Below are 144,179 nucleotides of genomic sequence, written 5' to 3' on the forward strand. Positions count from 1 at the left end.
GAGGACCCCCATCTTGAGTGGTATGTGGGGTATGGACAGCCCCTGGCACAAGGTGGCAGCCCAACTGTTAAAATTTTTCCTGGTGCTGACCTGGGAAAATGTCCATGTGGAAAGGAACAGCTACACCAGTGTGCTGATTTTGGGAATTTGAAAGATGTAGAGGAACAATGGATCCAAGAATAATGGGATTGGCTGGTTATTACCAAGTGGCATTGATACCCTACAGAGAGACAAAGAGAAACAAGGGCAGCTAGAAAAACAGTTTAAAAGTACATGTGAAAGCCAAAGGGGCTCTTTGGTAGCTGTTTAAGAGCAGGTCGAGCTGAGTGTCAGGCTAATGATCTGATTGTTAGAATCCAGAGCTCCAGAGATGTTTGGATGCTCAGCCATGGCAGGCTTCCTATGCTAAAGTCAGGGATCAGACTGGAAAAGTCTGGGACCCAAAACATGGGGCAGGAACATATAGGTGGAGGCCCCTGAGAAATGTGGCCCTGCAGATTTCTCTGAGCCGCAGAGCCTGCAGAGAACTAGTATCGAGTTTAGAGAATTAGCAGTTCCTCCACGTGGGAAGACGCTGAAGGTCCCCCTCACCCCAGGCAGTGCCCCCACCTCCTCTGTGCCTGCCAGGCTATAAGGAGAGTTAAATCCCACTATAGCCAAACTGAGGAAATGCTGGGCCTCAGAAAGGAGAAAAGAGATTTTACTCTAAAGGAAATGCAAGAATTAACTAGCATGATGGAGAAAGTAGAACCCCTCAGGCATTGTTGATGGGAATGTAAACTGGTACAGGCGCTTTGGAAAACACTTTGGCAGCTCCCACAAGAGGTTAGACACAGAGTTACCATATAACCAAACAATCCCACCCCTAGTTTATACCCAAGAGAAATGAAACATATGTCCACACAAAACTTGTAGACAAATGTTCATACACTGTCCATAGCTGCATTATTCATAATAGCTAAAAAGTGGAAACAATCCAAATGTCCATCAACTGATGAACGGATGAATTAAATTTGGTATTTTGACCATGAAAAGGAAAGAAGTGCTGACTTGTGCTACAACGTGGATGAATCTCAGAAATACTCCAGGTGAAAGAAGCAGACACAAAAAGCCATATATTTTATGATTTCATTTACAAGAAATGTCCAGAATAGGCAAGTCTATGGAGACAGAAAGTCAAGTGGGTGTTACCTGGGTCAGGGTTGGGGGGATGAGGGAATGAAGAGTGACTGTTAATGAGGTTTGGAGTTTCTTTGGGGGGGCAGATAATAAAAATGTTCCAAAATTAGATTGTGATGATGGTTGTATAATAATGTGAGTATATGAAAAATCATTGAATTATATACTTTAAAAGGGTAAATTGTATGGTGTGTGAATTACATCTCAGTAAAGCTGTTTTACAAAGGAATCAACTAGCGCATATGAACCAAAGCCAGGGGAGTAACCTTGGGCCTGAACTGTGTGGGTATTTGATTACGGGCCCAAAGCACAAGAATGGATGGGCAAGAATGTATTGACTTGGAAGTTCTCCCTTAGGACTTGGGATTTCATACCTTGGCAAGGACCCCAGGGAAAGGGGCAGACTCACTGCTAGCGTGGATCTAGAAGCCGGGAGAAAGCAGTGGCTTACTCTAAATGAAGGTGAAATGCATGGGTTGCTGAGGCAGATAGAAGAAACGACTTGACAGCTCAGGGAAGTAAAACTGCTGTTTGGATTTATTCTGAGAGGCCAGAAGACCCACTGAGGACTGTATTCCCTGGGAGGGCCCTCACGAGATGCTAGGTGCCAAGGCTGTCAGGCATGCATGGGGCAGAGGCGGCACCAGCATCACCCAGCAGTTCAACAGAGGCTCACCTCGCCCTGGTCCTCAGAGGAGTACACGCTTTCTGTGCACAGGCAATATCGCATTGCACTACAAGCCATGACTGCTATCAGGGCACTTTGGACTCCTTGTGTTCAGGGTCCAGCAGGCAAGACAAGGAGTCTATAACTTGGCAGGGAAATTGACCCTGATTAGCAGGAAAAGTGTGAGATGTCTTCTCAAAACTGTAATGACACTGCCTTTCAGTTAGCGTAAAAGCTCACTAGATCCTACATAATCTGGCCCCCTGTTACTTTCTGACCTCCTTCGTGGTTCCGCCCTCCCTTGTTCATTCTACTGCAGTCACACTGGTCTTGCTGTTTAGTGAACACAGAAGTCACTGTCAGGTCTGAGGTCTTTCATCTACAGCTTCATTAGATGGAAGGGGCAAGAAGACCGGTAGAAGGAACTTGAGTGGGAGCCAGAGTGTGAGACAAAGTCTAGACAAATTGCCCTAATTGCTGTAGAGTTGATGGCTGAGCTGTTCCCTTAACTGATTCCTAGCATGGCCTTCTCACCTATGGATTTCTCATCATTTTTTCCCCACTTACTCATTGATTAGTGACCAATGAGACATTATTTAATGAATTGAGAGAGAAGGCTGATACTTCCTGGAGAACCAACAAAGTTTCCATCTTTGATAATGATGGCTAATAATAGCAAACAATTTTTTGAGGTATTGTGAAATGCTAAGACTTTTACAACTCTCTCTCACTTAATCTTCATAAAATCTGTAAGAAGGTGCTATTATTATCCCCGTTTCACACATGAAGAAATAGTGGCTTAGAAAGGTGAATGCGTCTTGTAAGTGGCCAGCTTTAAACACAGCTCTTTCTGAGTCTAAAATCTGTATTATTTTCTCAACAATTTGCTTCTCTTTAAGGGAGAGAGCTCATGATTACTGCCATTCATTTTTCCATTAACTCAATAAATATTCACTGGGCTTCCCTGGTGGCGCAGTGGTTGAGAGTCCGCCTGCCGATGTAGGGGACACGGGTTCGTGCCCCGGTCCGGGAAGATCCCACATGCTGCGGAGCGGCTGGGCCCATGAGCCATGGCCGCTGAGCCTGCAGCCTTCGGAGCCTGTGCTCCGCAACGGGAGAGGCCACGACAGTGAGAGGCTCGCATACCACCAAAAAAAAAATAAATAAATAAATAAAATAAACAAATATTCACTGAGTGTTTATTAAGTGCCAGCTCTTGGCCTAATTTTGTAGATACAATGGTGAACAAATAGGCAGGATCCTTGCCTTCATGAAGCTTGTCGCCTCATAGTGTAGCAGGACCATCAATCAAAGGAACTCAGGGCTCGGTAAGGCAGCAGGCTCCTGCTGAGATTGAACACTTGCAAAGAGACTGACAAAGATTATCTCTGACCTGGAATCTATATTTGTGCACAGTTAATATGTAAAACCTTGGTTAAAGCATTGATCTTTCAGCCTCATCAGTTGTAAAATGGGTATAGTAGATTTCTTGCCAAGGGGTTGTACTGTCAAATGAGAAAATGTGTGAAAGCTCTTGGCAAACTGTAAAATAGCCAGTATGGAAGGACTTAAAATTTTTTTCACCTGGTTTTTTTTTTCATTTGGGATATAGTGGACATATTAGATTAGTTTCAGGTGTACAACAGAATGATTCCCTATTTGTATGTATTGCAAAATGATCACCTCGGACTTTCCTTTATATTAAAAAAATTCAAACATAAACTAGAAAGAATAGGACAATAACCACTCAAAAATCCATAAACCAGCTTTAACAATGACCAACTCATGGCCAATTGTGTTTCATCTCTAGCCATTCCCCCCCCCCGCCCATTCACCATATTTTGAGAAGCAACTCCTTGGCAACAGCATGTCTTTTTATCTATCTATCTATCTATCATCTATTTCAATACATATATCTCAAAGGAAGGGATTCTTTTAAAAAACATACCCACAAATACCATTATCACTCTTCAAAAACTAAAAACAAAACTGACAGTAATTCTTAATTTTATCAAATATTATAACTTGATTTAGTGGCCATATTTCTCTGATTATCCTAAAAAATTTGAGATCAGTAGGTTTGAATAAGTTTTTAGATAAGATTCATATATACTACAATTGTGTGAGATGTCATATTTAATCTATAGGTCCCCCTTCTTTCTGGTTTTTCTTTTGCCTTTTTTTCCCCCCCTGAAGAGATTGGGTCTTATAAAACAGTGGTTCTCAAACTTTAGTGTGCATCAGTATGCTTTAGAATCATCTGGAGAACTTGTTAAACGCACAGATTGATGTGTCCTGTCCCCAGACATTCTGACTGAGTATTGAATTTCTAACAAGTTCCCGGGTGATGCAGCTGCTGCTGGTCTGGACGACACTTTGAGAGCCACAGTAGGGATTTCTCTAACTGTATCCCTTGGTGAGGTGTCCTTCAACAAGTTTATCTTCCATTTTCCTGTTAAGGGAAGCTTACTGAATTGCCTGCATTACAGCATAATGGTTTAAAACTCAGGGTTTGAAGGTATGTGTTAGAGACGCAGTGTGGCTGGGTTTAAATCTCGTCTTTTGACATTTATTTGCCTTGTGACCTTGGGCAAATCACTTAATTGTTCTGTGCACGCAACATTTAGGGTCTTCGTGAGGATTAAATGAGATTTCAAAACATAAAGTGCTCACCTAGTGTATTGCCTGGCACATAACAAATGCTCAATAAACTCGATTATAATTTTTTCCACCTAAAAATAAAAATGGGGCGCAAAGGCTGCGGAAGGCCAAGACTTTTTGGGTTTTGTTGTTTTCCCGTCAGGAGAGCCAAGGAGGAAGGCTCTAAAGGAGAGGTACCCGGAGAGAGGTGGAAAGAGGGTAACTCCTAGGGACACTGAAGTCAGCCTAGGGCTTGGCCCCTTTAAGGAGGGCGTGGCCACGTGACCCGAAGGGTCACATGGCCAGTGGGACAACATGGCTGCGCCCGCGCTAGGGCCGGCTCGAGGACGAGGCGCCGGGCTCGGTCTCGTTCTCTCTTTGCCTCTGCTCTTGCTGCTGGGCCGGGCGGCGGGGGGCGAAGAGGCCGGGGCCGAGGCGGGCGCGGAGTCCCTCGCGGGCTCGTGCGGTTGTGGCACTCCCCAGCGGCCCGGGGCCCACGGCAGCTCGGCGGCCGAGCACCGATACTCGCGGGAGGCGAACGCCCCGGGCTCGGTATCCGGAGAGCGGCCGTTCCCGCCCACCAAGGTGCTCTCTTGGTTCCCTAACGACGGGTTGGGGTCGCCGGGTTCCTCGACAGGGTTGGGATGGGTAAGGCCAGGGGTTGGAGGAAGGCAAGTAAAGATTATAATCACATTGCCAAATCGCGCACTTGCAGACCCCGTTTGATGAGAAGTTCTTCCGCCCTCCGAAACGGGTGGGTCTTGGGGCTCTGCGTAATGCTGAGCATTAGGGAGTTTGGTTTCAGGACAGTTGTCTTTCCTTTCCTTACCTCTTATCTCCTGCTTCCTCGTTCTTGCACCCTGTCTTCTTGATGAGGTTCGCAGAATTTTAAGTCAGATAGATGTGAGTTTAAGTCCTGCGTTCCTCTCATTAATTGTGAAGGAATCAGGACACTGGGTGTCAGTGTCTCTAACCTTGTTGTTTACTTATCAGTAGTCTCTTCTTGAGGACAAGGACTTGTCTTATTTATTCTGCTATTCCTAGCACTTTAATACATGGTGAGACTAAGTAAACAGTAGTTGTTTTATTACTATCGCTTATCTATACCTTGCACAGTACCTGAATGTTTTATGTGCTAGGATATGTAAATAACATTAATAATAACTATTACTTAGTTCTTAATTAAAAACAAAAAACAAAAAAATTAATAACTGTTCCTTAGTTCTTACCATTCCAGGTATTTTGCATATTGGTATGGTTGTGAAAACAACTTACATCTGCTGACTCCCAAAGACGTTCTTCTTGAATACTAGTACACCCTTTCCAGCTTTTTCTGTCCCAGTTTTTTTTTCCCTGTGGGTTAATTTTGACCAATTTTCAGGACTTAGGTGAGAGGTAACATCCTCCTGCAGGCCTTACCTGACCTCTTTCCTTCCGTCCCCTTCAGTATTTCCATATGCTGCCGCAGTTGTACCTGTTTGCTCTGACATAACCATTACTGAAGATATTTGTCTGTTGGTGTCTCTCCCCAGCTAGATTGTGAGAGGGAGGGGAGTCAGGACCATAATTTTGTGACTTGGGTATAGAGTGTTAGGAGGTTGGTGGCTGGACTTCTCATTGTTTCTCCATCCTGTATAATTACTAGCCTTTAATATTTTTCCTGTTGTTCCTCAGAGGATTCCCTGCATTATTCGTGTTTATCTTTTGTGTGGTGGGGAGCCTTGGTTATGGTTGTAGTGTGTGTTAGCCGTGCTTGATTTTAATTCCTCTATAACTTGAATGGTACTTGATAATCAATTTCTCCCTCCTCTTGCAGGGAAAGCCCTCTGTTTATCTGCTTTGTAACTAACAGGGGCGCTGTTTTATTTGCATGTACATTGGTCTGTGTCAAACTTTTGTCGAGGACCTTCTGGCCAGTACTGAACATTGCTCATTTTAAATACTCCAATGTCCTCTTGATTCCAGAATGGGATGTATGTATCATTATAAGATATACATTTTTCATCCCTTTAGAGTGGTTTCACGTCCGGACTGAGTATTGTGTGAGTCATCTTTGGCCATATCTTGCATTCATTTTATAAAGGGAAAATATATAATTAATTAATTTATATTTTGTATATGTGCATTTATTTTATGTTTATCTTCCCTTGCGCTCAGTTTCTATAATGTTTGGCAGCATCCCAAGTTATTAGTAAACTGGCAGTTGTTGAGAACACAGCTCACAAGCCTTCAAGGACTCTTAAACTTAATGCTTGAACCTGAAGTATACTTCTTATCAAGACAAAGGACTTCATAGGAGGCTGTTCTTTGTCTCTCTGTTTTCCTTGGTTTCAGATGTTTTAGTTCATGTGCACATGACTTTGGTCTAATTCTGACACTTAGCCATGTATTCTGAATTCAGGAAGTCCAATATTATGTGAGGTACATGGTCATAGTGATAACCCTTTATTTTCTTAATTTTCTTTTTCTTTTTTTAAATAAAAGGATTATTTTTTTTGAGCAGTTTTAGGTTCCCAACAAAATTGAGAGGAAGGTAAAGAGATTTCCCATATACCTCCTGCCCCAACACAGCATAGCCTTGCCCATTATCAACATCCTCCACCACAGTGGTACATTTGTTACAATTGATAAACCTACACCGACATATCTAATCACCCAAAGTCTATACAGTTGACCCTTGAAAAACATGTGGGTTAGGGGCACTGGCCCCCTGCGTGGTCAAAAATCCTAGTATAACTTTACGGTTGGCCCTCCATACCTGTGGTTCTGCATTCCAGGATTCAACAAAGTGCAGGTCATGTAGTACTGAAGTACGTATCTATTGAAAGAATCTACGTATAAGTTGACCATTGCAGTTCAAATCCGTGTTGTTCAGGAGTCAACTGTAATTTACATTAGGGTTCACTTAGGTTTTGAACATTTTATAGGTTTGGACGAATGTTCAGTGACATATGTCCATCACTATAGTATCATACAGAATATTTTCATTGCCCTAAGGATCTTCTTTGCTCTGCCTCTTCATCCCTCTCCTTCCTCCCCAGTGGCGACCACTGATCTTTTTACTGTCTCCATAAGTTTTGCCTTTTCCAGAATGTCTTATAGTTGGAATCATACAGTATGTAGGCTCTTCAGATTGGCTTCCTTCACTTGGTAATATTCATTTAAGTTTCCTCTGCGTCTTTTCATAGCTTGATAGTTCATTTATTTTTCATGCTGAATAATCATGTATTGTCTGGATGTACCACAGTTTATCCATTCACCTACCGAAAGGCGTCTTGCTTGTTTCTGAGTTTTGGCAATTATGAATAAAGCTGCTGTAAACATCTGGGTGCAGGTTTTTTGTGTGGACATAAAATTTTCAACCCCTTTCGGTAAATACCAAGGAATGTGATTGTTGGATCATATAGCAAGAGTATGCTCAGTTTTGTAAGAGACCACCAAACTGTCTTCCAAAGCGGCTGTACCCGTTGTGCATTCCTACTAGCAGTGCATGAGAATTCCTGTTGCTCCACACCCTTGTCAGCATTTGGTGTTGTCAGTGTTTCAGATTTTGGCCATTCTAAAGTATGTAATGGTATCTTGTTTTAATTTTGCATTTTTTGGTTGACATGTTGAGCATCTTTGCCACCTGTATATCTTCTTTGGAAGGTCCTTGGCCCATTTTTAATTGTATTGTTTGTTTTCTTATTGTTGGGTTTTAAGAGTTGTTTATTTTGGATAACAGTCCTTTATCAGATGTGTCATCAGCAACTGGTTTCTCCCAGTCTGTTGCTTGTCTTCTTAATCTCTTGACATTGTCTTTTGAAGAGTGGTCTCTGTCTAGATTCTTTTTTGCACATGGATGTCCAGTTGTACCAGCATTTGTTGAAGAGACTGCCTTACCTCCATTGTACTGTCTTTGCTCCTTTGTCAAAGATCATTTGATTATATTTATGGAGGTCTATTTCTGGTCTCTCTTCGCTATTCCATTAATCTGTTCGGGTGTTCGTTAACCAATACATGTCTTGGCTACTGTAGTTTTATAATAAGTTGCATAGTGTCTTTCCTCCAACTTCGTTTTTCTCATCAATATTGTGTTGGTTCTTCTGGGTCTTTTGCCTCTCCATATAAACTTGAGTATCATATTGTTGATATCGATCAAATAACTTGCTGGGATTTGGATTGAGGTTGTACTGAATCTATTTTTGTTTTCCGCTTATTTAGTTTAATTCAATAAATACTTACTTGGCACACGTATTATATAAGACTCTGTCCTGTGTTCTGGGCTTATAGAAAAGAAAGGCCTATGCCCTACCCTCAAGGCATTAACTTGTTGGTACACCTCTCTCTCTCTCTCTCTCTCTCCCTCTCTCTCCCTCCCTCCCTCCCCCTCCCTCCCTCTCCCTCACACACACACACACACACACACACACACACACACACACACACACACACAATCACAGTTATATGCAAGCATCATTTTTCTATAGTGACAGTCCTGTAGGAGGAGTATGTACAAAGTACTTGGAGAGGAAGAAAGGATTCTTGTTTCCTGGACAAGTCAGGAAGTGCTCAAAGAAGAGACCACATGAGGCTAGGCCTTCCTTGGAGGAGACATTTTCAGGAGTTGGGGATGGAAGGGCAGATTGAAGGACATTGCAAGAAGGAAAAGAGTGTGAGTACAAACGAAGCATTGTACAAGTGCATGGTGTGTTCTGGGGTATGTAAGTAGTTTAAGGTTTCTGGGGGTGATGTTTTCACTCTTTTTAATGTAATAGTTTTTAGACGTGAGTCATCTTTAAAACATATTTTAATCAATTTAATGAACACTTGGCAAGTGCTGTTTACAGAGAAGTAAATAGCACTGGGCTTTACCCTCAAGGAATTTAGGTTTCACTAGAAAGTTATGGCAGTAAGAATTGTCTGGGAAACTATAGATATTTTCAAATTTTACTTAACTTCCCTCTGGTTAAAAAATATACAGTGCTCATTGAGAAAACTATTCTAACAATGTTCTGTATAGCTTATTATTTTATGAAAAGGTATCAAAATGTTTTAATCTCCGTGTATCTTTTAAAAGAGTTGTTTGAAAAGGCATTGAAGATCATGAGACAATAAAATTGTACGTGGTATCTCTATATGTGGGTAAATTCCGTCAATTTCTGGACTGAGGATGGTTTGATCGGGTAATGCTTACCCAGGTGTCAAGACACGATTGAATACCATCTCTTCTATGACCCCTTTCCTCCAGGAAGAAGTGGTGTTTCTATCCTCTAAATTCTCATAGCATTTTGTCAATGTCTGATGGAAACTTGTATATTTTCTGTAAAGTAGTGTTATTTGTGTAATTGTCTGATATCTCTTTCTACACAGGAAGCAATTTTTTCGACCTGTTTTAATGTCTGTATCCTCCAAGCGCTTTACACATTTAGGCATCGTGTAACAATTTCTGGAATGATCTTTTACCTTTTTTCTGTTGGATACAATATTGAGAAACTGCCAGGGGAATTAAGGGTATGAGTTACTTTTTAAAGAAACCTTTGGAAAGCAGTCTTTTTGCTGTATCTTATCCTCGCCAGGATCCTGTGAGATATTATCCCCCACTTTACAGATGTGACAGCTGAGGCTGAATAGAATTCATGAAATCCCAGGGCTTGAAGGAACTTGAATGCCATTTCATCTATGATTAGTGTCAGTAGAGTGACAGGGTGATATAGGTAGGTAAGCCCTGCCTAGATAGTTAAGGCAGCAGTTTGTGGGCAGATCCAGGGAACTTGCTTCTCTTGTTATTCACCCAGCTTTCTCTGGAGCCTTTAGCTTTTTACTTAGGTTTGAGGAGAGGAAAGCAGGAAAAAGGAGAAGTGCTACACAAAAGAGTTGCATATAAACTTATTTCATTTCTGTGTGTAAAACAAAAGTCCCACAGAAGCAAGTGAAAGAAAAGATTCTTAAAACTAGCTTAGTAGGCTGATAAAGAAGTGTGGGTAGGGACATTTATGGGCTCTCATGGCTGGGAAGTTCAAGTGCAGATATGGTCCCAGACACAGCTGGATGCAGGGCCTCAGGCAGCATCTCCAGATCTCTCTTTTTGGCTCCCTCTTGGCAGCTCCTCTTTCTTCTATGTTGGCTTCATTTTTAGGTAGTATTCCTTGTCCTAATGATCAAAGAGCTGGAAGAGAAAGAGAGTTTTCTTTCCCTCATAGCTCCAGCAAAACTTCTGAGATTAACTTTCATTGGGTCGTGGGCCTATCCCTGATTACATCTCTGTGGTCAAAAGAATGTGGTAATTGGCTAGGCCTGAGTCATGGGGCAGGGGCGGGGTGTGTGTGGGGTGGGGAGTAGGGGGCGTGGAGCAGTGTCATCCAGCTCCACCTGAGACATATACTTAGTTGAAGAAGTGGTTTTCAAAGAGATGTCGCTCGCTCTTACAAGAACAGGAGGGAATGGGTGCCAGGTGGGCAAAAATCATAGATGTCCACTGCACCTGGCCAGAGTGTGTAGCCCAAATATGGTCCTAGTGATAAGAGAGTTGCTTTGACTTCACCTGTCCTTTTCGCTTGCTTGGCAGTGGCAGAAACTGATGTGCCAGAAGGGGTTTTAACTTACCTCCAAGGAGGAGTGGACTGTTTGAATCTGGACCCTCATGAAGACTTGATCAAAATGGGTCTTTGTATTTGGTGTAGGAGTGTGAGACCCGATGCTCTGGATTTCGCTAGAACGACATTCTACGTTTGGAGGACAGAGACTTCATTAGTGCAGACTGGGAATTCTGATCCAGTCAGAGCCATGCGGGTTATTTTTACCTGTAGCTTCCAGAATGGAAACTTGGCTTATTCATTGCTGTCTATCTCTGATGGTTAATGAAAGGAAAGAAAATTAGGCCAGGAGTCCACAGCGGAAGGTGTGATTGTATTAGCATTGTCGGTGCTCACCTTGAGGGAGAGAGGGGTGAAAACCCGAGGTGACTGTAAAACTTCACTGGCAACAGTGGGCACAGTTTCCTATAGGCCTTGTGTTTGCACCTTGGGATGAACAACTGTTCTCAGAAAAGGACCTACTTGTCTGCTGCTGGAAAGCTTTTTTTTTTTTTTTCTTAAAGTCCTTTAGGAAACATGAAACCTTTTATTAGATCATTTTAATAATCATTTTAAGCTTTCATCTGCAGGCTTCTATTTTTTCTGCTTCATTGCAGAGCTGCTTGAAATTCTGACTCCTCATCTTGACTGAGGAATCTCGTGTCCCAGATGCTTGGAGGATAATGAGAATAATGTGTGCACCTAGTTCAGTCTTTGAGCAGAGTCTCTTAAACAGGTTTCACTGTGATGCAGGCATGCTATCCGTGTCTGGGATGGTGTTATAAAAGAAAGAGAATTTTTATAATTAGGAATAATTCAAGTGATACATTTTTCATTGTATCCGTGATGTCCCTCTTTCAGTCAATGAAGTTTCTTCATCCATCCATCCCCCCCACTCCCTTCCTTTCTTCCTTCCTTCCATGAATTATGCACTGTGCTAGGAGCTGGGGACATAGAAGTGAAAACTTTATTTCTGGTCCCCAAGGAGCCTGGGATCTCGGGCAGGTAAAAACAAGCCATTAAAATATGTACAGTGTGTGTCAGTTGTTTAGAGAGGTGTTTATCAGGGGATCCCAAATGAGGGGGATATGCCCAGCCAGCAGAGGGAAATGCAGGCAGGAAAGGCCTTCTTCTGTAGGAGGTGACCCTTGAGCGTTGATGTTGTTCACAAGAGATGAAGTGCAGGTAGAGTACAGGGTGAGAGAGATGGGGGGGGATTAGGCTCTGATGCTCAGATAGTTCACCCTCAGAGGTGCTGGGGATCCCTGAAGAATTTAAGTAGGAAAGGGGTGTAATCAGATTGACACTTTATTGTTTGTGATTTTGAATAGAGTACGTTACATGGTTTTAAAATTTAAAAAAGAATTCTGTAGAAGGGTGTATAGTGAAAAATTTTCCACTTACGTAATAACCTTCCCCTCAGACAACCACTGCATGAGTTTCTTGAATATCTTCCCAGAGCCGTGTTCTGCAAATGTAAGCAAATACAAAAAACGATGTGAATCTATGTTCTCCCGCCCACCTCCTTTTCCTGCAAATGATACCACACCATGCTTTCTAGGGTGCACCTTGCTTTGTTCACTTTCCTCTTCATCGTGGTGAGATCTCTCCATATCAATATATTAAAAGTGTCTTTTTTTTCCTGTTGTTTTCCTTCTTTTCCTTTTCTTATGGCTGCCTAATTTTCCATTTTCTGGGTGGCCCACAATTTAGTTAATCATTCCAATATTGAAAACTATTTAGGTTGCTTCCAGTCTTTTTCTGTTCCAAGCAGAGCTTCAATAAATTGTGTGGGATACAGAAGACATATTTTGGAAAGTTCAGTAGGGGCTTAAACACTTGTATGAATGATTGAAAGGAAGGTTGATGGCTTAGAGAGGAGCCGGGAGAAATGTGAAGGGATGAGACTGGAGGCAAGGAGACAATTGTGAGGCTACAGCATCAGCCGAGGAAAAGAACAGGGGAGAGCACAGAGGGATATATATTTAGGACACCCAGTAAAACTGGATGACCGCTGTAGTGTTGGATTTCCCAAGTGATGCTGAGGATGGACCAGTGTTTGTTAACTGAAAATTTTCGGTGTGATCCTCAGATCTTATGTTTGGTGCTAGGAAAACGTGAACAAAGCAGCCTCAGTTGCTGCCCTCTTGGTGTTTAGAGGTTATGTGAAACAGTAGATAGGAACAATTAGAGTTTTAATGAGATATTAAATAAGGACAAGACATGGTCTTTTAGTAAACCTTTTAGATTTTCCATTTCAATGATTTAAGTCTTTTCCATTATCGTTGGGAACCTAGATTCACTCAGTGGGTTTTGAAATATATTATATATGGGGGACTTTCCTGGTGGTCCAGTGGTTAAGACTGCACTTCCACTGCAGGGGGCGCGGGTTTTCCCTGGTTGGGGAACTAAGATCCCACATGCCGCGTGGCCAAAAAAAAAAAAAAAAAAAGTTAAAAAATATTGTATTTGGCATTTTTATGTTTGCTTTTAAAAATAATTCAAAAGAAATATGGACACAATAATGGACAAAAATGCACAAATGTATAAAGAAGTGGAATATTCTCCCCGCCTCTGCACTGCAGCCATTAGCAGCTTGGTGACTGTTGTTCCAGACCTGTTTCCATGGCGTGTGCAGATGTGTGTTATGTAGCGTTTTTCCTAAAGAAGTTCCTACCCTAAAGAATTTTCAGTTCTTTTTGTGGCTAATCGTTCATTGGGGTATGCCATGGTTTTACTCATTTCACAGTGGCTTTTGTGGTGGAGGTTGGCTCGCTGTTGGGTGCTTACTGTGTGCTGGCACTCTACGCTTGACCCAGGTTCACTCTGGCGGTGACGGCCTGACTTCCCGTGTTTCCCCTTTTGCTGCAGATGGTCCCCATCCCTGCCGGAGTATTTACAATGGGCACAGATGATCCTCAGATAAAGCAGGATGGGGAAGCACCTGCGAGGAGAGTTGCTATTGATGCCTTTTACATGGATGCCTATGAAGTCAGTAATGCTGAATTTGAGAAGTTTGTGAACTCAACTGGCTATTTGACAGAGGTAATGGGGTTGGGATGGGGAGGAAGAACTTTATCAGTTGACCGCTTTTTCCTCCGTGCCCAGTGCTGTGATAGGCACTTCCTGTATATTTCATGTAATTTTTATTCTCATAGCAACCCAGTGAGGCAGGTTATTTTTCAGGTGGCAAACGGGATCAGCAAAGTGATTTGCCCTGAGTCCCGCAGCTGGTTAGTGGTGGAGCTGGGATTCGAGCCGGGCCAGTGTGGCCCCAGGGCCTGTCTTCTTAACCATTATGCTCTCGCGTGTCAGTGCTTCCATCTGCCAAAGAGCATCTCTGTGCTCTTCAGGCTTTTTGAGATGATAGCATGTAAAGTAAGGCCACTTTTCTCTCTCAAAAAATTATAGTTTGGATGTTCCAGAAGCATTGCATAATTCATAAGTAATAGATGCAGAAGTGCAGCTTTTCATTTTTGTGGTTTTATTCCAGTGCCTGACGACTCATAAGCTTTCCTTCGGCAGTTCCAGGCTTTATCCTGTGGTCGCTGAATCACAGAGCAAGGTTCTGAAAGGGGATGTTTGTCCTAAACGGCAGTAGGAAGAGAGATGCTGTCTAGTTTATGAAAGTTTCTGTGAGTGTCTAAAATATCCTTGTTATGTAGGTTTCCCATTTTTTTCTTACCAAAGGAATCTACCCTACCCTTGCCTTCAGTTTGTGAAGTCCCTGTCCTTGTTTTTGTTTTTTTCCAGGCCAGAACATCTTCCTTTCTTTAAAAAAAAATTTCAGAGCGAATGCTGAAAGCAAAACAACATCCAGATTTGGTTTTGCATTTCCTTGGAATTTCTTAAAATATACGAAGTAGTTGTCTTTTTGTACCTATTTGTAGTACGAAGTTGCTGTTCTTTCTGTTTCATGAAGATACTCTCAGGTCAAGTACCTCGGTAGTCTGATGAAGTTAGAAGTGGGCTTCTAAGGCAAGAAGCTTCCCTTAGACTAGGGTTCCTATCAAGACTAGATAGAATAGCAGAGTTTAGGGCATCTAGGAGCATGGATGGGGAAATATTGCATCTGGATTTCTATTACCCTCTAACTGAAGTTCAGCATTTCCTTCAGTTAGGAATAGACAACATACCACAGTAGTGGCAGCAGTGCCTATGACTTTATCACCAATAGAAATCACAGACATTTTGTATCCCATTATTGTTGTTGCAGAGATCATAAAATATTGTTTTTATTCATCCTCACTTTAGAAATGATAATTATGAGACCTGCCACTAGATCTTACTTAATGTATTATTTATACTTATTTATATTTAATGTATAGATATATATACACATATATGTATATGTTGCTATAGCACAAATTTGTTTTACTAGTATTTTGATATAACTAGTTTTCTTTGTAATTGCATTGATTTTATTGTATACACTTAAACATTTCATTCTGAGAAGGAGATCCTTAAGCTTCACCATACTGCCAAAGGGGTCCAGGGCACAAAAAGGGTTAAAACCTCTGCTTTGGATAAAATACTTCATATTATTATGGCATTCATGTTTCTTTTCTTCCATTTCTCCAACTTCATTTTATATCATATTTCCCTTGCTCACCAGGTTCTAGCCCTGCTGTTCTTGTTTCTGTTCCTTGCAGACTTGACACTCTTTCCCATCTTGGGGGTGCAGCTCATACTTCCCCCTGCTTGGAATTTCCTGACCCCGTTGCCTGTCCCCCTTTTGCATGGCTGGCGCCTTCTCATTCTCGAGTCATCTCAGCTTCAATATCCCTCTCAGGGAGGCTTTCTCTGCCCACCCTATCAAAAGGAGGCTTCTCTCTATACTCTCTGCCTTACAAGGTCAAGTAAAGTTGTAATTATATTCTTCCTTTCTTTGTTTGGCTTGACTTTTGTTTGTGGCCCCATATGTGAGTGCTCTAAGGGCAGAGATCATGCCTCTGTAATATTGACCTTGTATCTCTGTCATTTAGCCCAAAGCCAGGCATCTGATAGGTGTTTGGTACATGTTGTTGAGTGAAGGAATGGTCTGGGTTCTCAGTTATGGTGATGCCACAAGGGAATACAGAAATAAGAGCTGGGGTGGAGAAAAGAAGATGAGCTCTAATCAGCGAAAGGAGTTTGAGGTGCTCATAAGGCTGGAAATACAGGGATCTAGAAGGCCGTTAATACCATGTGGTGAGGAGAGGAGAGGACTGGAGGTGGAGATATGAGCATCATTTGAAATGCCGGTGGTGATTAAAATCATGGGATTTCAAGAGTTTGTCCAGCAGCAGGTCGGTGTATCTCATCGTGTGATCTCTTAGACCCCCTATATTAGAATCACCAGCTTATCTGTTCACACGGGCAGGTTCCTTGGCCTCACCCCAGACCTACAGAATCAGAACCTCTGGGCTTGGGGAGCAGTGCTGTGTAGCTATAACAAGCTGGCCAGGTGACCTCAACTGCACAAAGCCTGAGGGCCACTGGCGTAGAGTCAGAGGAGCAGAGAGCCAGGGCAGAGCTCTGAGGAGCAACAGTGTCTTAGGGGCAAGAAGAAGAGCCCCCATATTTCAGGAGATGAGAAGGAGGAGTCGGAAATGGAGGAAGAAAACTAGAAGAGTAGGATCATGGAGAGCAAGACACTACATTGGGTGTTTCCAGAACTGGGGTCGTACGCGACAAAGAAAACCAGGTAGATATGGACTTGAGACAGTAATGGTCAATAAAACTGATTAAAATACAGATTTCCATCTGGTGCTTGAACTGGCCACTTGAGATGTATAAGCACAGTGGACACCTTAGTGGAGTGTGTCAGAATATCCACAAACAGTGCCATTTACTTCTTTCAGCTACGTTCCAGGAGCAGAGCAAAGGACAAAGGTTGATTACGTAATCTGACATGTAAAGAATCTTGTTATTTTCCAAAGTCATTTGTAATACTTGGGGAGATGTGTTTCCATCAACAGAAACAATCACAGTCTCAATAGCTAATCTCTTCCAGTCTGCATTCTTATCAGCTAAATGAGCCTTAAATAAAAATGGTCTCTGTAAGTGACAGTAACCTGTTTTAACAGGAAGCCAGATGCTTTTAGGTCATTTCTGAATCCTTTGGGAGGTTATAAGACAAATATAAGTTCATTTGGACAAGAAGAACCACTTTAGTAGCGTACAGAGAAAATGGCACGTGTGAAATATGTTACTACAACCTTTTCTGGATTTTTATTTCCTTCCTTTCCTTTAGGCTGAGAAGTTTGGTGACTCCTTTGTCTTTGAAGGCATGTTGAGTGAGCAAGTGAAGTCTGATATCCAACAGGCAGTAAGTAATGTTTAAACAGGCTCTCATATTTCTCTGTTGCTCATTGGAAAGGGCTTGGGTGAAAAATCCAAACTACCAGCCTCCCGTCTCCCCGCCAAAAACGCCTCACCATTTTCCTGCTATAGATTTGCCCATAGAACAGACCTATGGGACCAGGGCACCCTATCTTGAGGAAAATGGCACAAACCTGGGACAGTATCTGAGGCGTTGGATCTGACATGAGCTTCTGTCTTGTGTACCTGAGTATAAGTGGAGCTCAGCTGGGCTTTAGACACTCGTGGGTTTCTTTTGCTCATAGCCATTTCTAGAATGGAGGGTTAAATGTGCATGTTTTTTACTTCTATTCTTAAAGTCTTGGTCTCATCAGGTGCTGGTATGGAGAGAGAGCTTCCCATTTAAACATTCCTGAGTTCACTTGATCAGAGTAGTAGTTATGAAAGGGGCCCTTTGCTGTGGATGTACTCAGGAAATTGAACCCAGGACCTGGTCCTTACCATCCAGGGTGTACCTTCTCTCATAAAGGGGTCCAGGGAAATCATGGAGACTGGACTAGGTCTCCATAAGCCCCTGTGTGGTGAGTGGAACTTGGGATTTCTGTTCCAGACATTTTAGTAGGTTTGTGTATATTTGAGAATTTGTTTACTCACATGTCTCATGAGAAAGCAAAATATACAAGGAAAGGAGTGTGGGTAAGCTGGGAAGCTGAGGGTTCACAAAAGAAGGATGGCTGAGGACACAGAAGAAGCAGGAGGTGGGAAGAGAGGAAAGGAAATGGGGTCAGCTGACCTAAGGGAGACTGATTAAGATACAGACATTGAAGACAGGAATTCAGCGCTAATCTTCCTTTGTTATACAAGTTCCCTTTCAACTCCTGCCTGAATCTCATCTTTATGTGTTGGGGTCACTATTCTCTGGTGAGCAGCAGTGCCAGAAAAATAAAACATTCCTGGCTTGGGTTTGCTTTCCCTTCAAACTTGTAGCAAAACTTGGAGGGGAAAAGATGAGGTAAAAGCAGATTTGCTCTCAAGTCATTTATAGGAGAATCAGGCCACTTTTATGTATCTATTTTAGAAAAATGTCTTAAAAACATGACTGAAGGGGCTTCCCTGGTGGCGCAGTGGTTGAGAATCTGCCTGCCGATGCAGGGGACACGGGTTCGTGCCCCGGTCCAGGAAGATCCCACATGCCGCGGAGCAGCTGGGCCCGTGAGCCGTGGCCGCTGAGCCTGCGCGTCCGGAGCCTGTGCTCCGCAACGGGAGAGGCCACAACAGTGAGAGGCCCGCGTACCACCAAAAAAAAAAAAAAAAGACTGAATTCCATCTGAATTTCAGAGCTTTCTTTGCTTGCTACAAGTTTATATTATAAGTCTATTATATAACCTGATACCCCCCACCCCGTTTTTTTAAAGGGTTTTGAGGTCAGATTGGCTTAGTGTTGATGAGCCTGTAGCTCAGGATGTGGTGCCTTGTTTTATGACGGGGACTTCAGCCGGAGGAGGGCCTTTGCACTTATTTTTGTAATTTGTGCTTTCCGATACAAGGCCTCCTGTCACTTGAGAACCTCTGAGCACCTTAGGCAAAAAGGCAGAGGCAGATGATTATTAGGCTCTGACGGTGCCCTCTTAAGTGCATAGTGAAGCGTGTGTGCTGGTAACTAGGATGAGGATAAGCAGCTCTTACCGGGTCATAGTGTTGGTCTCTCGCTTAAATGCTCATAATGGAAAAGCAAACCTTTTAAGCATGTTTAGAAGGGGTTGGAACAAGTGAAATGAATCTGTTGGTGATCTGAGAGGGCTAAGTTTTTGTTTTTAGGTCTTGGCCTACCCTAATGCACCAGACCCGTTTTTAGCCCAGTGTTTCCAGAAGTTTAGGATAGGAGATGGTCCACGAGGTGACTTGAACTGAAGCAGGTGACTTAAGGTGGCACATGGCCAAACGTAAGGTAATCCTGAATCACATTGTCTCAGGGCTCTTTCAAGGCCTGATTAAGTGGAGAAGAAAGTCTCATATGAGCACTGGCCTGTCACTAACACTCAGCGGCACTTGTTAATCTCCTTTTTAACACAGAAAATAGGCCTCAGAACCTTCCTCAGGCATCAGTGGCTGGCTGGAATTTAATAATACGGTTTATGTTTGTGTATATTTTATCTATTTACTTTTAAAATTTTTATTGGAGTATGGTTGCCTTACAAGGTTGTGTTAGTTTCTGCTGTACAGCAAAGTGAATCAGCTCCGTGTATACATATACCCCCTCTTTTTTGGATTTCCTTCCTATTTAGATCTCCACACAGCATTGAGTAGAGCTCCCTGTGCTATACAGTAGGTCCTCATTCGTTATCTGTTTTGTGCATCGTAGTGTATATATGTCACTCCCCATCTCCCAGTTCAACCCACCCTCCCTTTCCCCCCTTGGTGTCCATATGTTTGTTCCCTGCATCCATGTCTCTATTTCTGCTTTGCAAATAGGTTCATCTGTATGTACATTTTAAATGTGATTATTTTATAAGATTGTTTACTTTCACATAGTTGTTTTAGATGTTTACTATCGTGTAATTATTTTAAATGTTTCATATAATTATTTAAAATAAATGTAATTATTTTTAATGTCATAAATGTTCTCTTATGACAGGTAACACTAGTGATATAACTTTTCCTTATTAGAGAAAGCCTTTTTCTTGTAAAAGAAAAGTCAAATACAGAACATCACGCAAAGCAAATGTGTAGCTTTACTGTGTTATTTTAAAACAAACGTGATTGTAACCTTCCCTTAAGTCAAGAATTAGGATTTTGCTCCCTGCCCCAGCAATCCCATCCACGAGCCACATCCTGATCACCACCCCCTGTGTCCCTGAAGTAGCCACTGTCTTGCTTTTTAAAGTAGATGCTTCCCTGCATTTCTTTATAGCAATATTGCCAGCATATATATGGGTCTTGTTTTTGTATCCATTCAGCAAGCCTGTGTCTTTTGGTTGGAGCATTTAATCCATTCACGTTTAAGGTAATTATCGATATGTATGTTCCTGTGACCGTTTTCTTAATTGTTTTGGGTTTGTTTTTGTAGGCCGTTTTTTTCTCTTGTGTTTCCCACTTAGAGAAGTTCCTTTAGCATTTGTTGTAGAGCTGGTTTGGTGGTGCTGAATTCTCTTAGCTTTTGCTTGTCTGTAAAACTTTTGATTTCTCCATCGAATCTGAATGAGTTCCTTGCTGGGTAGAGTAATCTTGGTTGTAGGTTCTTCCATTTCATCACTTTAAGTATATCATGCCACCCCATTCTGGCTTTTAGAGTTTCTGTTGAGAAATCAGCTGTTAACCTTATGGGAGTTCCCTTGTATGTTATTTGTCATTCTTCCCTTGCTGCTTTCAGTAATTTTTCTTTGTCTTTAATTTTTGCTAATTGGATTACTATGTGTCCTGGCGTGTTTCTCATTGGGTTTATCCTGTATGGGACTCACTGCGCTTCCTGGACTTGGGTGACTATTTCCTTTCCCATGTTAGGGAAGTTTTCGACTATAATCTCTTCAAATATTTTCTCGGGTCCTTTCTCTCTCTCTTCTCCTTCTGGGATCCCCTATAATGTGAATGTTGTTGTGTTTAATGTTGTCCCAGAGGTCTCTTAGGCTGTCTTCATTTCTTGTCATTGTTTTTTCTTTATTCTGTTCCACAGCACTGAATTCCCCCATTCTGTCTTCCAGGTCACTTATCCGTTCTTGTGCCTCAATTGGTCTGCTGTTGAACCCTTCTAGTGTAGTTTTCATTTCAGTTTTTGTATTGTTCATCTCTGTTTGTTTGTTCTTTAATTCTTGTATTTCTTTGTAAAACATTTTTTGCATCTTCTCGATCTTTGCCTCCATTGTTTTTCCAAGGTCCTGGATCATCTTCACTACCATTATTCTGAATTCTTTTTCTGGAAGGTTGCCTATCTCCACTTCATTTAGTTGCTTTTCTGGGGTTTTATCTTGTTCCTTCATCTGGTACATAGCCCTCTGCCTTTTCATGTTGTCTTTCTGTGAATGTGTTTTTTGTTCCACAGGCTGCAGGATTGTAGTTTTTCTTGCTTCTGTTGTCTGTCCTCTGGTGGATCCCTGGATTATTCTTAACAGTCATCTTTTTGTTTGTTTGTTTTTTCTAAGTAGTTCAGCTTTAAAATAATTTGTTTAATGTTTTTTTACAAAGGTTTTAAAATTTATTTTTGGCTGCATTGGGTGTTTGTTGCTGTGTGCGGGCCTTCTCCAGTTGCAGCAAGTGGGGGATGCTCTTCATTTCAGTGCGTTTGCTTCTTACTGTGGTGACTTCTCGTTGTGAAGCACAGGCTGTAGGTGTGCGGGCTTCAGTAATTGTGGCTTGCAGGCTCAGTAGTTGTGGCTTGCAGGCTCTAGAGCACAGGCTCAGTAGTTGTGGCACATGGGCTTAGTTGCTCTGTGGCATATGGGATCTTCTGGACCATGGTTCAAACCCGTGTCCCCTGCATTGGCAGGCAGATTCTTAACCACTGGGCCACCAGGGAAGCCCCCATCATCTTTTTTTTTTTTTTTTTTTTTTTTTTTTTTGTGGTATGCGGGCCTCTCACTGCTGTGGCCTCTCCCGTTGCAGAGCACAGGCTCCGGACGCGCAGGCCTAGCGGCCATGGCTCACGGGCTTAGTTGCTCCGCGGCATGTGGGATCTTCCCGGACCAGGGCATGAACCCATGACCCCTGCATCGGCAGGCGGATTCTCAACCACTGCGCCACCAGGGAAGCCCCCCCCATCATCTTTTGAAAATATTGCCTTTTCCCCATTCTTACTTCCATCTGGGGCTCCAATTAGATGTTGGTTAGACTTTGTCACTCACTCTTCCATCTCTTAACTTCACTATTGAGTAAATATACATATATTCTATATATACACTTATATATATTTAGTGTTTATATATGTGTATACTTTATACTGTATATATTTAGTATGTATATTCCATTTTAATATCTGTTAGTTTTTGTCTGTATCTTTGGTATTATTTTTTAGTAGTTGTTCTATGAATTCGAATATACATACCTAACTTCTCACAGTCTACTGTAGAGTTAACATTTTAACACTTTAGGTGAATATAGAAGCCTTACAACCATATAGGTTCCTTTATCATACCCCCATGTTATAGTTGTCATATATAGTACATCTTCATACATTGAGAAAAACCCAAGACAGTGTTATAAGTTTTGCTTGCAGCACTCATACATATTTTATATAATTTAAAGGAGAAAATAATCTATTATATTTACCCAAACTATTTCTATTGGTCTTCCTTCATTCCTGAAGTTCCATGTTTCCCTTCACCTTAAAAAACTTCTTTTAGTGTTTCTTTGAGAGCAAGTCTTATGCTGATGAATTCTCTTAGTTTCTCTTCATCTGCAAATGTCTTTATTTCACCTTCATTCTTGAATGCTATTTTCACTGGATACACAGTCCTGGGGTTAACAGTTCTTTGCTTTCATCACTTCAAAAATATTTCACTCTTTTCTGTTCATGTGGTTTCTAATAACAGTCATTTGAATCACTGTTCTCTCATATGTATTGTGTCATTTTTTTCCCTGGCTTCTTTCAATATTTAAAAAAATCTTTTGTCTGCAGTAGTTTGATTATAATGCTTTTGTACATTGTTTTCTTAGAGATTATCCTGTTTGGGGTTTGTTGAGATAATTGTGTCTGTAAATTTGTGTCTTTAACCATATTTGGTGGCATTTTTAGCCATGATTCCAAATATTTTTTAAACCCAATCTTGCCTCTCATTTTGGGATACCAGTGCATGAATGTTAGACCTTTGATTATCCGAGAGGGGCCTTAGGCTTTGTTCACTGTTAAAAAAATTTTTTTCTCTATTGTTAGTTTGTGTACTTTCTTTTGATATGTCTTCAAGTTTCCTATTTTCTCTGTCATTTTCATTCTGCTCTTGAGCCTGTCCAGTGAATTTTGAATTTCAGATATTGTATTTTGCAATTCTAAAGTTTCCTTTTTAAAAATAGCTCTTGCTTCTCTGTTGAGAATGAATGCCTGTCTTTTCATTCATTTCAAGAGCATTCATCTTTACCTCATAGCTGATGGTTATAATAGCTGCTTTGGTCTTTATCTGATAATTCCAGTATCTGGGTCATTTGGGGGTTGGCACCTGTTCACTTTCTTTTCCCTTCAGTATTGGGACTCTCTGGGTCCTGTTATAATGCTCTGGAGAATGTTGACTTTTTTTTTTTTTTTGAGGCAATCAACCTGGTAACCTGGTTAAGTACAGATCAGACGTTTTGTCTTGCCTACTGCTAGTAGTGATTTTGTAGCTCTGTTCCTTCATCCCTTTCATGCTAGCATAGCACTGTATTTATTTTTTTCTTTATTGTAACTAGCATTTTTTAAAATTGAAGTATAGTTGATTTACAATGTTGTGTTAATTTCTGCTGTACAGCAAAGTGATTCAGTTATACATATATATATATATTGCTTCTCATATTCTTTTCCATTTTGGTTTATCACATTTTACTTGTTTAATCAATTTCTTATAATTGATTAAAGGCATAATAATGCCTACCTAGTAGAGTATTGTAAAGACCAAATGAAATAATGTACACAGAATCACCTAGTAGTACAATATCTAGCACATAAAGAGCCTTTTAGTAAATGTTGTTATTCTGGTTTCTTCAAATGGACTATCTCTTTGCCTGGCCTAATTGAAAATTTATTTAAATCTTCTTTGCTTCACTCTTGCCCATTTTCAAGAATTGGCAATGCCACATATAGTATTCTACCAAATTACAATGATATTTTCAAAGGATTTGCTATTGTGGAATAAAGCCTCTTGGATTATCTCAGAGTCCTTGACTGGAGGAATATACAAGTGATAAATCTTTTTTTGGTGGGAGAGGCAAGTAAAATATATATATAACATAAAATTTATCATTTTAATTATTTTTAAATGGGTAATTCATTGACATCATGTACATTCCCAATGTTGTACAACCCTCAATCACCACTGTGCATTTCCCGAACTTGTTCACAATCCCAAACAGAAACTCTGTACCATTAAACAATAATTTTTCATTCTCTCCTCCCCTAGCCCCTGGTAACCTTTTTTCTACTTTGTGTCTCTATTAATTACTCTATTCTAAATGCCTCATAGATGGAATCATACAATATTTGTCCTTTTATTATTGACTTATTTCACTGACCATAATGTCTTCAAGGTTCATTCATGTTGTAACATGTATCAGAATTTCATTTCTTGATAAACAACAAGGTCCTGCTGATTAGCACAGGGAAACATATTCAGTATTCTGTGATAAACCATAATGAAAATGAATATAAAAGAAGAATGTATATATATATGTATAACTGAATCACTTTGCTGTACAGTAGAAATTAACACAACTTTGTAAATCAGCTATATACTTCAATCAAAAAAAAGAATTTCATTCCTTTTTAAGGCTGAAATAATATTCCACTCTTTCTGTATACCACATTTTGTTTATTCATCTGTAGGTGGACATTTGGGTTGTTTTCAGCTTTTGTGTATTGTGAATAATGCTGCCATGAGCATTGGTGTACAAGTATCTGGCTGAGTCCCTGCTTTCAATTCTTTTGGATATATACAGTAACATATCTTTTTTTTTGGATTCATGCCTCCTTGATTGTCTGCCATCCATCAGTGGGGTAGGTTTTTTGACTTCTAGTGATAGAAATGAGTCTAGCTTCCTCTGATTGAAGATTTGCTTTCTGGCACAAAATATAGGCTGTTTGTTTAACAAACCATCAGAAATGTCCTACTATCTTCTAGGTACTGTGCTATTCCTGAGAATACGACGATGAAACATACCTTCCTTGTCTTTTAGCTGCTCAAAGTCTAAGGGATACAGTAACATCAACTCTGAACTGATATGAGGTGTTTGGTTTTTTTTTTCTGATTTATGACTTTTTAATAGAGAAATAAAAATGAAAACACATATATCATCTGTTTAAAAATTCTTGAAAAGAATAAGAGTATATGAAGTCCATCCTGCTCTGTAATGGAAGTACGTCAGCAGGTGCTGTGATGAAAAGATGTGGTGAGGAGTTGGGGGAGATGTCTGGAAAGCTGAATTTGCTAGGTTGATCAGAGAAGGCCTGTGTGAGGAAGAGGCATTTTAGGGAAGCCTTGCAGGTGAGGAAGAACTCATCCTGGGATCAACTAGGGCACAGCATCTGGTGGAGGGCCTACTATGTCTGGATGCGTTGACCATCCACCTTCAGCTTTACGTGGTCAGGACTCAGCTAAGCTTACTCTGGGAAGTCCATTTGAAATGCCCTTCCGTTGTCCCGCATTTCAGATTTAGGTGCTTCCATTTATTTGTTCTTACGGCTTCTTGTGCCTTCCTTTTATGTCATTTATCTTACCTATAATTATTTGTGTAGGTATTTGTTGAATGCCCTTTGCTTTACCTGATATGTCCTGTGATGGTGGGTGGGGATGCTTCTATATTATTCACAATATCCCCAGCCTAGTAACTGTCATTTAATAAGCACTTAATAAATATTTGTTGAAAAATGAAAGATTGCCATTGGGGTATCACCTGGGGTAGCATTAGTTTTTGAGGGCTGTGGGGCTCAGACCTGGTATGACCTGTCATATGTTGGAAAGGCAGCTTTTCCTTGGCATGAGAACACTGATCCAATCAACAGGGTTAAGGTGGGTTCACAGTAACTGAAGAGTTTTGGCAAGGGTGATCCGGGACTGGCTGATTGGATAAGAAGGGAACATGGTCAGACAACCGTATTTATGTCTGTTTTTGAAAGGAGTAGTTGTCCACCTGTCTTAGGAGTTAGTGTGTGGTGTAGGCTCAGGAAGCAAAGCATGTTAACCCTGGAAACTGAGAACCCAATATAATAAGATAACAGGACACAATATTTTATTCCAGCCTGCTCCAAGACAAGGCACCTGATCAGAATGAGTGTGAGTGAGGTGTGTTGGGGTCCCAGGGGCTCAGATTCCAAATATCTTTTTAAGGTGTTCTTAAGTATCTTTTCAAGTCATGGGTCTTTTGAGGTCTGTCTTAGATTAAGAAATAAAAATGGTTCTCACCTCCCCCCGCATGTCGCAGATGTTGGCGTTTGTGCCGTAAAAATCTCCTTGGTGAGACAAAGACAGACTATCTAGTAGGGAGTCCTGCTCAGGGGATATCCATCTTTAAGAAAAATTTATGCAAAAATGAGGGTTTAGAATGGCGGGAACTTTCAAAATCATCTGGCAAAAGCCCTTCCTCTTGTAGATGAGGCAGCTATGGCCCAGGAGGGGAAATGGCTTCCCTCAGTTCTCAGTAATGTTTGAGGGGGGCCACGAAATAGTACCTGAGAACTAGTCTAGTACCTTTCCCCTTACGGACCCCTGTGCCAAACGCATAAGACAAGGGCTGATTCTCTCTCTCTGTAAAAGTATATCCCACTGAAAGACTATATTTAAAATTGGTGTTTTTCCAGAAGATGGTCACCCAAGGTGCTGAGGGGTTTGGAAACCATAGAAACCTCAGGAACAGGTGAACTTATTTATTAAATAAATATTGATCCTGTGTATGCTATGGGCCTGGAAGTGCCAGACAGCTGGCAGAAGACCTCACATCCCAAAAGTCAAGAAACTACCCATGTACCTGGGGAGGGCAAAAGAAAAAAGAAAAAAAAGAGACAAAAGAACAGGGACAGGAGCTGCACCTAGGGGAGGGAGCTGTGAAGGAGGAAATGTTTCCATACACTCGGAAGCCCCTTCGCTGGCAGAGGTGGGGGTGGGGACGAGTAGGAAGCTTCAGAGCCACGGAGGAGAGCGCAGCCACAGGGGTGCAGAGGGCAAAGCGGAGCGATTCCCACACAGAAGATCGGTGCTGACCAGCACTCACCAGCCCGAGAGGCTTCTCTGCTCACCCACCGGGTTGGCTGAGGGCTGGGAGCTGAGGCTCGGGCTTCGGAGGCCGGATCCCAGGGAGAGGACTGGGGTTGGCTGCGTGAACACAGCCTAAGGGGGCTATTGCGCTACAGCTAGCCAGGAGGGAGTCCAGGAAAAAGTCAGCACCTGCCTAAGAGGCAAGAGACCATTGTTTCGGGGTGTGCGAGGAGAGGGGATTCAGAGCGCCCCCTAAACGAGCTCCAGAGATGGGCGCGAGCTGCGGCTATCAGCGTGGACACCAGAGATGGGCCTGAGGTGGTAAGGCTGCTGCTGCAGCCACCAAGAAGCCTGTGCAAACACAGGTCACTATCCACACCTCCCCTCCCGGGGGCCTGTGCAGCCCACCACTGCCAGGATCCTGTGATCCAGGGACAGCTTCCCCGGGAGAATGCACAGCACGCCTCAGGCTGGTGCAACGTCACACCGGCCTCTGCCGCTGCAGGCTCGCCCCGCTTTCCGTACCCCTCCCTCCCCCTGGCCTGAGTGAGCCAGAGCCCCTAATCAGCTGCTCCTTTAATCCCATCCTGTTTGGGTAAAGAACAGACACCTTCAGGTGACCTACACACAGAGGCGGGTCCAAATCCAAATCTGAACCCCAGCAGCTGTGCGAACAAAGAAGAGAAACGGAAATCTCTCCCAGCAGCCTCAGGAGGAGTGGATTAAATCTCCACATTGAACTGAATGTACACTTCATCTGTGGAATACTGGAATAGACAACGAATCATCCCAAAATTGAGGTGGTGGACTTGGGAGCAACTGTGGACTTGGTGTTTCCTTTCTGCATCTAATTTGTTCTTGGTTTTATGTTTATCTTAGTTTAGTGTTTAGAGTTTATTATCATTGGTAGATTTGTTTATTGATTTGGTTGCTCTCTTCCTCCTTTTTTTAAAAAAAAAAAAAAATATATATATATATTTTTTCCTTTCTCTCTCTCTCTTTTTTTTTTTTTCGGTACGCGGGCCTCTCACTGTTGTGGCCTCTCCCGTTGCGGAGCACAGGCTCCGGACGTGCAGTCTCAGCAGCCATGGCTCATGGGCCCAGCCTCTTCTCGGCATGTGGGATCCTCCCTGACAGGGGCACGATCCCGTGTCCCCTGCATCGGCAGGCAGACTCTCAACCACTGCGCCACCAGAGAAGCCCCCTTTTTCTCTTTTTGTGAGTGTGTATGTGTATGCTTCTTTGTGTGATTTTGTCTGTACAGCTTTGCTTTCACCATTTGTCGTAGGGTTCTGTCTGTCATTTTCTTGATTTTATTTTAGTATGATTTTTAGTGCTTGTTATCATTGGTGGATTTGTTTTTTGGTTTGGTTGCTCTCTCCTTTCTTTTTTTAAAACTACTTTTTAATTTTAAAATTTTTAATAATGATTTTTATTGTTTATTTTAATAACTTTATTTTATTTTATTTTTTTCTTTCTTTCTTTCTTTTCTCCCTTTTCTTCTAAGCTGGGTGGCTGACAGGGTATTGCTGCTCTGGCCAGTGTCAGGCCTGTGCCTCTGAGGTGGGAGAGCCGAGATCAGGACATTGGTCCACCAGAGACCTCCCAGCTCCATGTAATATCAAGTGGCGAAAGCTCTCCCCGAGATCTGTATCTCAACGCTAAGACCATGCACCACTCAACAACCAGCAAGCTACAGTGCTGGACACCCTATGCCAAACAACTAGCAAGACAGGAACACAACACCACCCACTAGCAGAGAGGCTGCCTAAAATCATAATAAGGTCACAGACACCCCATAACATACCACTGGACATGGTCCTGCCCACCAGAAAGACAAGATCCAGCCTCATGCACCAGAACACAGGCACTAGTCCCCTCCACCAGGAAGCCTACACAACCCACTGAACCAACCTTAGCCACTGGGGGCAGACACCAAAAACAATGGGAACTACGAACCTCCAGCCTGTGAAAAGGAGACCCCAAACACAGTAAGTTAAGCAAAATGAGAAGAAGAGAAACCCACAGCAGATGAAGAAGAAAGATAAAAACCTACCAGACTAAACAAATGAAGAGGAAATAGGCAGTCTACCTGAAAAAGAATTCAGGCTAATGATAGTAAAGATGATCCATAATCCTGGTAGAATGGAGAAAATACAAGACACGTTTAACAAGGAGCTAGAACTAAAGAGCAAACAAACAGTGATGACGAACACCATAAATGAAATTTAAAATTCCCTAGAAGGAATCAATAGCAGAATAACTGAGGTAGAAGAATAGATAAGTGACCTGGAAGATAAAATAGTGGAAATAACTCCTGCAGAGCAGAATATAGAAAAAAGAATGAAAAGAATTGAAGACAGTCATAGAGACGTCTGGGATAACATTAAACACACTAACAGTCGAATTACAGGGGTCTCAGAAGAAGAAGAGAAAAAGAAAAGGATTGAGAAAATATTTGAAGAGATTATAGTTGAACATTTCTCTAATATGGGAAAGGAAATAGTCAAGTCCAGGAAGGGCAGAGAGTCCCATACAGGATATTTTCAAGGAGAAACACGTCAAGACACATATTATTCAAACTATAAAAATTAAATACAGGGGCTTCCCTGGTGGCACAATGGTTAAGAATCCTCCTGCCAATGCAGGGAAAATGGGTTCGAGCCCTGGTCCGGGAAGATCCCGTATGCCACGGAGCAGCTAGGCCTGTGTGCCACAGTTACTGAGCCTGTGCTCTAGAGCGTGCGAGCCATAACTACTGAGCCCACGTACCACAATGACTGAAGCCCGCACACCTAGAGCCCGTGCTCCGCAACAAGAGAAGTCACCACAATGAGAAGCCTGCGCACCGCAACAAATAGTAGCCCCGCTCGCCGCAACTAGAGAGAGCCCGTGCACAGCAACAAAGGCGCAATGCAGCCAAAAATAAATAAATAAATAAATAAATAAATAATTAAATAAAAAGAAAAAATATTAAGAACAGCAGGGAAAAGCAAATAACATACAAGGGAATCCCCATAAGGTTAACAGCTGATCTTTCAGCACAAACTCTGCAAGCCAGAAGGGAGTGGCAGGACATATTCAAAGTGATGAAAGGGAAATCTACAACCAAGATTACTCTACCCAGCAAGGATCTCATTCAGATTTGATGGTGAAGTTAAAACCTTTACAGACAAGAAGAAGCTAAGAGAATTCACCACCACCAAACCAGCTTTACAACAAATGTTAAAGGAATTTTTCTAGGCAGGAAACACAAGAGAAGGAAAAGACTTAGAAGAAGAAATCCAAAACAATTAAGAAAATGGTAATAGGAACATATATGTTGATAACTACCTTAAATGTAAATGGATTAAATGCTCCAATCAAAGCACATAGACTAGCTGAATGGATACAGAAACAAGACCCGTAAATATGCTGTCTAGAAGAGACCCACTTCAGGCCTAGGGTTACATACAGACTGAAAGTGAGGGGACGGAAAAAGGTATTCCACGCAAATGGAAATCAAAAGAAAGCTGGAGTAGGAATTCTCATATCAGACAAGATAGACTTTAAAATAAAGACTATTACAAGAGACAAAGAAGGACACTACATAATGATCAAGTGATCAATCCAAGAAGAATATATAACAATTGTAAATATTTATGCACCCAACATAGGAGCACTTCAGTACATAAGGCAAATGCTAACAGGTATAAAAGGGGAAATCAACAGGAACACAATCATAGTAGGGGACTTGAACACCTCACTTTCACCAATGGACAGATCATCCAAAATGAAAATAAGGAAACACAAGCTTTAAATGATACATTTAAAAAGATGGACTTAATTGGTATTTATAGGCCATTCAATCTAAAAACAACAGAACACACATTTTTCTCAAGTGCTCATGGAACATTCTCCAGGATAGATCATATCTTGGGTTCCAAATCTAGCCTTAGTAAATTTAAGAAAATTGAAATCGTATCAAGTATCTTTTCTGACCACAATGCTATGACACTAGATATCAATTACTGGAAAAGATCTGTAAAAAATACAAACACATGGAGGCTAAACAATGCACTATTTAATAACGAAGTGATCACTGAAGAAATCAAAGAGGAAATAAAAAAATACCTAGAAACAAATGACAATGGAGACACGACAACCGAAAACCTTTGGGATGCCGCAAGAGCAGTTCTAAGAGGGAAGTTTACAGCAATACAATCCTACCTTAACAAACAGGAAACATCTCGAATAAACAACCTAACTTTGCACCTAAAGTAATTAGAGAAAGAAGAACAAAAAACCCCCAAAGTTAAGAGAAGGAAAGAAGTCATAAGGATCAAATCAGAAATAAATGAAAAAGAAATGAAGGAAATGATAGGAAAGATCAATAAAACTAGAAGCTGGTTCTTTGAGATGATAAACAAAATTGAGAAACCATTAGCCAGACTCATCAAGAAAAAAAGGGAGAAGACTCAAATCAATGGAATTAGAAATGAAAAAGGAGAGGTAACAACTGACACTGCAGAAATACAAAAGATTATGAGAGATTACTGCAAGCAACTCTATGCCAATAAAATGGACAACCTGGAAGAAATGGACAAATTCTTAGAAATGCACGACCTGGCGAGACTGAACCAGGAAGAAATAGAAAATATGAACAGACCAATCACAAGCACTGAAATTGAAACTGTGATTAAAAATCTTCCAAAAACAAAAGCCCAGGACCAGAAGGCTTCACAGGCGAATTCTATCAAACATTTAGAGAACAGCTAACACCTATCCTTCTCAAACTCTTCCAGAATATAGCAGAGGGAGGAACACTCCCAAACTCGTCTATGAGGCCACCATCACCCTGATACCAAAACCAGACAAAGACATCAAAAAGAAAGAAAACTACAGGCCAATATCACTGATGAACATAGATGCAAAAATCCTCAGCAAAATACTAGCAAACAGAATTCAACAACACATTAAAAGGATCATACACCATGATCAAATGGGGTTTATTCCAGGAATGCAAGGATTCTTCAATATACGCAAATCAATCAACGTGATACACCATATCAAGAAACTGAAGGAGAAAAACCATATGATCATCTCAGTAGATGCAGAGAAAGTTTTTGACGAAATTCAACACCCATTTATGATAAAAACCCTGCAGAAAGTAGGCATAGAGGGAACGTTCCTCAACATAATAAAGGCCATATATGACAAACCCACAGCCAACATCATCCTCAATGGTGGAAAACTGAAACCATTTCCACTAAGATCAGGAAGAAGACAAGGTTGCGTGCTCTCACCACTCTTATTCAACATAGTTTTGGAAGTTCTAGCCACAGCAATCAGAGAAGCAAAAGAAATAAAAGGACTCTAAATCGGAAAAGAAGAAGTAAAGCTGTCACTGTTCACAGATGACATGATACTATACATAGAGAATACTAAAGATGCTACCAGAAGACTACTAGAGCTAATCAATGAATTTGGTAAAGAAGTAGGATACAAAATTAATGCACAGAAATCTCTGGCATTCTTATACACTAATGATGAAAAATCTGAGACTGAAATTAAGAAAACACTCCCATTTACCACTGCAACAAAAAGGATAAGATATCTCAGAATAAACCTACCTAAGGAGACAATAAACCTGTATTCAGAAAATTATGACACTGAAGAAAGAAATTAAAGATGATACAAATAGGTGGAGAAATATACCATGTTCTTGGATTGGAAGAATCAACATTGTGAAAATGACTCTACTACCCAAAGCAATCTACAGATTCAATGCAATCCCTATCAAACTGCCAATGGCATTTTTTACAGAAGTAGAACAAAAAATTTCACAATTTGTATGGAAACACAAAAGACTCCGAATAGACGAAGTAATCTTGAAAACGAAAAATGGAGCTGGAGGAATCAGGCTCCCTGACTTCAGCCTATACTACACACCTACAGTAATCAAGACAGTATGGTACTGGCACAAAAACAGAAATATAGATCAATGGAACAGGATATAAAGCCCAGAGATAAACCCACACACATATGGTCACCTTATCTTTGATAAAGGAGGCAAGAATATACAATGGACAGAAGACAGCCTCTTCAATAAGTGGTTTTGGGAAAACTGGACAGGTACATATAAAAGTATGGAATTAGAACACTCCCTAACACCATACACAAAAATAAACCCAAAATGGATTAAAGACCTGAATGTAAGGCCAGATACTATAAAACTCCTAGAGGAAAACAGGCAGAACACTCTGTGACATAAATCACAGCAAGATCCTTTTTGACCCACCTCTTAGAGAAATGGAAATAACAACAAAAATAAACAAATGGGACCTAATGAAACTTAAAAGCTTTTGCACAGCAAAGGATACCATAAACAACACCAAAAGACAACCCTTAGAATGGGAGAAAATAGTTGCAAATGAAGAAACTGACAAAGGATTAATATTAATTAATAATATTAATATTTTGGATATTAATCCAAAATTTATAAGCAACTCATGCAGCTCAATAACAAAAACACAAACAACCCAATTCAAAAATGGGCAGAAGACCTAAATAGACATTTCTCCAAAGAGATATAAAGATTGACAACAAACACATGAAAGAATGCTCAACATCTTTAATCATAGTAGAAATGCAATTCAAAACTACAATGAGATATCATCTCCCACCGGTCAGAATGGCCATCAACAAAAAATCTAGAAACAGGGCTTCCCTGGTTGCACAGTGGTTGAAAGTCCTCCTGCCAATGCAGGGGACACGGGTTCGTGCTCTGCTCTGCACATGCCGTGGAGCGGCTGGGCCTGTGAGCCATGGCCGCTGAATGTGCATGTCCGGAGCCTGTGCTCCGCGATGGGAGAGGCCACAGCAGTGAGAGGCCCGTGTACCGCAAAAAAAAAAAAAAAAAAAAAAAAATCTGTAAACAATAAATGCTGGAGGTAAGGGAAAACTCTTGCACTGTTGGTGGGAATGTAAATTGATACAGCCACTAGGAGAACAGTATGGAAGTTCCTTAAAAAACTACAAATAGAACTACCATATGACCCAGCAATCCCACTACTGGGCATATACCCTGAGAAAACCATAATTCAAAAAGAGTCATGTGCCAAAATGTTCATTGCAGCTCTATTTACAATACCCAGGACATGGAAGCAACCTAAGTGTCCATCAAGAGATGAATGGATAAAGAAGATGTGGCACATATATACAATGGCATATTACTCAACTCTAAAAAGAAACAAAACTAGGTTATTTGTAGTGAGGTGGATGGACCTGGAGCCTGTCATACAGAGTGAAGTAAGTCAGAAGGAGAGAAACAAATATTGTATGCTAACACATATATATGGAATCAAAGAAAAAATTGTCATGAAGAGGGTAGGGGTAGGACGCGAATAAAACAGAGACCTATTGGAGCATGTCCTTGAGGATATGGGGAGGGGTAAGGGTAAGCTCTGACGAGGGAGAGAGTGGCATGGACATATATACACTACCAAACGTAGGGTGGATAGCTAATGGGAAGCAGCCGCATGGCACAGGGAGATCAGCTAGGTGGTTTGTGACCACCAAGAGGAGTGGGATAGGGTGGGTGGGATGGAGGGAGATGCAAGAGGAAAGAGATATGGGAACATGTATATGTATAACTGATTCACTTTGTTGTAAAGCAGAAACTAACACACCATGGTAAAGCAATTATACTCCAATAAAGATGTTTTTTAAAAAAAGACATACACTGGCTGAATGGATACAGAAACAAGACCTGTAAATATGCTGTCTACAAGAGACCCACTTCAGGCCCAGGGACACATACAGACTGCAAGTGAGGGAGTGGAAAAAGGTTTTCCATGCAAATGGAAATCAAAAGATAGCTGGAGTAGTAATTCTCATATCAGACAAGATAGACTTTAAAATAAAGAGTATTACAAGAGCCAAAGAAGGACACTACATAATGATCAAGGGATCAATCTAAGAAGAAGCTGTAACAATTATAAATATTTATGAATCCAGCATAGGAGCACCTCAGTACATAGGCAGACACTAACAGCTATAAAAGGGGAAATCCACAGTAACACAATCGTAGTAGGGGACTTTAACACCCCACTTTCACCAATGGACAGATCATCCGAAATGAAAATAAATAAGGAAACACTAGCTTTAAATGACACATTAAACAAGATGGACTTAATTGATATTTATAGGACATTCCATCCAAAACAACAGAATACACTTTCTTCTCAAGTGCTCGTGGAACATTCTCTAGGATAAATCATATCATGGGTCACAAATCAAACCATGGTAAATTTAAGAAAATTGAAATAATAGCAAGTATCTTTTCCAACCACAATGCTATGAGACTAGATATCAATTTCAGGAAAAAAAATCTGTGCAAATACAAACACATGGAAGCTAAAGAATACACTACTTAATAGCCAAGAGATCACTGAAGAAATCAAAGGGGAAATAAAAAAATACCTAGAAACAAATGACAATGAAAACACAACAGCCTAACACCTATGGGATGCAGCAAAAGCAGTTCTAAGAGGGAAGTTTCTAGCAATACAATCCTACCTCAAGAAACAAGAAGCATCTCAAGTAAACAACCTAACTTTACACCTAAAGCAATTATAGAAAGAAGAAAAAAAATCCCCCGTTGGCATAAGGAAAGAAATCTTAAAAATCATATCAGAAATAAATGAAAAACAAATATAGGAAACAATAGCAAAGATCAGTAACACTAAAAGCTGCTTCTTTGAGATGATAAGCAAAATTGAGAAACCATTAGCCAGGCTCATCAAGAAAAAAAGGAAGAGTGTTCAAATCAGTAGAATTAGAAATGAAAAAGGAGAAGTAACAACTGACACTGCAGAAATACAAAGGATCATGAGAGATCACTACAAGGAAGTGTATGCCAAGAAAATGGAGAACCTAAAAGAAATGGACCAATTCTTAGGAAGACCCCCAATAGCCAAAGCAATCTTGAGAAAGAAAAATGGAGCTTGAGGAATCAGGCTCTTGGACTTAAGACTATACTACAAAGCTACAGTAATCAAGACAGTATGGTACTGGCATGAAAACAGAAGTATAGATCAATGGAACAGGCTAGAAAGCCCAGAGATAAACCTACACACATATGGTCATCTTATTTTTTACTAAGGAGGCAAGAATATACAATGGAGAGAAGACAGCCTCTTCAATAAGTGGTACTGGGAAAACTGAACAGCTACATGTAAAAGAATGAAATTAGAACACTCCCTAACACCATACACAAAAATAAACTAATGGATTAAAGATCTAAATGTAAGGCCAGATACTGTAAAACTCTTAGAGGAAAACATAGGCAGAACACTCTATGACATAAATCACAGCAAGATCCTTTGACCTATTGAAACTTAAAAGCTTTGTCACAGCAAAGGAACCATAAACAAGAAGAAAAGCCAACCCTCAGAATGGTAGAAAAGATTTGCAAATGAAGCAACTGACGAAGGAGTAATCTCCAAAATTTACAAGCAGCTCATGCAGCTAAAAATCAAAAAAACAAACCAATCCAAAAATGAGCAGAAGACCTAAATAAACATTTCTCCAAAGAAGGTATACAGATTGCCTACAAACACATGAAAGAATGCTCAACATCGGTAATCATTAGAAAAATGCAAATCAAAACTACAGTGAGGTATCACCTCACTCCAGTCAGAATGGCCATCATCAAAAAGTCTACAAACAATAAAAGCTGGAGAGGGTGTGGAGAAAAGGGAACACTCTTGCAGTGTTGGTGGGAATGTAAATTCATACAGTCACTATGGAGAACAGTTGGGAGGTTCTTTAAAAAACTAAAAATAGAAGTACCATATGACCGAGCCGTCCCACTGCTGGACATATACCCTGAGAAAACCATAATTTAAAAAGCATCATGTACCACAATGTTCATTGCAGCTCTATTTACCATAGCCAGGACATGGAAGCAACCTAAGTGTCCATCAACAGATGAATGAATAAAGAAGATGTGGCACACATATACAATGGAATATTACTCAGCAATAAAAAGATACGAAATTGAGTTATTTGTAGTGAGGTGGATGGATGTTGCATCTGTCATACAGAGTGAAGTAAGTCAAAAAGAGAAAAATAAATACCATATGCTAACATATATATGGAATCTAAAAATAAAAGGTTCTGAAGAACCTAGGGGCAGGACAGGAATAAAGACACAGATGTAGAGAATGGACTTGAGGACATGGGGAGGGGGAAGGGTAGGCTGGGATGAAGTGAGAGAGTGGTATGGACTTATATACACGGCCAAATGTAAAATAGATAGCTAGTGGGAAGCAGCTGCATAGCACAGGGAGATCAGCTCGGTGCTTTGTGACCACCTAGAGGGGTGGGATAGGAAGGGTGGGAGGGAGACTCAAGAGGGCGGAGATATGGGGATATATGTGTATGTATAGCTGATTCACTTTGTTATAAAGCAGAAACTAACACAATTGCTAAGCAATTATACTCCAATAAGGATGTTAAAAAAAAAAACCTCCCCTAACTTAGAACTTAACCATAACTGTTCTGTTAGCAGTTCAAAGATTTTGAGAAGTTCTGCAATTAAAAAGTAGTTTAACTTGATTAACCCAGTGCTCTCCTGGCCAGTTTGAATGCTTTGATTATGTTATTTTTCTCCCCCATGTACCTACTAAAGTCATGTGGAAGACTTAGGAAACAGCCACTGGGAAATGCTTGGATAGTAGAACAGAGTTATAAGTTGAATATCTGCAGCTGCAGTTTCTTTTCCTGGCTCTGTCACTACCTGCCAATTTTCAGGGCTTATTTTTCCATGCTTAAAATGAGGGAATTTAAATATATGACCTCCCTGATCCTTCCCACCTTTAAAATCCTGCGGCACTGTAATCCTGCCTGTGTTAACTATGCAGCCAGGATGGGAAAGCATCTTACATGCCTTTTCTATGTTCTTTCTTCTGTTTGAGCGTTTTTCTCAGTAGCCTCAGAACTTGTAAGCCATGAAAAAAAAGTACAGAACCAATCAAATGGCATTCAGACTTTCTGTAATTTCCCTGTTTTATACATTGAAAAAAGGCTTGTAGGTAAGTCAGTAGCAATTTAAGGAACCTAAATGGAGCCTTCTTGTAAAGAGTTGTAATAAAAACCTTGCTGTGGGGTGCCATGATTTTTACATATATTCATCCCTCTTTCCAGAGGGAAACTAGCCATGCCATCTATTAATGTTGGTAGATTTTTAAAAATCTGTTGTTGATTTTTAAAAGAAAAAACACAATGATTTTTAGCAAGAGCCACAGAAACACACTGTTAGGTATAGTGATGCCTGTTCTAGAAATTTAGCAAAAGCAAAAACTAAATGAACATGTTTGAAGATGTTCACTGTAGTGTTATGTATAATAGTAAAACAAGCAACAAAGTTGAATATAACCTGAGTGGTATAATGTTAAGAGATTGCTTGGTAAATTACAGTACATCAACACGAGCAAATATTGTGTATCCTCTAAAAATGTTTGTTGGGCTTCCCTGGTGGCGCAGTGGTTGAGAGTGCACCTGCCGATGCAGGGGACACGAGTTTGTGCCCCGGTTCGGGAAGATCCCACATGCCGCAGAGTGGCTAGGCCTGTGAGCTATGGCCACTGAGCCTGCGCGTCCGGAGCCTGTGCTCCGCAACGGGAGAGGCCACAACAGTGAGAGGCCTGCGTACCGAAAAAAAAAAAAAAAATTTGTTGTGAAGTTTAGATAAAGCATAAGAAAATATTTTATAAAGTAATTGAAAACAATACATATAAATTTGGAAAAAAATGTAAAAATGTATGTGCTTACTGATGAAATTGGAAGCTGAATATAAAATCAAAGTTTATAGAGACGGTGAATATGTTATTTTAATTAAATTAATAAATATTTAATTATTTAATATTGCTTACTTTTGTTTTTTCAATGTAAGTTGATTTTCAGCTCTGTTAGAACAAACTTAGAAAATCTGAATAAAAAATATATTCAAGGCTTCCCTGGTGGCACAGTGGTTGAGGGCCTGCCTGCCGATGTGGGGGACGCAGGTTTGTACCCCCGTCCGGGAGGATCCCGCATGCTGCGGAGCAGCTGGGCCCGTGGGCTGTGGCCGCTGGGCCTGCGTGTTCGGAGCCTATGCTCTGCAGTGGGAGAGGCCATGGCAGTAAGAAGCCTGCGTACGGCCAAAGGAAAAAAAAAAAATATATATATATATATATATATATATATGTTCACTGTAGATAATTTAGAAAAGAAAAATGACACAAAATAGAACATTAAATATCACCCATCATCTCACCAGCCAGAAATAATCATCGCAGACATTTTAGTATATATACCAGTAATCTTTTCTTGGTGGGGCGGGTGTGTGTGTGTGTGTGTCTGTTTCTAGACATATTTTTAAGCAGATTTGTATAGCCATACTTGCATCTGGCTTTTTTCACTTTAAATTGTGAACATTATCCAAGTAGTTACATTTTTTTCCTGCATATAATTTTTAGTTATTATGTTGTATTCCTTCATGTGGATGCACAGTAAGGGACTCAGCCTGTCTCCCCTATGGATATGCATGTGATGTAGCCTTTTGCTGAGTATTGTCAAATTAATTTCAAGATAGGTTATATCAATTTACTTGGTCACCTTGCCTAAAGAAGTAAAAAATTACTTAAAAAAATAAAACATTGTTTTGTCTTGTTTTTATGAATTTTTTAAAAAGCCCCAGATCCTGGACCTAGAGAGCATTATGCTAAGTGAAATAAGTCAGACAGAGAGAGACAAATACTGTATTTTATCACTTATATATAGAATCCAAAAACTAAAACAAACAAATACATATAACAAAGCAGAAACAGGTTCACAGATACAGAAACAATATAGTGGTTACCAGTGGGGAGAGGAAAGGGATGAAGGGCAAGATAGGGGTAGGGGAATACGAGATACAAACTACTATGTACAAAATAGGTAGGGAACGAGGATATGTTGTACAGCACAGAGAAATAGAGCTATTGTAATAACTTTAAGTGGAGTATAGGTTGTACACCTGAAACAAATACAATATTATGAATCAAATATACTTCAATAAAAAAAATTTTAGTAAAAAGCCATAAATCTACTTTTCCCATGTTTATGGAGTTCTCAACTGAGAATGAGTCAACTAGATCCCCTTTTTTTCCTTTTTTTGGGGGTAGGAGTTTATTAATTCATTTCTTTTTGCTGTGTTGGGTATTCGTTTCTGTGTGAGGGCTTTCTCTAGGTGTGCCAAGTGGGGGCCACTCTTCATCGCGCTGCATGGGCCTCTCACTATCCTGGCCTCTCTTGTTGTGGAGCACAGGCTCCAGATGCACAGGCTCAGTAGTTGTGACTCACGGGCCTAGTTGCTCCATGGCATGTGGGATCCTCCCAGACCAGGGCTCGAACCCCTGTCCCCTGCATTAGCAGGCAGATTCTCAAACACTGCACCACCAGGGAAGCCCTAGATCACTTTTAAAGGGTTCTTTGATGCTAAAGATCCCTTAGGCCGTTTTTCTTTAAAAGATTTTTTAAAATTTAATTTTATTTTTGTATACAGCAGGTTCTTATTAGTCATCAGTTTTTTACACATCAGTGTATACATGTCAATCCCAATCGCCCAATCCCTCACACCACCACCACCCTGCCACTTTCCCCGCTTGGTCCATATGTTTCTTCTCTACATCTGTGTCTCTATTTCTGCTGTGCAAACTGGTTCATCTGTACCATTTTTCTAGGCTCCACATATATATGTTAATATACGATATTTGTTTTTCTCTTTCTGACTTACTTCACTCTGTATGACAGTCTCTAGATCCATCCACGTCTCTACAAATGACCCAATTTCATTCCTTTTTATGGTTGAGTAATATTCCATTGTATATATGTGCCACATCTTCTTTATCCATTCGTCTGTCGATGGGCATTTAGGTTGCTACCATGACCTGGCTATTGTACATAGTGCTGCAATGAACATTGGGGTGCATGTGTCTTTTTGAATTGTGGTTTTCTCTGGGTATATGCCCAGTAGTGGGATTGCTGGATCATACGGTAATTCTATTTTTAATTTTTTAAGGAACTTCTATACTGTTCTCCATAGTGGCTGTATCAGTTTACATTCCCACCAACAGTGTAAGAGGATTCCCTTTCCTCCACACCCTCTCCAGTGTTTGTTGTTTGTAGATTTTCTAATGAAGCCCATTCTAACTAGCATGAGGTGATACCTCATTGTAGTTTTGATTTGCATTTCTCTAATAATCAGTGATGTTGAGCAGCTTTTCATGTGCTTCTTGGCCATCTGTATGTCTTCCTTGGAGAAATGTCTATTTAGGTCTTCTGCCCACTTTTGGATTGGGTTGTTTGTTTTTTTAATATTGAACTGCATGAGCTGTTTATATATGTTGGAGATTAATCCTTTGTCCGTTGATTCGTTTGTAAATATTTTCTCCCATTCTGAGGGTTGTCTTTTTGTCTTGTTTATGGTTTCCTTTGCTGTGCAAAAGCTTAGGTCCCATTTGTTTATTTTTGTTTTTATTTCCGTTATTCTAGGAGGTGGATAAAAACAGATCTTGCTGTGATTTATGTCATAGAGTGTTCGTCCTATGTTTTCCTCTAAGAATTTTATAGTGTCCATTATTACATTTAGGTCTGTAATCCGTTTTGAGTTTATTTTTGTGTATGGTGTTAGGGAGTGTTATAATTTCATTCTTTTACATGTAGCTGTCTAGTTTTCCCAGCACCACTTATTGAAGAGGCTGTCTTTTCTCCATTATATATCCTTGCCTCCTTTGTTATAGATAAGTTGACCATAGGTGTGTGGGTTTATCTCTGGGCTTTCTATCTTGTTCCATTGATCTGTGTTTCTGTTTTTGTCCCAATACCATATCATGTTGATTACTGTAGCTGTAGTATAGTCTGAAGACAGGGAGTCTGATTTCTCCAGCTCCAGTTGTTTCCCTCAGGACTGCTTTGGCTATTCGGGGTCTTTTGTGTCTCCGTACAAATTTTAAGATGTTTTGTTCTGGTTCCATAAAAAATGCCATTGGTAGTTTGATAGGGATTGCATTGAATCTGTAGATTGCTTTGGGTAGTATAGTCATTTTCACAATATTGATTCTTCCAATCCAAGAACATGCCATTGGTAGTTTGATAGGGATTGCATTGAATCTGTAGATTGCTTTGGGTAGTATAGTCATTTTCACAATATTGATTCTTCCAATCCAAGAACATGGTATATCTCTGCATCTGTTGGTATCATCTTTAATTGTTTCATTAGTATCTTCTAGTTTTCTGCATACAGGTCTTTTGTCTCCCTGGGTAGGTTTATTCCTAGGTATTTTATTCTTTATGTTGAAGTGGTAAATGTGAGTGGTTCCTTAATTTCTGTTTCAGATTTTTCATCATTAGTGTATAGCAATGCAAGAGATTTCTGTGCATTAATTTTGTATCCTGCTACTTTACCAAATTCATTAATTAGCTCTAGTAGTTTTCTGGTGGCATCTTTAGAATTCTCTATATATAGTATCATGTCATCTGCAAAGAGTGACAGTTTTACTTCTTGTTTTCCAATTTGTATTCCTTTTATTTCTTTTTCTTCTCTGATTGCCGTGGCTAGGACTTCCAAAACTATGTTGAATAATAGTGGGGAGAGTGGACATCCTTGTCTTGTTCCTGATCTCAGAGGAAATGCTTTCAGTTTTTCACCATTGAGAATGATGTTTGCTGTGGGTTTGTCATATATGGCCTTTATTATGTTGAGGTAGGTTCCCTTTATGCCCACTTTCTGGAGAGTTTTTATCATTAATGGGTGTTGAATTTTGTCAAAAGCTTTTTCTGCATCTGAGATGATCATATGGTTTTTCTTCTTCACTTTGTTAATATGGTGTATCACATTGATTGATTTGCATATATTGAAGAATCCTTGCATCCCTGGGATAAATCCCACTTGATCATGGTGTATGATCCTTTTAATGTGTTGTTGGATTCTGTTTGCTAGTATTTTGTTGAGGATTTTTGCATCTATATTCATCAGTGATTTTGGTCTGTGATTTCTTTGTAGTATCTTTGTCTGGTTTTGGTATCAGGGTGGTGGTGGCCTCATAGAATGAGTTTGGGAATGTTCCTTCTTCTGCAATTTTTTGGAAGAGTTTGAGAAGGATGGGTGTTAGCTCTTCTCTAAATGTTTGATAGAATTCGCCTGTGAAGCCATCTGGTCCTGGACTTTTGTTTGTTGGAAGACTTTTTTTTTTTTTTTTCCAGTATGCAGGCCTCTCACTGTTGTGGCCTCTCCCGTTTTGCAGCACAGGCTCCGGACGCACAGGCTCAGCGGCCATGGCTCAAGGTCCCAGCCGCTCTGCGGCGTGTGGGATCCTCCTGGATCGGGGCATGAAACCATGTCCCCTGCATTGGCAGGCGGACTCTCAACCACTGCGCCACCAGGGAAGCCCTGTTGCAAGACTTTTAATCACAGTTTCAATTTCATTACTTGTGATTGGTCTGTTCATATTTTCTATTTCTTCCTGGTTCACTGTTGGAAGGTTATACTTTTCTAAGAATTTGTCCATTTCTTCCAGGTAGTCCATTTTATTGGCATAGAGTTGCTTGTAGTAGTCTCTTAGGATGCTTTGTATTTCTGTGGTGTATGTTGTAACTTCTTTTTCATTTCTAATTTTACTGATTTGAGTCCTCTCCCTCTTTTTCTTGATGCATCTGGCTAATGGTTTATCAATTTTGTTTGTCTTTTCAAAGAACCAGCTTTTAGCTTTATTGATCTTTGCTATTGTTTTCTTTGTTTCTGTTTCATTTACTTTTGCTCTGATCTTTATGATTTCTTTCCTTTGCTAACGTTGGGTTTTGTTTGTTCTTATTTCTCTAGTTCCTTTAGGTGTACGGTTAGATAGTTTATTTGAGATATTTCTTGTTTCTTGAGGTAGGCTTGTATAGCTCTAAACTTCCCTCTTAGAACTGCTTTTGCTGCATTGCATAGGATTTGGATCGTCGTGTTTTCATTGTCATTTGTTTCTAAGTATTTTTTGATTTCCTCTTTGATTTCTTCAGTGATCTCTTGGTTATTTAGTAACATATTATTTAGCCTCTGTGCATTTGTGTGTTTTTCCCTGTAATTCATTTCTAATATCATAGCGTTGTGGTCAGAAAAGATGCTGGATATGATTTCAATTTTCTTAAGTTTACTGAGGCTTGATTTGTGACCCAAGATGTGATCTATCCTGGAGAATGTTCCATGTGCACTTGAGAAGAAAGTGTAATCGCTGTGTTTAGATGGAATATCCTATAAATATCAGTTAAATCTATCTGGTCTGTTGTGTCATTTAAAGCTTCTGTTTCCTTATTTATTTTCATTTTGGATGATCTGTCCATTGGTGTAAGTGAGGTGTTAAAGTCCCCCACTATTATTGTGTTACTGTCGATTTCCTCTTTTATAGAGCTGTTAGCAGTTGCCTTATGTATTCCAGTTCTCCTATGTTGGGTGCATATATAGTTATAATTGTTATATCTCCTTGGATTGACCCCATGATCATTATGTAGTCTTCTTTCTTGTCTCTTGTAATATTCTGTATTTTAAAGTCTATTTTATGTGATATGAGTATTGCTACTGCAGCTTTCTTTTGATTTCCATTTGCATAGAATATCTTTTTCCATCCCCTCACTTTCAGTCTGAAAGTGTCCCTAGGTCTGAAGTGGGTCTCTTGTAGACAGCATATATATGGGTCTTGTTTTTGTATCCATTCAGCAAGCCTGTGTCTTTTGGTTGGAGCATTTAATCCATTCACGTTTTTTTTTTAATTTTATTTTTTTTTTTAACATCTTTATTGGAGTATAATTGTTTTACAATAGTGTGTTAGTTTTTCCTTTACAACAAACTGAATCAGTTATACATATACATATGTTCCCATATCTCTTCCCTCTTGCATCACCCTCTCTCCCACCCTCCCTATCCCACCCCTCTAGGTGGTCACAAAGCACAGAGGTGATCTCCCTGTGCTATGCAGCAGCTTCCCACTAGCTATCTAATTTACATTTGATAGTGTGTATATGTCCCTGCCACTCTCTCACTTCGTCTCAGCCCACCCTTCCCCATCCCCATATCCTCAAGTCCATGCTCGAGTAAGTCTGTGTTTTATTCCCGTCCTACCACTAATCTCTTCATGATATTTTTTTCCCTTAGAGTCCATATATATGTGTTAGCATACGGTATTTGTTTTTCTCCTTCTGACTTACTTCACTCTGTATGACAGACTCCAGGTCCATCCACCTCATTATAAATAACTCAGTTTCATTTCTTTTTATGGCTGAGTAATATTCCATTGTATATATGTGCCACATCTTCTTTATCCATTCATCTGTTGATGGACACTTAGGTTGCTTCCATGTCCTGGCTATTGTAAATAGAGCTGCAATGAACATTTTGGTACATGAGTCTTTCTGAATTATGGTTTTCTCAGGGTATATGCCCAGTAGTGGGATTGCTGGGTCGTATGGTAGTTCTATTTGTAGTTTTTTAAGGAACCTCCATACTGTTCTCCATAGTGGCTGTATCAATTTACATTCCCACCAGCAGTGCAAGAGGGTTCCCTTTTCTCCACACCCTCTCCAGCATTTATTGTTTCTAGAGTTTTTGATGATGGCCAATCTGACCGGTGTGAGATGATATCTCATTGTAGTTTTGATTTGCATTTCTCTAATGATTAATGAGGTTGAGCATTCTTTCATGTGTTTGTTAGCAATCTGTATATCTTCTTTGGAGAAATGTCTATTTAGTTCTTCTGCCCATTTTTGGATTGGGTTGTTTGTTTTTTTGTTATTGAGCTGCATGAGTTGCTTATAAATTTTGGAAATTAATCCTTTGTCAGTTGCTTCATTTGCAAATATTTTCTCCCATTCTGAGGGTTGTCTTTTGGTCTTGTTTATGGTATCCTTTGCTGTGCAAAAGCTTTTAAGTTTCATTAGGTCCCATTTGTTTATTTGTGTTTTTATTTCCATTTCTCTAGGAGATGGGTCAAAAAGGATCTTGCTGTGATTTATGTCGTATAGTGTTCTGCCTATGTTTTCCTCTAAGAGTTTGATAGTGTCTGGCCTTACATTTAGGTCTTTAACCCATTTTGAGTTTATTTTTGTGTGTGGTGTTAGGGAGTGTTCTAATTTCATACTTTTACATGTAGCTGTCCAGTTTTCCCAGCACCACTTATTGAAGAGGCTGTCTTTTCTCCACTGTATATCCTTCCCTCCTTTATCAAAGATAAGGTGACCATATGTGTGTGGGTTTATCTCTGGGCTCTCTATCCTGTTCCATTGATCTATATTTCTGTTTTTGTGCCAGTACCATATTGTCTTGATTACTGTAGCCTTGTAGTAGAGTCTGAAGTCAGGGAGCCTAATTCCTCCAGCTCCATTTCTCGTTCTCAAGATTGCTTTGGCTATTCGGGGTCTTTTGTGTTTCCATACAAATTGTGAAATTTTTTGTTCTAGTTCTGTAAAAAATGCCAGTGGTAATTTGATAGGGATTGCATTGAATCGGTAGATTGCTTTGGGTAGTATAGTCATTTTCACAATGTTGATTCTTCCAATCCAAGAACATGGTATATTTCTCCACCTATTTGTATCATCTTTAATTTCTTTCATAAGTGTCTTATAGTTTTCTGCATACAAGTCTTTTGTCTCCTTAGGTAGGTTTATTCCTAGATATTTTATTCTTTTTGTTGCAATGGTAAATGGGAGTGTTTTCTTAATTTCAGTCTCAGATTTTTCATCATTAGTGTATAAGAATGCCAGAGATTTCTGTGCATTAATTTTGTATCCTGCAACTTTACCAAATTCATTGATTAGCTCTAGTAGTTTTCTGGTAGCATCCTTAGGATTCTCTATGTATAGTATCATGTCATCTGCAAACAGTGACAGCTTTACTTCTTCTTTTCCTATTTGGATTCCTTTTATTTCTTTTTCTTCGCTGATTGCTGTGGCTAGAACTTCCAAAACTATGTTGAATAAGAGTGGTGAGAGTGGGCAACCTTGTCTTGTTCCTGATCTTAGTGGAAATGGTTTCAGTTTTTCACCATTGAGAACGATGCTAGCTGTGGGTTTGTCGTATATGGCCTTTATTATGTTGAGGAAAGTTCCCTGTATGCCTACTTTCTGCAAGGTTTTTATCATAAATGAGTGTTGAATTTTGTCAAAAGCTTTCTCTGCATCTATTGAGATGATCATATGGTTTTTCTCCTTCAGTTTGTTGATATGGTGTATCACGTTGATTGATTTGCGTATATTGAAGAATCCTTGCATTCCTGGGATAAACCCCACTTGATCATGGTGTATGATCCTTTTAATGTGCTGTTGGATTCTGTTTTCCATTCACGTTTAAGGTAATTATCGATATGTATGTTCCTATGACCATTTTCTTAATTGTTTTGGATTTGTTTTTGTAGGTCGTTTTTTTCTCTTGTGTTTCCCACTTAGAGAAGTTCCTTTAGCATTTGTGGTAGAGCTGGTTTGGTGGTGCTGAATTCTCTTAGCTTTTGCTTGTCTGTAAAACTTTTGATTTCTCCATCGAATCTGAATGAGATCCTTGCTGGGCAGAGTAATCTTGGTTGTAGGTTCTTCCGTTTCATCACTTTAAGTATATCATGCCACCCCCTTCTGGCTTGTAGTGTTTTTGCTGAGAAATCAGCTGTTAACATTATGGGAGTTCCCTTGTATGTTATTTGTCATTTTTCCTTTGCTGCTTTCAATAATTTTTCTTTGTCTTTAATTTTTGCCAATTGGATTACTATTTGTCTTGGCGTGTTTCTCCTTGGGTTTATCCTGTATGGGACTCTCTGCGCTTCCTGGACTTGATTGACTATTTCCTTTCCCATGTTAGGGAAGTTTTCGACTATAATCTCTTCAAATATTTTCTCAGGTCCTTTCTCTGTCTCTTCTCCTTCTGAGACTCCTATAATGCGAATGTTGTTGCGTTTAATGTTGTCCCAGTGGTCTCTTAGGCTGTCTTCATTTCTTGTCATTGTTTTTTCTTTATTCTGTTCCACAGCACTGAATTCCCCCATTCTGTCTTCCAGGTCACTTATCCGTTCTTGTGCCTCTGTTGGTCTGCTGTTGAACCCTTTTAGTGTAGTTTTCATTTCAGTTTTTGTATTGTTCATCTCTGTTTGTTTGTTCTTTTATTCTTGTATTTCTTTGTAAAACATTTTTTGCATCTTCTCGATCTTTGCCTCCATTGTTTTTCCAAGGTCCTGGATCATCTTCACTACCATTATTCTGAATTCTTTTTCTGGAAGGTTGCCTATCTCCACTTCATTCAGTTGTTTTTCTGCGGTTTTATCTTGTTCCTTCATCTAGTACATAGCCCTCTGCTTTTTCATGTTTTCTATCTTTCTGTGAATGTGGTTGTTGTTCAATGGGCTGCATGATTGTAATTCTTCTTGCTTCTGCTGTCTGCCCTCTCCCTTTGGCTGTTTTTTACACATTGTCTATAATGAGTGACTCTATAGGATTTCTACTACTCTCTTAAGGACACGTAACGAATGTTTACGGTATACTGATTGGTCTCGGGGAATGCAGTGTATTCTAGCATGAGGAATTTCACTAAGAACTGAAGCAAAAAGTATTTAAAAATTTCAGATCTGCCTTAAATTTCTTAAATATTTGTACTCTGTTTGAAAAAGCATGGATTTTTCACTCTCATGTGTTCTATTAAGTAGTCAAGGTACCTGCTTTAGGGTTTAGTTTGAAATAAGCTGTCAGACTTGACTACCTATCTATTTTAATGATGAATTTGTTTTTAGTCTTTATTCAAGCCTAGTTCTTAATTTTCTACATTTGTGTTGGGTGTTGAAGAAAGAGATTTTTACTCGTGTGCTTTCTATTCCATTTTATTCCTTCAGTTGCATTTGATTCTCATCCAGTTTTATTTATACTTCATGAATTTGAACAGATCTGTGATTTCTCATTGTTCACTGGTGCCAGTTGAAACATTCTCTCAGGCTTTTTTTATGGTGTAACTGTCATGTTTATACTACGTTTCAAGAAATGTCCATCTTTTTAATTCTCTTGTATAAATGCATTTAATTTTTAAAAGAACAGTTGTAAAGTTGTGAACTTGACATTTTGCACTTGAATGTGCATAATTACGCAGTGCTCTTTTTCCTGTGCTGACTTCATTCTAGGCTGTGTGTGTATGAAAAGCATAATTTACCACTTCTTGGCAAGAATAAAGGCACCTTTGCTGTCTTCCCCTTTTCTTTTCTTTAAGCTGTTACTACCAGTATGGTTATGTCCCTAGGGAGAGGTGGGAAAAGATGTCTTTGCTCTCTGAAGTCCATTTCTCAAGGGGACATCACTACTCACAAGGATCCTATTTACATTGTAATTGGTTGCTGGCTGTCTGGTACAGCTGTTTCAACTTAAACCCAAGACTGTCGCTATGGAGATGGTTGACTTGAAATAGGTCAAGTTAAGTCCTTTTACCCCTGGATATGAGGGAGTGTTGTAACTCAACTAGAAGTGTCTCAGTTGAACAGAAAATATGTAGATGGGCAACCACATTTCCCCCCCACCCCCCAAATTTCTCTTTTTAGGATGAGGCTTGTCACAGATGCTAGTCCACTCATGTTGCTGCTGTGAATCTGGAAAGAACACACCAGAAAACTATCTCTTAAAGAAAAGGAATGAGAGATGTCATAATTTGCAGTGTAACCTTGAGTTAATTGGCTCATAGATGACTCTCAAAAGGTGCTTATTTCATAAGTTCCTAAACATAGTAGAATAACATTTATTTTCAAGACATGACCAGGAGTTCAAGAACAAGTTTTTAAAAACATGGAGTTGAGAGGGACCTTCAAGATGGTGGAGGAGTAAGACATGGAGATCACCTTCCTCCCCACAAATATATCAGAGATACATCTACATGTGGAACAACTTCTACAGAATAGCTACTGAATGCTGGAAGAAGACCTCAGACTTCCCCAAAGGCAAGAAACTCCCCATGTACCTGGGGAGGGCAAAAGAAAAATGAAAAACCAGAGACAAAAGAACAGGGACAGGACCTGCACCTAGGTGGGGAGCTGTGAAGGAGGAAAAGTTTCCACACACTAGGAAGCGTCTTCACTGGCGGAGACGGGGTGTGGCGGGGTGGGGAGCTTTAGAGCCACGGAGGAGAGTGCAGCAACAGGGATGTAGAGGGCAAAGTGGAGAGATTCCTGCACAAAGGATCTGTGCCAACCAGCACTCACCAGTCCGAGAGGCTTGTCTCCTCACACACTGGGGCAGGTGGGGGCTGGGAGCTGAGGCTCAGGCTTTGGAGGTCAGATCCCAGGGAGAGGACTGGGGTTGGCTGTGTGAACACAGCCTAAGGGGGTAGTGCACCACAGCTAGCCGGGAGGGAGTCTGGGAAAAAAATTGGACCTACCAAAGAGGCAAGAGACAGTTGTTTCCAGGTGTGTGGGGAGAGGGGATTCAGAGCACTGCGTAAAGGAGCTCCAGAGAAGGTCACAAGCTGCAGCTATCAGCACGGATCCCAGAGATGGGCATGAAGTGCTAAGGCTGCTGCTGCAGCCACCAAGAAGCCTGTGTGCAAGCACAGGTCACTATCTACACCTTCCATCCTGGGAGCCTGTGCAGCCCACCACTGCCAGGGTCCTGTGATCCAGGGACAACTTCCACGGGAGAACACACAGTGTACCTCAGGCTGTTGCAACATTGTGCCAGCCTCTGCTGCTGCAGGCTCGCCCCACATTCCATACCCCTCCCTCCCACTGGCCTGAGTGAGCAAGAGCCCCTAATCAGCTGCTCCTTTAACCCCTACCTGTCTGGTCAAAGAACAGACGCCCTCAGGTGACCTACATGCAGAAGCGGGGCCAAATCCAAAGCTGAACCTCTGGAGCTGTGCGAACAAAGAAGAGAAAGGGAAATCTCTCCCAGCAGCCTCAGGAGCAGCGGTTTGAATCTCCACAATCAACTTGATGTACCCTGCATCTGTGGAATACCTGAATAGACAATGAATCATCCCAAATTGAGGTGGTGGACTTTGGGAGCAACTGTGGACTTGGGGTTTGCTTTCCGCATCTAATTTGTTCCTGGTTTTACATTTGTCTTAGTTTAGTATTTAGAGTTTATTATCATTGGTAGATTTGTTTATTGATTTGGTAGCTCTTTTTTTTAATATATAGATATATATATATATATTTTCCTTTTCTCTTTTTGTGAGTGTGTATGTCTATGCTTATTTGTGTGATTTTGTCTCTGTAGCTTTTCTTTTACCATTTGTCCTAGGGTTCTGTCTGTCCTTTTTCTTTTTTTTTCTTTAAGTATAGTTTTTAGCGCTTGTTATTATTGGTGGATTTCTTTTTTGGTTTGGTTGCTCTCTCCTTTCTTTTTTTAAATTACTTTTTAACTTTTATTTTTAATAATTAAAAAAATTTTTTATTTTCATAACTTTGCTTTATTTTTCTCTGTTTTTCTTTCTTTTTTTCTCCCTCTTCTGAGCCGTTTGGCTGACAGGGTCTAGGTGCTCTGGCCGGGTGTCAGGCCTGTGCCTCTGAGGTGGGAGAGCCGAGTACAGGACACTGGTCCACCAGAGACTTCCCAGCTCCATGTACTATCAAATGGCAAAAGCTCTCCCAGAGATCTCCATCTCAACGCTAAGACCCAGCCCTCCTCAGTGACCAGCAAGCTACAGTGCTGGACACCCTATGCCAAACAACTAGCAAGACAGGAACAGAACCCCACCCGTTAGCAGAGAGGCTGCCTAAAATCATAATAAATTCACAGACACTCCAAAATACACCACTGGTTGTTGTACTGTCCACCAGAAAGACAAGATCCAGCCTCATCCACCAGAACACAGGCACTAGTCTCCTCCACCAGGAAGCCTACACAGCCCACTGAACCAACGTTAGCCCCTGGGGGCAGACATCAAAAACAACGGGAACTATGAACCTGCAGCCTGCGAAAAGGAGACCCCAAACACAGTAAGTTAAGCAAATTGAGAAGACAGAGAAACACACAGCAGATGAAGGATCAAGGTAAAAACCCACAATACCAAACAAATGAGGAGGAAATAAGCAGACCACCTGAAAAAGAATTCAGAGTAATGATAGTAAAGATGATCCAAAATCTTGGAAATGGAATGGAGAAAATACAAGAAACGTTTAATGACAATGTAGAAGAACTAAAGAGCAAACAAACAATGATGAACAACACAATAAATGAAATTAAAAGTATTCTAGAAGGAATCAATAGCAGAACAACTGAGGGAGAAGAACGGATAAGTGACCTGGAAGATAAAATAGTGGAAATAATTCCTGTTGAGCAGAATACAGAAAAAAGAATGAAAAGAATTGAGGACAGTCTCAGAGACCTGTGGGACAACATTAAATGCACCAACGTTCGACTTATAGGGGTCCCAGAAGAAGAAGAGAAGAAGAAAGGGACTGAGAGAATATTTGAAGAGATTATAGTTGAAAAGTTCCCTAATATGTGAAAGAAAGCTGTCAATCAAGTCCAGGACGTGCAGAGAGTCCCATACAGGATAAATCCGAGGAGACACACGCCAAGACACATATTAATCAAACCATCAAACATTAAACACAAAGAAAAAATATTAAAAGCAGCAGGGAAAAACAATAAACAACATACAAGGAAATCCCCATAATGTAAACAGCTGATATTTCAGCAGAAACTCTGCAAGCCAGAAGGGAGTGGCAGGACATATTTAAAGGGAAAAACCTACAACCAAGATTGCTCTACCCAGCAAGGATCGCTATTCAGATTAGATGGAGAAATTAAAACCTTTACAGACAAACAGAAGCTAAGAGAATTCAGCGCCACCAAACTAGCTTTACAACAAATGCTAAAGGAACTTCTGTAGGCAGGAAACACAAGAGAAGGAAAAAGACCTACAATAAAAACTTAAAACAATTAAGAAAATGGTGACAGGAACATACATATCGATAATTACCTTAAATGTAAATGGATTAAATGCTCCAACTAAAAGACATAGACTGGCGGAATGGATACAAAAACAAGACCCATATATATGCCATCTACAAGAGACCCACTTCAGACCTAGGGACACATACAGACTGAAAGTGAGGGGATGGAAAAAGATATTCCATGCAAATGGAAATCAAAAGAAAGCTGGAGTAGCAATCCTCATATCAGAAAAAGTAGACTTTAAAATGAAGACTATTACAAGAGACAAAGAAGGACACTATATAACGATCAAGGGATCAATCCAAGAAGAAGATATAACAATTGTAAATATTTATGCATCCAACATAGGAGCACCTCAATACATAAGTCAAATACTAACAGCCATAAAATGGGAAATTGACAATAATACTATCATAGTAGGGGACTTTAACACCCCACTTTCACCAATGGACAGCTCATCCACAATGAACATAAATAAGGAAACACAAGCTTTAAATGATACATTAAACAAGATGGACTTAATTGATATTTATAGGACATTCCATCCAAAAACAACAGAACACACTTTCTTCTTCTGAAGTGTTCATGGAACATGCTCCAGGATAGATCATATCTTGGGTCCCAAATCTAGCCTTGGTAAATTTAAGAAAATCGAAATCGTATCAAGTATCTTTTCTGACCACAATACTATGACACTAGATATCAATTACTGGAAAAGATCTGTAAAAAATACAAACACATGGAGGCTAAACAATGCACTACTTAATAACGAAGTGATCACTGAAGAAATCAAAGAGGAAATAAAAAAATACCTAGAAACAAATGACAATGGAGACACAACAACCCAAAACCTTTGGGATGCCGCAAGAGCAGTCCTAAGAGGGAAGTTTATAGCAATAGAATCCTACCTGCTTTTGCACAGCAAAGGAAAACATAAACAAGGAGAAAAGACAACCCTCAGAATGGGAGAAAATATTTGCAAATGAAGCAACTGACAAAGGATTAATCTCTGAAATTTACAAGCAGCTCATGTAACTCCATATCAAAAAAACCAAAACAACTCAATCCAAAAATGGGCAGAAGACCTAAAGAGACATTTCTCCAAAGAAGAGATGCAGATTGCTAACAGACACATGAAAGGATGCTCAACATCACTAATCATTAGAGAAATGCAAATCAAAACTACAATGAGATATCATCTCACACTGGTCAGAATGGCCATCATCAAAAAATCTACAAACAATAAATGCCGGAGAGGGTGTGGAGAAAAGGGAACACTCTTGCACTGTTGGTGGGAATGTAAATTGATACAGGCACTATGGAGAACAGTATGGAGGTTCCTTAAAAAACTACAAATAGAACTACCATATGTACTAGCAATCCCACTACTGGGCACATACCCTCAGAAAACCATAATTCAAAAACAGTCCTGTAACACAGTGTTCATTGAAGCTCTATTTCCAATAGCCAGGGTATGGAAGCAATCTAAGTGTCCCTCAACAGATGAATGGATAAAGAAGATGTGGCACATATATACAATGGAATATTACTCAGCCATAAAAAGAAACTAAATTAAGTTATTTGTAGTGAGGTGGATGGACCTTGAGTCTGTCATACAGAGTGAAGTTAAGTCAGAAAGAGAAACACAAATACCGTGTGCTAACACGTTTATTTGGAAACTAAAACAAAAAATGGTTCTGAAGAACCTAGGGGCAGGACAGGAATAAAGATGCAAATGTAGAGAATGGACTTGAGGACAGGAGGAGGGGAAAGGGTAAGCTGGGACTAAGTGAGAGAGTGGCATGGACTTATATACACTACCAAATGTAAAATAGATAGCTAGTGGGGAGCAGCCACGTAGCACAGGGAGATCAGCTCGGTGCTTTGTGACCTCCTAGTGGTGGGATCGGGAGGGTGGGAGGGAGACTCAAGAGGGAGGAGACATGGGGATATATGTATATGTATAGCTGACTTCACTTTGTTATACAGCAGAAACTAACACACCATTGTAAAGCAATTATACTCAAATAAAGATGCTAACAAATAAAAACATGGAGTTAACAGTGATATTTGGAAGAAAGCATTGAGTGACACTCGATGGGATTTGCCATACGTTTGGCCAGAGAACATGGCTTTCCCAGGACAACTTGGCTATGATGAATGATGTACTACGTCTGAGCTCAGTCTTCTGTTGTGCGTGACTTTGATTACTTACCTTTCCTTCTTCATGTGTCCTATGTGGAAATGGTTCCTGACTCTGCATCTGACCATTACAATGGGGAGTTAGTCTTTCTGAGAGGTGGCGATGCCCTTAGGTTCCCTTATAGGACCCGTAGCTTTGTCTCGCTTGGGGCTTGGTGAATATGGGCACAGTTTTGGTTGTCATAGTTGGGTCGCGGGTAGGATGCTACTGGCATGTAGTGGGGAAGGGTCTGCAATGTGGCTGAGCATCCTACAATGCACGGGACAGCACCCTTCCAGCAAGGAATTATGTGGCCTAATGAGTCAATAGTGCTCAGGTGGTGTGTTTTCGATGGGTTGCTAAGAAATGTGAAAGATTTCAGGCAAGAGTGATAGTGGGAGAAATGAAAAGCAGATATCTAGAAGGAGAGGAAAGTGTGTGTATATGTCGGGGAGGAAGTTGAGTAGGAGCTATAGAACTGATGTGTGTAAGGTGGTACCTGGACCCACCAATTTGAGTTTTGTAGATATTTTTGGAAGAAAATAAAATGCCTAGGTTCACACTTTGTATCCTGCTTTGTGCAGCTAACCATGTAAGATAAATATGTGCAATAAATAATTGAAAAACTCTCAATATACCCACTGTCTTAAGTCATACTCAGAGGATTCTGGGAGTTGAAGATCCTCTTTAGGAATTAGGCTCAGCTCCTGGCAGATAGTAGGTGCTCAGTAAATATTTGCAACCAGAGTGAGTTAAGGGGAAGAGGAGAGGGAAAGGTAATGGACTCAGAGGCCACTGGAGCAGCTGCCCTGGGTCTACCGCGCACAAGCCACCTCCGTGGAAGTTCCCCGTTGAAGAAGGTCGGGAACCGTGGAGGACTTCTGCCATCAAGGCTTGTGTTCGGCTGTCTTTACTACAGCTGTGCCTGTGTCTGTCCTGGCATCCAGCATTTCCACTCCACAGCGTGCATTCAGCAGAAATGCTTATGCATATTTACTAAGTCATGAGCTTTCAAGAATCTTCACAGAAGTACTACCATTCATAGTAGCCCAAACTGAAAGCTACCCAAATGCCCATCAGTAATAGAATAGATAAATCCATTAAAAAATTACTAATGGACTTGAGGACATGGGGAGGGGGAAGGGTAAGCTGGGATGAAGTGAGAGAGTAGCATGGACATATGTACACTACCAAATGTAAAACAGATGGCTAGTGGGAAGCAGCCGCATAGCACAGGGAGATCAGCTCAGTGCTTTGTGACCACCTAGAGGGGTGGGATAGGGAGGGTGGGAGGGAGACACAAGAGGGAGGAGATGTGGGGATGTATGTATATGTATAGCTAATTCACTTTGTTATACAGCAGAAACTAACACACCATTGTAAAGCAATTATACTCCAATAAAGATGTTAAAAAATTGCTAATGATGAAATATTTCAAAATACAATAGGGTATAAGAAAAATAGGCCTTCTAGTTCCTACCACCCAGATTTAACAAAGGTTAACATTTTCCCTGTTTGTTTTTATTCTTCTTCTTCTCCTTTTAAAAATTTTTTAATTTTTTTATTTGAGAGATAGAACCTTCTGGCGGCCTTAGTGTTGGGGGTGGGGTAGAGGTGGATGAGTGATGTAAAGGTACTGGAATGTAAGAGTGAGATGACCTGGGCTTTCTCTGCAGGTCTTCCCTTGACATGGACTGAGTTACCTGTCACTGGCACCTAAACATGAAGCAGAGTAGTCAGCGAGAACATCTCCCCATTAAAGATGCCACAGTGCCACAGAAGAAATAGGAAGAAGCCATGCCTTTCGCCTCTCCTGCTCTCTGAAAAATAAAACACTTTACAGTAGTGTCCTTGAAGGACGCAATGCCTCTTTTGTTGAAATATAGAAGAATTTGGGTTTTGCCCATCCAGTTGTGATTGGAATACCATGAATGTTTTGATTGCGCTGATGTGCAAAAAGAACACGACAGGGTTTCCTGTTTTCAGTGATCGCTGTAATCGTTAGCAGGAACACGTTCTCCCTTCTCTTGCACTCAGGCTGGCTCACCAGGACGCAGAGGACTGAGAGTAGCAGCGTCATGGGGATAACCTTGAGTCTGCTCTGGTTCATATTAGAAGAAGCATTTGCAAACTTCTTTGCTTAGTATTAGCATCACTGATGATGGTAACTTGTTTGTAACTCTTCGTGACCGTCATGAGGCCCGTGGTTGAGACTGGTTCCCTTTACCGAGTGCTTGCTGAGTGCTAGGCATGGTCCTGAGCCCTGCGCGCATGTTCTCTTTCCTCCTTGGAATAACCCCTGAGGTAGGCATGGTTACTGTCTTCACCTACAAATGAGAAAACGGGTGTGGGGAGATTGATTAGGTCGCCGGGGGGTCACCCTGGGAGTGGCAGCGCCCTGAGTCCCATCTCGTTTTGCCTCTGACTCCAAAGCCAGGTTCTCAGTCAGTCACTAAGTGAGGGCCACTTGGTACTAGTATTTGGGTTAACAGGACCGTAAAGTAGGAGTTAAGGTTCTGGGAACAGGATCTGGGCTGAGCACTTCCCAGGCCTTGTCTAACGCAGCCTCGTCTGAGCCTGAGGTAGGTGAGGCAGGTGGGCCTGCGCCCATTTCACAGATGAGGACTCCGGGGCCAGGCAACCAGTGAGCTTGCGCAGAGCCATACAAGTAACGTTGGGCTGGATGTTAACCAGGGTCGTTTGAAAACACACTCCAGGTCTTTATGCTGTGCTTCAGCTTGGTCTCTGACTACCTTGGTTGACCTTCAGCCCTGCACTTAACTGTAAGATTAATGCTGTTTCGCCAGCTTTTAAATAGGAGCAGTACTACCTGTCTCACTTGTTAGAGATTATAGAGGGTTAGCTAGCAGCGTGTCTTTTTTTTGTTTTTTTGCGTTACGCAGGCCTCTCACTGCTGTGGCCTCTCCCGTTGCGGAGCACAGGCTCCGGACGCGCAGGCTCAGCGGCCATGGCTCACGGGCCCAGCCGCTCCGCGGCGTGTGGGATCTTCCCGGACCGGGGCACGAACCCGCGTCCCCTGCATCGGCAGGCGGACTCTCAACCACTGTGCCACCAGGCAAGCCCAGCAGTGTGTCTTTTAAAATTCTTGGAGACACACACCGTTTAGATACATATTTATTTAATCACTGTGGTGCTTTATCATGTGAGATCATGCTTTTGTTTTTTTTTTAATTTGGCCACAACGTGTGGCTTCCTGGATTTTAGTTCCCCAACCAGGGATTGAACCTGGACCACAGCAGTGAAACATCAAGTACTAACCAGTGGACCGCCAGAGAATTCCCGAGATAATGCTTGTTTGTTAGATTTAGTTACATATAAATCTATATTTTTCATAATCTGGTAAAGTTATTTGGTAAGTCAACTGGAAGTTGAAGACCTTAAGAGAGATTTTTTTCTGCACAGACTGAGTCAGTGTTTTTCTAGAGGCATCATAGCTAACCTCAGCTTATTCTGGGTTGCTTTGAGGTGGCAGCTGCTCCCTGGTGGTTACCTGTTAAAGGCGCTAACTGGAGACACCCAGAAGGGCCCGACTCGACTGTCCTGCACAGGTGAGGCTGGTGGGTCTTACCCCAGATGACGTGTTTCATTCCAAAATAGGTTCCTATGCTGTTGAAAAGAAACTCAGTGGCCATGTTCTATAAAAGAGTGAGTATGACAAACTCTACTCACTTGGTCGGTAGGAAAATAGGATGGCAGGAAATACTGTATGCACAGACCCAAACATAGCACCTAGCTCACAGAGAGCTCTTAATAAGTGGCCTTCCTCCTCCCTCATTTGGCCTGTCAGAGGGTTCCCTCTTGGAGATTTTTTCCCCCTTTGACAGGCTTATTACAAATCTCGTGACATGTTTAACCTTTACAACTTGTCTGTTTGCTCTCCCTCGTGAGTGGTTCATTGTGAGGAAGGAGACCATCTGTGTTACAGGTAAGTGGTGGTGTCCTGCCAGGTGGCCGCCGTAGAAGCTCAGGCCTTGGGTTTAGGACTCATGCTATCTCCAGTCCTGGACTGACATACTTTAAAGCCACCGTCTGACCAAAAAACCACAGAGCTGCAAGTCGGTCAGCAAGTCTCCAGGGTGGCAAAGAAATAATTATCTCAAGCAAAAATGGATAGCACTTTAAGCCCTGAAGACACAGAAAGGTTTGGGTCAGGACTCAGCAACTCAACAGCCCAAGAAAACTGTTCTCCTAACCCAATTTTTCAGATGGGATTTTTGAGCTGCTATTTTTGACAGCATTCCCGGTTATTGACCTCATTGTCAGGAAGCTGGAAGTACATGAAGTTCGGCTTTAGGGATAGAGCCCCTTGAAAACGTCAGAAATCTTTCAAAGCCTGAGGTGGTAGGGGTAGGACGGGAATAAAACACAGACCTAAGCATGGACTTGATATGGGGAGTGGGAAGGGTAAGCTGGGACGAAGTGAGAGAGTGGCACGGACGTATATACACTACCAAACGTAGGGTGGATAGCTAGTGGGAAGCAGCCGCACGGCACAGGGAGATCAGCTAGGTGGTTTGTGACCACCTAGAGGGGTGGGAGAGGGAGGATGGGAGGGAGGGAGACGCAAGAGGGAAGAGATATGGGAACATACGTATATGTATAGCTGATTCACTTTGTTGTAAAGCAGAAACTAACACACCATTGTAAAGCAATTTTACTCCAATAAAGATGTTAAAAAAAAAAAAAGTCTGAGATGGTAGCCTCTGTGGTAGAAATAGACCATGAGATGGAAAGTTGTAGGATTCTTGGGTACCTCAGGTTGACGGCCTCTTAGGTCCCAATTATTTTCTTCTTTCCTGAATTTAATAGTAGAAGAAAAAGCGAAGGGTAGAAGGAAAACTCAGAGTGGAATGTATTATATCCACTAAGTGAGTCCTTCTTCTGAGAAAAGTGCGTGTCTTACTGTCAGTGCTGAAAACAGTGACTGGCATGTAATAGGTACTCAATAAACGCTTGTAAAGAATAAGTGAAAGTCGTGGTGTAATTACTGTAGGGAATTCAAAGATGCTTAAGAAATAGCCTAGGAATGTAGAGTCCACCTGAGAAAGAGTGAGCAGTGAATTAAAGTTATCTGGTGCTGGGTAAATATGTTTATCCTCTTACTCTCAAACTTTCCCCCTAACCTTCCCTACCCCTCTACCTTTAGAAAAAATAAAGACTTACTTGGAATCTGCTAGAGTCCTCACTTCATAGAGTGAGGCACATATAGCTGACTCGTCTGTAGCAGAAAGACACAAAGTTTAAGGCCAAGTATCACAGATTGGATTCTCTGGAAATGCTGAGATAGAGCTTGGTGTGCAGAATATTTATATAAGGGGTTCCACGCCTGTGGAAGGGATGGGGAGGAATCAGGATTGGGCAGAGAGAGAAGCCAAGACTACAGTGCAGGTCCAGGACGTCCCACCCAGTCCCTGGGGCTCTGGGGTATAAATGACCCGTAGGATTTAGCTATGGTGAACTCACACGGCTGCGCCTTTATGCCCCTGCCATGGTTGGTCATTGCTGGCTGTGAGGCGGCTCTTTGCGGCTCTCCTGAAGGAGCCGAGAGCTGGAAGCTTCTGCTAATGCCACGCCCAGCAGCTGGAAAATCATTCCTTCCTCATAGAGGGATCTGGCTGGTGCGTCTCCACACCTACTGCACCAAGTGAGATTCTCTGGGGGTCCAGGCCCGCCTGCAAAGTGCAGAAATGTTTTGAGTCTTGTTCCAAGGGGGATCATAACCTCTTTGGGAGCCTGAGATGTCAGAAACCCGTGGTAGAGGGTGACAGATATGGCCCCCCTGGGGCTTGATTTGGGGGCCAGGTCCACCTCAGCATCACAGATTGAGGTGAAGGTGCTGATGGGCACTTTGCTGAAGCCGGTCCTGCCGGTTCCAGTTCCGGATCCGGTTCCAGTTCCGGATCCAGTTCCGGTTCCGGTTCCTGCCCTGCTCACTCTGCTCTCGCTGTTCCCCAGGCCAGATCACCCGGTTCTTCACGTCTCCTGGAATGACGCCGTCGCCTACTGCACATGGGCAGGGAAGCGGTTGCCCACGGAAGCCGAGTGGGAGTACAGCTGTCGAGGAGGCCTGCAAAATAGGTACTTGGAGGGTCTCGTCTTTGCCTAACAGTATGTGGACCTTTTTCTAAATCTACGGAACTTACGTTGGCTGGACAGTCGATTTAAAACCACAGCCAGATCGCAGCTTACTCCTACTGGGCTTTCTTCCCGCCTGCGAAGTTACTTAGGAAACATGGATGCAGGGGTCACCACCCCCTGACGGTCTCCCAAAGCCATGTGTGCGGTGAGGTGGGCTACGGCAATCGAGCCCCCATCCCTGTGTCACATAGTCTTCCTTAGAGCCTCCTGGCAGGCTGCCTTGCTTTTAGGATTTTCTTATTTTAGGCATCTCCTGAAGCAGCAATATATCTTTGCTTCCAGAGCCATGAGACAGAAAACTCATGTTTGGGTCACATCTAGGAAAGGCTCCTTAAAATAACGAAGGCTTTATAAAAAAGTGCGGTGTGATGTTGCCTGATCATGCTTCCATATAAGTCCAGGATGATGTCTGCTTTCCCAGCCTCCTATAAGCCCTTCTTTTAGTCTGTGATTTATTTCAGGCCTCCTGAGTCCTCGGGAGAGACCAAGGTTGTTGTGAACTTGACATGAACTGGTTGTGCGGAAGTTAAAAAAAAAAAAATCCTGATTAAAAGCTTTATGTATTTTTTTTTGTTTTAAAATAGCTCACTCGGAACAAGCAAGCAATGTTCTCTGTTTCACTGCCTTCCTCCTCTTGACTTTCGTCCAGAAGCCTGTGTCTGTTTGACAGGCTGATGCCTGTGTCTCTTCTGACAGACTCTTCCCCTGGGGCAACAAACTGCAGCCGAAGGGCCAACATTATGCCAACATTTGGCAGGGCGAGTTTCCTGTGACCAACACCGGAGAGGACGGCTTTCGAGGGACTGCGCCTGTGAGTAGCGAGGCTTGTGACGGATGGCGGCGGCGGCGGCTGCACACCGAGAAACCGCCAGCAATGAGGGAGAGCGCCGCTCACTCTCTGCCCCACGCGCTGCCCCTTTCCTGCCTCCTTCCACCACCGCACGTAGCAAACACTGATCATTAACCAGACGTTCCTTTTCTGTAACACCTTTTCCTTTCTGATTCCATAATACTTGTTGTGGAAACTTGGAGAAAACAAGAAGTGTACAGAGGAGAAAATTGAAAGGATCTGGAATCCTACCACCCAGAGATAGGTAACCCCTGTTAACGTTTAGGTGCATTTCCTCCCATTGGCCTCCTGTGTTAATGATGCTCCTAATAATGGCTAGTAGTTAGTGAGCGCTTGCAGAGTGCCGGGCATGTTGCTGAGCCATTTGCATGAATTACCTCGTTTAATGTCTCTTCCGCTCTGTAAGGTAGGTACTGTTGTCCCCGTTTTCCAGGTGAGCATTCTGAGGCACACAGAGGTTAACTAACTTGCCCAAGGTTACACAGCTGGAAAGCAGCACAGCTGGGATTTGAACCAGGTCGGTTTGTTTTCAAAGACCATGCTCTTAACTACCATAGATGCCAGCACAAATGTTTCTGGTGTATATGTGCCTATACATTTTTTACATATTGCTTTTGGGTGATACTATAGTATTTAAAATCCTACTGTTTTTCCCTGTATAAGGTCAGCAACATTTTATCTGTCATTAGCAGTTCTTCACAAATACATGTCTTTTAGTAGCTGGATAACTTGTCATTTGAATGAACCCTAATTTATTTACCTCTTATTTTTGCAAATTTACATTATATCTGTTTTTCTGCTAAACAACACTGAACATCTTATGCATAGATATTAAATTGTATCTCTGATGATTTTTAAAAAAATATTATTGGAATATAGTTGATTTACAATGTTGTGTTAGTTTCTGCTGTACAGCAGAGTGAATCAATTATACATAGACATATATCCACTCTTTTCTAGATTCCTTTTCCATGTAGGTCATTACAAAGTATTGAGAAGACTTCCCTGTGCTATACAGTAGGTCCATATTAGTCTGCTGATTTTTTAAAAGATAGATTCCTAACAGTGAAATTAATGAGTCAAAGACTAGAAAACTTTCTTGATAAGGGTTTCAGATATATAACCAAACTCTTTTCCAGACTGCGTATCGCATGTTTCCCTCCGTGAGTGTTACTTTTTTTCTGCTCTTTTGTCAGCAAAACCATACATTAATGAAGCAATGTTAAAACCATTTCGTTTTCTCTCTTTTTTTTTAACGTCTTTATTGGAGTATAATTGCTTTACAATGGTGTGTTAGTTTCTGCTTTATAACATAGTGAATCAGCTATACATTTACATATATCCCCATATCGCCTCCCTCTTGCATCTCTCTCCTACCTTCCCTATCCCACCCCTCTAGGTGGAGACAAAGCACTGAGCTGATCTCCCTGTGCTATGCGGCTGCTTCCCACTAGCTATCTGTTTTACATTTGGTAGTATGTATAAGTCCATGCCACTCTCTCACTTCGTCACAGTTTACCCTTCCCCCTCCCCATGTCCTCAAGTCCATTCTCTTTGTCTGCGTCTTTATTCCTGTCCTGCCCCTAGGTTCTTCAGAACCATTTTTTTTTTTAGATTCCATATATATATGTTGGCATATGGTATTTGTTTTTCTCTTTCTGACTTACTTCACTCTGTATGACAGACTCTTTGTCCATCCACCTCACTACAAATAACTCAGTTTCGTTCCTTTTTATGGCTGAGTTGTATTCCATTGTGTATATGTGCCATATCTTCTTTATCCATTCATCTGTTGATGGACACTTAGGTTGCTTCCATGTTCTGGCTATTGGAAATAGAGCTGCAATGAACATTGTGGTACATGACTTCTTTTGAATTATGGTTTTCTGAGGGTATATGCCCCATAGTGGGATTGCTGGGTCATATGGTAGTTCTATTTTTAGTTTTTTAAGGAACCTCCATACTGTTCTTCATAGTGGCTGTATCAATTTACATTCCCACCAACAGTGCAAGAGGGTTTGCTTTTTTCCACACCCTCTCCAACATTTATTGTTTGTAGATTTTTTTTTTTTTTGCAGGCCTCTCACTGTTGTGCCCTCTCCCGTTGCGGAGCACAGGCTCCGGACGCGCAGGCTCAGTGGCCATGGCTTACGGGCCCAGCCGCTCCGCGGCATGTGGGATCTTCCCAGACCAGGGCACGAACCCGCGTCCCCTGCATCGGCAGGCGGACTCTCAACCACTGCACCACCAGGGAAGCCCTGTTTGTAGATTTTTTGATGATGGCCATTCTGACTGGTGTGAGATGATACCTAATTGTAGTTTTGATTTGCATTTCTCTAATGATTAGTGATGTTGAGCATCCTTTCATGTGTTGGTTAGCAATATGTATATCTTCTTTGGAGAAATGTCTCTTTAGGTCTTCTGCCCATTTTTGAATTGGGTTGTTTGGTTTTTTGATATTGAGCTGCATGAGCTGCTTGTAAATTTTGGAGATTAATCCTTTGTCCGTTGCTTCATTTGCAAATATTTTCTCCCACTGTGAGGGTTGTCTTTTCTTCTTGTTTATGTTATCCTTTGCTGTGCAAAAGCTTTTAAGTTTCATTAGGTCCCATTTGTTTATTTTTGTTTTTATTTCCATTTCTCTAGGAGGTGGGTCAAAAAGGATCTTGCTGTGATTTATGTCATAGAGTGTTCTGCCTATGTTTTCCTCTAAGAGTTTGATAGTGTCTGGCCTTACATTTAGGTCTTTAATCCATTTGGAGTTTATTTTTGTGTATGGTGTTAGGGAGTGTTCTAATTTCATTCTTTTACATGTAGCTGTCCAGTTTTCCCAGCATCAGATATTGAAGAGGCTGTCTTTTCTCCATTGTATATTCTTACCTTCTTTATGAAAAATAAGGTGATCATATGTGCATGGGTGTATCTCTGGGCTTTCTATCCTGTTCCATTGATCTATATTTCTGTTTTTATGCCAGTATCATACTGTCTTGATTACTGTAGCTTTGTAGTATAGTCTGAAGTCTGGGAGCCTGATTCCTCCAGCTCCATTTTTCTTTCTCAAGATTGCTTTGACTATTCGGAGTCTTCTGTGTTTCCATACACATTGTGAAATTTTTTGTTCTAGTTTTGTCAAAAATGCCAGTGGTAGTTTGATAGGGATTGCATTGAATCTGTAGATTGCTTTGGGTAGTATAGTCCTTTTCACAATGTTGATTCTTCCAATCCAAAAACATGGTATATCTCTTCATCTGTTTGTGACATCTTTAGTTTCTGTCATCAGTGTCTTATAGTTTTCTTCATACAGGTCTTTTGTCTCCTTAGGTAGGTTTATTCCTAGGTATTTTATTCTTTTTGTTGCAGTGGTAAATGGGAGTGTTTTCTTAATTTCACTTTCAGATTTTTCATCATTAGTGTATAGAAATGCAAGAGACTTCTGTGCATTAATTTTGTATCCTGCTACTTTACCAAATTCATTGATTAGCTCGAGTAGTTTTCTGGTAGCATCTTTAGTATTCTCTATGTATACTATCATGTCATCTGCAAACAGTGACAGCTTTACTTCTTCTTTTCCGATTTGGAGTCCTTTTATTTTTTTTTCTCGTCTGATTGCTGTCGCTGAAACTTCCAAAGCTATGTTGAATAATAGTGGTGAGAGTGGGCAACCTTGTCTTGTTCCTGATCTTAGTGGAAATGGTTTCAGTTTTTCAATATTGAGAATGATGATGGCTGTGGGTTTGTCATATATGGGCTTTATTATGTTGAAGAAAGTTCCCTCTATGCCTACTTTGTGGAGGGTTTTTGTCATAAATCGGTGTTGAATTTTTTTGAAAGCTTTTTCTGCTTCTATTGAGATGATCATATGGATTTTATCCTTCAGTTCTTTAATATGGTGTATCACACTGACTGATTTGCATATATTGAAGAATCCTTGCATTCCTGGGATAAACCCCACTTGATTATGGTGTATGATCCTTTTAATGCACTGTTGGATTCTGTTTGCTAGTATTTTGTTGAGGATTTTTGCATCTATGTTCATCAGTGATATTGGCCTGTAGTTTTCTTTCTTTGTGACATCTTTGTCTGGTTTTGGTATCAGGGTGATGGTGGCCTTGTAGAATGAGTTTGGGAGTGTTCCTCCCTCTGCTATATTTTGGAAGAGTTTGAGAAGGATAGGTGTCATTTTCTCTTAACACAGTCAGGAAAGATGTCTTGTGGTGAGGAAATAGCACCTTACTGGTTTTGTTGTTACAGAGAATAATTTTCTTTCAACAATCTTTCAAACAGTTGTCGTTTAAAAAATATTTGTATTTTTGTTTCACATGAATATAATTCTTCCAAAATGTATTTATGAATGTAGCACACATATATTATTTGGGACATGACCAAATGATCCAGAATTTCAACTGAAATAATAAACAAGTGAGAAAGACTGAGACATTGGAAAAGATGAAGGGTGAGGAGACACTTGACCTACCAGAACTTTAAAAATATTTTGAGCCATATAGTTAAAGCAATATAGTTTTGTTTTGTTTTGTTTTGTTTGCAGAATTAATGTAAAAAAAAAAGTTGCATGAGAATATGTTGCCCTTAAATAGGCACATGAGTGCATATGTGTGTGCTTCTAAAATTCTATATGTATGAGTTAGGTATATGATAAAGGTACCAACACAAACCAATGGGAACTGGATGTATTATTCAACAAGCAAAAGACTAATCAGGCCATCTAGAAGTTGGTTTTTCTCACGTTTCCTTCAGGATCGCTTGTGCTCTCATGCGTGCATAGTTTTAGTCAGTAAAGTGAGTGATTAGAGACCTTGGGGTCTAAACTATCTCAGCCTGTTCTCAACCATTTCCTGGGTAAGAAGCCCAGCCAGTATCTCCTGGGCTGCCTTTTGTTGGAAGAACAGTGCTGCAGGATGAACAGAATAAGGTGCCCAATGAGGTTGCTCATGACACCCCAGGAAAGATGATAGTTGGTGCAGAAGCAGGACAGTGGCCATCACGTGGTTTGAGAAGGGCCTTGGCAGCCTGGATGTCCCTCTTCAATGGGAGTCTGTGTGAAGTAGGGCCGCTGCCCTTAGCCTTGAAGCCTATGGCATGGGCTTCTGATGGACCACACAAATTATATTAGCACCTGCCAGTTTTCATAAGAGGCCATGAGAAGCTGTATTGGACAGTTATGAGTATTTTACAGCACTTAATGGCTACAGAATTTCTTATCATTATTTAAGCACATGAGCCTCCAAGGAAAATAGTCATTTATTCTCAAGTCAGTGCACCTTTTCAGAAAACACCAGTTTCCACATGAAATAAGGACAATTTACAGATATTTAGTGTTGGAATATTTAACTGTGGGTTCAACAGATGTCTGCTTGGAGTATGCACCAGAACTTACCTGAAGAAGTTGCCTTGGAAGTTCCTAAGACAAAATTAGAACAGTTACCAGGAGCCCGCAAATAACCAATTAGAGAAACAGGACCTGAGGAGAGAAAAAGCAGCAAGTTATAGACAGGCCACTTCCCCCTGTGTTTGGAATGACACTTGACAAGATCTGTACCTTTAAATTGGGACTGTTTACCCAGAGAATCATCTCCAGTCCTCCTTAGCTGCCTTGTGTCCACAGGCCCTGGTCAGGGGAGAGCAGGAATGGAACTTCAATGATAGGATGGACTACAGTGAAATAGCTCACTCCCCTGCTATTTTATGTATTTTATTATTTTCACTCTGGTTGTAAACTGAGCAGACTGTTCTGACCACAGTGAACTTGAAGAATTGGATTTGTATTTGGTTGGGCCTCTGTTGTACAGTTGTTAGTATGTTTTGGTTTTCGTGCCTATCAGTTCATTCACCTGAAAATAAACATGTTTGAAGTATTTCTCATGTACGTTTGTCTTCTTCTGAGCTTTCTGGAAGGAAGCTTTGGTTGGTGTGATTAACTGAACCATGAGCATTTAAAATTTGTATACTCTCGTGTGGTTATTTTGGGGGTGGTGACCTCTTGATTTTACCTCAGTTAAACATCATATTGTTGAAAGAGGGAAAACCCCTCAATCCTTTGAGTAGATGCTCTTATTTCCTCATCTTATGGTTTAACCGCTCCAGATAGGCTAACTTGCTTGCCCAGTGGTTGCTGCGTGTTGGCACATAAAGGGGACCTCAGGCTGACTGGCCTGAGAGCCCCTCCACTTGTCTGCTCTCTGAGCCTGAGAAATCATTCCTTCTTCCAGAACGTTCGTTCCATCTCACTTGCTCTCGCGTCCCTTGCTCCTTCCCTTCTTTCCCTGAAACAACTTATTTTTTTCTTTTCCTTCCTTCTCTGTAGCTGTTATTCTGTCTTGCTCTTCCTGATCATCTCCAAATTCTTGAAAGGACAGTGTATCCTCTGGCCTTTCCTCCTTTACTGTCTCTCTGTCTTTTGAACTCTGACCTCAGTTCCCACAAGATACCTCTACCTTTGTTGAGGAGGGTTCACCTTCAGCCCGAAATCTCTCCCTCTTGGGAGTTCCTGCACCTTTTCTTTCATTACCTCACCTTACTCATCCCACCCTGCCTTTCAGGATTGGATTTTTTATTTTTGGTATCCTCCTGCTTTCTCCCTCATTAAAGCTGGTTCGTGTCTATGTCATCAAACCCTTCCTGCTTTCATTCGAGGCTCATGGAATTACTGAATGAAGCAATGAATAGGTAACACTGTTTCCATAATGAATGCTGAGTAAGGAAGCAGAGTGGTAAAAAGTTTCAGCTTTCCACCTCGCCTGATTAAGTTTTTTTTCGGAGTAGCTTCATAACTTTGAAGTGCTCTGAACTGCCAAAGTATGAGATGCTTCCATATTTATGTGTCGATCTAAAACCTTCTGAAGCCAAGTAGAAGTGAATGGTATTCCTTCTAGTTCTACCTCATTAATTGGGAAAAAAACATGGATTAAAAAAAAGATTTTTTAAAAAAAGAACCCCAAAGATAACAATATTTTTTTCATTAAAAAAAATAAAAGTTTTCTTCATGTGTGAGAATTTCTATTACAATATGTTAGGAAAATTTTTGAGTCCCTAAAATAGCAAAACTGTTCTGTACATATTTACTATTCAGTCAAAGATTTTTCTCTCCTCCTCCCCACCCTCCTTCTTACACAAGTGTTGCACTTTGGTACCATGTCTGTGACAGTATTATGTGACAGCCTGTCTGGTCTGCCTTTGAAATGTGATCAAACTACTTGCTGAAGAGCCTGTGCAGCTTACCTCATACTTCCACGTGCCAGAGATTGCAAACCCTCTATGTATTACGGATACGCTTGGTAATGAATTCACATTTTCTTTATAAAAACACGTCCCCTCAGTGTTGTGATGATAATGACTGAGGCGTAAAGATAAGCTGGTGAGTTGGAGGGGGCTGGTGGAGAGGAAAGAATTGGCTTGGGGTCTCTCAGTGCTAGAAGGACATCATGGCCAGCAGAGCTCAGCTCTGATGACAAGACTGATACCGGGTCTAATATGGTGTTTCTGTTACGCTTTTGAAGGTCTAAAGATCATTTACCCCTCACTCCCCAGTCAGATACAGATTTGACTTATGACCAGTACTAGTCTCTCTATTAGAATAATTTCGTTGACTTTCCTACCATGTAATGTAAACTCTTCTTAGGTTTCTAATCTCCCTTTGAGAGCTCAAAGCTGAAAAATACCTTTCTTTGTTTCTACATTGGCCAGATTGTATTTTCACTGTTGGAATGAGAATTAATAGTCATACTTTAAAGTAAGAGTTCTTTGTACATTTTTGTACCAAAGAGGTTTTCTAGACAAGATGAGTATTTTGACAACATTTCCCCCTTTTTTTAATTTTTAGGTTGACGCCTTTCCTCCCAATGGTTACGGCTTATACAATATAGTAGGGAATGCCTGGGAGTGGACTTCAGACTGGTGGACCGTTCACCATTCTGTTGAAGAAATGATTATTAACCCAGTGAGTATCGGTCTCAGAGTATGTATTGTGAAAAGGTTACATCCATCCCCTGGGCAGTCTGTGGCAGTAATTTCATGTGTTTCGGGTATTTATTTTCTATTGACATTAATCTTGGAATTTCCCCAAAGGGATATTAAGCACTTGTCTCTTATTTCAACCATAAAGCATTGTGTAGACATATCTATGGACATTTTATATGCCGCTGGATTGCGATGGTGATAATGATTTGAGGGGATCTGTCTATAACTTTAGAAATTATTTCAGCCTCATATATGTGATCAAAGTGAGATATATAAATAAGTATGCAAGATTCATTAACGTTTATTAATAACTAGTGAGATCTGGTAGATGGTATTTATCATCCAGCTAACTGCCTGAGTTTTCACTGGTTGAAATTTTGATTGAAGAGCATTGTCTGGAGAAAATGAGAAAGGATGCTTTCTGGGTGAATGTTGAATCAGGAAGTTGAGTCATTTCATGATTATTTGCTGAACTCCACAGTATGTCAGTTTAGTGCATCGTAAACCTTGGGAATTTAGACAACCATGTTTAAGTTTTACCTTTTCTGGCATGGGAAGAATGTTGACTGCAGTTAGTGGACTACTCTGCCTGTGAAACCAAGCTTTCCCAGCAGAATATACAAAAATTGAGATGCTACAAGAACTGGGCATGTGGGTGGGAAGTACTTCCTTTAAAAAGAACATGTCTGAATATTTCTTGTGTAAACAGAAAATACCATTTAAAAATCCTATCTGTAGCAAACTAAACATTCATAAGTCAGATCCAAGAATGTATATTTATACCAAAACTAGCTAGACTGGGAACTTAATATGTTTAGTTTTAAACCTTAACCTCTTGAAAAGGCACAAAATGTCGTGATAAGGAAAATTAATTCTTTGATCTCTTCTCAGTGGAGTGTTGAACAGCTCAGAGTAATTGAAGAAATTGTCAGACTCTGTGCCTCGGGCCATTTTTCAGAACACGGGGATAAATTTGTTTGATATGCTTGATTTTTCTTCACAGAATAACACATGGATTGCTCATGAATAATCTAGAGACAGAAATCTACTTTCTTGGGGACAGATGAAAAAGCTGAATTTTTCGGAAACTGTCATTTCCTCCTTGTTTTCCTTGTACTTTCTGGCAGGGCTGGTGGAAGTAGTGGTCAAAGACAACCCATCTCTCCAAAATGAGAATAAGGTTGTGAAGTTCTCAGTGCGTTTGTGGTCGGGAGACGCCATTCTCTACTGGCAATATGTGACTTGGCGTTTGCTGTCAGAATCAGAAATAGAATTTTTTTTCCCCTCAGATTAAAGCATCTGCATGTTTGGAAGGGGGTGCACGAGGCTTCAAAATGCTGGCAAGTTGTGAATGTATCTCTCTGACCATCTGTTGTTGAGCTGAGTGCTTATTCGTTTCAGTGTTAAAATTGCTTGTGTTTCTTCTAAGGATTTACAGAAAAATCCATGTTTTTCTTGTTTTCCCCATTCCGGGGCTCTATCTCAGATGTTGTCTTTGGTCTATAAATCATTCTCCTTGTAGGTTTCTCTCTGTCACGGAGGCCTCATTTGCTTCCTTATTTGACTGGGATAAAATTCAACAGTTTTGAGAACTAAATCCCAACTCCCTTGCAAACTAACTCTTTCATTCCAGTCTTCACAGCTCTCCTTCATTTGTAGAGCCACTGCCTGTCTCTTATCTGCATTACTGCATCAGCTTCCCAGCTGGGCTCCCTGCCTTCATTCTTTCTGCTGTACTGCAGCTGTAATGATCTTTATAGAGGACACACTTAATGCTGTCACTCCTTTGTTTAAAATAAAGTACAAACTCTTGAACATGACTTCTGAAGGCTAAAATAATTTAGCCCTTGCTGATCTCTCAATGGGCACAGCTTTTTCTTCTTCTTTCAACATTTAATTATGAAATGTTACAAAAGTTCAGACAAGTACAGAAAATAGCATAACAGATACCTATGATATCGACCATTTTGATTTAACGTATATTGACAGTATATTGTATTTACTATATTTCTTTTAGCTAAAGAACAGGAACAAAAGCTAGTCAACACTTGATATTTGTCACTATTTTTAATTTAAGCTATTCTGGTCAGTGTATAGTGCTATGTCACTGTGGTTTTTTAGTCATCGTATATGTATATATATATTAAAATTTATTTTGTTGAAGTACAGTTGATTTACAGTGTTGTGTTAATTTCTACTGTACAGCAAAGTGATTCAGTTACACATAAATGTACACATTCTTTTTCATATTCATTTCCATTATGGTTTATCACAGGATATTGAATATAGTTCCCTGTGCTATACAGTAGGACCTTGTTTATCCATTCGAGATATACTAGTTTGCATTTAGTCATCATATATTAAAGTCTGTATCTGACAACTGTCATATCTGGCCACTCTGTTGATCTGCTTCTGCTGTCTGTTGTTCTTGAATTTTGGTCACATCTTGTTTTCTCACATGCCTTGCAATTTTTGATTGAGTACCAGACATTGTTTAAGAAAAACTGTGGTGATTATTTGAGATCTGGATAGTGGGATCATTCTCTTGAGTAGACTTACCTTTGCTTCTGGAAGCTTCTATTTCATATTAGCTTATTCCAATCAGGAATTGAGATGATTTGAAGCTGAGCTTCAGTCCCTGTGAGGGCTACTTGGGTATAGTTCTTCAGGGTGCCAATGAAGAGTCTAGGGGTTTTCCATGACTTTTCTTCCTTGTGGGGCGCGGAGCTCCAGGTTTTTCTTCCTTGGCCTATAAAGTCTATGCAAAGTTCTGTTCAGCTTCTCAGCATTATAGCTGCCGCCATTGGAATCAATAGACCTCTGGGAAAATAGGCTCGCCTCTCTGGGCTTCCCTTCTCTCTGGGATTTGAGCCCTGCAATTCCTCACAGCCCTGATAGTTCTCATCTGATCTGTTTAAACTCCCAATTATCTTTGAGGTCTTTTTTTTTTTTTTAATTAATTTTTGGCTGCGTTGGGTCTTCGTTGTTGCGCGTGGGCTTTCTCTAGTTGCGGGGAGCGGGGGCTACTCTTCGTTGCAGTGCGCAGGCTTCTCATTGTGGTGACTTCTCTTGCTGCAGAGCACGGGCTCTAGGTGTGTGGGCTTCAGTAGTTGTGGCACACAGGCTCAGTAGTTACGGCTCGCGGGCTCTAGAGCGCAGGCTCAGTAGTTGTGGCACACGGGCTTAGTTCCTCCACGGCATGTGGGATCTTCCCGGACCAGGGTTCGAACCTGTGTCGCCTGCGTTGTCAGGCGGATTCTTAACCACTGTGCCACCAGGGAAGGCCCTTCTTTGAGGTATTAATTTATTTGCCTTTCTTTCCTGATGGCCTGTGTATCTCCAGTGCCTAGCAAAGAACCTGGTCCATAATAACTGGTCCTATAATAAAGCCAATTCCAGATACCTAGAATCAAGAGAATTTGGTTACTGTTCATACTCTAGGTGTTTCAAAAGCAAAGACTAGTTAAAAACAGATATTTTCAGGAAAAGCTTTGGACCAAAATACCCATGTAATTAGTAAACATTTCAACCCAGGAACTGACCTCTTCAGTGTCATGTGTATATTTTAGTTCCAAGACTAAATCATAATGGCACATCATTTTAAATCTTCTTTGGAGAGCTTAGGAAAAGTCAGTGCTCTGTATTCAGAGGCTATTCGGGGATTATCTTTTTCTTGTTCAGTGACTTCCAGGGAGCAAAAGTTAATCATTAGTGTTTATCTTATTGGGTAGTCATTTATGGCAAAAGCAGGTGGTGGGAACACGTTGTGTGCTTTGTACACACAATCCTAGGAGAGGCTGAGCTATTTGGCCACATGGAGTGAGGGTCAGTTTGGTCTTACCTGGCAGAAGGTTCTTGGGAGTGTGCATGCGTGTATGTGTTTTCTGGAACTGCTTAGGGTGGCATCACCTCTTCCCACACAGACACAATCCAGAGTGTGGCTGTTGATACTACTGGTTTTTTTTTCACCCAATAATTATAATAATAAAAGATGATTTGTGGTTTTTTTTCCTTTTCAGTTACCTAACCCGGACACCCTTATTAATCTGTGGCAGTGTGTGGTGCTTTCAATAAAAGACTATGTAGAGCTTGTATAGCATCCTGATTTCCCACCCCTGCACCCTCACTCGTACTACCCTGGTATCATGCTGCCTTGTTCGCGGATGATGTGAAAGGATGGAGTGATCTATAATATCTTTCCCACTCTTAGAGGTACACAGTTTCATTCAGGCAGCTTTTTTTTTTTCTAGGGGAAAGATTTCTAGTCTTAGAATTAGTCAAAGTAATTGGATTATAGCTCTGCCACTTAATAGTAAAGGAATCTCTCTAAACTTATAATATATCTTAAGTTTCCTTATCTACAAATTGGGAATAACTATACCTATCTCATGAAATTGTTGGGAAGTTAGATTTGATAATGTTGTATGTAAAAATACTTTATACCCCCAAAGTACTATTGTGGTGGTGGTTTACTCTTTTTGTTTAAATTATTTTGGGGTACCTAACTGGGATATTGTATGCTTCTGTTCAGCAGAATTAATGAGGAATGTTGGAAGCAGAGGGGGAGAAAATGATGTTTATAAATAGTGAATGCCTAATATTCCTCCTATTCGTATCTTTTGTTAGCATATCACATGGTCATCCTTACAATGAAAATCTCACTTCATGGCCCATTAAAGTCCAATGGGAATAAAGTTTTCCGAAAAGTATTCCTCCTCTGAATGAATCCCTGCTGCTTGCCAGATTCTATTAGCCAGAGATTCTGTTTGTTCTGTTTTTGGCAACGTGGAGTGTGATTGTTCAGTTAGATTGTATAGCTCTAGACATTTTGGGAAGTGTGTTCCGTGTTGCAAGTCTGCGTTGTTGTGGGGTGGAATTGACCAGGAGGCTGTAAGCCCTCCTTGCGTGCCAGCCGTGGTTTGCAGTCTGCACTCTGCTCATTTTGAGGGACACACATCAGAGCCCTTGCCCATCTCACAGGGCACTTGCCAACCCTCTGACCTGAGGGGCTGGCACGTGCCTAATGGCTAGTCCTGCTTTTGCCATTGGGTGACTGGACTTGGGGCTTGGACTTGCGTTTGCCCATCCTGTAAACCAGCGGTCCCCGTCCTTTTTGGCACCAGGGACCGGTTTTGTGGAAGACAGTTTTTCCACGGACGGGGTGAGGGGAGGTTCAGGCGGTGACGTGAGGGATGAGGAGCCGCCGATGAGGCTTCGCTCGCTTGCCTGCCACTCACCTCCTGCTGGGCGGCCCGGTTCCTAACAGGCCGCGGACCGGTATCGGTCTGCGCCCCAGGGCTTGGGGACCCCTGCTCTAAGCTCCACATTTGGTTGTTTCTCTTCCCAATAACCCCTCTGGCCTCCCACTACTACATGGATCAATGAATTTTGTACATCAGACATGTTAGAGCCCTGGGGCTTCCCTGGTGGCGCGGTGGTTAAGAATCCGCCTGCCGATGCAGGGGACGCGGGTTTGAACCCTGGTCCGGGAAGATCCCACATGCCGCGGAGCAACTAAGCCCGTGGGCCACAACTACTGAGCCTGCGCTCTAGAGCCCGCGAGCCACAACTACTGAGCCCACGTGCCACAACTACGGAAGCCCGCGCGCCTAGAGCCCGTGGTCTGCAATAAGAGAAGCCACCCAATGAGAAGCCCGTGCACCGCACCGAAGAGTAGCCCCCGCTCTCCTCAGCTAGGGAGAAGCCCGGGCACAGCAACAAAGACCCAACGCAGTCAAAAAAAAAAATAAATAAATAAACAGGTAAATAATGTTAGACCCCTGCTTAGCCTGTCTCCTAGTCCTCCTCTGCCTATGGCGTGAGCCTGTCCTTGTCTCAGCTGGGCAAGAAACAGTAAATATCACATCATCTTTTGCTGAGATTGCCCCACCCGTCAACTGCCCCATCGGCAGCTTAATCAGTGGAGCAGGCATGCCCAGGATGTGCTAGGAGGAGGAGTTCATTGAGGATTTTTATCTGCCGTAAGGCCTTCATTCACATATTTTCAATGAGGACAGTTTAGAATAAATCAGTTTGATGTAGAAGTGACCTGGTATTCAAAATGAAAAAGGCATGAAAGTGTTAAGGAAGTTGATTTAAACTTGATAATAAATTACTGTGGTTGTAAATTATGTTTAATAAATCCCAAAGGGAAAGCAGGGCAATCAAAAATCATCAGTCTCTAGAGGCCATGCTTATGAAAAGAATTTTATCTTCTCCCTAGTGGAAGATGAAAATCAATCTGGAGGAAAAGCTAATGTTTACCCATTGCCACTGTTCTTCATGGTTCTGGAGCAAGGTTGATCATTCAACAACAAGAACAGAAAAGAAACTGTTGAAAAATAGAAGGAATAAGCTTGAATGTATATGGCTCAGATATTTAGATCCTGTAGACACATTTTCAAACACATTATCCAAACACATGCTTCTTGCTTGAAAAGAGTGAATGCTAATTCCACTTGCTATATGGAAGGTGGTAAAAATGCTATTCACAATAATATTACCTTCACAATCTCATGTTACATCTCTGGACTCTTCCTGATCAAATAGAGCGGGACACCCAAATGTACTGTGGCCTCCTCTCTTAGTTTGGAGGATCAGTGGATCTTGGAGGGAAGTGAAAACTTCTAGCTTCTACCCCTGCAGGAACCCTTTCTTTGGTACCCATGACAGCTATGGTCCTGCAGCCTCGAGCTTCAAACTTCCTGGGGCCAAGAATGCGCTAAGGTCTGGGGCGTCTAGTTGTGTTATCAGATGTTCTCACTGTTTGATGTTCTCCCATGGGCAACCAAATATGCTATCCCCGGAGTTTCAACTCACTGGCCCTCCTTCTACGGTTGGTGGAATACAGAACACAGCTTCTGTCTTGTGCAGACAGGTATCTGAAAGCTTTTCAGATACCTGAAGAGAGTCATAACCTGTGCCCCCTCCTCTTTCTCCTTCTAGATTAACATCCCCATTCCTTCAGCTGCACCTTGAATAACTTGGTTTGCAATCCAGGGCAACCCAGGTTACGTTCCTCTGAATAATATGAGTGGTTAAAAAAGTCCCATTTTCTAAACGGGCATCTGGAAATGTACACAGCATTCTGGATGTTCCCCGATAGACGCAAATAATAGTGGGGCTGTCCTTTTTCCTCCTTGTGTGTCCTCAGGTCTCAGGTTGTGGTAGGAGTTAAAGGTTGAGCCAGTGGAATTCAGTAGGGCCAGGTTTGGATTTCATTACTGTCACTGTGGTTTACCAGGTGTGTGACTCTGGGCAAGTCACTTAACTACTCTGGGACTCAGGTTTGCTTCTTTTGTAAAGGGGGGTGTAGACTCCTACTTCATAGAGTTGTTGTGAGGAACTGAGAGAGTGTTTGTAGCCACTTAGCACAATGTTTGGCAAATAGCGAGCGTACAATACATGGCAGATTCTGTTTTCAGCGTCACTGGTTCTATCCTCCTGCTGCTGTGAGTGCTCTTGCTACTATGTGTAGTAGTAGCAGCAACAGGAGGAGCAGCTTTTAGTAGCCAAGTAAAACTTCCCTTTCTTCCCCCAGTATACTGATTTTAGGCTAGGTCTCCCTAAATATTGTTGTTATGCAGCTATGTTTTATGTATTTATTTTTTTAAGTATTTAAACTTTTTTGAATCTTCTCTTTATGTTATGTAGCTGTTTTTTTAAAAAAATTATTTTATTTATTCTTTTTTTTTTTTGGCTGCATTGGGTCTTCCTTGCTGTATCCGGGCTTTCTCTAGGTGTGGAGAGCGGGGGCTACTCTTCATTGCAGTGCGCGGGCTTCCTACTGCGGTGGCTTCTCTTGTTGCGGAGCACGGGCTCTAGGCACGCAGGCTTCAGTAGTTGTGGCATGCAGGCTCAGTAGTTGTGGCTCGTGGGCTCTAGAGCACAGGCTCAGCAGTTGTGGCGCACGGGCTTAGTTCCTCCACGGCATGTGGAATCTTCCCGGACCAGGGCTCGAACCCGTGTCCCCTGCATAGGCAGGCGGATTCTTAACCACTGCGCCACCAGGGCAGCCCCATGTAGCTGTGTTTTGAAATGTAATGAGGAGCCTGTCTTTTCTGTCCATCAAATTCCATGTTTTTTAAATGGGTTTCAACCTTCAGAGACTGCTTACAGACCTCATTGTGACTATCAGCTCTGTCATTTATGGTAGTGGTTTTCCCTTCCAGCTTCTTATAATCAACCAATTTGGCTGTGGTTTTGTCAGTGATACCACGTGAATGGGACGAGGCTCAGGGCAGAGGTCAGCCCTGGGGTCAGGCCGCGTTTCCTGAGGACCTATACTGTGTTACGGGGCCGTGTCGGCTCTCGTGGGTGCAAAGATGCATGAGACGGGCCGGCTGGTAGGCAGCGCGCAGTCCAGGGAGAGGGTGGGTAGTGATCAGGTACATCACGACGTGCTGCGGTGAGATTTGCTGCTGGTGTGTTGAGGTACGGCCTCCCCGAGCCCTTTTCTCTGCTGGTTGGAGCCGTGAAGCCTTCTCTGAGGAGGTGCCCTTAGAAAGGACGGCAGCAGTTGTGTGCCAGGTCCTTGGCATCCAGACACAGGAAGGACATGGCATGGCCTTGTGAGGAAGTCATGGTAAGCAGAGAAAGGGTTCTCATTCCTTTATTTCCCTGCTGCTCTCAGTTTCTTGAAGTAAAGCCCGGAAGCCACAGCTGCCCTCTGCTTGCCCTTCAGTCCTGAAGCGCCGCGCCTTTTCCATACTCCCGGTGAAAGTAAAAGTAAAAGCAGTGGGTGGGCGCGGGGTGGGGCGGGTTCTTTCTTTTAGTTTTGCGGTATTTTTCTTCTCCTTATGGGCACAGTCGAGCTGTTTCAGGAATTTCTGTTAGCTAACCAGCTAGGGGCTTTGGAGAGTGACTTGTGAGTTGCTTTCCTAGTTTGGCGTGCTCAGTAGAAGGGCTTTTATGAGCTCTCTTTTTCACAGTGTAGAGCCCTCCTGGGGTGGGGAGGCCATATGCTCTAAGACTGGGATGACAGAAGGTCGGCATATAATGGGTTGGGGTTCTAACAAAAACGTTACAGGCAAAGTGCAAAGAGTTTGCTAATGTGGTTATTTGCTGTCCTCAGTCAGGTTCTTCCTGCTACACTGAATGACAGAACCGTGGCCTCGTGATGGAAGCAGAGGTCAGCAGCCTGGGTTTCCATCTGAGATTTAGCTTTAAAATGTCAAGGGGCCTTAGGTGAGTCCTCTTGCCCTTGTCTGGCTTACTGCTTCACCTGTCTGTTTTGCTGGGGATGTAGCAAGCCATTCCTAGGGTACAGTAAATCTGGACAGCAGCCCTGGAGTCTCGTGCTGGCTTGGAAAACAGGCAGTGATGGATGAAGAAGCTGGTAGGAACATGGTGAAGAGGACAGGTTTCAAAATGATTCACACCTCGTTCTACATCCTAGTTTTGCCACTGATGGCATGGTGGCCTTGGGAGAAGGGGGTGACATCTTTTGATTTTGTTTCCTCATCTATAAAGTGGGAGTAATGATAAAATTTAAGGACATTGGGTTGTTCTGAGAATTCACAAGAGATTCAAGCACATGGCACTGTACCTGCACGGTAAGCACGGTAAGTAAATGAGAGCTAATTACTTTCCAAGCACCCCACAGTTGGAACATTTCCATTTTGAAAATCCTTTCCCCTTCAGCACGTCCTCTTGTTTATTACACCAGATTATGTTCTTTTCTTCCATTTATTTAATAAGCATTCATTGAGCACTTGCTTTGTCCTCGGGGCAGACATAAATGTCACACCATCCTTGCCTACAGAGAGTTTGAGTTTCATAATCCCTAATTACGGTTCCTTTCTTCCGTGATACTAGGAAGCCTTTGCCCCACTGACGCTTAGGAAATCAGAACTGAAGCCCAGGTTTTTGGCTTCCTTCCAGAGGTTGTTTATTCCTTCTCTGCACCTCTGTTTACCTGGAAGGGGCCATGGGGAAAGGAGGGTGGGGGCTTGCAGAGTCTCTGTCACTTGGGTCCCTTATTTATTTGGGTCCACCACTGACAGGCCAAGTCAGAGCAGCATTTCTGGACAGAGGCAAGTACTTGCCAAATTCTAGGTGGAAGAGGCCTCCATTATGGGTCTGTTGCACAAGGTTTTTCTCTCCTTTCCTGGTGTGGTTTGCAGAATGAATCGACAGCCGGAAGTGCAGGCGCTGTATCCGGAGCCAGAGCCTCTGCATCAGGCTTGTCATCCTGGCTTCCGCCGCCGTGGGCCTCCCTTCCCATCTCCTTCCTACTCTAGGCCTTCCCGGACAGATTGTTTTTCTTGGTATTGCAGTGACTCCCTCAACACTCCCCCAGTATCTCAGCCCCTAATTTATGCTTAACATTTTCGGCTGAGGCCTCTGCCTCATCATGCGTGACGGTCAACAAAGGTTAGTGTATGTGTATATTCTGGCACACAGGATAATTCTCTTCTTTACCGTTTTTCACATATGACAGTCTACAGTCGTAAACACCTTGACCACAGCACTCCTAAACCAGAGGTGGAGTCATTACTGTTTGGGAAGAAAAAGTGTGGTCTCTGTCAACCTGGAGACAGTGTCCCCCAAGCCCTTCTGCACTCTAGCTTTCTAGATTGTTACAGTAAAATGTTTGGGTTGCAGGAGAAGAGGTATGCTTCAGACCCTTGTCCACAGCATGAATTTACCCCAGAGCTGCCCAGTGCTTTTGTGAGGATCCAAGTCAATGTTCTTTATACTTTACATTTATGTTTGCTTTTTTTCTCCTTTGAAGAACTCAGAGTCCTCTCTGTCTCCCTCCCTCCCTCCCTCTTTCTCAGAGACTCTTCTGTATTTCTCATACCCACAAAATATTCCTGATTGTGCAAAAGGAGACATGTGGTTTTAGTCTCATTTCTTATGATAATTCAGAGAGTGGAGAGAGGTTCTCACTTTGCCCCAGATTTGGAATTTGATTTGCAGAGTCAGGATTAAATCCCAGGTCTTCTGATCTTGCGACTCATACAGTATTTACCAGACTCCAGATGTTACTTGAAATACAAAACTTGAAAGTCTACTTTCTTCCTTATAGTATCTTACCACAAACTGCATACACTAAGTCAGTAATTTCAGAAAGTGTTATAAATGTGAAAGTTAATTTAAGAGATGTGAATTGCTGTGTCATGCAGTGGCTTCTTCCAGAGCAAGGGAGAGGCAGTGAATTATGCCTATGGTTTTTTATATCTTGAGATTTTAAATCAGTTTCTTATCCTTTTTACCTTTCTAATCTCTTATTTCCACTAAATTGTTCTTTAAAAGTATTGATTCGGCAAGTCAGTTTTTGCACTGAACATTTAACCTGTTAATGAATTGTGAAGTAATGTTGCGTCATCTTCCACTTCTATAGCTTCACCTTTCATGCCTTTTCCTATGCCATAGTGTGACTCACTTGTCTTTTCCCTAAGGATCTGGAAATAAAACATGTTATTGAGAAGAGAAAAATAGAACAGTTCAATCATCTTTTTTATCAGGTTATTCTGGGGACTTTTTTCATGTAGATATGTGGACATACTGATAGTATAGGTATATACATATCCACATGTGTGATTTCTATATAAATATATACTTTTATTCTTTCAGCAAAATTTGTTGGCAATCTATTGAATACCAGACTTATGTGCTGGGTTCTGGGAATCCCACAGACCTGATCCGCTTGACCTCGTATAGCCTGCAGATGTTGAGGAGTCAATCAGACACACCTCATTATATATATGTGCTTATGTATTTAACTATATGTGAGGAGGAAGTATAGCATGATGGTTAAACTTAGGCAGTTTTGGAGTCCGACCTGGTTTCCTATCTTAGCCACTTACCAGCTGATTAACCTGGGGCAAGTCACTTAAATTCTCACTCAGCTTCCTCATCTATAAGTGAGGAAATAGTAGTTACCCCTTGTAGAGTTACTGAGAGATTTCAATGAGATATCACAAAGAAAATGTTTAGTGTAGTGACTGGCATGTGGTAAGCACTTGATAAATCTTAATTGTGGCTATTGTTTTTATGTGTAATGAAAATTCAAGTACAATAAGCTAACAAGCTACGAGATGACACCTCAGTCTGAAATCTAATTCAGAGTGAAAGACATTTATTCTGGACCTTTTTCGGGATGTGGAAAGGAGATAAGACATCTGGTAACATGCAACTGTAAATAACACTTCTTTCCGTGGACAGTCTCTGCTTTATACTCACTAAAAAAAGTGAACACTGCTTCTAGCGAAGTGACAGAACTTACAGAATTGGGCACTTAGCACTTGTCTACTTTTGCAATGTACAAAATAAAATCATGGAAGTGTTCAAGTATTCTTTGCAAAAAAACGTTTAAAAATACTATTTGGTATAAACTAATTGCTTATACTCTCTCATAACTTGCTAATGAGTTGTCACTGAAGAACACGGTAGATTGTGAGTGTAAGAGAACGTGATAAACGAAATCCTCAGGAAGACTAAACTGTGTTTTTCTTATTTCTCACAATGCTTTAGAGCCATATCTGGCTTTGCAAGCAGGACTGAACGGTTTCACACCATTATTCTGAGAGATGGAAGTGACTGAACCTGGAGTAGACCTTTCAGCAGATGTAGCTGGTACCCTGTGATCTTGGTGGCTTGGTTTTCATTGACCCAGAAGTCACCTTTCTTTAGGATGATGCTACTGTATACCTTGCCTTGTTTAGGATGAAACAAACGGATTTCTCTATACTTTAGAACCAACCCCTCCAGGATTGGATAGACCATGAATGTTCTTTTGTGTAGTACATTAGCATATTAAGCTTTCAGAAATTAAAGAACCATCTGCATTATTAGACAACAAATTCCATGTAACAGTGTACACCTATTAGCAGATGATAAGAAAGTTAGCTCTTCGTTGCAGAAATCCAATGTGCTGCTTATTTTCTCTTAATAGTTGCTTCTTCTGTGTTTAGGTTGACTGGTGTTTAGCACTTAGATATTTCATGGCCTTGTGTTAAGGACTGCCGCTTATTTGCACAATTACTATGGTCTGTAGCTCTGAAACAAATCATATGTATCTACCGTTGTATAAGTCAGAGTATTAACCATTTTCCTGGACTTTGCTGCTCTTTCTTCTCTCTTTCCTTCCTACCTAGAAGTTTCTATCTAGAAGGTGTAGAAGTTGAGGCCCTTGGCCGCCTCATATCCACTAGGATGGATACTATTAAAAAAAACAGAAAATAACAAGTGTGGGTAAGGATGTGAAGAAATTGGAACCCTTGTGCACTGTTGGTAGGAAAGTAAAGTGGTGCAGCTTCTTGGAAAAACAGCATAGTGGTTCTTCAGAATGTTACAAATACAACTCTGATCCAGCAGTGCCACTTCTGGGTATATACCCAAAAGAATTGAAAGCAAGATCTTATTTTTTTAAATTTATTTTATTTTATATTTTTTAAAATTGGAGCATACTTGATTTACAATATTGTGTTAGTTTCAGGTGTACAGTAAAGTGATTCAGTTATACATATATATTCTTTTTCAGATTCTTATCCCTTACAGGTTATTATGAAATACTGAGTATAGTTCCCTATGCTATACAGTAGGTCCTTGTTGATTTTCTGTTTTATATGTAGTAATGTATGTATGTTGATCCCAAACTCCTTATTTATCCCTCCTCCTCTTTTCCACTTTGGTAACCATGAATTTGTTTTCTATGTCTGTGGGTCTATTTCTGTTTTGTATGTAAGTTCATTTGTATCCTTTTTTTTTTTTTTTTTTTTTTTTAGTTTCCACACTTAAGTGATATCATATGATATTTGTCTTTCTCTGTCTGACTTACTTCACTTAGTAGGATAATCTCTAGGTCCATCCACATTGCTGCAGATGGTATTATTTATTCTTTTTTATGACTAATATTCCATTGTATATATGTATCACATCTTCTTTATCCATTGCTCTGTCAGTGGACATTTAGGTTGCTTCCATGTCTTGTCTATTGTAAATAGTGCTGCAGTTGCTTCCATGTCTTGTCTATTGTAAATAGTGCTGCAGTGAACATTGGGGTGCATGAATCTTTTCGAATTATGGTTTTCTCTGAATATATGCCCAGGAGTGCGATTGCAGGATCATATGGTAGCTCTGTTTTTAGTTTTTTATGGAACCTCCGTACTGTTCTCCATAGTGGCTGTAACAATTTACATTTCCACCAACAGTGTAGGAGGATTCCTTTTTCTCCACACCCTCTCCAGCATTTATTATTTATTGGCTTTTTGATGATGGCCATTCTGACCAATGTGAGGTGATACCTCATCGTAGTTTTGATTTCTCTAATAATTAGCGATGTTGAACATCTTTTCATGTGCCTTTTGACCATCTGTATGTCTTCTTTGGAGAAATGTCTATTTAGATCTTCTGTCCACTTTTTGACTGGGTTGTTTGTTTTTTGATATTGAGCTGTATGAGCTTTTTGTATATTTTGGAGGTTAATCTCTTGTCAGTCGCATCATTTGCAGATATTTTTCTCCCATTCTATAGGGTGTCTTTTCATTTTGTTTATGGTTTTCTTTGCTATGCAAAAGCTTTTGAGTCGAATTAGGTCCCATTTGTTTATTTTTGTTTTTATTTCCATTACTGTAGGAGATGAATCCAAAAAGATTTTGCTGTGATTTTTGTCAGAGTGTTCTTCCTATGTTTTCCTCTAAGAGTTTTATAGTGTCCAGTCTTACAGTTAGGTCTTTAATCCATTTTGAGTTTATTTTTGTGTATGGTGTTAGAGAGTGTTCTGATTTCTTTCTTGTACGTGTAGCTGTTCAGTTTTCCCAGCATCACTTATTGAAGAACCTGTCTTTTCTCCATTGTATATTCTTGCCTCCTTTGTCACAGATTAATTGTCTATGAAAATTTAGGTTTATTTCTGGGCTCACTGTCCTGTTCCATTGATCTGTGTGTCTGTTTTTGTGCCAGTACCATACTGTTTTGACTGCTGTGGCTTTGTAGTATAGTCTGAAGTCAGGGAGTATGATTTCTCCAGCTCCATTCTTTCTCAAGATTGTTTTGGCTGTTTAGGGTTTTTGTGTTTCCATACAAATTAAAAACAAAAATTTTATTCTAGTTCTGTGAAAAGTGCCACAACACTTCTGACACTAAATATATAGGTTTTTTTCCATACCAACAGCCAAGTCCAATTCTCTGGACACCTATGGAATGTCCTTCGATTCAATTTAGTCTAACACTAACCACCTGGAGTCAGCACAGACTCCAAGGTTTAAGGGCTCAGTCCCACAAGTCTGCTGCCACTTCAGATGCCAGTCCAAGTATTGCGTGCTCTGGGCACCCACACTTCTGCCTGAGCTGGCTCCTAAGTCGGGAGTTCCCACAGCTCCCCTCTTTCAGCTTTGATAATTTTCTAGAACAGCTCACAGATCACTTAACTTACTATCACGGGTTTATTATAAAGGATACAAATGAACGGCCAGATGAAGAGGTACATAGGGTGGGGTCCAGAAGAGTCCCATGCACAGGAGCTTCTATGCCTCTGAAGTTGGGGTGTACCACCCTGCTGGCATGTGGATGTGTTCATCATCTCTGAAGCTCTCCAACCTCATTGTTTGGATTTTTTATGGAAGTTTCATGACATGGGTATAATTGATTAAATCATTGGCCATTGGCGATTAGCTCCAATTACCAGCCCTTCCCCCTCCCCAGCGATCAGGGAGTGGAGCTGAAAGTTCCAACTCGATAATAATGCCTGGGTCTTTCTGACTGACCAGCTCCCATCCTGAAGCTCTCTAGGGCTCTCCAGCTACCAGTCATGTTATTAGCACACAGAAACCACTCATCACTCTGGAGAACCAGTACAAAGACCAAATATATATTTCTCATTGTATCACAGGGGGCTCTCCCATCTTACTCTTCTTTCTAACCTTCTCACCTCTTTTTTTTGGTGAATCTCTACTTTGGCCAAGAATCATTACACAGAAGCTTAAGTGCAGGGTGATCATCTACTAGTTCAAATAGTGTTGACATCTACAATCCCAGCCACTATTTAAGGCTCAAATGATAAAGCAGTGAACAGAGCAAAGTCCATGCTGTCAAGGTGCCTGCTTTCCAGTAGGAGAATGAAAGCAATTTGTAATTTGTCACCAAGTGGTAAGCGCTGGTGTATTTAATTTTTTCTGACACCAAATGTGTGTGTTTTTTTCTGACCAAATACGTGTCCTTTTGCCACACCAGTTCTCCAGCACCAGCTGGGTGTCCAGAAATTCAATCCAATTCTGATACTAACTCTTAGAGTTATCCCAGACACTGCAGATTAAGGGCTCAGTCCTTCAAGACTCGTCCACTTCAGATGCCAGCTGCAAATGAGGTACCCAGGCTAGCCACACTTCTGCCTGGCAGCCTATGAATTTGGGGGTTCACATGACCCCTTCCTCAGGTTTGATAATTTACCAGAACAACTCACAGAACTCAGGACAGCACTTTACTTAGGATTGCTGGTAAATTATAAAGTATACAACTCAGGAATAGCCAAAAGAAAGATACATCTTTTCCAAGGGTTTCAGCTCTGTGCCAGGAACTGGGGACAAAGACCAGATATTTGTGTTTTGATACCACAGCGAGGAAGAAGGGGGATATATATATAGGGTAGGAAGAGAGAGAGTGATGGTAGGTGGAGGAGGGTATGATCTTTCAGCCTGTCTGGAAGCTTGTCATTTGACAGAGACACTAAATGGAGTGTGAAGTCTGAGGGAAGAGGCAGAAAGAACTGTAAGTGCAAAGGACAGTGATATCACAAGGGACCCAAGAAGAGGGATAATGGGAAACAGACCAACATTGTGTTGCCTTAAGAAGCATGTCCACATGCAGTCTTGTGTGTACATAAAGACACTTTCTACCGACCTGACACTGTGGCTCATTGAGGTCTCATGGCACCTGTAGTTTATTTTGTAATGAAAGGAAGATGTTGGATTTCCTCCTTATCCCTTTATTTCTGGGGTGTGATTTTTCCTTGGAGGTTTTTGAAAACCATTCCAGTAATACACAGGGGGAGATGAGACTTGACAAAGTAGGTCTATGAAATGGAACAGTTGCTTCCATGGTATGAGGTTGAGACTCCCAAACCCGGCGGGGGGGGGTGGTTTGAGCCAGTGAAACCACTGAAGGCATCTGCAGTATGAATCTGAGTATGGACGTCTGTTTAAATGGTAAGTGTTGCTACTTTAAATGTGTATTTATTCCTAAGTGAAAGAAGCAGATGTCATATGCCAAGAGAAGTACTTTAGGAGAGGCACATCTAACAAGGGGAGTTTTTTCAGCTCTGTCCCAAAGCTAATGAATGTCTTTTGTTTTTTAACAATGTGAACTCTCGACTCACAGTTTCCCACGGGTTTTAGCCATTTTCTTGCAGTGAGCTTGTGAAATATGGACAGCCTCGTGCTCTTCAAACTGGAACAGTGGAATAATTTATTTAAAAAATATGATACCACTTCAGCTCATAAGGGGCACATGGCCGAGTGGCTGAGTGTGAGCCTGGAACCATATGGCCTAGGCTTGCCTCCCGGCTGCTCCACTTACCAGCCTGTGTATCGTTGGACAGGCAGTTTAACCTTTCTGTTCTTTATTTCTCCATTTGTAAGATGGGACTAATGATGGGGTGTCCAAACATTCCTAGCCTGTGCTCATGCCTGGCACAGTTGTTAATCACGGCCCTCTTCACTCCCCAAAGTATCCTTATTTGGACAATAAATTATATAACTGCCCTAACCAATAATAGAACCCTCATCAAAATATCGTTTTAAAGATGAAAAACATTAAAACAGTACCTGACTCTAATATGTGCTCAGTAAATATTAGCTGCTATTATTAGCAGCTACAACTGGCATCAGTGTTTTTAAGTATCCAGTTTTATGTATCATCCCCCAAAGCAAGAATTGTTACTATAGTCCTTGGGCTATGAAAGTGACATATTTTTTTGGAAAATGGAGGACCATGGTCGCTGAGAGCGAGTTAATACAGCTTTGCGAATTCTCTTCCTTTTTACCCTAGATTGGGTGAAACAAGTAGCATGGAGGAAATGACTGTTTTCAGTCGTTTCTCTAACAGGGTAATCATCATACAGCACACGCTGATTTTACAGAGAAAATACTGCAGGGGTTGTTAACTTGGACTGTGTGTTTAATGTGCTTTTCTTTCCAATCTGATCTCTAGTTTCCTTTCTTTGACCTTTCTCTGGGTGTCACCCTCCTTTTTCTCTCCTCATGCAAGGTCTGAAGCTAACTGCAGTCCCTTCTGTTGGACCTCGTGCTGGGGGAATGAATAAAATTACACATAATTGAAAACGCTCTATTTGAAATACCGGTTTCAGCTACCCACTCTTAAAATCCCTTGTTATGTTCGACATCAGGTAAACAAAGTGAGTTGGTCAGAGATGCAGCTAGCCTGGAAGGGATTTGAGCTAGGCGGTCACAGATGTGGGAGGGACCTTGACTCCTGGCCTTGTCGCTTGCCAGCTGTGTGACCTGGGCTCTCCATTTTTTCTGTCTCTCTGAGTTTCACTATTCCTCATCCCTAAAGTGGGGATCATGATACTTCCTGCTTCCCAAGGTTATTGTGAGGATCAAATGAGAGAAGAGGTATTAGCGTGCCGTAAGCAAATGTGGGCAGAGCTCCTTTCTTTAAAAATGGTTGAGGTGACTGAAAAGAGATCCGTTTTAGGAGACACATGAGCAGAGGCTTGAAGGAAAAGATTGAAAAGGCTGCTCCTGTTTGTGTGTTTCTGAGCTGCCTATTGCTTTAGTACCTGGTGAGTTAAACAAGGGCGCTGCATGAAGTGCTTCAAATGGGCAGCAGGATCATTTTTGTTCAGTCCTAAACTTTAGGCTGCCAGAACCATGCCTGTGGGAGCCCGGGTGATAAGATAGCTTGAAGGCTTGACTAGAAGTCAAGTGTGCAGAGAGCCCAGCTTTTAGCCAATCTGTGCGAGGATGACTTAGCTCCCAAGGGAAGATGGACGCTTCTCAGGGTCAGAGAGTGGAGAATGAAATCTGTCCTTTTAAACTCCAAACCCCCTGTACATAAACTTCTAAGGAAGCCTTTGACTCCTAGCATTTTGGGGCTCGGGAAGTTTTTTCTTCTATGAGCTTAAACTGGTTTATGATTTTCTCTTGTTTAACTAAAAAATTGTTTTTATTATAGAAAATTTCAAACATGCAGAAGTTGAGAGAATAGTATATTAAACCCCCATGTCCTTAGTACCCGGCCTTAATAATTATCAACTCATGGCTAATCTTGTTTCATTTATATTTCAGTCCACTCGTCCCTGCTCCCCTTCTCTCCTGGATTATTTGAAGCCAATCCCACTCCTCATATCTTATTTAAAATACCATCATTTAAAAAATTTGTTTACTTTCATTAAAAATAGCTTTATTGTGATATAGTTGGCATAAATTGTACATTTCTAAAGTGTACAGTTTGATCAGTTTGTATATGTATATATACATAATTATATATAAAAGTATATATACTGATCAAAAAATAAATATATATACACACACATATCCATCAAACCACCATAGTCTAGATAGTGAACATATCCAACACCCCCAAATTTCCTTGTGCCCCTTAGTAATCCCTCCATTTTGCCTTCTCTACCTCTCATACGTGAGCAATTACTGACCTGCTTTGTGTCATAGTAAATTAGTTTGTATTTTTTTAGAGTTTTAGATCAGTGGACTCATACAGTGTATACTTTTTTTTTTTTTTTTTGTCTAGCTTCTTTCACAATGGCATAGTCTTTTATTCATTCTACAAATATTATTGTGCTCCTGCTACTAGGTACCATTTTGGAAGCTGCAAGACGTCTTAGGAGGCTATTGTAGTAGTCCAGGGGAGAAGTGGTGGTTCGGAGCCAGGGTGGTTACTATGGAGATGATAGCTGCCACCCATTAGCCATCTGCCTTGGAGGTAGAGCTCATCAGACCAGCTCGAGGTCGGGGGTAGGAAGAGGGAGGAATTGAGAATTGCGCCTCAGGATTCTGGCTTGAGCAGACCGGTGGGGTGTAGTGAAATGGAGGAAGACTCAGTGAGAAATAGGTCTGACCTTCCCCAATTTGATCCTTTACTGGGTGTCCGTTGTTTCTTCAGAGTTACTCTTGTTATCATTTGTTGGTCTTAAGAGGTATCTAATATGCAGATGAAAACAATATTTAAAACACTTTAAGGTACTCACGAGATTTCTGGGTCTTCTCACAAATGTTATTAAAATAAAGGCTAGCTGCCGTTGTCAAACTGAAAATAGTGAATCTCAGTTTTCTCCTCAGGTGTTTGTGGTATGGGTTGTACCAGGCAAGGGAAAGAGAAAGTAGCACAGAGTCAAATTATATTTTCAGACTTTTAAAAGTTTCTCGTGGAGAAGTTCTCTCCACTCTTTCTCTGGCCCCCAGAATGTTTTCGTCTGGGTTTTACCATTAAAAATGTTAACGTTTTGCTAAGTCGGATGCTGTGGTAACAGCCTCTGCATGCAGCGACAAGCTATGTGAATTTCATTGTACTATACAATAGTCTGTCTTCCTTCTGCAGTGTTAGTAACAGGTCAGCTGTTTTATTAGAACTTAGACTCCTTTTGGGGGGGGGGGGTGGCCTTAGAAAAAATGGGTCAAGTTATCACTGTGGTTTTGGAATTTTGGAAGTTACATGCCACTTGGTTTATGGGCACCTTCGGGAAGTCTGAGTTAGCCATGAACTAATAATGTGTAATAGTAAACAATAATGACTGCACATTCATTGTTTATTATTTGCTCAGTGCTTTCTATGCATTCTCTCTTTTAATCCCCACATTATTCCAGTGAGGGGATTTTATACGTGTATGTGTATAAGTAACCTAAATGTCTACTTTTCACCTAAAAAGCAGTTAACATGCAAACAGGAAACTGTGACCAATACCAAGGGAAAAGATTAGTTAAATAGAAACTGAGTAAGCACAGATACTGGATTTAACAAGACTTAAAAGCAGCTATTATGTTTAAAGGATTAAGGGAAAATATATTCAAAGAATTGATAAAAAATACAATGTGAATCAACAATTAGAGAATCACAACAGACAAATGGAAATGATAAAAGAAGAACCAAGTGAAATTTCTAGAATTGAAATTATAAGAACCAAAATGAAGAGTTCCCTAGATGAACTTGATAGCAGATTAGAAATGGTAGGATGGCAGAATTAGGGAACTTGAAATTTCCAAACCAAAGAACAGAGAGGAAAAAAAATTGGAGACAGATCAACAGAGGCCTGTGTGACAGTATCAGACGTTTCAACATAATTTCAACACGTGTAATAGCACTCCCATATGGAGAGGGGAGAGAGAAAGGGACAAAACATTTTTGCAGAAATGATCTAAATACTTACAAAACTTGGTGAAAATTATCTACAGTTCCAAGAAATTCAGTGAACTTCAACTAGGATAAACACAAATGAGAAATATACGTAGACATATCATAGTCACAGTGCTGAAAGACAAAAAGAAAATCTTGAAATCAGCAAGAGAAAAGCACTTTATCACATATAGGACAACAATAATGTGATTAATGACTGCTTTCTCATCAGAAACAGTGCAAGTCAGAAAATGGTGGAATGATACAGTCAAAGGGCTGGAAAAAAACAACTATCAACTAAGACTTCTATATCTAGCAAAACTATCCTTTAAAAATGAATGTGAAGGAAGTCTGACTTGATTCCGGGAAAATGGAGTAGACATACATTTCCCTCTTCTTCCCACTAAATACAATTAAAACTCCGGACACTGCCTAGAAAAGGAACATAAGAAGTCCCTGAAGAGCGAAAGAAGGCAGAGTAGCTGCAGATCTTGGGACCCTAGGAATGACATGGTGGTGAGTTCCATGGATTTTCTTTTTGCCTCATATATCCCAGAGTTGGAGCTGAAGAAGCCAGCAAATGCCAGGGAATGTAAACCAAAAAAGTCCCAAGAAAAGCCTGCTCTCTCTAGCCAAAGGGGAAATAGGGAATGGACAGTCTAGCAATACTGAAAACTCGTAGTCAGTAAACCACCCTACTCCATCGAAGCATGACAGAAAAAAACTGTGTTTTCTCACGCTTGCAAAGGCCAGGATGGGGAGCCTATACTTGCACCCTCATGAGGCTGTACTGAGGTGACATAATACCTCTGCCAGGATGGTGTCAGAGAAGGCCAGGTCGGGTGCCGGGCCTTTCATAGTTGCCTGGCAGTAATGAGGCCACCCCTCTCCATGGTGTAAGTGGCTACCATTTGGGGAGCCGAAACTCTCACCTTCTCCAGTAATGAGCATCCCACATGAGGTGTCAGTGGAGGCTGAGTGGGGAACCCAGATTTCTGCTTCCACCTGGCAGTAACGAGATGGCTCCCTCCCTTCCCCTGCCAATGTGGCGTCAAAGAAAGCCAGGGGAACAGAATAGTTAAATAAGAGCCAGAGTCTTATAACATATAAACATTATCCAGGTTTCAAGTGAATAATGACTTGTCATATCAAGAACCAGGGAGACGATGCAGGGGACGCAGGTTCGTGCCCCAGTCTGGGAGGATTCCACATGCTGCGCAGCAGCTGGGCCCGTGAGCCATGGCCGCTGAGCCTGCACGTCCGGAGCCTGTGCTCCGCAATGGGAGAGGCCACAACAGTGAGAGGCCCGCGTACCACACACACACACACAAAATAGTGGTTTGGGCTTCCCTGGTGGCGCGGTGGTTGAGAATCCGCCTGCCAATGCAGGGGACGCGGGTTTGTGCCCCGGTCCGGGAAGATCCCATGTGCCTCGGAGCGGCTGGGCCCGTGAGCCGTGGCCGCTGAGCCTGCGCGTCCGGAGCCTGTGCTCCGCAACGGGAGAGGCCACAACAGTGAGAGGCCCATGTACCGCAAAAAAAAAAAAAAAACACGACGTTGGCAGAGTGGATTAAAAAACATAACCTAACTGTATACGGTCTACAACAAACTCACTTCAAGTATAATGATAAATAGGTTGAAAACAAAATGATGGGAAAAGATGTTTTGGGTAAACATTAATCAGAAAAAAGCAGGAATGGCTGTATTAATGTCATATAAAGTAGACTTCAAAGCAAAGAAAATCACCAGAGTCAGAGAAGGACATTGTGTAATGATAAAATGGTTAATCTACCAAGAGGACATAGTAATACTAAATATGTATGCCACAGTGAAAAGAGCTGAAACATATGAAGCAAAAACTAATAAAATTGAAAGGAGCAATAGAGTAACCTGCAATTGTAGGTGGAGACTGTTCTAAATGCTTCTTTCAACAATTGATGGTACAATTATACAGAAAATCAGCAAGGATATAGAAGAACTCAACAATATCATCAACCAATGGGATCTAATTGACATTTGTAGAACCCTCTACCCTACAACAGCAGAATACCCATTCTTTTCAAGTACTCATGGGACATATACCAAGATAGACCGTATCCTGCACCATCAAATAAACCTCAACAAATTTTGAAAAACTGAAGTCATACAGAGTGTGTTCTCCAACTGCAGTGGAATCCACCTAGAAATCAGTAACGGAAATAAAATAGGAAAATCTCCGACACTTGGACAGTAAGCACCACACTCCTAAATAATCCATGGGTCAAACCCTGCGCGGACGTGAATGAAAATGAGCACACAGGGACCAGTGCTTGCCTGAGCCTGTGAGGTGGGGCCCCGTCCTGGGCCCCAGGGCCAGATGCTCACTCCGGGTAATCACCTCCCCACTGGGGCACAGCGCATAAGAAAATCAGAATAAATGCTTGATTCCATGTCATTTCCGAAGTGAAAGTGACAGTACAATATACTCATACAGAAATGCCTCATATTTTTTTTAACATGCCTCATTTTTATTAACAGCTGCTTAGTACTCCACACTGTGGACTTCGTCACACATGGTTTAAAAGAAGTGCTTTTTGTCTCTTTGCTGACTGATGAAAATTTGTCAGACACTCTGTTCCCTCTTTTGCTGTCCTTGTTGTATTGCATGTGCCACGGAGGGAAAGGGAAGCGCATCTCTTGACTACGTAAAATGTCGTTGTTTATGCTCCTGTGAAGAGCGACCCGGTCACCCCCAGCACATTGCTCAGCCCTCTTCCTGCAGGCTCACTCCTCATTCAACACGCCAGTCTTGCTGAGGAGTGGTTCTGTGGCATCTGCTGTGGACTTGTTTCATCACTAAGGACTTTTATGCTTTCCGAGGTGTCTTGGATGAGGCTCTTTCCCCTGCACTAGCCCTCGGAGCATTGCTCCTTCAGCTCTTGTCCTGAGAACTTGAGATGCACCTTGCTTGGCCTTTTGAGATTATCGGCGCTAACATTTAGAAAGCTGCTTTTTTTTTTTTTTTTTTCTTGCTGTCCTTGCAACCATCCAAGCATTAGAGACCTGTTCATATTTTGCCGTCTGGGAGTAGAGCAGTTATGGGTACTGGTCCCTTTGGAGACAGCATTCACGTGGGTTCTTGTCTGTTTCTGATCAGGGTCTCTGTGTTTAGTGTGTATTTTTACTTAGATTCTTGAGTACTGGTGGTGCAGGTTGTGCGGGACGGCAGCCTCTCTTCTTGCCAAGTATACAGGCAGAGAGGTGAGGTATGCAGACGCTGCCGTCGGTCGCTTCTCAAGTTGTTTTAACCTGCAGTAACAAACTTGATCATGAGAGACAACATTAATTTTGACTTAGCGATCCTTTCTTTAATGAAAAGAAATGGAGACATTTCCCCCTTATGTTAGTTTCCTAGGGCTTCCATGACAAATTGCCACAAACTTGGTGGCTTGAAACAACAGAAATTTATTCTTTTAGTTCTGGAGGCTAGAAGTCTGAGACCAAGGTCCCGGCTGGGCCATACTCACTTTAGAGTTTCTAGAATCCTTCCTCTCTCTTCCTAGTTTCTGGCAGTTCCCCGGAATCCTTGGCATTCTTTGACTTGTAGCTGCATCACTCCCGTCTCTGTGTCCATCTTCACATGGCCTTCTCTGTGTCCTCTCCTCCTGTTATAAGGACACCAGTCATTGGATTTAGGGCTCACTCGAATCCAGTATGACCTCATCTTAACTAATACAGAAATTACAAATCTGCAAAGTTCCTATTTCCAAATAAGGTCACATTCTGAGGCTCTGAGTGAACATGAATTTGAGGGGGGGACACTATTCAACCCACTACACACTCCGAGTAATTTTTCTTTTCTTTCTTTCTTTTTTTTTTTTTTTTTGGCAAAGTGGTAAGCATTTCAAACAAATGTAGCTGATCCTACATCATGTTGTTTTCTGGCAAAAATAGTTTTATTTATAAGGACCAGATGAGCAGCCACCTAGAGACTGTGTTAACTGCTGTGGTCCTGTCAGCCCGGGATGCCTCTCATGAGTGCTTGGGTCACTTTGATGAGTGTCATTTTTATTGATTACGGACTTCCTTCATTGGAGATGGTGGTGAAAGGGAACTGTTCTCTTCTCCTTCCTGTTGGCAAATCAGCTCCTTTTTGTTGTTCTTGGATCTAACTTGACAAAAGAATTTAATCTTGCATGATAGCAGATACTGTGAGAGACTTTAATCAGCATTTAAACTGTCATTTTTTACATTGTAACCCAGCATGCAGAGAACCCCCTGAAGCAGTGTAACGCAAGAATCCCCAAGCAAGAAATTTAATGTAGGGGAGAGCGCAGCCATTCTATGGGATAGCTGCACAGCTTTAAATGCTTTCATTTCTGCTTCAGTGAATTATTGGTGATTATGCTGCATTTATAGAATGATAAACTCACCCAGCAGATTCTGTTGTAATGGCTGTCAGATTCCAGATACTCCTGGGAAGGATGCTGTGTTGTGAAGTCATTATTTTCACATGTAACTCCTCTCAATTATAGCTTGCCCATTTGTAATCAATAAAAATTTGTTAATGTAACATAAAACATTTAAGGCCATAGAAATACTGTGGCCTTGCGGTGGAATGAAAAATAACCAGTGGCTTGGTCTTTGACAGCTTTTAAGTACCTGGCTTAGAAGAAAACATGAACTTCTGCCCACAAGTTGACATTTGCGAGTCAGTGTGTTAGCCATGCTTGGAGAAAACATGGTTCTTTTAACTTCTGCCACTGACGTCTGGGCCTTTGACAAGGAGAAGGAAAACTAAGATAGGAGGCTCTATTCAACCTTCTCTTATTTTCAGTAAGAAAAGAACAGGCAGCTGTATGATTAGTTGACTTCTTGTGTAACAAAGGACAAGCAAAAAATTCTTATCCCCCTCAGACTTCCCAGATGTGGCTCTGGTTTGTAGGAGTTTACTGGTAACTCTCAAATACTCTTTGCATGGCTTACTTGATGATGAGGCCTTTGTCCTGGCAGCTTTATGGTGTTCATTTCCATTGCACATTTTTCCAGAGCCCTCCTTAGAAGAAACAGTCTTACCTCTTGGCTGGCTTTTTCTGGCTCCAGTTCTCATTGCAGTGGTAGCCACTGTTCCTTCTTTCCTTCTTTTTTTTTTTGTGGGGGGAGCGCTGTGTTGGGTTTTCGTTGCTGCGTGCGGACTTCCTCTAGTTGCAGTGAGCGGGGGCTACTCTTTGCTGCGGTGTGTGGGCTTCTCATTGTGGTGGCTTCTCTTGTAGAGCACGGGCTCTCGACGCGCAGGTTTCAGTAGTTGCAGCACGGGGGCTCAGTAGCTGTGGCACATGGGCCCTAGAGCGCATGGGCTTCAGTAGTCACGGCGCATGGGCTCAGTAGTTGTGGCTCAAGGGTTCTAGAGTGCAGGCTCAGTAGCTGTGGCGCACGGGCTTAGTTGCTCCGTGGCTTGTGGGATCTTCCCGGACCAGGGCTCGAATCCGTGTCCCCTGCATTGGCAGGTGTATTCTTAACAACTGAGCCACCAAGAAAGTCCCGCCACTGTTCCTTCTTGCCTTCTTTTAGGCCTTGCCCAATTTCCTATACTCTTGGTCTCTAAACTCTGGAGCCAGGCTGCCTCAGTGTGAATCCTTGTTCTGGCATTTGCTTAATCTCAGAAGTCGTTACAGAAATTACATGAGTTAATATTTGCAGAATACTTAGAACCCTACTTGGTTCATAATAAATACCGTATAAATCTTTTTGAAAAAGAAAAACTGTGTTCTATATCTTGATTGTGGTGGTGGTTACATGACTATACACTTGTCAAAACTCATCAAAAGTGTGCATTTAAAAGTTTTTAAAGTATAAAAGTTTACTGTATATAAAGTATACCTCAGTAAACCTGACCTGACCTAAAATGTTTTTAAAGATAAAAAGCATATCCGTTTATTCAGTCAGCAAAGGGTTTATTAGGTGTTGCACAGTAGGATTTTTTTTTTTTTTTTTTAAAGAAGATGTTGGGGGTAGGAGTTTATTAGTTAATTTATTTATTTTTGCTGTGTTGAGTCTTCGTTTCTGTGCGAGGGCTTTCTCTAGTTGTGGCAAGCGGGGGCCACTCTTCATCGCGGTGCGTGGGCCTCTCACTATTGCGGCCTCTCCTGTTGCGAAGCACAGGCTCCAGACGCGCAGGCTCAGTAGTTGTGGCTCACGGGCCTAGCTGCTCCGCGGCATGTGGGATCCTCCCAGACCAGGGCTTGAACCCGTGTCTCCTGCATTAGCAGGCAGATTCTCAACCACTGCGCCACAAGGGAAGTCCCGCACAGTAGGATTTTAAAAACATAATTCAAAGAGGCTTGCCAGTCTCGTTGAGCTGGCCCGTTATAATGCAGGATAAATTTGCCCATCAGTGTGAGAAGGTGACGTAAGAGGTGCTGCGAAGCAGCTTATTAGTCATCTAGGTAGGAAACACCGTAGCGCTTTGGATTGCTTAAGGTAGTCACAAAGAGTTCACCAAAGAGTCGGAACTTGAGCTGGACCTCAGAAGATGTAGGATTTGGAAAGGTGGGCATTCAAGAAGGCGCATGGGTGCAGGCGGAAGGCCCAGCGGCAGAAATGCATGTGGAGACTTCAGGCAACCACGTGAGAGCTGGTTGGATTAAAACAGACCCTCTGACTGTGGGAGGGACAGCTGTGCTTTTTGGACTAATGAGTTCTCTTCTCTTCATCCACAGAAAGGCCCCCCTTCTGGGAAAGACCGGGTGAAGAAAGGTGGATCCTACATGTGCCATAAGGTAAGTCAAGTTACTAAACTCTGTTTTGGTGTTCTAACAGCAGGTTTATGGATCCATTGTACACATGAGCCCCAAGATGTCTCATCCACTTCTGTTAATACATACCTATCTCCATCAACGCCAGAAAAAAAAAAAGTTTGTGCACAGGCATGGGGAAAAGTGGTGCAGGAAGCAGAGGTTGTAAATGATCTGTTGTCAACCATATTCCATCTGTTGTATCTTTTTTTTTTTTTTTTTTTTTTTGTGGTACGCGGGCCTCTCACTGTTGTGGCCTCTCCCGTTGCGGAGCGCAGGCTCCGGACGCGCAGGCTCAGCGGCCATGGCTCACGGGCCCAGCCGCTCCGCGGCATGTGGGATCTTCCCGGACCGGGGCACGAACCCGTGACCCCTGCATCAGCAGGCGGATTCTCAACCACTGCGCCACCAGGGAAGCCCCCATCTGTTGTATCTTGACCCTTTGAGAGACCTTTGTTGTCCCATGAATCGGGGTGAGCTGTATATCTGGTTTCCAGCATGTAAGTCTGGAAGCATACCCTTAATTTATTTGAGACTCCTGTAAATTTCTGGCTTGTCTGTTGAGAGTTACAAATGGAGGGTAGATGGTGGTATACTCGAATGGAAACATCCCAAGTGTTCTAGGTATATAGTGTGTGCTTTGTGGAATAAACGTCTCTCTCAGAGAATGATTCTTCTCTTTGGGCTATAATTTCAGTGTCAGAGTTGGTTGTTCTTGGTGAGTAGAAGTAACTCAGTGTTTCATGAGTAACCTTTTTAAGGAGTTCAGAAATCGAATACCACTTCTCTCCCTTTTTTTCTTTAGATCATATATTTTTAGTATCTCTAGCACTTCAACTTCTATCTCTATGCAAACATGGCATTTTGCAGATTGTTACTGCAAGAAGTTTCCCATGGTAACTCAGTCAGTCTAGGCAGTTAGAGACTTAAAACTGTAATGGCTCCAAATTATTAATTTGATAATGGAGGCATTGTCAAACTTTGCCTTAAAATAATGGTTCTCAAACTTTATTGTACATTAGAATCATCTGGGATCTATAAAAGATATTGATGCCTATTTCCTCACTCACCTCATTCTGACTTGATATTTCTGGATTGTGACCTGGGCATCAGGATTTTAAAGCTCTCAAGGTGATCATAACATACATCAAAGTTTGGGAGCCACTGGCCTAAAGAGAACCTATTTAAATTATGTATATGTGTGAGTTCATAGGGGTGTGTGTCTTCTGCATTTTTTAGAATTTTTCGTGTAGTTATTTAGGTGGCAGTTCATAGAGTTGAGTTCACTTTATGCTTTACACCTACCTTTATAACAAGATGTGGACAAATTTATCTTTAAAATTCTGATTTTAATTTTAAATTAAAAGCATTGCCCTAGATTGTCCCAGTACTTTTAAGTGTTCATATACCCATCTATCTGTAGTCCCAGATTTTTTTCCTCTGATTCAAGCTGTTGCTGCAGGTGTATCTGAATCCTCTTGCTGGGGAACCAGACTTTCATGAAAAACAGGTGAATCTCTTTTTGCACAAGAGCATTTCAAAACCCTAATTACCACCAGTTATGTGTCTGACATATGGCACTTTTCCTAATTGGGAGTCCATTTACTCTGTAAGAATTAAAGAACGGAAGATTTTTTTTCTCACAAATAAGTGGAGAAAATGAATCCTGTATAAAACATTTTAAGTGGGGCTTCCCTGGTGGCGCAGTGGTTGAGAATCTGCCTGCCAATTCAGGGGACACGGGTTCGAGCCCTGGTCTGGGAAGATCCCACATGCCGTGGAGCAACTGTGCCCGTGAGCCACAGTTACTGAGCCTACGCATCTGGAGCCTGTGCTCTGCAACAAGAGAGGCCGCGATAGTGAGAGACCCGCGTGCCTCAATGAAGAGTGGCCCCTGCTTGCCACAACTAGAGAAAGCCCTCACACAGAAATGAAGACCCAACATAGCCACAAATAAATAAATAAATAAGTAAATTAATTAATTAATTAAAAAAAAACTTTTTAAGCATGAACACCAAAATATTCCAGTACCATGCATATGAATGTGTCTACTTTAACATTTCATTTTTCTTGGTTATTTTAAATGTTTTAAATTTTTATAAACCTCTTAATTTATTCTTTTAAAATATCTTTTAACATAATATATATTTTTAATAAATACATTTTCATGGTACAGTTGGTTTTTGTATATTTATGTTGTGTCCTGTAACCTTGTTAAACTCATCTGTATAAGTGATGTTTTTGTAGATTCTTTTTTTCTATATATATCTTTATTGGAGTATCATTGCTTTACAATGGTGTGTTAGTTTCTGTTGTACAACAAAATGAATCAGTTCTAAGTATACATATATCCCCATATCTCCTCCCTCCTGAGCCTCCCTTCCATCCTCCCTATCCCACCCCTCTAGGTGGTCACAAAGCATCAAGTGGATCTCCCTGTTGTTTTTGTAGGTTCTGTTCTGTTTTTTACATAAGTGGTTATACCATCTGTGAGTGTAGACAATTTTACCTCTTCCTTTTTAATCTGGATATCTTTTATTGCTTTTTCTTACTGTATTGTGTTGGCTAGAACCTCCAGTATATTGTTGAATAGGAGTGGTAAGAACACTTTTCAAAATTAGCTATGATATAAGCTATAGAGTTTTCAAAGATGTCCTTTATCAGCTTGAGCAAGTCTCCTTCTAGTCCTAGATTTCTGAGAATTTTTTTTATCACAAATGGATGTGGATTTTGCCAGATGCTTTTTCTGCAGCTATTGAGATGTTTATGTGGTTTTTCTTTTTCAGCCTGTTAATATGGTGAATTATAGTCATTGATTTTCTGTTTTCAAATGTGAAACAATCCTTGGCTTCCTGGAATACATCCACTTAGTTATGATGTATTATCCTTTGTATATATTTTGGATGCAGTTTGCTAAAATATGTTTGTGATAGGTATTGGTCTCTTGGTTTTTTGTTTTTGTTTTTGTTTTTTTTGTCTGGTGTTAGTATCAGTGTATTGCTGGCTTCATAGATTGAATTGGGAAATATTCCTTCATCTTGAATTTTTTGGGGAAGAGTTAATGTAGAATTAGCATTTTTCTTCCTTAAATGTCTGATAGAATTTCCCCAGGAAAACCATTGAGGCCTAGAAGTGTAACCATATATTTAATTTAGTTAATAGCTACAGGGTTGTGCAGATTATCTGTTTGCTCTTGATTAAGCTCTGGGAGTTTGTGTCTTTCAAGGAATTTGTCCATTTCATCTGAGTTAATGAATTTATTGACATAAACTTTGCCTTTTCTCTTGCTGTTTAGACCATTTACATTTAATGTGATTGTTAGTATGGCTGGATTTAAATTTGTTGTCTTGATATTTGTTTTTCTCTGTCTCATCTGTTCTTTTCCTTTTCCTTTTTTTTTCTTAACTTTTTTTGGAGTGTTTTTTTTTATCACTTCACTGTCTCTCCTTTGGCTTATTAGCTATAACTCTTCATTTTAAAATTTTGTGGCTGATTTAGAGTTTATATTATACATCTTTAACTTTTGTTAGTCACCCTGAAGGATAAGTTTTAATTTAGTCAGGCTCAGAGTGATGGAGAGAGTATTCCAGAAAAGAGAATAGCAGAGTGACAAAACTGAGTGGGATCCACAAGGTTTTCCAGAGAGAAACGGCAGCTCTGGGATCATTGGTCAAGTTAATTGTAGATGATGTAGGTTTTTAACCTCAGCCTGGTTATTTTGGTGTAGTCAAGAGAACAGCACAGTGTTGGCTGTGAATTAACTTTCAGTGCTTATTCTTTACACTAGATTAAGAGTGGCAGTTTTAACTGCCAGTAAGTATATTAAGATGTGGACTCTCGAATTAGATCTGAGTTGGAGTTCTGTAACTGTTCTTTGCTAGTCTTTGCCTGTAACGTTAGGCAAATTACTTAACCTTTCTAAGCCTCAGTTTTCACATTTGTAAAATGTACATCATAATTGCACCTATTGTAAGGTTCTTGTGAGGAATAAATGCAGCAAAATAAATAAGCACTTGGTATAGTGCCTAGCTCATGGTTACGTCTCAGTAAGTTAGTTGCTGCTAACACCATCATTCTTCTTTTTTTTTTTTTTTTTTTTTTTGCAGTATGTGGGCCTCTCACTGTTGTAGCCTCTCCCATTGCAGAGCACGAGCACAGGCTCTGGACACGCAGGTTCAGCGGCCATGGCTCACGGGCCTAGCCACTCCGTGGCATGTGGGATCTTCCTGGACCGGGGCGCGAACCCGTGTCCCCTGCATCGGCAGGTGGACTCTCAACCACTGCGCCACCAGGGAAGCCCAAACACCATCATTCTAAATCATCATCTTTATTATAAAAAGATTGTTTTCCCCTGTTTTCTCTTTTGAATAAAAACCAACTAATGAACTGCTAACTAGATAGGCAGAATCCTGGAAATGATTATTATAGCACAGGTAAAAATCAGTAAAAGAAAGAAAATCAATAAAAAGAGAAAAGAAGAATGTAATTCGTTTTGAAAAAAAAAATCACCTTGCTTAGAAGGTAACTTACTTGTGATCGTGGCCCAGGGCCAGTTTGCACGACTAAAGTAAGCTCTGATTATTATTTTTGACTTTTTGAAAGTCCATCCGAAGTATTGCTTCAGTAAGGAGACGAGGCACAGAAAGAACAACTGTGAGTCTACATGGTGTTGAGAGCACAGATTCTGGAATGGGACTGAAAAGACTGTAATCCTGGATTCACAGTTACAGACCATGTGACCTTAGGCACACTATTACCGTACCTGCGTGTAGGTTTCTTCCTTGTGTACACGATGCACATGCTAATAATATACCTACCTCAGGATTAAGTCACTTAATACCTGTGAAGTTCTTAGAACAGTTCACATAGTAAGCACTCAGGAAATACTAGTCTTTCTTGAAGTTGTTAGATTAACCTCTACGGGATCTTTAGCCCAACCTACAACATGGACGAAATCCTCACTCCCCTACCTCCTTAACCCCACCATTTTACACCAAGATTAGTAGCAAAAGGAGTTGTCCGAGTGTCAGTGGCAAGAGCAATGGATGGGAAATTGAGAGACCTGAGTTCTGCTGTGTCATTTTTCTGTAATCATTTTGTTCATAATGAACTATAATTACCTTAAAACTGTTCTTTATCCCTAAAAGTCTTCCTCTCATAAAAACCATATTGCCGTCCCACTTGACTTCAGAGCCCCAAGGCTGGTAAGCCATTATCTTACATAAATTGTTCTTGAATCCAGGATCATATTCTTAGTGCAGATATCGAGGTCAGTTTCACAAAGTAATTAGCCATTTTGATGAAATGGGGCTAAAATAGGTCCTCACTACTACCTCTGTTCTTAATTAATAAAATGACCCATATTTCAACCACTCAAAGACCTAACATCAATAATAGCCATTTTTGGTGCTAAAAGTAGACTTGGAAAAAAAGAAAGAGCAATGAGGACATATGAAATCAGGCCATTTTCCTCTTTAATTACATATTTCATTAGTTGCCCATTACTGGAATTTAAAATGAACTACTTATTAATAAATGTTTGTTGAGTGAATGAGTGCATTTGCAGTGGAATGATAATGTGAATTGACTGTTTTCTCATGTGATGGTCCTGACCTTTCAACACTAACTTGTAGTGAGACTTGCTTTTTAGGGTTTAGTTCTTCATCGTTTAGGTTAATGGTAGATTTTAGGTACAAAAAAGGACTAGCTCTTTTTGTTGTCACTGATTTTGAGCTTTTTTGTTATGTAAGCAAAACATTTTCATTGCATAAAAATTAGAAAGTAGGGGCTTCCCTGGTGACGCAGTGGTTGAGAGTCTGCCTGCCAACGCAGGCGACACGGGTTCGTGCCCTGGTCCGGGAGGATCCCACATGCCGTAGAGCGGCTGGGCCCGTGAGCCATGGCCGCTGAGCCTGCGCGTCTGGAGCCTGTGCTCCGCAACGGGAGAGGCCACAACAGTGAGAGGACCGCGTACCGCAAAAAAAAAAAAAAAAAAAAAAAAAAGAAAAGAAAATTAGAAAATAAATAATAAACATAAAAATGAAAAAGATCGTTCACCAAGCTTTCTGAAGAAAACTATTAATAGTATTCTACCAAACTTTTTGGTGCACTTTTATTTTTTCTTCCCAAAATGGAATTATGCTGTATGTACCAGGGCCTTCAAATATGACTATGGTCAATAATCTCTTATACATCATGGATCTCTTTTCTGATAACAGTGTTCCAGGCAGGCACAATTTGTCACAGTTGCTACAGCCTGCATTTTGTGGCATATGAAAACCAAATTTTAAAACAGTTTGTTATACAATTTGAGAGATAAGTTGCATGTTGAACTATGCCATCCGACAAAGACCTCAGTCCTATGCCTTGTCACCAAAGATACCCCTTCACCTTTTCCATTTATATAACAAGTAATTTTCCTAATTTTGTAGCAAATGCGTAACCATATTCAGATGCTGGCAAGGAATCATCTTCCCAACACAAGATCACTAAGACCTGCAGAGAAGCTGCTTTTGTTTTAGTAAGGAAGCAGGTTAACCCAAGGAGGTCAGATAAGACAGGCAAAGTGAGTTCCTTTAATTAAGTGTTGTGTTCATTATAAAGTAACAGTTACAATAATCTCCACATGTCTACTGCTTTACTTTTTCATGTAAAGATAAGATGCAGGGGCTTCCCTGGTGGTGCAGTGGTTGAGAGTCCGCCTGCTGATGCAGGGGAGACAGGTTCATGCCCCGGTCCAGGAAAATCCCACACGCCACGGAGCGGCTGGGCCCGTGAGCCATGGCCGCTGAGCCTGTGCATCCGGAGCCTGTGCTCCGCAACGGGAGAGGCCACAGCAGTGAGAGGCCCGCGTACCGAAAAAAAAAAGATAAGATGCAGAATTTTGACATTATAAACATGAATAGCACCATTGTATCAGAAGAGGGAGCAGATTCAGAAATGCGTTGCCTAACGTTAAATAGCTAATGAGTCTTGGATTTTGCCTTTTCAGGTGAGTAAATTACCAAAATGTCTGCCACAATTTCCACCTGTGTCAAGCCCAACCTCTTGCTGTCCAGAAGACCACTTTTAATGTGACTCCATCCTATTTATCCACCCACATTTCCTGCTTTTTATCATTTATCCTCTCTGTACCACTCATTGCTTTTGCCTGGAATTCTCATTCTCTAAATCTTTCAGCAGCTCAGCTCTCGCAGCGCCTCATCAGAGGAGCCTTCCCAGGCCACCTTATCTAAGTAGCACCTTTTCACGCCGAGTCCTCTCTCCCTATGTGACTTTCTTCCGAGCTGACCACTGCCAGAAGAAGTCTTGAATTTATCCGTTTATTTATTGTCTGACTACTTAACTCCTTGTTGAATGTAAGCTTCCCGATAATGGGTACATTGTTTTGTTCCGCATTGCTTCCCTCATGCCCAGAACAGCATCCAGCATGTTGTAAACTCTCAAATATCTAATGAATAAATAAACCATGCCCTGACAGTCTCAGGCTGTGGCCTTGCGATCCTCTTCACTTGCCTGAGTTTTTCCATTTTCATGCCTCTGATGTCATTGTTTTCTCCACTTAACATGCCTTCTTTCCTCGTTTGTAAGTCCTATAAATCAGTGCTACTCAGTTTGTGGTCCATGGGCCCATAGCATTAGCAGCACCTGTAAGCTGGTTAGAAATGCAGATTCTTAGACCCCACACCAGACTTACTGAATCAGGATCTCTGGGTTTGTGGCCTAGGAATAGGTATTTACATGAGCTCTCCAGGCTATTCTTCTGAATACTCAAGTCGGAAGACCACTGCCATAATCACGTAAATCCAGCTCTGGCCAAGTTCTGCCTTCAAAAGTCTTTCCTAAAAAATTAGACATTTAGTGACCATTTCCTCCCCTGAATTAATAGTAGCCTCAGAATCTTTTTTTTTTTGCGGTACGCGGGCCTCTCACTGTTGTGGCCTCTCCCGTTGCGGAGCACAGGCTCTGGACGCGCAGGCTCCGCGGCCATGGCTCACGGGCCCAGCCGCTCCGCGGCACGTGGGATCCTCCCGGACCGGGGCACGAACCCGTGTCCCCTGCATTGGCAGGCGGACTCTCAATCACTGCGCCACCAGGGAAGCCCACCTCAGAATCTTTTAATCCTAGCTCGTTTTGTAGCTTTTTGATGTGTAATCACTCTTTCCTCAACCAGCCTGTGATGTCCAGTGGGACACTGCGCACAGGAGGCGATCAGGAAACGATTGCTTGTTTTTTGTCATGTGTGGTCCAGTTATGGAACAAGAAAGTCCCTGTCTGACTGCCTGCCCCCCTGCCCCGAACTCGATTCTTGTTCCAATGTGGAATTCACTACACACACGGAGGGCATGGGGCCCTGCATTATCCACAGGAACTTGATTCTAGAAATACCAAAGCACTTTGCTTCACAGCAGCCCAGTGAGTAGGCCCTACCTGGAACAAAGCTTCTGCTATGTCTTCCTGCACGGTCACCTCTAGTCATTTTAGAGCTTCCATTGCATCCCAATCACAGGTAGTAACAGATGCCATCACTTCTTTCAGTATTTCAGGCATATTGTTTTATTCATTTTCCCTCTGCCTGCCTGAATATTGGTGATAGTGTTACATTCTTCACCGGCCCCAGGGAAAATGAGAAAATTGGTTGCTATTGTTTTGCTATCTATAAAAGACAGAGCACCATGTCTTTTTTTTTTTTTTTTTTTATGGTGGAAGTGCTCCAGAGAATTCCTTTGTCAGCTCTAGAGATAATTTTTATGAAGATTAGAAACATTCAACTTTCGTGAGAGAAAGGAGAATAATAAGAATTAAGGAAAAAACAAAAAACTTCTTTCATGCTGACCTATTTTGCCCCTCCACAAATTCTCTCTCCTTTATGAGTTCCAAAGTTACTCTACATGATTCTTTGTGCAGTTTCTTTAACCAGCGGCAGGGAGTTGAGTTTCCCAGGGCCCACTCAGAGTTGATGCTCTTGGTACACAGGGTAACTAGTTTATTTTCATTCTCTGTTATTTTTGATCGAAGAATAATCTTAGGACATAAGAGTTCCATGCATGGTTATTTTTGGAACGTGGAAGCTTTTGAAGTGTTTGAATCAAGTCATCTGTGGTTATTCACTGAATATCCAGTAGGTGACCAGGGATATGTGTTAGGCTTTCTTCTTTGTGGAAGTACGTGTGTACATGCAGGGGGCTATAACAGGGGTGGACAGAATCATGAGTTGTGATGCCTTTTCATCTGCGAGTGTCGACTCTTGCTAGGCAGGCAAGCACACCACAGTTAGACCTGGGCTCGAATTCTACTTCTTTTAACAACTGTGTCATCTAGGATAACTCATTTAATTCCTCTGGCCATTATGATCAAATCAAACAAGTGATGAAGGCACCTAGCACCATGCTTGGAGAGCTTGATGTCTGTGTGTTTGTGCATATGTATATACCATACTCTGCTCTTATAAAATCAAACAATACCAAGCAAGTCCCCCACATAAAGATACATAGCTTTATGAATTACTATGATTTAAACTCCAGAAGCAATGTATTAGGAAAAAATGTCTTCCACAGCCTTTCTTACTCTTGATGTTCCTGGGCTTGCTGTTCAATTTTTGCCAACCTGCTGGATAGTAAATAATATCTTAATGTTGCTCTTAATTAATATTTTCTCAATTGCAATTTAGCTTTATTACTTGGTTTCTTGTCAAATGCTATTCTAAATGTACAAATAACTTTTTATTTTTATTATTATTTTTTTTTTGCGGTATGCGGGTCTCTCACTGTTGTGGCCTCTCCCGTTGCGGAGCACAGGCTCCGGACGCTCAGGCTCAGCGGCCATAGCTCACGGGCTTAGTTGCTCCGCGGCATGTGGGATCTTCCCGGACCAGGGCACGAACCCGTGTCTCCTGCATCGGCAGGCAGATTCTCAACCACTGCGCCACCAGGGAAGCCCAAATAACTTTTTAAATTATAAAACTAATACATAGTTATCATCGGAAATTTGAAACTCCACTGCTTGAGGATAACTACTGTTAGGATTGTGGTGCATTTTGAATCTTTCAGTCTGCTTTTCTTTGGCATACCTGATTATCTAGATGGAGATCATAGCACATATACAGTTTTGTATTCAGACTTTTTCATTTAAGATTGTATCCTGAGAAATTCCTGTGTCATTAAACGTTACATGAAAACATGCCTTTTAATGGCTGCTTACTCGTCTAAATTATGGATGCGCCATAACTTATGTAACCATTGGTTGTTACATTTTTTTTAACTGTTCTAAGTAATGCTGACACCAACATCTTTGTACTATATCTAGTCATGTTTATAACATAACACTGGATAATGTGGTGAGCTCTGAATGTGCTACCCTTTTCGGAAACACAGCTGCTAAATGTGCAGGAGGCGGGTGCCTGTAGGGCAGGCACTGTCTGCAGATAGGCATAACTCTCTACAGTTGGTACTTGGGCACAACATCAGTCTGACAGTTGAGAGCCTTCAGCCCAGAGGCCGAGAGCACTCATGTGTCTGCTTCTTTCTGCAAAGTCCTACTGCTACAGGTATCGCTGTGCTGCTCGAAGCCAGAACACACCTGACAGCTCCGCGTCGAATCTGGGATTCCGCTGTGCAGCCGACCACCTGCCCACCACAGGCTAAGAGCCCCGAAGAGCCTTCCCGAATCGGAGAGGAAGTCGTGTCTAACCTGCATGCGGCTTCCCTCAGAAGGCTGAACAACCTCGTGTGAAGAAGTCCCACCCCGAGGTGGGTCACATACCTGCCCAATGGCCAAAGGAACCGTGTGGCGAGACCAAATAGCTGACCTGCATCAGCAAGTGTGCTTTATTGTGTGGTGTATTTCATGTTTTACTTTGGAGAGTCTTTTAAAGAGGAAGGCGGTGGACGGCACCCTGAGCTAGGCCTCAGGAGGTCTGCGTTCTACCCCGGCTCTGCCCCTGGGGTTAGACCCCAGGGTCCCACACTTGACCTTCCTGGGCCTCAGTGACCTCATCTGTCCAGTGAGGGGATGTACAGCATGATCTCTGAGGCTGTCTCCCAACTCTCAAATGTCTGAATATATCAGATCCTCTTGTGATTTCATAGTGAGAGTTGATGGCAGGTTATTTTTTAGCTGTTTTTTCCCATGTGTGAACCTTGGGTATAGTACTAATCATGTAAAATAATTGTTCTCTTATATGTTATTTTCAGAAAAGAATGGGGGGTGGCGGTGATGGGTCTTTATATTCATACTGCACTTTGTTTTTTCAAGGAAATCAGTGTCTTTTACATTGTTATAACGAATCCCACTCGGGCCAGCGATGGTGCGCTCAAGTTCAGCAATCTGAACACGCAGGGCTGTCTGTGAGGTGACTTTACTGTGCTTTATATTTTAACATTAAGTGCCTTTGGTTCAGGGGGGCAGCGATAAGCCCTATTTCCCCCTCTCCCCAAAGCCTTTGGTGAATGTGAAATGTTTGCTACATGGAGAAACCTGTTTAATTCTAAATGTAGGAGAAAAAAAACAAGAACCTTGAATTAACTATATTCAGGGTATCCAGTATTTTGTAATAGGGAAGTAGGAAATCTTGTGGGCTGTGGAGTGTCAGATGCTTCAGATCATGCACTGTGTCGAATAAAGTGGTATCTGCTAAATCAGGCTTCACTCTCATTGTTTCCTTTTCTCTTTCCCTCTATTATGTTTCCTTTTAAAGAAATGACTTTGTGATATGTATGTGTTTTGTTTGGTAGAAAACTTTCTTGTTGTTTAGCTACTTGATAACTTGGATATTTGAGCAATTCGTGGGAGTTTTTATTCCAAAAAGCAAGGCTGTTCTGCCAGGAACCTAATTATGAGCCTCCTTCTTCGTGCCTCCGTAGATGAGACAAGGTCAAGGGCGGTGCCTCCATCCTGTGAAACCCAGCAGCTGCTTCACATGCCAGGAAAGCACCTTGACTTAGAGTGATGGCTTCCAACCAGAGGTCCCTGTCATCAGGATCCCAACCTGATTCCCCAGTCCTTGAAGACCCCGCATTTGTTTCCAGCATGCCATTTCAAAGGAGAGGCTTGTCTTTATGTTGGTTGTTCAAAAACTAAGTCACATAATATTCTTAAGTGTTCAGCCAACTCTTGACTGCTACTTTTGCACCTAGCCTCCTAATGTTAAAACATTTATCCTGAGAAACAGTTGTGTTGCTGGGGTGTTTGGCCACATTTGTTAGCCTGTCACTTTGTGGATATAAAATGTTTCTTTACACGCTTTCATCAGTTGATGATTAATTTGGGCAAAACAAACCAAAAAAAGCATTTGCTTCGTTGAAAAGGCTAATGGAGGAAATAAGGTATTTCATTCTTAAAGTCACCGCTACTCAAGCACAGTTTTTGTTTCTACTTGTTACCTCCCACTTACTTACATTTTTCACATGGTTATACTTTTAGTGTGTGGATTTTGGATTCTTTTCTTGGTAATTAATGTTATATAGCATAAATATTTTGGGGTGTGTTTTGGCTTAGTCTTTAGAATTGCATTTTTAGCAGCAGCATAATGTTAGAAAGCATTTAAAGTGAAATCCTAACAAGCCCTTCATTTAACAACCACATTTCTAGGTTACTGACTATAGAGCGTGCCAGACTACAGATAGCTGTGGCCACTGCGCTTTATAAAATTGTGTGTTGACTTACGAACAGACCGACAGGATCGTAGTATACGAACTGCAGCTTTAATGCCGTACACGCATTTCTGAAAAACCTCACCTTCTGCAAAATCGCGTGTAAAAAACAGGGAGCATAAGGAAAAATAGAGGTAGGGGCAGACCACTCACATGTTTAGGAGCTTTTCCGCCGGAGCGCTAACAAAAATAATACCTATCCTAGTAAAATCAGTAGCTCAGTTAAATCTGCAGTGGCAGCATCACAGCCAGTCAGTCCTTTGCAGCCTTAAGCCCGGGGGCTCCTCCGTTTTTCTTCTCTAAGATGTAAGGTTTTTTTTTTTTCTTTTTTTTTTTTTTGCGGGCCTCTCACCGTTGTGGCCTCTCCCGTTGGGAGCACAGGCTCCGGACGCGCAGGCTCAACGGCCCAACCCCTCTGCGGCATGTGGGATCTTCCCGGACCGGGGCACGAACCAGCGTCCCCTGCATCGGCAGGCGGACTCTCTACCACTGCGCCACCAGGGAAGCCGCTGAGATGTAAGTTTTTAATGGCATTTGTTTTTAATGGAGACCACTTCCATCAAAAGTAAAGCTCTGATTGAGGTTTAGACTTCTGCATAAGTGTTTTTAAGGTTAGGGGGGCAATGTTTTTGTAGTATCTTTATTTGAACTCGCAGATTTTCAGAGAGTTTATTTAACATAGAGCAAATTTTAGCAATTTTGAAGCCACTAAATAAACCACTACTTGTACTTCCATAGGGTTAAAAAAGAGTTTTTTGGACGTCTTCATATATCGCTAAAGTTTTCTATTAACTTTCAAGAAAGTTTACCCGTGATGGTTTCAAAACACATTTCAAATAACATACACTGCAACGTGACTTTCACATTCGACCGTCTTCCAATATCTGTTTACAAATCACTTATGAGCTATTTCTGCATTAAAGAAATATTCATCGTAACAGAACAGACTACTTGGCTGGTGTGCCAGTACCAGTGCAGGAAAGTCTGTGTTTTGTTTGTTTTGTTTGCTTTTTCAGGAACTCGTATATTGGGTGTGTGTTTCTAATTCATTTTTTGTCCCATTGAAGAGTGGAGGAAATTTAAGGTTTGTTCTCAAAATCTGCTTTGGTCTTGAATCTTGGGCAATCCTAATATATATTCAGGGGTGTACATGAGGTTCTGAGTAGGGAGCAAGTCATCTTTTTAAGCCTGTGAACATGAGTAGAAGGGGGTAGGTGATGGGGAGTGATGGTTGTGGTGATCAAGAGTGACCTTTCCTTCTTAGAAAACATCGGATTACTTAGAGGCATCAGACTTTGCATGGTTCAACATACAGCTTAAAATGAAATACAGACCTCCACCAATGTAGACATTGTTTTTCTTTTTTTAACTCTTCCCTCCCCACTTTTTTTTTTTTTTTTTGACAGAGCATCTCTGTTGTCCACATGAAAGGAAAAAAAGAAGTCGAAGATGCTGTTTATTTTAGTAAGTGTTGGTTTGGGGTGGGGCGTGGTGGGGTAGTGGCTCCAAACTAATATGTTGGTAAATTCTGTTTTCCCTGGACCGTCTTTACTAAGAATTCTGTTGTTGACATAAAATAAGGCTAAGGGCCTTTCATCCATGAGAATCTCAGAATCCTCTTGCTAATCACCTTTTCAAAACAGATCATGTTTTCAAGCTACACATAGAGTTGTTCTATGTGGTGAAATCCATAGTTGACCTAGTGAAAGGAGTATTTTGAGGGGAAAAAAACCCATGGAAATATGATGTTTTCTGTTCTGAGACTTCAGGAATTTCATACAAGGGACTAGTGTAGGATTTATTTTTCCTTTATAAAATATTTGGTATGCATTTCTTCCCCCTTCCTTCCAACAGGTATCAAAACTAACCTTACCATTGGCAATATTTATCACCAGGCAGTTAACCTGCAGGCTGGCTTTTAGGAGGAGCACTGGAGGTGCAGAGCCTGGCTCTTGTGGGGACCGGGGCCAGGCGACAAGCAAGCTGACTGACGCCCATTCTAAAGGCGCTGTCACTGCTCTGCCCTCCCTTGGCCGCCATGCAGAAATGTGAGCCCAGACTTTTCTCGATTGTCCAACTTCTGGGAGTACGTACCTGGCTCTTTGCATTTTCCTGCGAAGTCTTCTGAGTCTTTAATGTTGGCAACCAATTCAGATTAAAAAAAAAAACACACTGTAAGGACCTAATAAATTGCTTCTGTAGCCAGATTCAGCCTGTGGGGTGCTACTTTTCGACCGAGATTATGAAAAGTTGATTCATTTCACGGAGCATGAAATCTCATGTACTTCTTTCTGAAAAATGACTGATCAAGTATGTAATGTCCCAGTTTGAGGAAGGGCGGTGGCTTGCCTAAGGCCATCATCTTGCCTTGAAATGCCGTAGGGAGCACCTTTTCTCCATCCCCACCCCATCCCACACCTAAAATCATTTAATAGCCATAGGCAGTCTCAGCAGTGAGACTCAACAGTTCATTTTCATTAACTTTGGCACTTATTATGAAGTTTGCAGACTAATATCAGAGAATAGCAGAAATGTCAGTTTCTTAACTGTTGGTTTCATTTATTAAAATTCAATTGTCTGTAATAGGAACTACCCCAGAGTAGGCATTGTTTTTATGGGTTTTGCCAGAATCAGCCATGCTGTTAGTGAAAGCTGGCCTTTGTTGTTTCAAATGCTTAAAACATCATGGAAATTATTAACGCCAAGAGCCTCAGTTGGAGCCCTGGCAGTAGGCCAGAACTCCTTCCTTCCTCTGACTCTTGTGTGTAGACTATTAAAGCGGGAGTTTAATTTTATGATTAAGAAAAATCATTACAGAGAATATTCAGGTAGGCTGTAAAATGAGATATGCTCTTTTCTGAAATTTGCCCTATTTAGGATTGGAAAGTTGAAGGGATTAGCGCCAAGGGGGTGGAATTTTTCAGCTTCAGATCAGATTCTAATCTGCCTCCAAATGGTAATTAACTCCACAGCCATCATTATGAGAAGGCTGGTTGGGCCTTTGGAATTAATTAGTCATCCTTGTCAGGCATAAAAGACACTTCCATTGCAGGGTAACCGAAGGCCGGGTAGGATTCTCTCCCATTGCTGGGCCTGGGCCACGTTTGACAAGCTCCTTGTTTTCTTTGCTGAGGAAATGGAAGACCCATCAGACCAACCCTTTTCCAGCATGTCAGTTTGGCACCTCAGCAGGGTAAGGTTAGAAGCTCTGAATCAACACTTAGCAGGAAAGTGAAAGCAGCTGACAGTCAATCAGGGGAACAGAGATAAGCCCTTCCTTGTCCGGTGGTGCTGATAAAAGGTTCACCTGCATTTAGTTTGGTGCCTGTTAAGAAGGGCCCTTTGTGGTTGCTTTTCTGAAGCCCACAATTTTTCTCTGCTCCAGACACTAGCCAAATGAAATTTTATTTATTTTCTTTCAAATGACATGGAAGGATGCCCTTTTTAATGTCTTCCTTTATCTTCTTTAAAAGGCCGTTTATCATGGTGTGAAGAGAACACCAGAATGAGATTATCTGGGATTGTTTCCCTGCCTCTCCACCTCCTTGCCTTGTGACCTTTAGGTAGGTAATGTCCTCTCAGGTAAAATGGGGATAATAATAGTACCTACCTCTTGAGGTTGTGGGAAGATATGAAATAATGCAAAAATAAAGTGTTTAGCACAAGTTACTTGGGTAAGTGCTTGCTAGGTACTTGTTTCTACTATGAGTATGATTATTAAGATCAAAGGAGCAGGAAGGTACTACCAGACAGTCCTGGTCAGTCATGAGGTTCAACTTAGAACGGAGAGCAAAGAGGGCCAAGAGGCAGAAAACAAAGGCTGAATTTAAAAGCATAGCTTGATCTCTATCTCAAATATAAAAAAAGAAGCTGGCATGTTTGACCCCCAAATCTCTGTTAATACTTGAATTTGAAAATGTTCTGATACTATATGGTCCACCTGTTCCCCGAATTTTGGCTGCGCCGGTGCAGCTTGTAGGATTTTAGTTTCCCAATCAATGATCAAACCCGGGCCCTCGGCAGTGAGAGCACAGAGTCCTAACCACTGGACCACCAGGGAATTCCCCCCATCAAAGTTCTCTTTAAAGGAGAAAATTACATCTAACTATTGCTACATAGATTGTATAATTCTGAAGCTTTTCTTTCTCAATCTACCTCACAAAGAACCTCTGGCAGGTTTAATACCAATGAAAATGTCATTCCTGGGCATAACAATAATTAAATAAAACAAAAGGGAAGGCAGTCTGTTGTCTCATACTATGCTAGTCAGCCTGTTAAGGTTTTCTGTGGTGTTTTCAATGTTAATTTGCGTGCCAGTTCTAGAGAATAGTTGTTTAGGTAATTCTGGGAAGTCATTTAAATGATTTCTTCTTACTTAATTCTTCTCTGAGATTTTTGGTCCAGGATCTAGATTCTGACTTCCTAAATTACCACATTTAAAACTCAAAACGACATCCAAAGGAGAATAGTTGGGGGCTTGGCAATGCTCATAGGAATTGGTGTAATGGGTCTTGAGAACAGCAACTCTCAAAGTGTGGTGTGTGGACCCCAGGCTGAGTCAAAATTATCTTCATAATAAGATGTGATTTGCATTTTTAATCTCATTATCTCATGAGTGTATGGTGAGATTTTCCAGAGACTACATGATAGGTAGCCTGACGGCTCATAGAATATGAGCTTGTATATTTTTATGTTTTAAAATGTTTCCAGTCTTAATTTTTAATATGCCAAATGTTAGCTCTAACCCACGTTACAAAAGCTCCTTGGGGTCTTCAGTAAGATGTAGGCATGTAAAGGGGTCCTGAGAGCAAAAAGCTTGAGGGCTGCTGATCTAGAGGAAGAGCAAGGTCTCGTGGTGACCAAGTCTGTCTTGGGAATAATGACCAGCCCTTCTCCAGCTCTTCCGAAGACAGTCAAGAAGAATTGAGTTTAAATGACCACAGGAGAAAGTAAAATCATCTGCTAAGAGGTGCTTCCTTCCTATTCGTTTCTGGAGACCTATCCAATGCAGAGGAGAATCTCCTTCCCCGGCTCTGAGGAGACCCACCAGTGATTTAGGTGAAGTGGTCACGTGGAAGGGTCACAAAAAGGAAGCTCTGAGGAGCAGTGCAGGCAGGTGGCCCCGCCGTGGGCTGTCACGTTTTCTCAGAGGTGGTGATAATGGAGTTGCGTCCTCTGAGAGACAATTCTGTGAGTGGAGCGCCCGGAGCAATCCTGTAAATGGAGTCACTCTGATACACATGGACTCCCCAGGAGGGCTTTGGAATAGCAGGTGCACACGGTGTAAGTCCCCCCACTGTTGCAGCCTCTGCTGGAGGTGATGTGGTAGTGGGACCCCTGCATTGTCAAGCATCTGCCCCCTCAGATGGTGGTTGTGTCATAAAGCGAGCGAGGAGGGTCAAAGTGTTACTTTCATGAAACAGCTCACTTTCTCCTGGTGGAATTCATCTTCCCTGTGCTGTGAATTGTGACTGTTTTACCTTCCTCTTGCCTGGTTTATCTTCCAGTCACGGTTTTAGGTGCTCCTTAGCCAGGCACTATGCTGAATGCTTTATGTACGTGTTCTCATTTAATCTGCAGGCGATCTCGGGAGGAAATGGTTATTTTTGGTTAGTATTCCCACTGTGCGCTGAGGAAACTAGGACTCGGTGTTTACAAGGCGGTCAGGTGACATGGCTGAATGAGGCCGAATCAGGACTCACACCATTTTCGTGACTTCTCTTCTCTCTACGGCATCACTAGATCCACAGTTTCATTTTGAGTCTGGTGTGAGGAGGGGTGGATTGAAGAGGGGAGATTACTGAGGCAAAAGGGAGCCTGAAGGAGAAAAAAGGCAAAGAGCGAGGAGATGGAATGGATTAGTGGTTAAGAACATGGACCCTGGAGCCAGACTGTCTTGGTTTAAATTCTTACCCTTCCGCTTGCTAGATGTGTGACTTCGGGCAAATTACTTAACCGATTTTTTTTTCAGATTTTGAAAATTAAAATTTACTTTCAGAAAAGGTAGAATCAAGGCAGGAGTGTTAAAATTGTCAGTATAGGGTGATCTGTGTGCAAATTTTTGACCTGCTTCACATCCCTTCCGTGTCATTCTCAATATGGCAATGAGACATCCAAGGTTAGGACCACACATTTTCAAAAGGCGTGATTTCATCCCAACCTTTTCTTTCCCAGAATGTGCCTCTTCTTTTTACAAAACGATCATGTTTCCGTAAAGAGGCGGATTTTGTTTGTTTGTTTGTTTGTTTTAGGGGCGAGGTGGGAGAAAGCTGGGTATATGGGAAACATTCACCTGCTAGAAATATGAAGATTAAAAGGTGCATTATCAGCTCATTCATACCAGGCTCAAATTCATGAAAAAAGTTACAGCTGATAAGACAACTGAGATCATGTGTGAAGAGTGAAAGAAGTGTCCTGCACCATGCTTGTTAAATAGCAGTCTGAAAAAGCATACAGGAGGACTTCCTTGATAAGAGTAAATCCCCTGGTCTTTGTGAAACTGGGCTAAAGTCTCTTTGTTGCTTCCCCTAACTCCGCTGAGGGACTGAAAACTGGGCATTGTTTCTTAAGATGTGGTTTCAGGGCAGCTTCCAACTCAGCATTTTCCTCTGTTCCAGAACATTGTAAATAGTTTGGTGGAGAGAGAAAAAAACCTCATTAATGTGAGAATCACAGTCACATTTGCAATTTTATATTTATTAACAAAATCTTTTGCTCCAGAAAATATTAGGCAAGCCAAAGGATGAATCACATTGATTACTGCTTCTGGGCTGTTAGCTTTGGACAGTCTCTTTGGGAGGCAGCCCTTGTATTGATACCCCCACCCCTGGCAACTGGAAGTGGTTTTATGTGTAATGTTCCCCCTCTAGTGGCCAGATTGGTTTTGATTTTTGCACAAATGATCTCGAGAGTTGGAGAACCTTTCGTTTAGGGGTTCTGTGGCTTTGGGAAAGCCAGGGGGAGAGCATAAAGAAGAGGGTGCAAATCTTTATTCCATAGGAAAAAATTGTTCTGAAGTTTTTCTCCCATCCAGTCCCTAGAGTTTTAAAGAGCTGATGGAGGTGGAGACTAACCTGCGGAAGGGAGGAGATCTCTCATCTTTTCACTCTGATTGTTTTCTGAATTTCTACTGCCTTTCTTAAGAATTATCTTATTGGGACTTCCCTGGTGGCACAGTGGTTAGGAGTCCTCCTGCCAATGCAGGGGACACGGGGTCAGGCCCTGGTCTGGGAAGATCCCACATGCTGCAGAGCAACTAAGCACGTGCACCACAACTACTGAGGAGCCTGTGCTCTAGAGCCCACGAGCCACAACTACTGAGCCCTGTGCCACAACTAGTGAAGCCCACGAGCCTAGAGCCCATGGTCTGCAACAAGAGAAGCCCATGCAGCGCAACGAAGAGTAGCCCCTGCTCGCCACAACTAGAGAAAGCCCGCACGCAGCAACGAAGACCCAATGCATCCAAAAATTAAGTAATTTTTAAAAAAGAAGTATCTTATTAATAACTCTCCATCAAGTTTCATTAGAAAAATCTTTATTATTTTTTAATTATAAGAGCAATAAAATGCATAGGGTAAAACTAGAAACTCTAAAAAAATATTCAGAGTGTCCTTCATTCTGTGAGTTCTGGTCTTCTCCCAAATCTGTGCCAGCAGGTAACTACTATCAACAGTATGTGTACCTTTCCAGGCTTTCTTCTAGGCATTTACAAACACGTATTGTACATGTGTCTATTGGTATATATTGAATACAGATGACTTATCAAAATATACATAGATGCACACAGAAATCACACACAATGTATTCAACTTATATTTGGTTTTCATGAAGCAAAATCGAGTCATACTACAAATACTATTCATTTAATATATTTTGTACACTCCATGAAAGTAATATATAGGTCTAGCTCTTTTTCAATAGCTGAATTAATGACATTCATTTATTTAAGCATTCCCTTATTTATGAATATTTGGGTTATTTTCAATTTTAACTGTTAAAAAAGGTTCCAATAAACCTACCTGTACCTACTTATATCTCTGCCGGTTTGTGCAGATATTTTCTGTAGGACAAGTTTCTGGGAGTCTAACTCCTGTATCAGAGCATATGGTTATTTTAAATTGTGATGGATATTGACAGCCCTCCTTTTTTTGGCTGTACCAATTTACGTTCCCACACACAGTGAATCTGCAGCTTTTTAACGCTATTTTTTCATCCTAAAACGAATCTGAGAACAACTAAGGTAGCTCAGTGTAGGAAAATTCTTCTGTAGGATTCAGGAATAGTTGTCAGGGGGGGATGAATGAAATCAAACTGAGGTCCTCATGTGGCCTCAGCACTGGAGCATTCCCTGCTCTCTGTGGCTGAAATACAACCCTGGGGCATGCTAATCGGTCCAATTTTGATGGCAGATGACTCCAGTCTGCAAAAGTGATTCACTGTTAATGGAATCAGTCTTGAGGAGTAAATTGTTTCCACTCCCCACCCCTGCCCACAATCCACAGTGACCTCTTTACTGCCTGTAATTTCCATGTTATTTTTCTCCTTGCGGTCTGGCGATCTGGAGCTCATCTCTGAGTTAATAATAATTCTGAACTTTCCTATGTATGGCTGGTTGCCCTTGAAAGTTAAAAACTCATAGTCTGAAGGTCAGAAACTGCATGCTGTCTAGCCTCATCAGCTCCCTCACCCCCATCTCTCTACTCCATCTGATGTCCTCAGAGCTGGTCCCTGTGCCACGCCTGCCTTGTGTTAGAAGTACCCGGGGCGGGGGGTTGTCACAAATGCACTTTTCCTGAGCAGCTCCCCCCTGCCCCCCCGAGAAGACTGAGTGAATAGGGCTCAAATGAGGCCTAGGAGTACATAGTTCGCAAAATCCCCATTCTTACCTCCTGGGCCTCTTACCCCTTGGGAGCTTTAGTTGCATTATCTGTAAAATGAGGGCTTGAAGTATATCAAACTCTCCTGTAGGGGAAAGGAGGAGAGAGGGTTGTCAGGAAAATTCTGCCTGAAGACTTTCAATTAGGAGAATTGCTCGGGTGAGTCACTCGTGTGTCCATTTTGGTGGAAACGTTGGCCAGCAGATGGTGCTTCTGCTTTAGGCTCTATTTCTTGGCTCCTTTCTGGAATGACATAAAACCTGATGCAAGCAAGGCAAGACTGAAAAAAAATGTATGTGCCTCTCTTGGCATAGACCTGTGGTAGATCCCTCATTTCACAATCTTTAAGGACCCTTCACTCTGGAATTCCGTGACTGGGGTCCCTGGTGAAGTAAACCCAAAAGTGAAGCCAGCGACAGGAAACTAAGCAGTAGCTTTTGCTTTATAGAACCTTTGAAAAACAATAACAACAGAAGGCTTTCCTTGGTACCAAAGGACCGAAATGATAGCTGGTATGTTGTGTTTTATAAATGTTTATAAATGTAAAAAGAGCTAAATGACCTGAGTTTTTGACATTTGCTGGCATTGAGGACCTAGCGTCAGCCTGATAGCAGCTTCACGACGGTGTGTGGCTTTTTGGTTACCCTTGGCACATGCTTTCTCTGTTGGGACCTGTGGGTTTTGCAATATGAACTTGGAGCTTCGGAGCTTTTATGTCCCATAATGTCTATAAGACTCATAATCAAGTTGGCTTGGTGGTAAGGGATAAATTATTACTTACTGCTTTGTACGTCCGCGGAGTGTCACTATTCAAAAACAAATAAGCTGAAACTGCAATTGGAGAATTCCAGCTTAATGTCTTCTTAGTTAAGAAAAAAATGTGAATAGCACTTATTTTCACCATAGACGTTTTATGGCAGTGTCAGGGGAGGTGGAAAAGGTGTCGAACGAGCCACAAAAGTACAGGTGTATTGGTAAAAAAAAAAAAAATAGTCTTTTAAAGGAAAAAAAAAAAAAGTGAAACCATTTGACCTCTGTCCAGTAACAAATGCCTAATGAATACTTGTTGTGCCTAAACCATTTTACATGATAGGTGCCAAAAAGTGCCTTATAAGTCTCCTAAATTTTAAAAAACATATTTTTATCTGGTATCATAATGAAAAAGAAAAAACAAAAAAGAAAGACAAACTATACATTCATTCAGAGCAAATGAGAAAGAGACTCCCAAATCTTAAAAGGTAAAGCATAGGGTTAAAAGATGAGTAAGTTCTGGGGATCTAATGCACAGTTTGTGATTTTAGTCAATAATACTGTATTATATACTTCAAAGTTGCTAAGAGACTAGATCTTCAGTATTCTCACTGCAAAAAAGAATTGGTATTTATGTGACGTGATGGAGGTGTCAGCTAACACTATGTTGATAATTACATGGCAATATCAACACGTTGTGCACCTTAATCTTACACAATGTTAAATGCCAGTTATATCTCAAGTTAAAAAAAAGCAGAAAGTGGTAGAAAAGCCTAGATCTAAAAGGTACTGCAGAATGTTACCCATATTTTTGAAGTGAATACAAAGTTAACATGAGGCACATTCATCTTTCTACAACTGGGAATATAGTGCAGCAAAATCACGTTTATGGGGAAGAAGCAGCAAAATGAAGGCCCTCAGCGAGTTTTAAAAATATATATTTATTTTTATTTATTTTTGGCTGCATTGGGTCTTAGTTGTGGCATGCGGGATCTTTGTTGCGGTGCATAGGCTCCTCTCTAGTTGTGGATCACGGGCTCCAGAGCGCGTGGGCTCTGTAGCTGGGGCGCGCGGGCTTAGTTGCTCTGTGGCATGTGGGATCTTAGTTCCCTGACCAGGGATTGAACCTGCGTCCCCTGCATTGGAAGGTGGATTCTTAACCACTGGACCACCGGGGGGGGTGTGTCCCATGAATTTTTTTTTTAAAGCATGTGCAATTTGGGGAAATAAACCCCTCCCCCCCCAAACTTGTAAAAGTTTTGCATGCGAGAGCCTTGTGTCCTATAGGCTGTTTCTCTCACAGTGTTTAGGATATGGTGCCTCAGTACATCCAGCTGTATACTCCAGAAATTGCAGTGTCATTCTTGACCTCTCCCTGTCTCTCATCTCCCACATCTAGCCCATCTCCAGGTTCTGTGTCTACTGCCTCCTAAATACCTCTTCGAATCTATTTTTCCCCATTTTTAATAATCCAAGCTTTATATCTCTCCTGGACAAATACAAACCATCTCCTAACTGGTCCACCTGAATCTTCTCTCACAACTCCCTTCTGTCCTCCAACCCAAGTCGGGTGTCCCCATTACAGTCAATTCTCTTTTTATTTTCTTGGCCGTGCCTTGTGGCATGCGGGATCTTAGTTCCCCAACCGGGGATCGAACCCATGCCCCCTGCTTTGGGAGCATGGAGTCTTAACCACTGGACCGCCAGGGAAGTCCCTTTATTTATTTATTTATTTTTGAAATATAAATAATATCATGTACCCATTCTGCTCAAACTCTACCAGTGGCTTTCCATTTACTTTCAGGAAGAATATTATCTTTTTCAGGAAGAATATTATCTTAGCTTGGGCTACTCTGACAAAATACCATAGACTGGGTGGCTTAAACAACAGACATTTATTTCTCACAGTTCTGGAGGCTGAGAAGTCCCAGATCAGGGTACCAGCTGTTCAGTGTCTGGTGAGGCTCTCTTCCTGGCTTCATAGACAGTTGTCTTCTCCCTGTGTTCACATGGCCTTCTGTGGTGTGTGCTAGTGGAGAGGGAGACATACAGGGAGATGGAAGGAGGGTGAGGGAGAGGGGGTGGTGTGGGGGGAGAGAGAGAGAGAAAGAGAGAGAGAGAGAGAGAGAGAGATTCCTCTTCTTATAAGGGCACTAATCCCATCATGAGGGTCTGACTCCTCTGAGCTCATCTAAACTTAATTACCTCCCAAAGAGTTCTACTTCCAGATAACATCACATTAGGACCTAAGGCTTTGATGTATGAATTTTGGAGGGTGGGGGAGGGATGCATTCAGTCCATAACAAACATAAACCATAACACGGTCTGTAGAGCTTGGTGTTCTTAAAAGGATGAGACTCAAAAAGATGACACAGAAATAACACAGCACAAGGCAGCACATGGTAAGAGCAATGTGAATGGTCAGAAATTACGTGGGTTAAGGCTTTATGTGGTTACAGGGTGTTGAGGTTACAGTGTAATCACTGTGATCCCTCAAAGTATCATCCGCATCACCTGGCCACTTATTAGAAATGCAGGTTCTCAGGCCCCACCCCAGATCTACTAACTCAAAAAACTCTGAGATTAGGGCTAAGCAATATGTGTTTTAACAAGCCCTCTGGGTGGTTTCGATGGGTGCTGAAATTTGAAAATATTGGTGTAGTGAATTCTGTGTGCTCTGCGCACATCCCTCTGAAGGCCTGAAGGATTTATTCCCCGGCCGCTGAGAGTGCTATCACAGCTCCCTTTCCACAGGCGGTCTGCATCCAGTGACCGGCTGATGCAGGACTGTAAAGGCTCTACGTCTCACGACAGCTATAGTACAGGCAACCCTGAAAGGCCGCCCCAGCTTCAGGGGCCCCTGTGGGTTGGCTGGGGTCTTTGTTGAGATTTCATTACAGCCCAAGTTCTCCTTGGCCCATCCTGCCTCCTTTCCTTCCATTGGATCACAGGTGCTAATCCCAACAGCATCCCCTGCTAATCTTCCTGCACTCCAACCTTCCTCTCAGAGTGTGCTCTCCAGGGAACCCACACTCCTGCCTCACAGAGGAAATGGGGTTTGAGTTGAGACTTTCAAGAAGGATGGAAAAGAAGTCACTAAGCAATGAGGGGAGGGGCGGAAGGGTGGTGGTAGAGGGGAGTTGTCCGGAAGGAGGAAAGCAGCACGAGCAGAACTTCCTCCAGGGCCTGATGAGGAAATGGAGAGCTACCCAGAGGGGCTCTAGGGCATAGAATGGGAAGTGAGCAGTGGGGTCTTGCTGAAAAGCTAGACTGTGGAAGGCATCAAGGTGCTCCCATAAAGAATTAATTTGGACTTCATCCTAAAGATGTCACGTTCATCACACTACATAGTTCATTCACTCAGTGATACCCATTAAGCGCTAGAGAGGAACTGGCGAGCACTATTGGATCTGGTCCCAGTCCTCAAGGAGCTTACAGTCCAACAGAGGAGCTATAGGCATAAATCAATCACACAAATGCCAAATCTGTACACACATACCAAATTAAAGTGTTTCGAAGACTTAAGAAGTATAGACATACTGTGTAGACCCTTGAGGCCCCCTCCCTCTAATTTTTTCCCCCTTATTGGACTCTAAACACTTTGGGAATGAAGATGGCTTTTGGTCTCTGTTTCTCCAGAATGTAGCATAGTAGGTGGTTAGAAACATTTGCTGAATTAAATATGAATTCAGGGACTTGACTTCACACCACCCAGCACATACTAGATACTTGATAAATGTTTGTGAATGAATGAATGAATGGAATTAATGAACAAATAACAGTTGTTTAGATGACTGGGTGGATCAACCAGAACCACTTCCCAACTACGGGTCTTGGCGAAGAAAAATAAGGGCCAGGTGTCATGTTGTTTTTAAAGCTACACTGATTTCATTTTAAGAACTGCCGCGAGATTTTAAGGGGTTATGTGCCCCCCCCTTCCCTGTGCCTTCTCTTTCTGAAAGGGTAGTGATAGTAAATATTAGGTTATTGTAAGTCCTCTCATTAGACAAAAAAAAAAAAAAAAAATCAACAATTTAGAAGCTAAAATGGTTTTAAACTAGTCAAAAATTTGGGAGCAATTTCTGCAAGGCAGGTTAGGCTAGTGGGAGGTCTGGTGTCTGTTGAAGATCTAGGATTAGTCTTTGAACCATCCTTATTTCCACCCTCGAAAGAGCTGAGAATGCATTCCAATGAGTGTACAGTTGGGGGAGGAGGTGTGGGGAAGAGGTAGGTTGGTTACTGCAGAGGAAAGGGGAAAGAGTTTATTTTTAAGACTTGGGGAAGGCAGGAGAAACAGACTGGCAAGCAAGCAGACACTTCCAAAATAAACAACAAAAACAAACCCACTTTGCCTTGAGGGTAAATGGAAGCTCTAATTGAGGGAATTCAATTATATTTAAATACAGGCTAGGAGAACTATGTCTTAGATTTGTTTGGAGGTTAGGTATTCGGCCATCAGGGTTTCCTTGGATCACTGATTAGGTTTGGTGCTAGTACTAGAAAGTTCAAAATAACAGTGGCATCAATGACGAAGACACAGTTTCTCACCGAATAGTCCAGAGGTGTCAGATCAGGACTGGTAGAGTGCTGGACACTATACAGCCTCCAGACTCCTTTCAATTTTGCTGATTTGCTATGTGTGGCTTCCTTTTCCAAGGTTATTTTGGGGTATGGCATGGATGCTCCAGCTCCAGTTATCATGTATACATTCCAGCCAAGAAGAAAAAAGAGTGGGATAAGGGAAGGATATCTCCACTTAAGGGCACAACGTTTTCCCTCATATCCTACTAGCTATGACATAGTCCCTTAGCCACATCTCACTAGGAAAAGTGAGTATTCTCGGCAGCCACGCACGCAGCTAGAAACTGAGAGCTCTGTGATAGAAGGGGAGAGAGAGTTGCTGGACAGTCTGTAGTCTCTGCCACATTCCTAAGTTACAGCCACTGGGCTCCCCCACAGTGAGAGGCAAGCTCCGTACCACAGAGCAGAGGCTGACCCTGAGGGTAAGTTGCTCGTAAGAGGGGAACCCAGGAAGGGCTGAGCCAAACACACTCGGTTCCTCCTCATTGTCCTCCACTGCGAGGCCAGACACGCTTCTGCTACACTTGTCCTGCCTCACTCGTGTTTGGCTTTTCTAAGGGGCAGTACAGTGAGCTGTCATAAGGCAGGAACGCAGCACATGATTTAGCACCACAGTAACAAGGTTTCCTTAATTTCCCATTATCTAACCTTTCTTTGTCTTCACTATCCAGTGGATTAAGAAATCTTCCTGAATAGTCATAAGAGAGTTCTTCTTCTGGCACAATGTCTTTGGCTGCAAAAAGTGCCAACTTTGGTACCATCGAGTTGATTCGGACAGGAATCATCAATAGGTTTGGCTCACAAGAATGGTTAAGGAATCTTCCAACATTTCCTATAGAGGTAGGATCAACAAACGTTTCCATTACCTGCCCGTTATAAACATGCTCCCTGACGGCTATAATGTAATTCGAATCGTGTATTGTTTGTAACTGAATTCTTCTCTGTACTTCCCGGAATCCTAAAACCTCGCCAGCATATTCACAGACAAACCGTCCTTTTGGTATAAAGTCCAAGGTACGAAGTCCCCAGCCTTTGCGATCTGTCTTGAACACCTGCAGGTGGAACTGCAGACCCCGCTGGACCACTCTGTTCCTGCAGTGGTCGCTGCACTGACACAGGACATTGCATTCGAAAACTGGCTCGGCGCACTTGGCTTCTGATCCTATGTGTCTGAGGCATAAATTATCATCATAGTTCTTCTCACGACGGAGACAGGAGCAAGTTCCAGGAAGGCAGGGAGTTTTGAGACAAACGCAACCGGGAAAGGTTATTAGAGTGGGATCAGTGTCTCCTCCGGGCCCGGCTACATGATCAGGAGTATACTGCAAAAAACAGAAATACTGTTAAGTCAGCATGGCATGTCATATATCTCATCTGTATTTCAAGCAGCTCTTGGCTGAGACAGTTCCTAATTCCAACGAACAGAATGAAACAAAAATGACAAAATGCAATATATTACAACATTGCCTGAAAACATCTCGCTCTGATTTAAAAACCAAGGTTAATCTTTAGATTTAAAATTTGGTGGTTTCCTTTTAAGCAGTGGAAAAACTTATGTATTTTTCTCTTATCAGATATCGAAAAATTTGTAATCCATTTTGTTTCCCTGTTAGCTTTAGATGTCAGGAAAATCAGTGCCGAATTTAGGTTTTGAATGCAGTTATGTGTTTTCTCCTTGGCTTTTTGTCTCTTTTACGTTTATCTGATAATATAAATGCATATATGTATTTTTATTGTGTGTTACCTCAGATCCTTTTTGGGGATAAGAAAGTCATAATCGATAAATCAATGAAAAATGGCCTTTGGGAGAGAGTCTTCCATTGATTTTTTTAAACGAATTTTTAAATTTGAAGATTATCTAAATTCTTATATATTCTCTCATGTTTTTAAAAAATGCTATTACCTTACAGTTCTATTTGAGTCTTCACAAAGTTAAAAGCAGAAATTTGGCAAAAAACTTGCAGAGATAATTCCAAAAAATGTCACATAATATTAATAGATATTGAAATTTATTGTAGATATATTGTATACATGTAAAGAAATCCTGTTCTTATTAAGTGCAAAAGGGAGAATACAAAAAAGTTTCTCTATCTTTTAAACGTACCTGTATTTTCAAAATGTTACATTTATAAAATGTTATGATAAAGAAGTCTTAAGTCTCTCTGTGAAGCCTGACCTCTGGTTATTTCCTCACTGGCAGAATGAAGCATATTCTCAAACCCTGAAGACTGAAGTATTTCTCATGAGCCCAGCATATTTCTTCATGTATAGAACAATTCATTTATTTATACTTACTCTGTTCCAGAAAGGATTTAATGAGGCTTACAAAGAGGGAAGATAAATGAACACTAGGTAAGGAAAGTAAGGTGAAGGGAAAAATAAGTCGAGAGAGCTGAGACACACTAAGTGTGCAGCAGAAGTAGACTGGACGTTTGGCTTCGCCCAAGAACAGCCACTTCAAAGAGGGAAATATGATTAGATGTATGGCTTGTACTGTCCGTAAGGAATAATCTCACTGTTCAGAAGCATTGACTTTTTCTAGTATGGAGATGGCAGGGTAATTTCACAAATGAGTCTGTCTCAACCATTCTTTTCCAGGACGCAGTTTCATAAGCTGTTTTTCATTTCATTCATTCTGACCCTCAATAAAGGCTGTTGGCATCCTGCCATATGAAGTTAGTAAGAGCAGTTCTGCAAGAGACCAGTGGACAGAATTTAGCATATCCAGAGGATCGTTTGAACAGCCTTTCAGTCAATTACCCATTAATATTGTGTCAATACTTTTAGAAAAAGTATTGAGCAGCATGTAGTTATACTCCCTGTGGAGGCCTTGGTGGAGCTATGCAGTTAGGTGCAAAATCCTATGCTTTAAAAAACGCTGAGCTGAGGGGGGAAGGACTGACATCCTTCTGTGAAAGGGTGGTGAGTGGGCATACCTGTGTGTGTGGCGGGGTGGGGGAAGGCCAATACTGCTTAAAAAGTGATTTGGGGGTGGAGAGTGGAAATAGCTTCTCTTGTTTGTGTCGGTTCTTACAGCTTTAGCTTAACAGAGATGTCATAAAAGAATAAAGGATGGCTTAGAAAAAGATGCTCCATCAGTCAAATTCAGTGACTGCTGTCTTTTACAGAATCTACTTCCAGACTTTAAGAGTCAACTTAGAAATGGTTACTAAGGGCTTCCCTGGTGGTGCAGTGGTTGAGAGTCCACCTGCCGGTGCAGGAGACACGGGTTCGAGCCCCGGTCTGGTGAATCCCGCATCCCGCATCCCGCATGCCACGGAGCGGCCGTGAGCCATGGCTGCTGAGCCTGCGCGTCCGGAGCCTGTGCTCCGCAGCGGGAGAAAGAAATGGTTACTGAGACATTTTAAGAAGTGCTTATAAAATGACGATTTTACTACCACTTTGTTAAACTTTTCATTAAGAATTCTTTTCACTTGATTTGTTCTTAAAGGTGCATATAATTTTAATGTACTATAGAAATCACTAAACTCTAAGGTGATTTATTTATTTTTAACATCTTTATTGGAGTATAACTGCTTTACAATGGTGTGTTAGTTTCTGCTTTACAACAAAGTGAATCAGTTATACATATACATATGTTCCCATATCTCTTCCCTCTTGCATCTCTATTTATTTATTTTTTGATGCAGATAACAACTTCTAAAATCAACTCTGACTTACTGCAGTTTTCTAACCAGGAGAGCATATTATTCCTTGTTGAACTTATTTGCATATGGATAAATACTTTTTGGAAAAAATACTATTATTTGCTTATTTTTACTTTTAGTTTTACATTTAAAATGAGATTTTGGAGAATCTGGTGATACATTTTTTAAAATTCTGCAATTTAAACTTTTTGCACAATCTCAGATCCTTTAGAGACTTAGATTACAAATGGTGGCTGATTCCAAATGAGCTGCAAAGGCTGATTCCAAAGGAGCTGCAAACACCGTCCAAAGGATAATAGAGACTTCTGGATAATCTTCCCGTTTACAGAGAATAATTTTTCCCCTTGAGCAATGTAATCATTGACCCTGATACCAATAATAATCACAAATCATTTAATCTCTATATGTTTCTACTTTCTCCTTCATAAAAAGGTTGGTTAAATACCATTCCAAAAAGATATTTTACCTGATTTAGAAAAATGGCTATACTAAAGAAGAGTCTTTTGAAAACTGTGGTCTAATTAAACATATCATTATGTAATTATCTATCTTTTCAGGTGTCTACATATTGAAAAGTTAACTATCATTTTCAGAAATAATCTGACATTTTATTCAAATATTTATATGCCATATAAACTTAAATTTTGCGTTTCAGAAAGCTAATGTTAAGTGTGTTACAAATTAGGAATCAGCTGGCATCAGCTTAAATGCTCCCTATTTGTAACACTCTTTCCACGGCCTGTACCCTACTCCCTGGTACCAAGTCCAGGACCAAACTGATCCCAATAGGGTGTTACCCTGCGGGGTTTTTGTGCTTATCCTACGCCAAGGAGAGATCAAATCCTGAACGTGTTTTTAAATCCATGCAGCATCTATTCTTCTTCTGATGAAAGCATGCTGAGTCTTCCCAGGAGAACCCTGCTCACTGTTGTCTTAATGGTTTTCATGGGGCTTCAGGTTGGGTGGGCCCTAAACCTGCCTAATCAGAACATCGCTTGCTCTTTTCAGCAGTATTTTTGGTTCATGGATGGGCACAGGACATAAGCCAGGTTAATGAAATACAATTCTGGGACTCCTGTTGAAAAAATTAGGGAAGAGGCATTCTTTTTCCACTGGGTTTGCTAAACTACAGAGTATCCATCAGGCATTCCCAAGTTGTACCACACACATAAGACTTACTGAGTGTGTGGCTCACCACAGGAAAGGGGAGCAGGGGTGTGAAGCAGGGAGGTGGTAGAGAGAAATATCTGATGACACCTTGAGAGTTCCTGGATCCAGAGATGCCTACAGTTACCAGTCTCGGACTTTGCTGTTATATGAGGAAATTCCTTCCCTTTTTTGCCTGTGTTAGTTTGTGTTGTATTTACGTTTCTTGCAAACAAATGAGTCTTGACTAATAAACCCAGGGTGGAAGCTGAGAATGGTTCCAGGAAATGCCTGGAAAATTTAGTCAAAGATATAAATGGCTAATGAGCAATGAGGTCTCCAACTGGTAGGTGAGAATGGAGCAAAGCGTGAAGGAGGCTAGCCAGGAAAACTGACTGTGGCCTGAACACTGGGCAAGCAGTGGAGAATGTCTTCATGCAGAACACGGAATGTCCTGGAGGAGAGACATACAGGACTAGGATCTTATTAGCACTGTGACCTTACAGCGAGTGACTTGCTAAACTATGCGTTAGCAACTATAAAACAGGGACACTACCAATATCTGAGGGGGGGAAGGTTCTCAAGAAATTTAATGAACATAACACTATACTCTGTGTGGGCCACGTTGTACTTTTAAAATAGTTACTTTCTTAAATTCTTCTAGATATTATTTCAAGATTTTATATTTAAAACATCATCTATTTCTGGCACATTACTTAAGCTTTCTAAACATTCCTTTTCTATTTCTCTTACAGGTTGCTGTGAAGGAAATAAATGTGAGAAACCACGTAAAAAGCTTTCTCTAGTGGCTGGCACATTAAGTGTTCAATATGAATTATGCAGGCTATCTAGTAGGGTGGTGAAAAATATAGGTTTGGAGTTAAACTTCTCAGGTTTAAACATACTCAAACCAAAATTTTGTTTGGAAAACCATATGATTATAGTCCTACCTCCATTATTTATCCATCTTGATGGGGGGAAACGGAGAGCTGACCCAGCACAGTCTGCTTTCAATCATCAGTAAATATTACCTTATTGTGTATTGTATGCACATGCTGGGATTTAGAAAGAACCTCTCAGAAAAATACAAAGGAGGACATGAAGAATGAGATTTTTATCATTTTTTCAGTAGTCATAACAAAAGCTTTACTTTTTCCTGGTATGTATCAAAGTGCAAAATTGATCATGTAAGAGTTGAGAATAAATACAAAATGATCAGTGCAAAATGCACTAGAAACCAGATCCTTGAAGAACTGGATGGAGACTTTACATTTTGTGACAGAAAACTTGAGAATTTTTAAAAATAAACTATGGTCACCCAAGAAGCCAAAATGTAACAGAAGACAGCATGTTAAAGTGCAATTATATTGTACCTCCTTGGCTACAATTAATTTCTCCCTTATCTGAAGTAGACCTGCACTTATTCATAGTATGAACTTTGCAATCTAAGTGGCATAGACTGTTGGGCTCTCACTGTGTTAGGTCTGACCTTTCTAACAAATGTCTCAAGGAAAGGCATGGTCAGGAGGTTTGGGGTATGGAATGGTGATAGGGGTTGGGTTCCTATCCATGGTACTAGGCACAGAGCAGGTGGCTCAGGAAATATTATTTGATTGCTTAATTGAAGCTCTTAATAATTTTTGATTGGAAGACTAACTTTTCTAAGTCACATTCTGTACCAAAGCCCCAGAAACTGAAACATGACACTGCCCAATATTCTGGGCTTAAAATCTAGGCCTCAGTTCTGAATTTTAAGGAAGTGCTGTGAAAATCTTCATTCCATTTTTGGTTGTTTTGAAACACCAGCTACAAGAATCTTTGTACTTGGCCTCTAGCCCCATGAGTTTGTTTTTGCTTCAAGCAGCCAATAAGAGACTGTGAGCCAGATAATTCTTGTCAAGGCCATGTTGAGACCTTAAAAAGGATGTTTGAAGCTGGTTTCAGAAACCTGAAAAATGGCTAGATCCAACTCTTAGTTCAAGTAAATCAATCGGTTTATTTTCTACTTGTCTTTTGACCCCGATGGCATTATGATATGCTTGGTTCCGATCTGAACATCTGAATGTTCTTTTTGCCTTTTCATACAGGAACCAAAGGCAAACTAGACACAAAGTTATTTTTACTTTGAGTTTTTCATGCCTTAATTCTTATGTGTGCACATGCCTGTGAAGGCAGGTTTTGGGGCAAGCAAGCTGTTTTGACCTTTTGTAAGATTGGTATTGTGCTCCATGAATATATGGAGGCAGACTAGCTGAAGGCCCTTCTAGGCTTGTTATTTACATGTTTCAAGCATGTTTTATCTTCTTGCTAAGACTATAAGCTCCTTAAAGAAGGGATCCTGTCTCTATGTGTAACTCTTAAGTCTACCTAGAGCTGTGCATACAGCCAGGAAGCTAGAACACTGTAGGATTGAGTCTTAGTCTCCAGATTTTCATTTATGCCCATCAACTATAGGTATAAGGATCAATCACAAGGTTTCCTCTGCCCCCCATATAGTGCTTTCCATATGCTGTTGTAAGCTCAAGGGCAGGAATTGTATTGGCACCGTCTTATCTTCTATGCCTAGCTTAACACAGTGCCAGGCACATGAAAGGCACTCAATTATTTTTTGAAGAAAGAGAACATATGTCAGTGTTTTTGACTAGGCATTCAGCAATGTTTGGTCTTCAATAAGCTTTTAGGGATCAGTGTTTAATATGGTGCTAGCCACCTGTATTATTAATGATAAACTGCCTAATGTAGTTTGAGGAAAAATAACCATTTCTAACATTAATAGCCTGCTCTACTCTTTGAAAACTGCTGCTGAATCTGTCCTCTTACTTGATTCTCAAAATAACCCTAGGAAGGACAGACAGGGTTTGATATCGATAATGGGTGTGACAAGGGCACTAAAACTTTAATTATTTTCATTTTGCTGATGAAAAAATTCAGGCTTTGAGACATGGCTAAGATGCTAAGCCCTGAACCTAGCTCTCCTACTTCCAGGTCCTGGGCTCTTTCCACTCCAACATCCTTGTTTTTGTTTTTGTCATTCCTTGTTCCTTAGGCAACATGCAGGCCAAGGTCAAAGGGGTGAGAAGGTTGGAGCACAAAGGTCTTTGAGGTAATAATAGTAGTTAACATTTATTGAGTTCTTTCAGCAAACCAGGAACTGTACTTTACTTGTAATTCTCGAAGCAATCCGAAGAGAGGTATTACTATTTTAATTGCACACGGGAGGACTCTAAGGCTTAGCTGAGGCTATTGATATCTGCCAAAGCGCTCACAGCATGAGGGAAACCTCAACTAAGTGACGCTAGAGGCTAAGTTTTTAATTATGACACTAGGCTAAGATCCGTTAATGGGCCCCATGCCTTATCTTACAAACAAGACATTTAAGACCAGAGAGGCAACTGATTTGTCCCGGATCTCAACGAGTTCTGGGGACAGAACCAGGACAAAAAGCCGGGTTCTCACGGCTCTTTCCAAGGGACCTCACGAGACCTCTGGTTTTGCCTTCAGCGAACTGCCAGTCTACGGGCAGAAAAGACCAAGTAAAGGTCATTACGAAAGGTTAATGGGAAAAGACCGAAACCTGTGACCTATTGAAGAGCTTTTCCCGCCCGCAGATAGCTGTGTGATCGGGTAAAAAAAAAGGTCTAGAAAGTTGGAGACAACAATCGAAGCACTACCACGTAGGGTAATTGAGAACTGAGCACAGCTACCACTTGGCCCGGCACTCTACATGGAAGAGCGCCAGCCCCGCCTCCTGGCTGCGCGCGCAGCGCTCGTGACCGCCTAACCCCGCCCCCATAGAAAAGGGTACCGGCCACGCCCCCTGGGGCCGCGCGCAGCTCTTGGGCTGGCCGAGCCCCGCCCCCTACCTGAAAGGGCTCTGGCTCTGTCCCTGGGGGCCACGCGCTCACAGGCAAATTTTCCAGGCGGCGCGCGACGTCCAGCTGCTCCGTCAAGGCCTCAGGCTCCTCCTCAGAGGCTGCCATCCCGCAGGGCCAGCTCTGCACGGCTCTAGAGGCCGTTTTGCGCCGACGCGATGCGTCTACCACCTAGACTCTCTTGAACCTCGCAGAGGACGCTGGGAGTCGGGTCCCGGGGCCCCACAGCCTTATGGGAGTCGTAGTTTTTATCTCCCCTATCGGAAGTTTTCCTGTGAGGGCGTCTCCTCCCTCGACTCTCACTCGGCGTTCCTTGACTTTTTGGTCTGGCTCGCTTTTTGTTTTGAGCCAGGTGCACCACAGATAATACAAAACCTTGTAAGGTATGGACAAAGCTTTGGGAACACACAATGAAGTGCTTGAATTTTTCCTGTGAGCCCAGGGAGGGTTTTCGAGGCGAGGTCGTTTGTCCGTGTGTCTGAGGGATTGGAAGCTAGCTGGCGCGGGGGCAGGGGAGCGCCCTAAGCTGAGGGGGTAAGGCACACCCGGGTCTCCGAAGTCTTGGAACTTGTGTGTGTGATGGAGTTTGCGTTCGGGGGCGGAATAGCCTGACTGGGCGTCGGAAGGCTGTGTGTCGAGTCCGCGCGCTCCCAGACTGGGATCCCTGTTTCCCTTCGGCTTCCCCTGCTCTGAGGAAACTGAGGCCCGCCCCGCAAAGGATTCCGATAACGTCGAAATTGCTGAATCCAGTGGAATATTTTCAGCCTTGCCAAAGCTCGCTGACCCGATTGTCCTGCTGCTTCTATGTGAAACCGTCTCTCCTCTCAGCTTCTGGGCCTCTGTCCTGGGTGCGCTTGCCTTGCGCAGACCGTCCTCACTCTCCTGTCCTTCTCGGGCCCAACTCTGAAATGGGGGCGGGTGTCACTCAGGTTTCTGTCCCGGGCCCCTTTCTCACCTTCTCTGGGTTCCTCAGTAATAGCATCCACTCCCTGGCTTCAGACACTATTACAAAGTATTAGGTCTTCATCTCCAGCATAGCTGGAGATGGATATGCGGTTATGGTTTCTAGTTTCTGTCTTATATAAACCTTAAGTTCAAAGTGACCTGAGTTGACTTATTCTTCTGCACATCTTTCTTTTCCCCCTTTAAAATAGTGTAGGAGAATAAGTTGTCCATGATCTCCAGAGCTACCAAAGCAACACACCAAAGCATTTTCCTGAATTCTTTCCTCTCCGTAGAGAGCCGTAGCTAAGAATTTCCTGGCCAAATCTTGTTGCTTCTACTTTCATGATGTTTTTCATTTTCATTTCTTCTCACCCTCAGGCTCTTGTTCCTTGCTTGAACTCTTGAAGTGATATTTTTCAAATCTTAACATTCTCCATACCCTCACATTCCCTTAGTGCTGCTTCTACATAATCTTTTGAGCATGCACATCCAATTACTGTATTCTGCTGCTTCAATCGCTGTGTTTGCTCCATGTTTCTTTCAAAGTCCACCTTCTATATTCTGGCTTATCGGTTCCTTGACGATCCAGATCCTACCTGTTTCTTTAGTCTCTGTTTCGAAAGTCTTGTTCTATTTACGTTTTCTCAACAAGCCATGTTGCTTGGGCTTCTGCCACCTTTGTTCACATTGTACTTGGGTCTCCAGTGCCTTTTCCCCATACTGTCTGTCCACTCAGCTCAAGTGTCCCCTTCTCTGTATCTTTACTGACCTGTTTCCCATAGCGTTGGTTACCTTTTTCTTTGTTCTCTCATTTTACCCTATAAGTGGTTTCTCATAGTTCCAGCAACTCTTTAGTATACTCATAGGCAAAGGTCTTCTATTGAAGTCGTAAAAATGATATATACATAGGAAGAGACAGACAAAGAAAGAGAAAGAGACATGGAGAGACATGGAGAGGGAGATAGAAGCATTTTGTTTTAACTTAAATACAGTTGACCCTTGAACAACATGGGTTTGAACTGCCCAGGTCCACTTATATGTCGATTTTTTTCCGGTCAATACCACAGTGCTACACAATCCACAGTTGACTGAATCCACAGATGCAGAACCATGGATATGGAGGGCCTCCTGTAAAGTTATACATGGATCTTCAACTGTGCAGAGGGTCGGTTCCCCTAACCCCTGTGTTGTTCAAGGGTCAACTGTAATTTTGGTGCATTTATTTACAAGTCTTCTGATATAGGGCCAACCAAGGTGATGGGTTTTTTTGTTTTTTTTCTGTGTTTTTTGTTTGTTTGTTTTGTGGGTCTACTGATTAGAATTCCATGTCATGCTTACTTTGAGTTCCAGTTTGGGTGTCTCTAAAGTGGGGCAGGAACTAAAAGATACTGAAGCAATCAGAGTTCATAGTCTGTTTTTTCTCCCCCCAGTCTTTTAAACTTTTCTTACACTTACTTCAGTAACAAAACATTTTTTTTAGTGACTTGCCTTTTTGTCAAGTCTTCCCAGAGTATGTTACTTAGTTTTCTTGTGTGTGGGGGATCTCTTTACAGTCATAGTTCATCATTATTCCCTCAGCTGTTATAATAACTTCTATCTGGCATTTAACAGTGACTTAGTTTGGGCTGCTATAACAGAATACCATAGACTGGGTGGCTTAAACAACAAACATTTACTTCTCACAGTTCTGGAAGCTGGAAGTCTGAGATCGCGGTGCCGGCCTGGCTGGCTTCTTAGTGAAGTTTCTCTTCCTTATTTGCAGAGGCTGCCTTCTCTTTATATCCTTATGTGGGGAAACAGAAAGGGTTAGCTATCGTCCTCTCCTTATAAGGATACTAATCCCATCATGGGGTTCTACCTTCATGACATGAAAGGTCCCACCTCCAAACACCATCATATTAGGGCTTCAACATCTGAACTTCAGGGGACACAGACATTTCTTCGGAAGCAAATAGGTTGGGGAATAGACACTTGGATCCGGCTTATGACATGTGTCCATGCAGGTAAAGAAGTCACTTAATTTTGCATTGAATTACGCATGTCTGATATAAAAACCCATTTTTGAGAGCAGGTTTAGAGGGAAGGAGATAGGAAATTGATTTTATGTAGAAAAGTACCAAGGAGTAATGGTGCATAGGGTCTGGAATCAGACATGTCTAAATTCATAGTTCTACTTGGCTGGTTTCTGACCATGGGCAACAGTAGGTAACATTCATTGAGTTATTACTACGTGCCAGACACCATTTAAGAATTTTACATATACTAATTCATTTAATTTTCATAATAAGCTATTAATACTTGAAACCTTATTGAAATGGTCCATCGAGAGTCATCTTAGATTCAACTAAATGTTCTGACTCACAGGACTCTCATAAGCCACACGTGTCATTAGGTTCACTCAGAAGGTCACAACCTGCCAGCACAGAGGCTTCAGATATTCTTTGGGAATAGTGCATGCAGGCAGTTATCACACGATAGGTTATTACACAGTAGGTTATTACACAGTAGGTTACAAAACTGCCTTGGAGTGTTCTTCTTTGTCTTCCCAGAGGATGGCTCAGATGCGAGAAGAGATCCTTATTAATAGGGTGTGGGATCATCCTGAATTAGAAGTCTTAAACCCCATTGGAACCATAGGCTTGAGGGTGGTCACCTAGTAAATATTTTATCAGACATGGCTGTGTACTTGCTCTAACTTAGGAGATAGTTACTTAGGTAATGCAACTGGCTATGGTATAAATGAGGGACGTAAGGAAGGTTTAGGAAAAGTGGAACTTCAACAGAAGGAAAGATTACTTGTAGCTAGGAAGATCAGAGGAAGCTTCATGGAGAAGGGGCTACTTGCCATAGGCCTTGAAGAATGAGTAGGATTTATGAGATTAGGAAAGGGCGTTGCAGGCAGAAGGAGGAGCAGGCGTAAAGGAATAAAGGCATGTGTAGAGAAAAGAGTATTTTCATGTTGGGTAGAGGTCCAGTTCATTTCATTTTTCAGGAATTGTAAACAATGAAGGAATTTTGCAGAAATCCAAAGAACGTGCTGTCCTTTCATTTTAAGAAACATTTTTGAACACTGAGTACATGCACAGTGCTACATTTGCCTATTTGGGGAATGTACCATGAAGAAGACATAGTGCCCAAGGAGAGCTTCCAATCCAGTAAACAAAGAACTGTATAAACCCAGAAATTAATAAGAACTATAAGAATGTTAAGAAGGAATTATATGAGCAGTGAGGAGAACCACACTCGCTGCTTATTATGCTGTTTTTCTTTTTGACTCTTTCTTGGTAATATTGTTTGCCCTTTGGAAAAAGTGTTTTGAAGGATCCATTCTATTTTTTTTTTTTTCTAAAGCTGTCAGTGATGGTGCTTCCAGATTAAGATATTCAGTTCATGTCCTGCCTTCAGTTTAATTTGTTTTTATCTTTCTGGCAAAGGATCCCAAAGTATTTTATATAAGTGTGATAATAAAATAATGAGAAGGTGTTTGCAGGCTGATATAACCAATCTTCAGAGTGCCAAGCAGTCAGTCTTTCATCTTTTCCAGGTCTAAAAACCTATCTTATTTCCTCCAGACACCTGTTCTTCACCTACTGGGAGCCCAAATCTTCAAAATTTGTTCTGAAAACCGTTATAGCTACTTGGTGAAAAAAAATGTATCCCTGGACAGTAATGAGTTGCCCAAATTGACTGTTATAAATAAGGCTTGGACCTGATTATTATATTAATTATTCAAATTTCTTTTGGCTTTTTCACTGGCAGGAAAGAAAATAATCTGGTCAATAACAAATTTAAAAATTAAAGAAAAAGAAAATGCAATATAGTAAAATTCTAACATTTTATACATTCAATTATCTTTCGCTAAATTATGGAGTATGACCATATGACCTTCCTGTTTTTTAACAAGAATGGCCTTTAACTGACATGTTTTCCTTAGGCTTTTTTTTGGCCAGTGTTTTAATAAAGTTTTGCATGATTTTGTATTCAGAAGCCATTCCTTCATTAAACCTCACTAGCATTATCTGAGCTTAATCTGGGATATACTTTACAGCCAGTGATGAAAGGTCTAAAGTTAGCAGAAATTATATATTTATTGGTGTTAATGATAGCATGAATAAAATCGTTTGGATCATCTTAGCTTCCTAATAATAACTATCACTACCCAATATTAACTAGGCCTAGGATAAGCACTAGATCCTCTCATCAAAGAAAATTGTATAAATGACATCATTTTGAAGAGAATAAAACATAGTAGTTGATACTTGGGAGGGTTTCTGCCCAACTTGTTGAATATTTCATTTCTGAGAACATGCCAGCCCTACACAGCCCATCTCTTGGGATGAGTTCACTGCAGTCATATTTATATTACACAACCCCTAAGCCTTGGCCCAGACTTTTGACCTCTGGATGCACACGTGATTCAAGCTAGACCAATCCGATCCACTTGATTAGTGGAGACCAAGAAACAGCTAAAACTATTTATAATTTGGGAGCCGAGAGGTAGCTTTATTCAGTATATTGATAAAGAAGCAGAGAAAACTCAGTCTTCCAAGAGAAAAATAGAGCAGATGAGTAACAAGGAGAGAGGACTTTTTACTTCCTGATGCCTTTTCATTTCTTGTTCCAGTCACTTTTTGATTCACACAACATATTCATATTCTTATAACAGATTCTTTTTTTGGATTTAGGTGAAGTCAGTGTTTTCTGCTACTTTAGTCAAAGAATTTTGACCAGTGAAAATGATGGCATTATTACAGGCATACTTCGGAGATATTGCGGGTTCATTTCCAGGCCACTGCAATAAACTGTATATCACAAGTGAGTCACACGAATTTTTTGGTTTCCCAGTGCATATAATAGTTATGTTTACACTATACTGTAGTCTATTAAGTGAACAATAGCTTTATTTCTAAAAAATGTATATACCTTATATTAAAAATACTTAACGGCTAAGAAATGCTAACCATTGTTTGAGGCTTCAGCAACTTGTAATCTTTTTGCTGGTGGAAGGTCCTGCCTTGATGTTAATGGCTGAGATTCATCAGGGTGGTTGTGGTGGCTGTGGCAGTTTCTTAAAATAAGACAATGATAAAGTTTTCTGCATCGATTGACTCTTCCTTTCATGAATGATTTCTCTGTAGCATGTAATGATGTTTCATAGCAGTTTGCTCACAGTAGAACTTCCTTCAAAGTTGGAATCAGTCCTCTCACATCCTCCAACTGCTTTATCAACTAAGTTTATGTCATATTCTAAATCCTGTATTGTCATTTCAAAAATCTTCACTGCATCTTCACCAGGTGTAGATTCCATCTCTTCCCTTTCAAGAGACCGCTTTCTTTGCTCATCCATAAGAAGAAACTCCTCACCCTTTTAAAGTTTTGTCATAAGATTGCAGCAAGGAAGGCACACCTTCAGGCTCCACTTCTAACTCTAGTTCTCTTGTTATTTCCCCTAAATCTGTAGCTTCTTCCTCCCCTGAAGTCCTGAACCCCGCAAAGTCATCAGGAGAGTTGGAATTAACTTCTTCCAAACTCGTGTTAATGTTGATATTTTGCCCTTTTCCCATGAATCCGGAATGTTCTTAGTGGCATCTGGAAAGGTGAATCCTTTAGAGAAGTTTTTCAGTTTGTTTTGCCTATATCCATCAGAGGAATCACTATCTATGGCAGCTATGCTTTACAGAACATATTTCTTAATAAGACTTGAAAGTCAAAATTACTCCTTGATCTGTGGGCTGCAAAATGGATGTTGTGTTGGCAGGAATGAGAACAACAATCTTGTGGTATATCTCCATCAGAACTCTTGGGAGAGAAGGTGCATTGTCAATGAGCAGTAATATTTTAAAAGGAATTTTATTTTCTGATCAGTAGGTCTTAACCTACTTAAAATATTCAGTAAACCATGGTGTAAACAGATGTGCTGTCATCCAGCCTTTGTTTTTCTATTTGTAGAGCACAGGCAGAGTGATTTTAGCATATTTCTCAAGGGTCTTAGGATTTTGGGAACGGTAAATGAGTATTGACTTCAACTTCAAGTCACCAGCTGCATTAGCCCCTAACAAAAGAGTCAGCCTATCTTTTGAAGCTTTGAATCCAGGCATTGACTTGTCCTCTCTAGCTGTTGAAGTCCTAGATGGCAACTTCTTCCAATATGAGACTATTTTGTCTCCATTGGAAATGTATTGTTTAGTGTAGCCACCTTCACTAATTATCTTAGCTAGATCTTCTGTATAACTTGCTGCAACTTCTTCATCAGCACTTGCTGCTTTGTCTTGAACTTTTATGTTATGGAGATGGCTTCTTTCCTAAACCTCATCAAACATTTCTTCTGCAGCTTCCTTACCTCTCTCACCCTTCATAGAATTGAAGAGATTAGGCTTTAACTTAAGGGAATGTCGTGGCTGGCTGGATCTTCTATCCAGACCCCTCACACTTTTCCCTTATTAGCAATAAAGCTGTTTCACTTTCTTATCATTTGTGTTCACTGGAGTAGCACTTTTAATTTCCTTCTAGAACTTTTCTTTTGCATTAACATCTTAGCAAATTGTCTGGAGCAAAAGGCCTAGCTTGTCTCATCTTTCTACATGCCTTCCTGACTAAACTTAATCATTTCTCGATTTTGATTTAAAGTGAAAGATGTGTGACTCTTCATTTGAAAGCTTTGAGGTCATTGTAGCTTTATTAATTGGCCTAATTTCAATATTGTTCTATCTCAGGGAATATGGAGGCCAGAGGGGAGGGAGAAAGGTGGAGGAATGTCCATTTAGGGGAGTAGTCAGAACACACACATTTAGCAGTTAAGTTCACTGCCTTATTTGGGTGTGTTTAATGGCACCCCCAAACAATTTTAATAGTAACATCAAAGGTCACTAATCATAGATCACTGTAAGAAATACAACAGTGTTGAAAAAGTTTGAAATACTGTGAGAATTACCAAAATGTGACACAGAGACATGGTGTGAGCAAATGCTATTGGAAATATGGCAACGATAGACTTGCTTGATGCAGGTTGCCACAAACCTTCAATTTTGTAAAAAACACAATATCTGCGAAGCTCGTTGAAGCGAAGTGCAGTAAAATGAGGTATGCCTCTATTATCATTTTATTATTAGAAAGTTTGGTCTGTATAATCAGCTGCTATTGGCTCTGTACAGAAGTTGATGTTATGAATTTTTGTTCATTTAAAAAGTTGGTAGGCTGTGCTTTTTTAACACTTTGTCTTGCTGATGTGTCTTCACTAAAGAACGTCTCCTCAAAATAATGTGATTAAAAATTTACATAAAAAAGTAGTAAAAAATATGAAATTTCTGTCTAGTGGAAGGAATAATAATATAGCGGTAGTAACTAGTAGTTATAGTACTACTATATGCCCAATATTGTAAAAAGACGGCAAAATAGAAAGTAAACTGGACAGAAAAAATGTCTTTTTAGTACCTAAAGTTTTATGTCAAAATATACTGCATGTGGATCATTTTGCAATAAGAGAAAATATGGCAAATGATTAAAATAAGTTGAGAGTTATATTTTACAAAATTATGATCCTGTGTTACTTATGCTTTCCAAAGGATAGTAGTTTATGTTTTTGAGTTTAGACTGCTAGTAAATATATGTTTTCAGCAGAATAAAAAACTTGCCTCGGGCTTCCCTGGTGGCGCAGTGGTTGAGAGTCCGCTTGCCGGTGCAGGGGACACGGGTTCGTGCCCTGGTCCGGGAGGATCCCACGTGCCGCGGAGCGACTGGGCCCGTGGGCCATGGCCGCTGGGCCTGTGCGTCCGGAGCCTGTGCTCCGCAGCGGGAGAGGCCACAGCAGTGAGAGACCCGCATACCGCAAAAAAAAAAAAAAAAAAAAAAAAAACTTGCCTCTTGTCCGATGTTTTTATCATTGTGTTGTGGTTTAATGAAATCCATAATTTCTCTCATTGATATGACAACAGAAAACATCAAGATATGATCACAATCAGAATGTTGTTAGTGTAAGTACTTTAGATGTAAAGTAAATATCCAGGATTGATGATTATAGAATATTAACTCATAAAGGTATGCAATCAAATGGGGATTGTTTGATAATAGGTGTAGAGGTGAAAGAAGCCAATTACGTATTTATTTAACCTAAAATGTATCAGCAAGGAATAATTTCACTTACCAAAGACCTATGGTCAAATTTATTATCAGATGTGTTCAGCTGTTATTACCAAGGCTATGACAACAGTCTTGCTCTGTTTTCAACTAGATCTAGAAAGGCATAGCCTTTCAATGAGTTATGTTCACACATTTTCATTTTGACTTAGGAAGGAAGCTTTGCTTATTACCTATAAGGATACCACCTGTAGGCAGAGCATCATTTTTTTCTTTTTCTTTGCCATGCTGAGTGGCCTACAGGATCTTAGTTGCCTGACCGGGGATCGAACCCGGGCCTTGGCAGTGAAAGCACCAAATCCTAACCACTGGACTGCCAGGGAATTCCCCATCATGTTTTTTTTTTTTTAAGTACTAGACGTTTCCCCTCCCCATTTATAATGAAGCACAGGGGCCAGCCTCTTCTACTTGTAATTTTGAAAGCAAAGATGTGTATCCTTTGAAGTTTAGTATCACAAATGTCCTGCTACAGAGAAATTTATGCAGAACATTTAAGCCCAGATCTACAAGGGTCTATAGGATAATTTCACCAGATACCCCCAAGTATCATCTGAGATTAGAATTCTTAGAATTTCAGCTTCTAAATTTCAGCTTCTTGTAATTCCTCATTTCTTAACTTTCTAGACTCCTGTTAGAATTTTCTCTCTAGTATCTTCCCAGCTCCAATTCTGGTATTTGGAAGGAGAAAGGAAATGAATCCGAAGAGCACAAAGACTAATGCAAAGAATTCTACTCAAGTGCCCAAGACTAACTTGGTTAAAGTATCTCTGGGGAACTGCTGATGATTCATACTTATTTTTAGATATTTCAACCAAAATTTGGTGTGAAAAGAATCCTACAGAGTAAAAAACCTTTTTCTTTTCCGTTTTCTCAGTAAGTGTTAGTGTGTTAAAGTCTATGTGGTTGCTATGAGTAGGTGGATCTTTGGGTATGAACTGAGGGGTACTATGGAGATGATTTTTCTCTCCCCACACTCATGGTCCAGAACGACCTTTCCCAATGTCTGCTGTAATGCCTGAAACCTCCATCGTTAGAATTTCTCCCATTTGTGGTAAGCATTGCTTTCTCCTTGCAGTGCTCTTTTAGAATTCCAGTATTCCTGGGAGAGAAAAAAATGTTAAACACATATATGTCTCATCATAT

General features: G+C 41.3%; 2 protein-coding genes and 1 long non-coding RNA gene across 6 annotated transcripts; 2 read left to right on the forward strand and 1 right to left on the reverse strand.

The window, feature by feature from the left end:
• The first annotated feature begins 4,781 nt into the window (after nucleotides 1-4,781).
• SUMF1 (sulfatase modifying factor 1) lies at nucleotides 4,782-110,054 on the forward strand. 3 transcript variants are annotated; one of them, XM_059077518.2, is made up of 9 exons: nucleotides 4,782-5,071; nucleotides 13,912-14,085; nucleotides 17,276-17,350; nucleotides 58,831-58,913; nucleotides 61,321-61,443; nucleotides 62,200-62,314; nucleotides 70,191-70,307; nucleotides 98,341-98,400; nucleotides 108,948-110,054. In XM_059077518.2, the coding sequence occupies exons 1-9, from the start codon at nucleotides 4,802-4,804 to the stop codon at nucleotides 109,056-109,058; spliced, it is 1,128 nt and encodes a 375-aa protein (XP_058933501.1). In that variant the 5' UTR covers nucleotides 4,782-4,801; the 3' UTR covers nucleotides 109,059-110,054. The 3 variants fall into 3 exon arrangements, 2 of the variants coding, with proteins under 2 accessions (XP_058933501.1, XP_066899693.1); XR_010842499.1 differs by having other exon boundaries at nucleotides 4,789-5,071; nucleotides 62,200-62,597; XM_067043592.1 differs by lacking the exon at nucleotides 13,912-14,085 and having other exon boundaries at nucleotides 4,785-5,071.
• Nucleotides 110,055-122,571: 12,517 nt separating this feature from the next.
• On the reverse strand, nucleotides 122,572-135,466 carry LOC131764388 (histone-lysine N-methyltransferase SETMAR). Of its 2 annotated transcripts, none has more exons than XR_010842500.1 (3): nucleotides 133,950-135,466; nucleotides 125,240-126,594; nucleotides 122,572-122,720 (listed from the first exon to the last, which is right to left on the reverse strand). XR_010842500.1 is itself a non-coding variant. In XM_059077526.2 (3 exons), exons 1-3 carry the CDS (start codon nucleotides 134,064-134,066, stop codon nucleotides 125,550-125,552), a joined length of 1,119 nt encoding a protein of 372 aa, XP_058933509.1. In that variant the 5' UTR covers nucleotides 134,067-134,129; the 3' UTR covers nucleotides 122,572-125,549. The 2 variants fall into 2 exon arrangements, 1 of the variants encoding a protein (XP_058933509.1); XM_059077526.2 differs by having other exon boundaries at nucleotides 122,572-125,767; nucleotides 125,811-126,594; nucleotides 133,950-134,129.
• LOC136794970 (uncharacterized) lies at nucleotides 125,935-131,921 on the forward strand. Its single transcript, XR_010842501.1, has 3 exons — nucleotides 125,935-126,112; nucleotides 127,473-127,624; nucleotides 130,842-131,921. It is a non-coding gene; the product is annotated as an uncharacterized lncRNA (long non-coding RNA).
• Nucleotides 135,467-144,179: the final 8,713 nt, after the last annotated feature.

The sequence above is a fragment of the Kogia breviceps genome, chromosome 10 (genome assembly GCF_026419965.1).
Source record: "Kogia breviceps isolate mKogBre1 chromosome 10, mKogBre1 haplotype 1, whole genome shotgun sequence".
NCBI classification, from domain to species: Eukaryota; Metazoa; Chordata; class Mammalia; order Artiodactyla; family Physeteridae; genus Kogia; species Kogia breviceps.

Coding starts and splice junctions, on each gene's coding strand:
- SUMF1 (XM_059077518.2), top strand. CDS start 4,802: ATGGCTGCGCCCGCGCTAGGGCCGGCTCGAGGACGAGGCGCCGGGCTC. Junction 14,086..17,275: donor CAACTGGCTATTTGACAGAG/GTAATGGGGTTG, acceptor CCTTTCCTTTAG/GCTGAGAAGTTTGGTGACTC. Junction 62,315..70,190: donor GCTTTCGAGGGACTGCGCCT/GTGAGTAGCGAG, acceptor TTTAATTTTTAG/GTTGACGCCTTTCCTCCCAA.
- LOC131764388 (XM_059077526.2), bottom strand. CDS start 134,066: ATGGCAGCCTCTGAGGAGGAGCCTGAGGCCTTGACGGAGCAGCTGGAC. Junction 126,595..133,949: donor CAGAGCCAGAGCCCTTTCAG/GTAGGGGGCGGG, acceptor TGTTTTTTGCAG/TATACTCCTGATCATGTAGC. Junction 125,768..125,810: donor CTTAGAAAAGCCAAACACGA/GTGAGGCAGGAC, acceptor CTGGCCTCGCAG/TGGAGGACAATGAGGAGGAA.